The sequence below is a fragment of the Anopheles coluzzii genome, chromosome 2 (genome assembly GCF_943734685.1).
Source record: "Anopheles coluzzii chromosome 2, AcolN3, whole genome shotgun sequence".
In the NCBI taxonomy this organism is placed as follows: domain Eukaryota; kingdom Metazoa; phylum Arthropoda; class Insecta; order Diptera; family Culicidae; genus Anopheles; species Anopheles coluzzii.
In genome coordinates, this window is record NC_064670.1 from 5,851,378 (window position 1) to 5,973,273 (window position 121,896).

General features: G+C 48.4%; 8 protein-coding genes across 16 annotated transcripts; 4 read left to right on the forward strand and 4 right to left on the reverse strand.

Moving 5' to 3' along the window:
• Positions 1-21,219: 21,219 nt before the first annotated feature.
• Positions 21,220-84,952, forward strand: LOC120953830 (activating transcription factor 3). 5 transcript variants are annotated; one of them, XM_040374123.2, is made up of 7 exons: positions 21,220-21,547; positions 23,094-23,663; positions 44,322-44,453; positions 67,985-69,503; positions 73,778-73,903; positions 77,044-77,247; positions 77,344-84,952. In XM_040374123.2, the coding sequence occupies exons 4-7, from the start codon at positions 69,363-69,365 to the stop codon at positions 79,150-79,152; spliced, it is 2,280 nt and encodes a 759-aa protein (XP_040230057.2). In that variant the 5' UTR covers positions 21,220-21,547; positions 23,094-23,663; positions 44,322-44,453; positions 67,985-69,362; the 3' UTR covers positions 79,153-84,952. The 5 variants fall into 5 exon arrangements, with proteins under 5 accessions (XP_040230057.2, XP_040230056.2, XP_049462134.1 ...); XM_040374122.2 differs by lacking the exon at positions 44,322-44,453; XM_049606177.1 differs by lacking the exon at positions 44,322-44,453 and having other exon boundaries at positions 67,999-69,503.
• On the forward strand, positions 44,471-62,535 carry LOC120961699 (uncharacterized). Of its 2 annotated transcripts, none has more exons than XM_049606176.1 (2): positions 44,471-54,854; positions 54,995-62,535. In XM_049606176.1, the coding sequence occupies exons 1-2, from the start codon at positions 53,529-53,531 to the stop codon at positions 55,004-55,006; spliced, it is 1,338 nt and encodes a 445-aa protein (XP_049462133.1). In that variant the 5' UTR covers positions 44,471-53,528; the 3' UTR covers positions 55,007-62,535. The 2 variants fall into 2 exon arrangements, with proteins under 2 accessions (XP_049462133.1, XP_040241612.2); XM_040385678.2 differs by having other exon boundaries at positions 44,472-54,854.
• On the reverse strand, positions 84,640-88,149 carry LOC120953829 (ATP-dependent DNA helicase DDX11). Its single transcript, XM_040374121.2, has 3 exons — positions 86,038-88,149; positions 85,763-85,960; positions 84,640-85,696 (listed from the first exon to the last, which is right to left on the reverse strand). Exons 1-3 carry the CDS (start codon positions 87,901-87,903, stop codon positions 85,028-85,030), a joined length of 2,733 nt encoding a protein of 910 aa, XP_040230055.2. The 5' UTR covers positions 87,904-88,149; the 3' UTR covers positions 84,640-85,027.
• An 82-nt stretch (positions 88,150-88,231) lies between these two features.
• LOC120951000 (splicing factor 3B subunit 4) lies at positions 88,232-89,876 on the forward strand. The gene is made up of 2 exons (XM_040369453.2): positions 88,232-88,338; positions 88,539-89,876. The coding sequence occupies exons 1-2, from the start codon at positions 88,305-88,307 to the stop codon at positions 89,729-89,731; spliced, it is 1,227 nt and encodes a 408-aa protein (XP_040225387.1). The 5' UTR covers positions 88,232-88,304; the 3' UTR covers positions 89,732-89,876.
• LOC120950999 (histone acetyltransferase Tip60) lies at positions 89,873-92,265 on the reverse strand. Its single transcript, XM_040369452.2, has 5 exons — positions 92,148-92,265; positions 91,705-91,834; positions 90,794-91,615; positions 90,548-90,710; positions 89,873-90,472 (listed from the first exon to the last, which is right to left on the reverse strand). Exons 1-5 carry the CDS (start codon positions 92,187-92,189, stop codon positions 90,256-90,258), a joined length of 1,374 nt encoding a protein of 457 aa, XP_040225386.1. The 5' UTR covers positions 92,190-92,265; the 3' UTR covers positions 89,873-90,255.
• A 435-nt stretch (positions 92,266-92,700) lies between these two features.
• LOC120950526 (uncharacterized) lies at positions 92,701-108,078 on the reverse strand. Of its 4 annotated transcripts, none has more exons than XM_040368638.2 (10): positions 107,947-108,078; positions 102,577-104,367; positions 102,313-102,498; positions 101,981-102,235; positions 96,170-96,355; positions 95,830-96,093; positions 95,475-95,744; positions 95,146-95,409; positions 94,861-95,067; positions 92,701-94,724 (listed from the first exon to the last, which is right to left on the reverse strand). In XM_040368638.2, exons 2-10 carry the CDS (start codon positions 104,175-104,177, stop codon positions 94,463-94,465), a joined length of 3,495 nt encoding a protein of 1,164 aa, XP_040224572.2. In that variant the 5' UTR covers positions 104,178-104,367; positions 107,947-108,078; the 3' UTR covers positions 92,701-94,462. The 4 variants fall into 4 exon arrangements, with proteins under 4 accessions (XP_040224572.2, XP_040224574.2, XP_040224570.2 ...); XM_040368640.2 differs by having other exon boundaries at positions 92,701-94,721; positions 107,769-108,078; XM_040368636.2 differs by having other exon boundaries at positions 107,769-108,078.
• An 8,336-nt stretch (positions 108,079-116,414) lies between these two features.
• Positions 116,415-120,082, forward strand: LOC120950532 (probable nuclear hormone receptor HR38). Its single transcript, XM_040368646.2, has one exon. It carries the CDS (start codon positions 116,773-116,775, stop codon positions 118,237-118,239), a length of 1,467 nt encoding a protein of 488 aa, XP_040224580.2. The 5' UTR covers positions 116,415-116,772; the 3' UTR covers positions 118,240-120,082.
• Positions 120,083-120,184: 102 nt separating this feature from the next.
• LOC120950534 (titin-like) lies at positions 120,185-121,685 on the reverse strand. The gene is made up of 2 exons (XM_040368648.2): positions 121,411-121,685; positions 120,185-121,266 (listed from the first exon to the last, which is right to left on the reverse strand). The coding sequence occupies exons 1-2, from the start codon at positions 121,535-121,537 to the stop codon at positions 120,860-120,862; spliced, it is 534 nt and encodes a 177-aa protein (XP_040224582.1). The 5' UTR covers positions 121,538-121,685; the 3' UTR covers positions 120,185-120,859.
• Positions 121,686-121,896: the final 211 nt, after the last annotated feature.

Genomic DNA, 121,896 nt, shown 5'->3' on the forward strand with positions numbered 1-121,896 from the left:
TACCCACCAAGAGGGGACAGATCGATATGAAACGCAAACGATCGACCGTTGGAACGCATAGGATTACAGTTCGTTCGTTGGTTCGTTTTTTCCCCTTTCATTTTGCCGTGCAATATTCGCCCGGAGAAGTTGAATAATTGATTAAGCACCCGCAAACCCCGTACGCTGGTAATACAAATCGAATTGACTCGAGGATCAAGGTGTTGAACCAGTCCCCGGTGGGGCAACGGTGGAGCCTTGGACGTTGATTGGAAACGAAGAACTTTCCGAGAGGGAATAAGATATTACACACACACAAAAAGGCGGGATGCACCAAAGCCGCCTCCTTTGATCGGCAAAAGCTTCTCGCGTGCCTCGCTACGGTGGTGGTGATTCGAATCCAATCGAAGTAGCATCGGGGCCGAACGACCGACCCGAACACTATTAATATTCATGAACAATTTTCCAACATCGAAGCACGTCGCGGCCGCCGCCGCTGTCGTCGCCCGGAGGGTATGTTCCGTTGCGGCCGATGCGACTTTATCGCCAGCATCTGTGCCGAGATTGTGTGCGCGTGTTTTTGACCCATGCGCAAAGGTGGTGGTGATGGCTGATGAGACTGAAACATGAGCGCTACATCTCGCTGAAGTGCAAACCAAATTTCAAGCAATTCCAAGGGACGAGATTTTAACAGACAAATAAGGTGCATGTGTGTTTTTCTGGTGCTCCACTATCGGACTATCAGGTTGAGTTCAGCGCTCGATTTGGAGCAGTGAATCACAGGAGCGACATGTAAACCGCGAACGAACGAGACCGATGACAACCAACCGCGACCAACCAACCAACGCTGACCCATTATCAACCATTCGCAAGTGTACGCAATGTAATTCGTGGGACGATGATTTGGGATCGACAAAAAACAAAAAAAAAAAAACACAGAAATCAAACCTCCCCAAAAATGCATTGATGATAAGACGACGGCATGTTTTCCTTCATTTTCTACCTCATTTGTAACTCCCTTCTCCGCTCCATCAGTCATCCGGCGACTGATGAAAGACCTTGATAGGGGAAGGTCTTTCTAGCCCTTATCTGTTGCTGGAGACGTTACTGGACATTCGGCGGGGTTTAATGGGTGTATAAAGGCCAAAAAAAACAAGCACCTTCAGGCACGGGTAGGTTGTGATTAGAACGGGTGAACGGGAATGGACTTTAACTACCAAAATCGTCATCATATCGGTCGGTTGGTTCAAGCGCTTCCCACCGTTCTGGGAAGCACGCGCTTATCAACCCTTTAACACCTGATGTGGACTCGTGTGTGACGTTTGGATGATGAAGATCTTGACGGGGTGCACACGAACTCACGCAGAGGGGACACCCTTTTTAACGTCATCAACGGTCTCTGCTATCAGCTGTATCATTCTCGATTCCCGATTCCCTGTCCCGGAATGAATGTTGTGAAAGATAAGATTGATTTACAGGTGTGTGACATCCTCTCCTTTGAAGGTCTTTATAACAGAAGCACACATACACACGCTGTGGGAGTCCCGTTGGGTGAGAGGAATGGTTTATTCATATTCATATTCATATTCATATTTATTTGTCTACATTTTGGTTACACAAATGCTTAAATAATACTTATTACCTATGTTCCTAACCTAACAAAAATTAACACGAATTATCAAAATTTGAGAAAAAAAATTTTTTTTAGAAAATTAGAGTCTAAAATTTAAAAATTAAAAATTAAAAATTAAGGCAGCACGGGATTATGGAGGGTTCTGATGCGGGATCGGAAAGAGGATAAGGGAAGGTTGAAATCAAACATAGAATATACACAGTTAAATCGACGAATTGCACGAAGAAGGGGGTCATTACGGCCCACTGCAGTTCGGCGGGAAGGGATCACTAGGGGAGGGCGGTTTCGAAGAACACGGTTAGGGGCGTAGAAAGGGATAGAAGAAAGAAGGGAAGGAGAATCAATATTACCAAGGAGTAATGCGGCAATAAAGGAGGATTGGGCATGGGAACGGCGGTTTTCCAATAGTTCCAGGCCAAGCTGCCGACACCTGTCCTCGTAAGGAGGTATGGGGGAGGACAATCCACCCAGGATTTTACATATAGCAAACCTGGTGAACGATCGCTGCACCCGCTCGATACGTTCCACGTGGGTTCGAGCTGTAGGGGACCAGACTACTGAGCAGTACTCCAAAATCGATCTGACCAGAGAGCAGAACAGAGTCTTCAGGCACATTGGGTCGGAGAAATCGCACGCAATTTTCTTTAGGAGACCCAATGTTTTCCGCGCCTGATTGACAACTGAGTCAATGTGGTGGCTGAAGGTGAGGCCTCTGTAAAGCAAGACACCGAGGTCTTTTACGACACAAACACGATTGACTTGTACAGAATTTAGGACGTACGAGTAAGTGATTGGAGACTGCGAACGACTAAACGAAATGACGTTACACTTATCAGGACATAATGTGAGGGAATTACTAGAACACCAAGACGAAAAACGATCAAGAATATTTTGTAGGGAAATGCAATCTCTAGGAGACGAAACTGGGAGAAAGATTTTGAGGTCGTCTGCGTAGCAGAGGAAACACTCAGGAGGGAGGGTGGTACGGACATCATTAATAAAAATTATGAACAGCAAAGGACTTAGAACACTACCTTGCGGTACGCCTGCACTACATGAAAAGGGAGTCGAAAACATATCATTAAATTTAACACTATAGGAACGATCACATAGAAAAGAACGTAACCAAGATACAAAAAGATTATTGACGTCAAGTTGTGAAATTTTATTTAGAAGTAAGGAATGAGGAATACGATCAAATGCAGATTTGAAGTAGTTCTCTAATCTAGTTTAGATTGGAATATCCTACGACAAGTAAAGCGAGATATTCGTGGGAATCACGATCAGTTATTGCTGAGCTTTAAGGGTTTACGGTGTACTTCAATCTTAGATCCCTTCGAACTGTTCCTTCCCCACACTAAGAGCAAGAGTACACTTAATCGCGCTACACCAAGGTGTCAATAACGAATGTCAAAACATGCAACAAATTAAATAATAGAGAATAAGAGAGAGAGAGAGAGAGAGAGAGAGAGAGGGAGAGAACACCCAACACACCCGTTCATTAGGCAAGTGAAGCGGTGTTTACATTAGCTTATCTCACCCCTACTACAGGCAGCAATCTAGCCCTGCCTCGAGGTGCATGTACATCATCATCATCAGCAGCAGCCTTATACACGGACCACAACAGAATGCATCTCTCTGTTTACTTCCTTCCCTTTTCGCTGCGACTAATTGCAAGCCGTCATGCTAATGATAATGTTGAAAATATAAACAGCTCGATCGAGCATCAGCGGCATCAGGATTAATGACCAGTTCCCTCTGATTTTTGTGTGTATTTGTGTGTCTATGTGTTTTGCTGTTGTTTTTACCATTATCGATTGGCGGTCGTTTCAGTTTACTACCTTTAATTACACTTTTCAACGCTTAGAAACTTAGTTCTGAGCGCTACCAGAAGTGTGGCAAGTTTGTAACACTGGAGATGTAACGTTTTTTTTACATTTATTTTAGCTGTTACTCACAACCCGGGCGTTTTCAATCAACCGTAGAAGAAGGACAACAAACGGTTAAGATTTATGTTTACCGATACGAAGCCCGGGGGAGAGAGTAGAGGTTTTGATCGCTTAATTAATATTTACAACAGTTCAACAGGTTCAACGTTGCATGCGATTTTCCATCGGTTCCGGTTTATTGGCGGTTGTTTGCCGTTGGATGCGGCTTATCATTAAAGAAGGCAGAGTCACATCGGACATCGGAATGACTTACTCGGGGTGCATGATGCCGCATGCTGTCCTCGTTTGGAGTCATGCTGATAGTGAAATAGACCGAGCAGCTATTACGAAATCGCAACCGCGCTGGGTAGAAAATGGTGTCACTTCGTTCGGGAAAGGAATTTTGAAATTCCCGTAATTCCCGATTCAAGAACGTTGCGATTGCATTTTGATCTTTTGAGCATATGGTGTTCAAGTTTGTTCAAGAACCACTAGAGAGGCCTTACAAGTGTGTAAAGTTTAACACTTTATTGCCATTTTTCTTGTTACGCTGTTCCGTGATGTTTGTTGCAACTTGTCACAGTTTGTCAGAACATTATGTTAAGCTTGCTGGAATTTGCACACCATGCTTGACTTTCATCCACCACCAAAAAATCTCACCCAAATATCCCCCTTTCACCGTTATTATGCAAAAAAAAAAACAACGAGCGCGACAAACTCCCCACAACGCCTCCAATTGATCCTAACGCGGCGGGCAACGCCATTAACGCGGTAAAGAAACTGGCTCGCCATATGCGATCGCTGACACCTTCGTCTTCGTGCCGAACAGAACACCTACCGTGGACATCGACTCGACTGCCATCGGAGATAAGACCGGAAATAAAGAACATGAGTTTACGCGCTCGCCACAGCCAGCCAGCACGCAACCACGGCTGACAGTAGCCTCGGTATGGCGTGGCGGGATCACAATTTGGTCAGTTCCCGGGCCATAAAATACGCAGCCGAGTTGATGTGGTGGGACGATGAGATGCTGGCCCTCGCCGTTGGAGGGGTATCCATGTTCTTAAGAAAAGGAAATGATTCGATTAGCAATGATAGTATGCCGCCGGATGATCGTGGTTCTGATCTGGTTTTGGTGCAGGTGCGATAAATTATTTCGCCTGCACTTATTACTCCGTGGGCTCTGTGTGTGACGCCATTAGTCGATCAGTCGACAGATGCGATGCAATGAAGTTATGGAATTAATAGGGTCGCACCTGAACCGCTATCTGAAGTCGGCATCTTGCTTGAAGGTTGCAAGTACGAAGAGGGAACACGCGTTTACATCCTTGTATTGTCTACGAGTGGTGCGAAACGAATTGCTTCATTTTCTGTATCAAATCTACTTAAAAATGCGTTTTAAATTATGTCTGCCATTGCTTCTACTAAATTGACCGTGTTGGGTTTCCGTTGGGGAGTCGGGTTGCAAAATTAAAGACCTATAGAGCCGAGAAGCCACCAGGCGTCTGTACAATGGGTGGATAATTAATTAACAACCTCACTCCGACTGGCCGATAAACAAGTGGCTCCTTTGGTGATAGCCACTGTCGCACCACCATCATCATCATCATCATCATCATCATCGCCATCACTCCGTTCCTTCTTCCTTGTGAGTTAAATAACGATAAAAGGGTTCTCCCCAAGTTCGCAGCTTCTTCGCTGACAGGACACCACCACCAGGCCAGGCAGGAATAATGGCTGTCAACGGCAACGTACGAGACGACGGCGGAAGGATGCGACCAGTTTTGCGGTGAAGCAAATTATTTATGTCCGCTTTAAAACATACTAAACGAGCGCCACCCTGGCGACGGCGACGTACGCCTTCTCGGACCGTCCACAAATCCACCCATGCCCATTCTCCCCGGACGAGAGATGGCGCAAACCGAAGTGAATCGATTACAAACCCCGGGTCCCGGGAGCGGTGCGAAGAAGCCATGCCAACTCACCAATCCAGGCCACACAATGAAACGACATAATTTATAATTAAAGTACGAGCTGCTGCTGATGCTTCGTCGTTGGTCCCGCTCGCGGAATTATCCTTGAAATGTGAGTTATGTGAAAGACGTCCTGGTCCGGGCGAACCTTCCTTGCTGTCTACTATCACGCCCGTGCTCTTGGAAGGAGTGGGATAATCGTGTTGCCTTTTTGGAATCGCTTAATTACGATACTTGGAGCAGAAAGAAAGTAGCCCTTTTACCTACCGTTGTTTGGGTGTATGGTGGTGTGTGGAGCAGCAGTGTGAAGCTTTCAATTTCTCACCGACTCACCGTGATGATGATGATGATGATGTTGAGGCAGCCCCACACAGGCAATCATGCTGGAAAGAAGCCATATCCTGTGCCACACGAGCCCGAGACACAATGTCCTGTGACAACGGGGGCTCTCGGAATGCATGCGCCAACAATGGCGTTCAGCCGAGCGAATGTGCCTAGTAGCTGCAAATAAGTGGAACAAGTAATAAAGCACGAGCTGGCGCTCGAGTTCAATGTGCTTCCGTTTCGTTAGAATTTACAGATGGTGCCATAAAGGTGGAAGTAGAATTTGCTATTTATGGAATATTGAACCGAATTTGTAGAAAAATAAACAATATTTCTTATTTACTTGTTTTCGCACCAGATGGCGCTCACTAAGCTGAATGCAGATACTAGCCAGCTGTCAAATGTCAAATTGGTTTTGCAGGTTTTGCTCGCCAACCACCACTGTAAGTGACTCGCCTATTTTTCCGCATTGTTCTTGAGCTGGAGCCGTTCTAAATACCAATTGCCCATGGACCGGTGGGCCAGCCAAGGGGGAGGAGCTGTGAGATAACAATCTAGCGCCGGTTGAGATAGAGCCGTTCGTGAGTCGTGAGAAAATGTGCCGAAGGACGAAATGGGGGTGAGGCGGAAATCACGAAACGGTCTCCCACTTCCTGGGAAAGAAGCAAACCCCCATTACGGAAGCCTATGAAGTATATGTGTGTGTTTTTAGTGCTTAGAGTTGCGTTTCGGTTCCTGCCCCATGACGAATGTTACCTCGCTCGGTAGCAATTAGTCAACCGAAACCCATTTGTTTTTCTTCTATTTCCTTGGAGCATAACAAACAAAGGAAATCAATGAAGGAAGCCTTTTTGTTATGCATATAATTTTCATAATTATTATGCCTTATCGCAACATTCGGGTCATTAGCTAAAGGAGTCGTCCATTCCCTACCCACTCTTACTTTTATCGTACTCTGCTGCTTCTTCACACAACAACGAGCTGTTTCCGCTTTTTTTTTTAATACATTCTGCCCCTTTCTGCCATTAAACGTGCATGCACACACACACACACACACACTCACGCCTTCAGGTGATGATGATAAATAAACAGAAGAAAACAGACCCCCCCCCCCCCCCCCCCCCCCCACAAGCGATAGATCTTGCCTTGTGGTGTATAACACTTTCCCACTCGTGAGGCTCGTGAGGAACCTTGAAATATTTCTCGTTAGACAGACTGGCTACACACAGACCGCGCGAAGCTGTGCGCGTACGTACCTTTACCCCGAGCCCGAGCAAGCGTACCAACCCAGCACGAGACATCCTACACCGCTCTCCCCGCTCTGTGACCGTGGCATGTTCTATGCTTCAACCCGATTTTGCGATTATAATTCCAAGTCGAGTCGTTCGGCTGATGTTGTGGGGAGACCCCGTTCTCATACCGATGAACAATCGTCTTAAGACTTCTCCTCTCCTAACTCTGCCTGTGTTGTCATACCCATTCCTCCGCACCGCCCCCTCCGGAGCTTTGCTGCCACTTGGTCAGGGACAGGGAATTTAAATGTAAGCTCACCTATTCATATTCTCCTATCAGCGAATCAAGCACGTCTAACAACAACTTCAATAAACCGTCCCGCGTCCGAAGGTAACCACTAGCAACACTTCCCGATTTCGCTCACTATTCAAAAGCAGCGCCCTCTATAGAATGCAAAAATGCTTCGGGCAATCCCGTCAGGCGGTGGAGAATAGTTTTAGTTTTATGATTGTTTGAGTTTTTGTTGTTGTTTTCTGTTCTCATTGCGCGACTAGCTCGGCGGCGGGTCTTGGTTTAAAGCAACTCGGTATGCCGGTTTACTGGCAATTAATCTTTTGCTTGGTTAGCGCTAAAAGGTCGCCAAAGGGGTTACAACCTGCTCCGTTGGTCGAACCTTGCGGGGCCATAGGGGCGCGATGATGGGCCCGGAGGGGGGGTAGAATCTCCCGGCCAGTAATTGATAGCTTTGAACTTATTGATCCGCGCCGAGAGGGACGACCTTACCTGTGGTGGATGCAAGATGCGCTTAAATTGTTACACCGAGTGCGAGAGCCGCATGGCCCGGAGACGATATTAGTCGAACGATTGTGTGGAATTGAATGTTGTCGAATTCAATATACAAAACGAGAGGCGTGTTGCCTGCAGGACCGACACCTTTGACCGGCGATCAAAACTGAGCTAAAGATTTGATCAAAGTAGGCTACGATCGGCTAGTTTTGGCCGTTTCCCAGGAGAGGGCGCACTGCACTAATGGTGTCTTCGGTGGGGAACGATATATTTTTAGCACGTTCATGTGTTCAAGAGGTTAAAACACAATCGCAAATCGATTTATTTGATGGCAAAACAGAACGTTATGAGCATACAGGTTGTACACAGTGAGACGAGTGATAGGGTTAAGGTTTTTCTCTGACCCCGTCTTGTTAGCGGCAGTACCAACAGCTGTCAGGATGTCAAGCGGTGATTTACTAGAAAAACGATCAACTCTTTTTATTTACCTCTTCTTGAGGAGCTTGTGCTACAATTCGACCAAATAACAGGCATCGTTAATGAGCTGCAGCAAAATCATTCGGTGGTAAATAACTCTGCCACTGACTCTGAGTAACGAACCCCCCACGAACACACAGTTGATTTGTTAAGTACCATAAGAAATCTTATAAATATTCCTGCCCGCGTCAGCACGCGCAAGCACGCTCGCGTATCAGGTGCATCTTCGAATGTGGGACTTTGCAACGTTTGCACTGAAGGTCGCTTGGTGTTGTTCGTGAGTTTCGTTAGGAGTGCTGTGCTGGCATAAAAAAGCCACATCATAGAAAAGGCAGCACAGCACGCAAGCACATGGGTTTTGGAGAGTTTATCGGACTGCTGACTGTTCGATGGATCATTCGTCACGATAGCCACTAATGATGGCTGAAATGTAGTTACGGTTTTTTACACCTCATTACCGCTCATTAAACAAGCGAGCAATTAACTGCGCTGACATTGTTGCACATTTGCATATCGCTGCATGATTTCTCATTGTTTTGCTGCTGTGTTCTGATTGGATGCGTAGTAAAAAGTGTGGGTAGTGTACTGCTGGTTTAGCTACCATCTGAAGGGATATTTAGGACACATTCCAAGGAACTTCTAAGTTTCGTTTTTGTTTGCTGCATCCTTGAGATGTGAGTTAATTGAATCACGGTACAGGCTTCAACCTTCACACTGCATCGGTGGTGCCCTTTTAACAAAGCCCTTCCCGTCCTGACAACGATCCGCGTAATACCGCGTGTCTTACATCATCGTTTGCCCGCCAAACATTATTCGCTCGGTGTGCCACCAGAGCATGCTGTTATTGTCACAAGTCGTGAGGTAGCGAGAGCGAGCCCCGCTTCTTGCCTTTCGGCTGTCGATTTGTTTCGAGACATCTTGATCTGTGGTGCGATTCCCAGAACCCATCCGTAGCAAGCAACGACACCCATAATGTATGTATGGCGAATGGTAGGTCTATTTGTTTTGACAGGTTGTGAACAAACATAGGACAGTTTCGTTCGCCCGTGCCATATTGGTGGTCAAACACATCCGAACACACGATACGTGTGATGATGCATGTAATAGAGCTGTTGGAGGGCTGCATAGATATTCGCGTTTGGAAGCATCTTCTGACATCTGGAAGCATCTGCTTGCAAGTGATGAGCACAGGTAACCGCTGCTGAGTCAGTCGGGTTGAAAAGGTTAATTGACTTCATTTAGCATGCCTCAAACCGGTGTACGGCTCAGCCCCTAAGCCGTGATTGCATTACCACCTCCAAGAAGAAAGGATACCAAAGTTCCAAATTATGCCATCAGAAATCACACGCCTCTGCACGATGACTTCACGACACGGCTGCACAGCTGAAATGCGATTTGACACCTGAACATGGCCTCACTAAGGGCCACACAAATAAACGCACCATGTTTGGTAGAAGAACACGCGCCACACTACGCCACGGTGTCGCTTGTTCTATGCTACGCAAAGGCCACCAACCAACCAACAAACAACCTACAGACGCAGTAAGCAAGCGGGAATTGGAAACGCATGCGTCTGTCGCAGTGCAAAACACAACATTTATCATCGCGCACGCTTTGGCGCAAATGAATTCCACGTTTTTTTTTTTTTTTTTGCTGTTTTGTTTGCTTCTGTCGCTATTCGAACCCCCCGAAGCTGGTACGACGCAAACGGGTACCCCAATGATACGCCTCGAACATCGGATCTAGGCAGGCGTCGTCCTCCTTAGTCCACAAAACCCCGAACGGGCGTGACAAAGGCTCGTTTACCAACCAATGGGGCTGGCGCAAAAAGAAACGTGCACCACTGCCGCAAATGGGTTAGAGGTAGATTCGGAACATGCACTTTGTGAGTTTGCATTATGGTCGTAAGAAGTTGCTACCCGCGTTACGCACTATCCGGCGGCGACTTCTTGCGGCGCAAATTATGGAGTTTCGATGCGCCGGCGGTCGATTGGTTGGTGCGAGTGCGCAAAGCTGTGCGCGCAGTGTGACTAATTTTCATGCACAGAAGGAAACCCGTCCCGTCGATCACGAGTTCGTGCATGGTTGGACGATGTTTTCGGATGGACATTGAGGGATTCGTATTGTTTGTGGCGTCGTTGTGGCGAAACTGTTACTGCGTGAACCTTGTATGGTAGCAGCATGTTTGTCGTTGCGTGAGTCGTAAAGTGAAGTTATTCGTAAGCAGCACTCCAACGGATGGGCACAACAAGGCACTAATCAAAAGACCAAAAAATTCTGGGTGTAAAATAAGTTAAACAGTCGACACGGTCATAAATCACCACTAATTGATTCCGTTTTTCTTTCACCCACTGTGGCTTCAATGACACGGATCTGCCCTTTGACTGCAGCTCCACTGGGCTGAACCCCTTTATTAACTGTGTCATACCAGTAGTAGGCAAGTTAATACATTCCAGCTCAATCCACACCCCGATGCAAGTATCGTCCCTGGACGGAGGAAACAATCAAGCCAATTCGACGCGCTCCACAGATTAGACACAGCCTCGAAACCGGGCGCCCCGACGGGTTCTGTGCTAATCCATTCCTAAGGGCTGTGGATAATCGTCTATTTATAGCCGAGCTTTAAGTCATCCACCCTGGACAGCTCGACGATGGGAGGGGTGGAGAGGTTAGTGTCGTGTGTCTCATGAGGTGCAAACCCTCTCATGGTCAGAATATGTATATCTGCAGGACCTGCATTGCCTCTTTTTAGCCCCCGAGAGCCCCCGAGAACGATCGCGTTCAATTGAAACGCGCGAAATCGTGGCTCCCGGGGGGAAGGGTTTGGATGATGGTGTGATCTTGTGTGCCTACCGCACCCCTTGCCGATCACACTGTACGTGGGTTCCTTAAGAATTGCGTCAAAAAAAAAGTATGATCAAGCGTCGAACCACCAAACATTGGGTAAAAAGAGGGAACTACTTTCAACTGGTAAAGTTACCACAAAACTCTTCTATTAAACAGTGAACTAAAGCTATATTCTGAGCTCATTTTTTGACCGTTTACTGTTGTGTCACTGTGCCGCCACTGTGGAGTATGGCACACAGGCCTCACCGCAGTGACTCTCCAAATGATTGAACGTTCGAACGTGCCTCGTTGGCAGAGGGCTGCGTCGACGATTACACGCTTGTTTTCGTGTGTGTTCTTTTTTAAACAACCAAAATGACTAATGTTGATCGTTCACTTGTGTCTTGAGAGTCTTGCAAAGTGGCGGCACGGGAGCAGCAGGCAACAAGCAACACCAACATGGCCAAGCAATTGTGCGGTCATATTCCACGCGGATCGAATCGATAGCATCGCTACCGGAATTACAACGGGACGCGAACGTCGTCAAGCGCTACTCGAGATGAACACACACTGTAATTTGTGTGTCAACCGCCTCAATTGCCGATGATTTTTTTTAAATAAATCTTTCAATTTTTTACGTCTAAAACGGTTTCAATTGTAGGCGGTTAATTTTTGGGGTTTTTTGAAGGGAAAAGCTTCTTGCTGGAGCAGGTTAAAGACAGGTGTGACAGGTTGATTATTGAGCTACCAAAGCGGAAATATCAGTTTCATGAAATCAAATGAAGCAATCCTGTTGTTTGCCTTCAAATTCGCCTTTTGAGAGACATTCTTTCACGTAAATGATTCATCATTTCACTGTGGCATACGGGAACAAGTTTTGGAAACAAGCAGACAAACGCGGGAAGATCAATTCCAATCGATGGGAGTTACGAAAAAAGGGGAATATTTTATGGGCAATAAATTTAAACATTATCGAAAAGTAATCAATATTTTAAGCGGAGAGTGCTTCAAGTGCACAAAACGAAATAAAATTTTGCTGAAAACGGTAGTAAAATGTCATATAAAACATGAAAGTTGGATGAATCATACCCAATTTCTGACTTTCGTAAGATATCTTTTTAAGATGTAAAATGAAACATTCACCCCATGTGCAAACCACGGCACATTCTGGTGTAATGCTATTCGCTCGCATCCCGTATCCCAACATCCGTTCCGAAAAATTGTTAAACAAACTTATGATTAATCCTTTGCGCTGTTGCAATCTCTGTCCCAGGCGCAGGGAAATATGGTGAGTGTGTGTGTTGCTTGCTGCTCTTGCTCATATCTTCACGCCATATGCACGAAATTTGTCAAACATTGCCGTCCCGTGTGATGATTCTCTAGAGTGGCTATGAACTTGTGTGTGTGTATGCTGGAATGTACGCGAGTGGAGAGTGTTGTCTTCGAAAATTCAGTGCAACACGTGTTCTATCCCATGTTAAACCGCGCTAGGAATGTGGGGCGACCGCCGTTGTGTAAGCTGTTTTTGTGCTCCGTGTAATAGAATTTTGAGATTTAATAGGTATTTTTAGATAGTAGAAAGTACCACCCACATTCGCTCACCACACCAAACAAATTACACTCCCGCGTCCACAACAGGTTTGGGATATGTAAATGTATGCTCCCGCAGCAATTAGCCAAAAGCCGTGACACTTTGAAATATAATACGCGCACGAACCGCGAAAACTAACGCCATTATGTATGCGCAACGGATGCGCAGATGCAGCGCTGCAGATAAGAAGGCGCGCATGGGAGGACACACAACTAAATTGGTTGAGAAACAAAAACACACACATCCAAACGCTCGGTGAACGTGTTTCGTTATGCATTGGTACCAATTTTTATGCTTCTGTTTCACTGTTTGTTTGCTTGTTTCACTTCTCCCCGGCTATGTGTGTAACGATGCGTGAAAACAGAACTGTGTCCGTAGCGGTGCGTAGAGGGACACAAAAAATTGGCAGTAAAATTAAAACCATGTACCTCTGTGTCCGCGCACCAGTATCCGGGAAAAAAATGGGAACCAGCACCTTCTGTTTTCGGGCCTGTCGCAGCCTTAAAGTGCATCTCATTTATTGTCAGTCCACATGGGATGGCGATCAGATCAGCCCGAACATTTCGACACGCAGTGGCGCACACGCGGGTGCAAGAACACGCAGTCTGATTATGTTTAGCTTTTGCTGCCCACCATCGTTTTCCCACCACATGCATCCGCCCCAAACAACAGCGCATTTGTCATTCACCTTTTTTTTTGGGTTGTCAAGTGTGTCCCTCTGGTCCCTCTGCCAGGGAAACTCAATCAACGTCCCGAGCAGTGCGCCTAGACTTTAAGACGACAACGACGACGCAACATTTCGACGCGTTCTCAAGCAACTATTTATCATTTTTGGGAGATTTTGTGTGTCTCGTTGGTTTAAAAATATCATCACTAGAAGAAGAAGAAGGCCTCATTCTCCGCTCATGCAAACGATCAATTTTCCTACTTTGCATGTGTTACAGTTTTCTAACCACACGGATTGGGATTGAGAGAAGAGGGCGAAGCGAAGAAAGCGAAACACAACCAACACACAAACTAAATTAGTCACCTACAATTTGTCAGTGAGCAACGGATTTCGGGATGTGTGGGAAATTGTTTTTCGTGCGCTTTTTCATTCTCAAACTCAAACTTAAATCTGGCTTGGTGAGTTGTTGGCCCAAGTTCTCTAGAAATTGAATCATTGGGATTTTTGATGTCACTTCAATATTTTCTCAAAATTACTAACTCCGCAGTATTAAACATTAGCAGAGCAAATGTGTGAGAATAGCATCCCAGTCCAAACTGCATCGAAAGATCACAACATTCCATCAGCCAAGTGCGAAATGATCGCGTGCCCTCACTCCCGCCACTACGTAGTGTGAAACAGGTGACAAATGACCAATGTCAGCGACACTGTCACTGCCGAATCTCGCCGACCAGCGCGCCAAAGGTTCCAATAAATTGCTCAGGTGTTTTGAGTAATGTTCACCGCGTGCGGGTACAGGTTAATGCCGAAAATTAAATTGTTCCTACAAAACCTTCAACACATAGACATCGTCACAACCGCTATGATCCCCATAATCAACCTTCCTTCCACTTGTGCTAGACAAATCAATGCTAGACAACGAGAGGGATGGGACACGCGCGCGCGGTTCGAGATTGATTTAGTACAATGGTTGGTGGTGAATCTTGGAGTGGGTCAGGTTTTGTCATCATGGGGAGGGTGGTGTAGGTTTGCCTGATGTTCCCTTAATTGAGGTTAGGGGCGTTGTTTACCTTTGACAGACGATCCGTCAAAGCAAGCCGCGACCCGACGCGATGCGTACGCTGCTGCGCGCAAACGATTGCGTAGCTCTGCGTCTGTCGTGCGCAGCGCACTGGTCGTCGCTCGTGATCTTCACGCCGTTTTTCACGCGCTGAGCACGGCAGAGAGTGTTGCGTTTGAGCGTGACTGGGGAGGTGAATGGAGACGCAACCAAATCATCTAACATGACAACAAAACGCAAACGGGATTTAGAAGAAGCAAACAGAAGAAAAAACGCACGAGGAAGGAAAGCCGTCGCGCGTTTGTTGTTGTTTTTTCACTCTTCCTCTCTCTCCCTCTCTCTCGCTCGCTCATTTTCAAAACTGTTTGCCAGGCTAATTTGGAAAGATAAATGGACGATTATGCCTTTTAAAAATATTCCAAAAAGCCACTCATCAACCCGGCGGAACCGGCGTCGGCGGCGTCGTGCACGGTATTATGGTGCGATGGTGGTGCGCGGCAGAGGCAAATGGCATTGGGACAAATTTTCCCTCCGGGGGCCGACCGGGGCCCAATGCCGAACGGTGGATTTTTCAATTTTGTGCTCTTCTCGATCCATCGATCGGTATTTATATACATTTTATTCACCGCGTTATGGCATTTCGGAAGAGAGGATTAGCGTGTGTTTGTTGTATGCGTGTCGCGACTAATGGCCATCTCATAATTTTACGCATTTTGAGGCATGGTTTGGGTGGACGAGCAGAGAGAAAAGGATTAAAAATATAACAAAATATGAAGCATTTTAGAAAACCATTTCTGTGGTTTGTTAAATAAAGACTCATTTTTAATATTTTGTAGTTAAAAACCTGCTGAAGCTAAAACACAAACAATAATCGACCAATTTTAGCCAAACGATTGTAAACAAGAGATGAAAAATCAATCATAAAAAAGACGATCGTACCTGAAACTGCCATCATCGTCGACACCGTCACAACATCAACAGTGTCCCCACTCGTAAGCTTATCTTTATTTAAGGCCACTTTGCCATTGATTTTACAACGGATTAACGTCTCTTCTTCTGCCCTTGCCACGTCTCCATTTCCATCATAATCCCTCCCTCCTCGTGTCAAAACGGGCAATGGGATTCTCTCGTATGCCATCCAATCAACCGATAATGCGCCTACCCCGCCAAGAAATTAATCAATTTCGTTCACCCGAAACCTGTGCCCTTCTCCTCTTCCGATAACCTGTCATTATCGTCACCGAAAAAGGGGACGAGGTGCGTGTGTGCCAACACTAATGCACGAGTGATTGCTAATGGGGCGCCATTTGTCTTGTGCGGTCGGGAAGCTTCATCACACCACAAACCGTCAAAATTCGGCTCAGCTTTTCCTGCTGTTGGTTGCTCCACTTTTTCACCCGTTTTTTTTTCGGCCCCGATGGTTGACAAATCTCACAAAAGGCATGGGAAAAAGGGGAAAACCAAACTTCCTTTAATGAAGCGAAGCGTTTGCGCCGTTTTACACAGTAAGGGATGCAGTATTTTTTTCTTTCTTGGGAGAAGTTATGATTGATTGTTAGCGTTACCTTGCAACAGAAGGGTCTCACCTGTTCACACTGAATTATTACCATAAAAATAGGCTGAAGCCCTTCAGGGTGGCCTCCCCCTTTTCTGCAGCAACAAAACCACTTCTAATGCGGAAACAGAAGAAAACAAAACAACAAAGACCTTCTTCCCCCGACCGACCTACCTAATCGGGACCGATCGGGCGAACCATCCGTGGCTAATGAATGGCTCTCGCTCAGTGGATGTGTGACCGTCGTGGGGTTTGAAAATGAATGAAAATTAGTGGAACAAAACGCGCAGCACCGAAATTATCGCATCGCACACAAAACGGTCCAGTGGTGCGAGGGGAGGTTGGCTGCAGATGAAGATGGATGGTGCCAGCCTGCCACACGGCGGAAGGCTTACGATTCCCTCACTTCCGATCGTCTCAAGGTAGGTCTGGCCCAAGCCACGATGGTTATTAAATTAATCGCCCGTCCACACATCTGGTCACACAAGACAGCAGGACGGAATGCCAGGGCCGTGTAAATTTTTGGAGGTGCTACCATACGTAATTTTTGTGCTTTTTTGTGCGAAGGGCGGCGATTCGAAAAATCGAGACACAAAAAAAAGCATTAATATTCAAATTGTGACACCGTGAAGGGCCGTCGGAGATGTGTCCCCCAAGCAGAAAAGGGTTGATAAAATATTGGTTGGGGCGTGTGTGTTGTTTTTTCCCCCTTTTTTTCTTCTTCTCTCTTTACAGGAAACTTATTGATTTTCATAATCTGCTGGCAGTCGTCGCTCAAAACGGACCACCCCGAACAAAAGAGGATGGAGATCTCGCTCTCTGCGAGCGGAGTGCAAAGGGTCTGCGACCTGTGCGGCTGGGTTTGGTAGGTCCCATCATCATGCGATGGGCCATCTAAATGGACGTGACATAATATGTAAATGCATAAAAATCAACCAACGACATGAGCATTAATGGTTTTGTGATTGGAAATAGGGACATTTTATCAAATATTGGGCACGAGGGCTTGATGGACATTGTTTATCTAACGATAAATTATTATCTTTTCACAAATAACCTTCAATTGTCTGCCAACAACACAAACAAAATACAACCAAAGCGTCTTTCCAAAGCAACAAAACAAAATAAAAAGCAACAGCAGCGAAACCACACGAATGTCATAAATTCATTCAGTTTTCAGCCTAAAAGTGAGCCCCCCGCCACAAAAGCTCGCTGAAAGCAATTAGTCTTCGGACAAACAGGACACTGCACAAACACTGACTGATTCACGGCGAACGCACGAAAGAATCAATAGCACAACATACACACAAAATGTCAAATACAAAGACATACCCCGCCTCCCCCAGAAAAACCTGTACCGATTTGCGCGGGACAGGTTTGCAGGAAGAGCCAAAAGAACAGAAAAAAGAAGGCAAAGAAACCTTCATCCCCCAAAACGCGAACGATCACCGTCCATACACGATCGTTAGAGAAAGACGAGAGGGAAGCAAAAAAAAACAGGCGAAAGATGCGAAACGATCACCTCAGCAAGAAGAGTAAGAGTAAGTGGCCGAAAAAAGAGGAGAAAAAACGATCAACACAACGCACACGGGAATACATTTCGAGTTAACAAATGATAAAAAACGATCCATCCCTGTCAAAATAAGACAGTTACTGAGGGGATGCAGAGGGAAGGGGTGTGCTAGGGGGTGCAGCAAAAACCTACCCCCGTGCGGTCGCAAAAGCCGTGAGTGCTCCCCATCAACAATGGTGAGTGACAGCCGCAGATGAGTTCCGTTTTGGGGGGAGAGAGCGAAGCAACGCCAGCAAACCAACGCCAAAATAGCAATCAACGAAATATGAAAATTTCGAAGACGCGCGCTTAGTTCGCTCACGTGTCAATTCTTCGCGGTCTCAACGTTGTCAATGTATGTGTGTCTGTGTGTGTGTACACCCTTCGGTTCACCCATCTGCCCACTGCCGCTCGGCGTCTTGTAACCCCGACGGAACGGTCGACGGTCGTAGCAGACACGTTGGCGCGAGCTGGCACGCTGGCAAGAAATCGCGTATCGCCAAGCCGAGTAGCCGAAATACAGGCAGCAAACACACATACACACACACACACATTGACACACGGACACGGACATTAGGCCAGAGGAATGCAGGGGTTATCTTCCGCTCTCTATCAGTATGTGTGTTTTTTTGTATTCTTCTTTTTGTAGCCATTTGTGCGAGCTACACTAAACGGATGAGAAAAAAGAAGTGGAAACTGTGCCCACCCTTATCATATACACCGGAACAGGGAAGGGGTGGGGGGGGGGGTTAGAGGGCGGCACGATCGGCGGTAAAAGTAATGAAGCAAAAACACCACCCAACACGAGGAGACGCAACAAACGAATCGATTAATTGAGGTTGCAAGTCCTGGGACCACAGCCAAATAACCTCTCTCTCTTTGGAGGGGACTTCAAGGGAGGGGGTTGGGGGTTGTGGTGGATAGTGTGTCTACCCCTTTTTAAAGCCCGGGCAATGGAATGTGAGGATGTGGGAAAGGGTGTGTTTAACACTAACCTCTTTTCTGAAGCGAAAAAAAAAACACGAACAAACACTTGGCACAGAGATGAAAAGCAAAAAAAAAATCCTCTCCCTCCATCCCCCCCAAAAAAATGCGCCTTTAAAGCTTACATTCAATCAAGCCAAGGGGGTTGATCGGGCAGCGGGAGGGTGGTTGGTAGTGCGGGATGCTGCGAAAGGAACGGCCTGCGAAGATCAAAAACTTGGCAACAAAACGATAAAGTAAAACTCAAGCAAACGAAACGAAGCGCAACAACAAACAGATCGAGCTCGTTCGCTCTCTATCTCTCTCTCTCTCTCTCTCTCTCTCCCTTTGCCTCCGGTTCGAAATGTCCGAAAGCAATAATCTTGGATGGCGTTGGGGAGAGGTGGGATATGTAGATATGAAACAAATAGGCAGCATTGTAACAATGTTTCGAGAAGCCGCAAAAAAGTTCGTTTGCTCACGTATCGCCTCCTCTCCAAAAGAGAGAGAGAGAGAGAGAATTCTTAACATTTTATTTAAAAATTGATCGAACAATTCCACCAATTCTATGCTGGTGGAAGCACACGCACGACACAGCGCACTTGTTGCTAGGCCGGGAAGGAGAACAAGAACTCATTACATTACGTGACTGCAGCAGCAGCAGCTGTGAACAAGTGCGGGGTGCGAACAACATATCGATCGGCCGTTTGTTTTGATTTAAAATTTTATAAACAAGAAATCAATACCGCCGCTTTGCCATCTCGAATACCGAACACGCTCACCAAGCCAAGCCATCAACCCGTGGCAGCACGGAGCGGGTTGTGTTGGGATAGGAAAGGCGAGAGAAAAGAAGAAACGACACACAAAATCATTTGAATAATCTCAATAATCATCAAATCCGGTTCGATCCAGCTCAATTAGTTCTGAAAATTGATAAACACTACAATAAAAGGGAGCTCCCCCTCGTCTAATTATCCAACAAACAACGACACGACACACGAGAGCACCGGTGAGTTCGGCGAAACCGGCGTCCACCGAAGCCAAAGTGCCACACAACGGACTTAAAAATAACAACAATAAAACCACGCATGTGTGGGGTGTGTGGGCGAATTTGCGATACGTAAAGCGTGAGATGGTGGTGTGCTGCTGTCCCCCAGCGCCGTCGGTTCGGTATCGGAAACGCGCGTGAGTGTACGGCAAATCCGACCGGATCTTGGACACTCGGGTTATGGTTTGGTTAGTAAAGCGGCAAGTGTGTGTGTGTGTTTTGGTGTGCGTTGTCGGGTGTGCGTCACACCCTTTCTGTGCGCCCTCACGTGTACTAACAACCGGGCAGCTCCACTGCCGCACATCAGCTGCTTCGTACGCGCGCGTGCATGAGAGAGAGCCTCGAGAGAGCGACCGCGCTACAGTCGGTATCTATCTGTATCTCCAGCACAGCGTGCACTTATCACTACAACTGTGCGTTGTTACTGTGACCCATATAGAGCCATTTTTGCTTCACTCCATTCCCTCACTATCAGTTGCGATCGAAGAAACATGAAACCATTTAAAAAATGGGCAAAAATGTTTATTTACCCCTAATGAAAGTGGGAAAAGTTCTCAACCGAGCCCCGCGCGTTGAGCCGCTCTCGGGAGATCGACCAGCGTGCGATAAGCAACCAATCGGAATGATAAGCAGATCGCGATAAAAAGCGATCTCCACTGTATGCGTTCGGTTCCGCTGCGCTCTCACGTGCTCACGCGTCTTTTCATTCGCTTTTTGTTGTTGCTGTCGTTGCCTGCTACTACTGTTTTTGTTGCTGTCGCTGTTGTTGGCACGATCGCCCGCGCGCGAAATCTCCGGTCTCCGGTACCGATTTCACTATCAAACGGTGCGCTAGCTTCGAAGGTGGTGGACGACACCGCACACAACAACCCCGGACACACCGGCGTGGCTGGCACCGCGCCCCCTCAGCCACTCAGCCAAACGCACACGACGGAACGCGTATGAATATATATGCAAAAAAAAAAGGTAAGCGGCATGCTTCCAACACAGCACAACAAATGCCGGTAACAGGGGCCGCGATCGGCCAATCAGCGGCGAGTATGACGTTTTGGTCCACCAATGCCGCCGTGCCGATGATGACAACTGGTTGGGGTGCTATTTTTAGCCCCAATCGCACCGGCACTCACCATTTGTCGTGGGGGTTGCGCTGAGCGACCGGGGGGAGCTATCAACGTGGAGTAAAGCATTGCAGGGTTCGTGAGGGAATTTACCGATGAGTTACCCGAGGCACAAAGTTACACTGCAGACGTGTTGGAGGAGCCACAATGTGGGGCTTTTCACTGTTTTATATTGTAAAACTTCTCTCTTCCCATTACAAGTGCCTCTTTAAATACGAAATGAGAGTTAGAAAGACACATATCATAAAGCCAGACACCATGAACGGTCGCCTGCAGTCGAGGGTTAGATACATCACAAAAATATCTGTTCTATTTCAAATTCAAATCGAATACACAACAAATAACCCTGCACCACGCGCTGAGTGGCGGCCAACATTGCACGCATTCGAAGTCCCCCGCAAGCGCCCTAAACAGCAACGCCACATTCACGCGCTCACTCCGTCACTACGAGAGAGAGAGAGAGCAGCACGACACAAAACCCGAGCCGTCCGCTCTCTCGCGGCAGGCGCAAGAAGGCGCGCGCGTGGTCGTGTGTGTCGCTTTGGCCGCGCACCGACCGACCGAATGGATGCGAAACTCAGCGGCTGCCCGCCAGTTTACAATCGCACACGAAACGGACCGCACATGACGGCAGTGACCGGATCGCGAGCTTTGTCGCGCGAAACCCCTAAACCCGTACGCAAACCCGTGTCCCTGTTGTTGTCGTTTGCAGCTCGATGCACCAAGCGCGTGACGCGACGGAAAAGCGCCGGGAAACTGTTAGCAGCCACGTTCAGTGTCGCGACAGTCAGCATCGACCGAGCGGACCGTCGGCCGCAGTACCGGACGCTTCAGGTTGGGGCGGGGGAGAGAGGACACCGAAGCGAAAATCATGTTGATGATGATGTGGGAAAGGAAAACACACACCGAACACACATTAGCGAAGGAGTAAAACAATTTTACCACGGAAATAAACCGCAAACGAACAAACACGGTTTTGTGGTGCAAAATTGGGAAGGAGCTTGCCTGGCCACGTCGAGTCGAATTTCCTCACGCACGGATGCACGCGGGCGAGTGTGTGAACGAAAACAAATGAATTTATTTGAGCACAAACATACACACACGCACCAATGTGTAGGAAAATCGAATCCTACCGGGTGAAGCTGTGTGTGCATCACGAGGAAAACATTCGCAAGGAAGATTAACAGATTGTGTTTCTTGAGTTGTTGCTTTTTGGTGTACAAATTCTTTAATTTAAGTCTACGAAAGTGTCTTATCCATGTGTTGGTGACTAGTGAGCAGCTTGTTTAAAAGGATAATGATATCAAGTTGATATTTGTTTACGATAAAAACAGGATTATCGGCGTCAAGTGTCAACAAATGTGAAACCGAGTGCAACCAACACATTTTGAAAAGTTCTACTTTTATGTTTGCTTCAATTAATTTGAAATAATTAAAAAAAAATGATTAGATTTTAGTAAAATTTAGCTTTTTGTTTCCAAATTATCCCAAAAGCAGCCCAATACATGCTGCCGTCGGTCAATAATATTCCCAAAAACGATAATCTAGTACAATAATTAATCAATCAATTTTTAGTTAAACAATTTTGTTACAAAAAGGGATTCAGTGTACGTTTAAACGTGTGTGAGTGTGTGTGTTTAGTGTGAGAAAAATAAGGAAAAAATCGAACAGCGCACCAGCGCATACCAATAACAGCTCCATCGGTATTGAATTTTCCACTCGAAAAGCGAGAAAATGTTACCCCGATCGTGGTGGTGCAGCAGTAGTAGAAGTAGTAGTAGTAACAAGTAGTAACAAAGAAAGAAATCCCCCCAAAGAGGAACAATCCCTCCCCCAGTAATGGAAGGAGCGAGGATTGAGTTTTCGAGTGGCGGTGCCAAAAAAGAAAAGCTGGAAACCCTTCCCTCAGTCTCCCATCCCGGCGTGACACCGTGACATGCTAATTCTGGCACTCAGCGGGCAAAAACAACTGTACAAAAACGGCTGTTTCGTGCCGGTGAAGTGAAAACGGAAAAGCAAGGAAAAACACACACACTCACACAGACAGGGAGTGGAAAATCGACTGACCGCCGGCAGCGCCGGCTCTCATGCGTTCGGCTCTGGACTGACCGGCGCCAATCGAGAAATACACTGCCGGCAACACTTCCCTACATCTCCCTCCCTCCTCACCCTTAACTCCTTTCCTGCTTGCTGTGGAAAATCGGCTTCGGAAAATCGGTTTTCGTGGAACTTTGCCCCTCTCGGCGGTCGGTGCAGTGAGAGCGCAGTGTGGCCAAAGCGATGCGTGTGTTTGTGTGTGTGTGTTTTCCTTTTAGATGTGTTTGTGTGTGTGTTTTTGGCATTAGCGATTGATTGTTCTTATTCCTTATCTCTTCTCCAGCGAGTTGCAGCACTCAGTGAAAAACGGCACTGCCGCCGGCCAGCAGAATTACCACCCGGCTAGTGCGAACCACCACCACCCCCTGGGAGGGAAAAAGAGAAGTGCAAACCGTAAAGCGAAAGGTGAATACAAAATGTCACCCAGTGAATGGGGAGGGTTGTGTGTGTGTGTGTCAGGTGCTAAATGTTAAGTGTTTTAGTGTTAGTGTTTATTTGCTAGCAGCAACAACAGAAAAAATAACGTAAAGTGTATAAAATACATACAGAAAAAAGAGAGGCAAAAGTGCAAAACAACACACAGTGATACTCGAGTGAGTGAGTGAGCGAGAGAGAGAGTGTGCAGCAGCATCGAATGAACCGAATCGGGCAGACGAAGTAGAGGATTAACACTGTGCCCGAAGGAAGTTATGACAGCTCGGTTTTAGTGATTTTTCATCCAAGCAGGCCGCGTTCGTTCTGTTGTGTGCCGAGTGATCGCAGGATATCAACACACACCGGAAGTGCAAACGCTACACACACACACTGCTGCAAACGAGGACAACGGAGCAACGGTGACGACAGTGTCCAACAGGTGGTTTTTCCTTCTTTTTTGTTTGTTGGCTTCTTCCTTACCCATTCCTAGAGCATTATTATTATCATCATTATTGCCACACCACACCGAGGAGAAGGAGGAGGAGGAGGAGGTGCTCATAATTCACGATTAGAGCATTTGCAGTAAATGAAGCGAGCGAGCAAGCTTTGCCAATTTTGCACACCGAAAGAAAAGTAGCCAAACGTTTCCCCCCCCGTTTTTCCTCTCCCAAACATTTGTTGCATGTTTTTGGCAATGTGGCGTGACGTTTTGGCGACCAGTACACGGAGCAAAAAAAAAGCGGGGTGAAAAGGACACTGAAACCCCCCCTTCTACTTGGCCCACTGCCCGGGGATCAGTTTTCCGGTTTTCCGCCCGCAAGTCTGTGTGTGTGTGAAGAAAATAAATACAAAAATTACAGCGGACCATTGGAGATGGTCCAATTGCGTGTCGGTGCATGGTCCATAAGCACCGAGGGGTCTCACACTCCGCACCATGCACTGTAAAGAGAGTTTGAGTGTGCTACAAAAACATACAACATTTTGGCAACACTTGGCCACAGCCGGCAAAACGAAGCTTCTGCGCAACTCAAAAGGGAAACACCGCGCGTTTGGGGCGATGTGGCCGGCGGGGAGAGCGTTCCATGTTGTGGGCGTCGAACGGATCGTTACGAACGGTCTTGACAACTAGCTTGCGCTTGGCCACCACCACTTTTTTTTTCGTTCATTCATTTTTGGAGGTGCAAAAAACGCGCCCCCTTCGTAGGACCATCAAGCAAAAGCCAAACTAGCCAGTTTTGTTTTCTTTTTTGTGTTCCTTGAAACCATGAAAAAGCTCAGTTATCCGCACCTTCTTTCGTCCACGATGGTTCGAGAGTGTGTGCCCAGATTTATGATCAGCTCACGAGCAGCTCGAACGGACACGGCAAGGATAATTAATTTTACTTTGTAAAAACACAATCTGACGCGTTTGTTTTTTTTTTTTGTTTTTTCTTTGGAAAGAGGTTGAGAGTTTCAAGGTGGGTTGCCGCACCGAAAGGATTAAGCATCCCAACCCCGTGGTACGCGAAACATAAACTCTCCGATCGGTCGGTCGGCTAAAAACGGTTTTACACCAAATAGTGCCCCCCGACGCACCATGTGTAGGCTGAAGTTTATCCCTTTGCTTAAAAAAAAAGAGAGAGAAAGAGAGAGAAAGAGCGTTGGTTTTTTTGCGCAGGCTTTTGATTCTTTCCACGCACATGCTGGGAAGGTGGCGCGGAAGTGGGGTTGAAAAGAATTTATGGCTACCGCGCGCACGTTACTTCCAAATGGTTCGATCACAAAACACTTTGGCGAAGTGCAAATTGCATCTTTAATCCTTCGTTTCCGGCAGACGGCTCCGCGTTTGGGTTGGATGCTAAATGCTGCTTAATGTGAACCGGGTTTGGGGCAATTTGTTGTCGAAGAGTTTGCCGATTACACCCTTCTCCCTGCGTTTCGTTTGCCATCGGAATCTGGAACACACCCTTCTGATTTGCTACACTGTAATCCATTTGTAGCCGTTTGGCAAACTCCCCTACAACACACCCTAATTATTCCCGGCGTGAATGTGTCTCTTCACGCATGGTCGGACACACGCATCGAACTATTCGCACTGTGCGCGAGGAAGCACACGACGCACCGCGAGAGAGACGGAGAGTGGAGTCTAGCGCCTAGGTCATATTCATTAGCTTAATTCACCTACTCTCCGATGGCCGGGAATGGGCGGAATCACAAAAATAAAGCAGCCGAATGAATGCGAGGCCCGACTGGAAGTGCAGCGCGATGAAGGCTGCGCAAGATCACGAGAGGATGCCATACGATACACAGCGTGTAAATGAATTGCATAAATTTGCATCTTCGGGAGGAGTGACACGCGCTCCCAACCCCACCATCACCACACCACTGGGGTCATCTGCTGCTTGCACCGGACGCACAAAGGGTTTGGCGCACATGGCACACAAGTGCTGGAATTAAAATCATATTAATAAAACGCATCTCGATCCACACGCACACGCTGGTTTGTCAGTCCGCAAAAGGAAGTGTCTGTGTGTGTGTGCGCGCATCTACCCCTTCACGCACCTCTACTACTGCAGGCAGGAGGTCGTTCTATCTACCTCGAAGAAACCCGAAAGGCATCGGGTCGTTTAAAACACCCCACATTTCCCCACTCCCACCAGCTGCCCTTCCAGTACAGGCCGTCATCAACCGAAGCCACACATGATAATGGTGCGAGAAGATTGCGCCTCCGGCTACATAAAGTGGCACATAAAGTAGCACACTTTATGGGACATGTGGATGTGCGCGAGGAGTAGCTTCTTGTTGGGAGCGAGTGTTTGTGTTTAAGCGCCGTGCAGCGGTTCCTCTCCACACTGCCTCTGGTGGCTTAAAACATGCAAATTTTCTCGCAATTTAGGAAGAAGCTGGAGGATGCTAGCGTTGCTGGTTCTCTTTTGCAGAATTTTGATCCGTTGGATTATCTCTTTGAGGAATTGATTGAGACAGCTTCTTTACGGATCTTAGGATCTTGTGCCTGTTGAGATATTCCCGGAGACCGGGAAGACTCAACGATCAGAGTGTGGCTATCGGTAATGTATTAAACACATAAAGATCACAGATATTCAACACGATGATGCACTTACTAGTACACGCAATAAAAGTCCTCTGGTGCGAGGTTCTTCTGGAGTTCTTAAAGTCGCAACAACTTAATGTACTCTGCAATGTACACTCCATTGATGTAAACACATACATCGGGTACAGGTGTGTGTCGCAATGGGGGCTGGTCATTCATTTTCATTCACTCCATCGACAATCAATCGAACGTTACGATCTCGTTCTTGGAATTCCACGAGCAAAACAGGTCTGTCCCTGGTGTCCGCCCGGTTTAAGGTTAGGTTCAGATGTTAGCGGGAGGTTCCGAAGCAAACAAACACACTGGAGCGGAGTAGAGCGTCTCAAGTCGTTTACATTCCTCAATGGAACTGCACTGCGCGCGAACCGAAGTTCAACTTCAATCAATCTATTTCATATTTGTTTCAATCATCATCGTCACCAGCAGCGTCTCTTGCAAGAGCGAGAGACACGTGATCGTTGCATTCATCGGGGAGGGTTAAGAGGGGATACTGAAGCAAGCCGGACCTCTATTAGAATCAAATTACCCGCCGCGCAGTGTCATGAAGGGTGACATCGGGGAGACAGTAGGACCGTTGTTCGCGCAGCAGCTGTCGATTGAGTTCACCAATCGATGGGTCGTGATCGATGGGCAAAGATCAAGACACCTGATACATCGGAGCTGTCGCTCGGGAAAAGGTGTAAAATCGGCAATTAGTCGCTCGATTGTGTAAACAGTGCATCCCCCTAATCATTTTGAAACGGCCGTGTAGCTGTAAGAATGATCACTCCGGCAAGACTCCGGTAAGATCGGACGCGCTTCAATCACAAACACACGTATCGCACATGCAATACACGCGGCCACAAACCCATTTCGCCTTCGCACGAATGCCTCCTCCTACGCGTCACACACATACACACACGCAAGCCATTTAATGAACCCCTCGCCGGGGTCCGATTTTCTTCACCCCCGACGAGACACACTCATTTTCTATTAGCATTCTCAACACATAAACTTGCCTTGCCTACCATCACATCTTCCTCCATTTCTATCGCGCATGCTTTCCTTCTACCGCCCCCGTCTCTGACCCACCTCTAGCCCAGGCTCGATCAAATCAAATTAGGTTGATGGCTATTAGCGCACGGAGGAAGAGAAGACAACACAGATACACACATGATTGAAGTACACACAGGGGGCAAGTACGAGGTGAAACCCCCAAGAACATAAAATGTACGAGCGTGTGTGGCTGTATGTGTGTCTATCATTTACCACCCACAACCACCGTTACCACCGTCAGATTTCAACAACCCCAACAAATCCCCACCCCCAAAAGGCTCCTTGCTCCTGCCCTGTGCTGCACGATCGACAAGATCGTGTCTCGAAGATTAGCACTCGAGCTTCTGAAAGAGGTCGTCTTAACGTGGTGGCGTCGTCGTGTGTGCGTGCGCTATCGGTTTAGAGAGGGGGGGGGGGAGAGGATCAGCGATCGGGCGGTTTGTTGCCATTTGCTCAACCACACCTTTACCCACACAGCCTCGACAGCTCATGTGTGCTGCTGGGCGTGCAGTTTTGTAGACTCTTTTTTTGCATGCGAAAAGACCCTTGCAAAACCCAAACCCCTCTGTTTGGGCGATCGACATCTGGTTGCGCATTTCCCTCCCCTGTTTGCAATCTGCCAAGGGCTTATCGAAGACAATGAATAAGAAATTTATGAGCTGGCGATCGCAAGACGCTGATAAGTGTATTCCCCGCTGCTTGGGGTTTTTGTTTTGACATATGAACACTATTTTTGTCTTTATTTTGACATATGGGCGTCGCGGTCGGTGCTGTCAAAAATGGGGTTTGATTGCTTTTCGCGGGGTTACACCACTGGTTTGTTTTGTTCCCTATTTCCTGCTTTTCACAGCGGAGCACCTCGGTTTGGGCTCGGTTATAAATCAAACATGAAAGGGCAACAAACATTTTTGTGCTTTTGAAGCCAGACACGGTAGACACAGTGGTAGGTGACATACTAAGATAGAAGCGATTTATAGATGCCGATGCTGATCTTTGCCTACGACCGTATGACTAAGCCAACTGTGAAGCATATTGAGAGCCTAAAAATCGCATTTTCTTTTCAATACAAACTTTTTTGATACAAACCTAACCATTCTACCGGTGCTAACGACCGCAAATCGAATATCTAATTAAGAGCAATGCTGTTAGCGTGTTAGTTAATGGTGCCAGATAGCACAAAACTCCTTCCCCCTGCACTCAAATTTGCAACTAAGCGCAACCCGCCCCAGACAAACGGTCTGGTCGACATCTTCGCCCTCATATCTCGGCCAGCCGGGGGCAGACGGTGTGCGCGATAGGCATCGGCCAGCCGTCGTCGTCGTCGTCGGACCTCGAATCGGTTAAACACTTGTCGCGCAAGAGCAGACGTGATTCTGATCTCGGTTAAGATGAACCAAGTAATTACCCATTGCTTGCAGCACGGTTGCATTGCTTGCTACCTCCACACCCTCTGGTATGTGGGGAGTGAGCATCCGCGTCTCAGCACGCATCCTCTCCTCACCTTGCTTCTGTGCTTATCGTTCTAGCAGATGTCTTTGTGGTCACACCGCCAGTGACCTTTTATTGTTGGCGTTTCCCTTCCCTGCTTGGGGTGATAATCAGCATTACCGCCGCTATGTGCCATGATGATGCTGCCAATGCTGCCAACTTGAGAAAGTGATAAGATTGGCACACAAGGCACAAGCGAATGATAATTTGAATACGCTCATTAGGCGATCTTTACCCGCTACATTTTTGGGGTTCATCACGGGACGAACATGGGGCGACAGGAGACAAAGTCTGTAGACGCTGCCAGAGCCCGGGTGATTCGGTGATAGGCTCGATTGTTTTGACTTTTTTCAACCACTTTGTAGAATGTTTTGTTTTACTAGACCAAACAGAAAAAGAACCTCTCTTCTCCGTAGACGTGCAATTTGTCACGTACACACTACCGTGCACCGTTCTGCACCGTTCTGTGCCCATGCTTTTGATGTTGCCTGCTTTTCCAACACATTTCTAACACTTGCCGTACGTAGTGAAGGAATCGTCGCGTTCGTTTTGAAATGCAAAAATTAGCATGCCTCAATAACGCTGTACGTTTCCCCGCTGCTGTTGCTGCTGCTGTGCTTCTTATAGATGCACTTTGTTGCTGTGAGCTGCATTTGAAGTGTCTTTAGCTTTAGCCACCTCCTCCTTCCCCCCACTGAAACACTCGCACATGAGCTGCTTCCATCCAGCGGAACTTCAAACAGATGTAACAGCACCAGCTACGGGCCAGCGAGCGAACGAGCGAGCGAGCGGCTCGCTCGGAAACAATATTTATTTCCATCAGTAAAATGTGTGCCATCAGCCGCTGCCAACACGCTGGTCCGGCTCCGTGTCCGTGTCAGGTCCGAGCCCTTTGCCAAATGCGGCACCACCTCCAACGCCACCATTGCCTACCATTAGTCATATTGCATAATCAAACGCACTTGCGCCAACGCGTCTACGCGAGAGGACGACAAGCGGTGATGACCGATTTGTGTGATTTATGTACGTGTGTGTGTGTTTGGTTGAAGTGTCCGAAGGTGATGCACTTCCGTTACTTAAGCAAGCGGTAAAGTGTCACCACTGATAAAGAAGCGCACACATACAAGCACAGTTGAGCACATGCTCTCCACGTTCGATGGAGTAACCTGGTACTTCGTAGAAATTCATCGATAAGCGTCCACTTTTGAGCGGACATTGCGACTTCTTGCTCACTTAAACGCAACGTTTCACCGGAAAAAGGCCACTGAACAGATACATTTCGAAATCTGACTACTCAGAATTGTTATTCTTCCGCGGAAAACCACTCACAAAACCCGTTGTTCGCCTGCCCTGGGGATGTACGATCAAAACCATACTCTCTTGATTTCCCTTTCCCCCGTCGCTTTTCAAAACATTGACTGGAATCGATCAAAACATGTCGGTGTGATTCGGCCGTTAATTTTTTCGTTGCCACTTTCCTCTCATGAAGTTTAGTTTAGGCTTGATACCGATGTGAAATGCTATTTTTAATGATTTAAGCCAGAGCCAGAGCGCAGCGGGATACTGCAGCAACATTGATCGAAAGCAGGACACACGGCAGCAGCAGCAGCAGCAGCAGCAGAAGTATGACTTTGATTTTTCGGTTTTTCATTTCGGGCGAACATTATTTACCCAAAGGTCGTCCGCGATTTTACTTGTTTTCATCGTAAACATACGACGGCCGACTGTTGTTATTCTTTCCGGTGGTGTCCCAGGGCCTGCCGTAACATACCCCAGAGTGTGTGACTGTGTGACTGTGCTGCTGCGAGATACGCGAGTTCGAGCGTCCGTCCGCACGAAGATCGCACGCGTTTTTGCCGCAATTCAAAAATAGCGCAACCCCCCCCCCCCCCCCCGCCTCGGGAAAGGGAGTTTTTTCCCCTCACTTCGAGAACATGTGGAACAACGAGCGTGTGTGTGTGTGTATGGGAAAGTGGAATATTGCGCGAATAATAAAAAAAACCCGGGTGTGTTATTTAATATCGCCCAGTGGCCCCGGCGTTCGGTTGCGAGACGGTTTGTTATCCATTTTGCACACAGCCACACGGTGTGGCGCCGTACGGCCTTTGGGGTTATCAAACGACACAGCAGCACACCACACACACACACACACAATATAAGAGGGCGAAGAAGAAGAAGAAAAAACACGAACAAACTTTCATTCCTCCCTACTGCTGGCTTATCTTTTTCCCACTTTTTCGGTTTTGCATTCTTGCGCGGCGCAACGGCCTGTTTGTGTAACACTTGCTTAATTGATCGTTAGCGGGCGCACTGCGACCGAGCTGGTTAAGAAGTTGATTAAAGCGATTCCAATTTCTGTGTACGACGCTTACACTTACCACAAACGAACACACTAAACAGTAAAAGCAACTGTCACTTGGCCTGTTTATGCTCCTGTCAGGGAGAAAATTTCAAACAAGAAAGTTGATACCTATCAGTTACCGGTAAGGGGCCAGGCCAGGCGAACAAGTGACAGCGTCGGTGACGTTCTTGCACGGGGGGAGGGGGGGGGGGGGGACGGCAGTGTTCTATTTGACCCGCTTCCTCTTCCACGGGCGGAAAACCGATCCTTGGTAAAGTTGTTTGTTTTTAACAAAAGGGAAGCTGTGGGCGGCTTGGTGTACGCGCGCGTGTTTGGCGGGGAAAAACTGGCAAGCCGAAGAAAGCGCCGGATATGTTTGTGTGATCTGACTGAATGGAACACGTTCTTAGACGCTCCTAGAAAAGCAACACACACACACCAACGTCTGCCGATATGCTAATGCAGGAAAAGGCGTGCACGATGGCAAAAGGTCGTCCGAAGAAATTCGACGCAACAATGTCACCGAAATTTAGGCCAAGCAGCATGTTTTGCTACGGCTGGAGGGTGGGTAACAGTGGGCTGTAACAACCAAATTGATGGCTTTTCTTTGTTTTTTTTTTTTTGCTTCGTTGTTTGCTTCGAGTTTGACGATAATGGAATCCGTTCTCAGGGAGAGTGGTACTGAGCGCATTACGCAAACGGTTTGAATTAAGCTCAGACAGCGCGAATTGGCCCCTGATGTGGAGCGCATGATGGATTGGTGATTAGCCTAAACATTCAAAGATTCCATTAAATGGTTGCTTTAGTTTGACTTGTTTTTCAGTTAGGCCTTTCCATTGTTTCATTTTGTCTGCTCATACCAAAATCAAATTGATCAAAAATAATCCATTCCATTCTTTGCTTTTCTCCTTCGAACGCCAGAGCATTCTCTTCTTCGCAAAACTTTCTCTGCCGTTCTGACATTATTACCTGCTTCAAGACCACCCTGCCTGGAAATACGAATTAATTTATGCAAACTATGCTATTAAACCGTCACAATGATAATGCGTTTCTTATTTGCTTTCTTGGTCACAACAGGCGTATAATGTTTCCTCCTTCCTTCGATTTTATTGTTTTAGAAATCAATTTTTTTGTTCGCTAAAAGGCTAAATTGATGACTCAACCAGCCTCCCAGCGTACTTAATGGCCATTCTTTTCCAATTCATTTTTAACACAGTGTTTTTTTTTCTTCTCAAATCTATGCCTGTTTTTATTGGTCTGACGATCAAACGATCAGATACGATCGGATGGCTCCTTCCTTCAATATTGAGGCACACGATGGAATGACGATTCCATAAATCACTCCTTTCCTCCAAAACACACCATACCCAATGCGAAGCTTTTGCCTAAAAAATGTCCCATAAAAAAATACGGCCGCTGCAAGCAGCCCGGGCAAACGGTCCGTTTAAACGATTGATCTTCATCAACCTTGCAGAGCGCATTTGCATCAAATTTGGATCGAAAAGCATTCGAAAAAGATCGGTATCGCGCGCGGTGATGTGTCCGGGGGACAGTACCGGCACGCAGGCTTCTCCAAAAAGAAACCAAACCACACACACACGCACACGAACGCACGCCCATCAACAGCCGAGAGGAAGTCATTAATAATGTCGTGTGTCTGTTCGAGATCAGCCCAACTCGATAAAAAAAACCGTGCCCACAACCAACGACAGCATCTCGACCACATTGCACATATCACCAACCTTCGAAACGCATGTACATACAAATGATCACCCCGGGCAATCGGGGAGCACCCTGTCCAGTTCCGGATTTTGAGCGAGCGGAACAAACTAAACAACAACAAAAAATATGATAATTTCAAACGTCAAAACATTCACGGATGGAGTGTGGCGAATAAAGCCGCAACGCACACAGGTTTCGCCCACGAGTTTTATCATTCTCCTGCTCCACCACCACCACGACGAGCGAGCGAGCGCGTTACGCATAATTTGCACGGTTCTGTGTTCTGGTGGCGCTGAACGGGGGAATAGACGAAAGAGGGTGGTAAACTAGAGTAAAAGAGTCTCGCGATTTTTGTTGCCAGTTCACTGTCCGCGCGGTGCTTGCTGATGGCCGTAATTAATTTCGGCGAGGCGAACAGTAAATAAATTGATCCCATTTGTTAAGCACATCACAATTAACGAATGACCGGGGCCTTTGGAGTGGTCCACAGCGGGATGAGTTGGACTTTAAAACCTCCAAACTGCTGTCAATTTCTAGCCAGAGGACAGAGATTGTCGTTGGAGTACGTGGACAACAGCTTGTTAGCATTAGAATGCAACGAAAAGGCTTCATTGGAACTCGTTCTATGCATTACAATGTCTACAAAGACTATCAACCTCCCCCATGAAAATGGCTTCGAAAAAGAAACAATGTGCGATAATGATGCTCGTACAGTCGGGCACGTCCAGGCACACGGGGGCTACACTCCCCTGCTTTCCGATCGTGCTGCCCTAACAGATGGAGCTGCTTTATCGCCTTCCCAGACTGCAGTGGCGCCCAAAGCGACCGGCGCGGATTCTTAAACGAGGGGCAGAGACGCGGATTGAACATTATCCACACCATACGCCAGTGGGAAAACGGTGCACGCAGAGAGGGAGAAAGTGCCCGAGACCCTATTGAGATAATTGATTTGTCACAAACGAGCATTGCTCGGCGAGCACGGCCGTCCTGTGACAAGTAGCAGTAGGGGGCAGCAATGTGGCGGGTAGGTATGGTGAAATGTAAAACAATCGCACCCAAGCACACACAGCACACCACTTTCGCGTCGACACGCCGACGATCGTGCTCTCGTTTATTGTGGCGTCGAGGCGTCGTCATTACGGCGCGTCCGGCGACCATACACTGCTGAAGCCGAGACCAGCACAGATGGGAAGAGTTCCGAGAGCAAAAAGTGTCGAAGGAAAAGGGCCACGGGAAAGGTACGAAGGGCGCTGCAGTCTAATAAAAATGAATCGATGAAGAAAATATGGAGTGTTGTCCCCCCGGTTTTGAGCGTGGGGAAAAACGATTCTGAACCATTTCTTGTGTGACGAAAAAAATACACAGAAAAGGTCAATAGAATGCTGTTAATTAAAAATTCCACAAATGCTCGCTGGCACTGGAGGCCACCGCGCTAGCCTAACGCATAAATCACCACACGTCACACAGCCCAGCCCGACCTTCTGGGAACATTTCCGGATTCCCTGTCACCTATGGGACGCCATCTAGTCTGCCCTTTTTTTGGGGGCTTTTTAAGCACATCGCTTTATTCAGATTTTTTCTACCAATTCCCACCGAGCTTCTAGCCTTGCCCGGGCTTGGTAAATCTCGGTCAAAGCTATTTTGTTTGCAACGAAGCGAAAAAAAACAATAGTCACCTCGGTAGAAGCTCCAAAACGGACCCACTAAATCCTTCCAACAGGCATAACAGAAAAAAAGCATGCGGCCGTATGTCTTGATGCTCCCTCCGAAACCGAGATTAAGTGCCGCATAATTGGAATTGTGGTAGCGTAACGAACACACACACATAGTGAGGAAGGGGGCCAAACAAAAACACAAGCCAAGGAGGAGGACGCCGTAGAAGGCAACAAGCAGAAATCGCACCAAATTCCTCCAAAAAGCAGCAAAAAGCAACGCAAAGGACCGCGCGGATGCTGCAATACCGACGGGTATGGATGCAAGGTATGAAGTTGCGTCTGTTGCCGGTTCATCCGGGGGGTCACACGGTGTGGAAGATGCGTCGCAAACGGAGGGGTTCAAATTGGATAAAAACCCGCACCGCATTGGAACCATTTCTGCATACACACAGGCTGGCAGGCATCACTGCTTCTTTCCAACCCCAGCGAAGAAGACATCAAGGGAGGACAAAAAATATGCACACACAGACACGAACATACTTCCAATGGCGCAAAAGTTGGCCATGAATCAGAAAAAAAGCGAAGAGTACACTATACTCGCAGGCTGTTGCGCCGTTTGGTTGCGTTTGGCTTAGTGGCGCCATCTCGGGCGAATTTCTCGAAGGTGTCTCTGGTGAGCCGTTTTTTAGTCGACTGTCCAAATGTTGACCCTATCTCTCCCCCTCTCCTCTTCACCCAATCAATGCCAACTTGATGGGTTTATGGGTAGTGTAGTTTGCCTAGCCGACCGATTGTTTTGCACTAAGCAGCGCCTCCACCCAATTCTTGGGTGGATTATGATGGCCGGGCGGCAGCGAATGCGCAGCCGCGTAGTACCGGCACCGCGATCGCGCGTGGTCGTCGTCGTGAACCGTACACCTCACCGGTGCTGCCCGCCACACAGCGTGTTGCAACATTGACCTTAATATCGGTGGGAAGTATAAATCAAATTCATCCATAAATAGTGCCAAAGTGGCAACGGGTGTGTATTTTTCATTCTGCTCTGTTCCTCTCTCCCTCCCCTTCTACTTCCACCTCAGAAGGCATCGCTAAAGGCAACGGATACGCGTCCAATTGTGCTCGGTGAGCTTGCAGATCTAAGCCAGAAGTGCTTTACTTGCGATCGTTCCCACACAGTGCCAGTCAACCACTCTGCACTTCATTTGCAAGAAGACATTTCTGTTGACACATCTGGAAGCGACTCCCCCGAAGGTCACGTGTTGCCATTGCAGAGCAGAATGATAAATCACGCTCGCACAGTGGTGGTGGTGACTGGTTGGCTGAGAGGCTTCAGTCAGCGCCCCAGGTATGATGCCTTACCGACGTTGTTACGTTTTTCGCGCATCTACAAACATGGCATGGTAGCTGCTCGAATGCTACAACACTGTCAAGTTGTTAAATTACATTTTAAAGGGTGAAAATTGCGGTCATTAAATTATTGGCCACCACTCTCCAACGCCACGAGGGAACACTCTCCAACCCCCCTTTACAATTCTTCGCCACCATCTTTAACGATCTCTCGCGCGCAATTGCAATCGAATCGCATCGCAGCATCGCTTTGCGCACGCGTTTCAGCAGTGGTTTGTCCTCTGCCCAATCCCACACTATCTTCCGCCCCTCTTCCCGCCCCACCACCGCTACATCCGGTTTCACACGGGCGCACGTGAGGAGCCGTTTTGTCGTCTCTCTGGCCCATCGCTCACTGTCAGCGCGTCATCATTAGCATCAAATGGCACGATATAAAATTTACAAATAATTATCGGCAATCTGTGGCGGTTGGTGGTGGTAGCAACGCAACCACAACAACAAAACGAAACGATGCACCCACCCACACAGCACACCCACGCCAACCGGGTTGCCCTTTTTGTGTTCCTTTCCTCGGTTTCGCCCCGTGTCGCCCGGTGTTTGAGAGTTTGACAGCCCCCGCGAGAGGTAATTAACTTTGACATTGAAAATCTCAGCCGCATGTGTATGTATGTTTGCTCTGTGTGGGGAGAGGAAGTGACACGGGGTGGGACTGCTTGAAGCGACATAAAACTCACCATTTACCTGAGCTGTGTGTGTGTGTGTGTGTGAGCGAGCGACAAGCGAGCCCTCCTCCACCGGGCGATACTGGTTAGGAGCGGTTCGCGCGTTGGGACAGATTTCATCTCAACTTCAAAGCGCCACTTCCGCCCTTGCCGAGCGTGACATTATGGCAGTGGTTGTGGTGGTGGTGTTGGTGGTGGTTATGCACATGCTACCCCTTCCTCCCGTGGGTGTGCTTGATCGCATGTGCATAAATTATTTAACTTTATTGTCCTCCTAAGCCACCGCGCACTGCGCTGACCATCGCACGCGGCCCACGACAGTCGCGCGCAATGGGATTAATCGATCGATCAAAAGCCCATACTTAAGCACGCTACTCGGTGGTTATGAATGTGTCTGTAGCTAACTCTCTTTATTTATCGGGATTTTTATCGACGCAGCAAAAAACAAACCACAGAGCCTGCCTCTAATATTTATTTTTATGGTGGCGTTGCCATCTTCAAAAATGTCCATTATGAACCAATCGCAGCGCAACTTTAATGCTTCCCCAGTGTGCCATCTCCAAAGCACACACACCAGTAAAACCTTGAATGCCTCAGCCACACGATCGCTAAAAGTATCACCAAACCGTGGCAGCCATATTTCACGCCTGTTTACCCCTATCAAACGTGACTTCTACCACCGAAATGTCAAATCTATCAATAAACTACCATTTCGCGATGCTTAATTTCGGCGATGCTTTACGTGTCACCCGCCCTGGCCTGTAGCCCCCTCCTCCCAACAACACTATCACAAAAGAAACAATCGCCGACACGGTTGCATCATTCGTATTTTGGCTACATTATGCGCTACCGTTCGAAAGCGCAACTCCGTTAATGAACTGACCTCGCGCGGTTCGATCAAAATCGTTAAATTAAATTGACACGGGCGAGAGATAGTGAAAACGGACGAAAGTGATAGTGCTTGATGATCACCCCGTCCAGAAGAGCCATCTTAATTACGACTGAACGAAGAGATCTCCCCCCGATTGGGCGTAAAGATAATGCGGAGCCACACAAAATGTGCCATTGCCGTGAAGTTGTAAACTTTGATCGATGGAGAAGGCCGCTTGGTAGCATCAATCAAGCTCCTTTACCTCCGCCTGCACATAAAAGGCGTGGCGGCGGGAGCGAATTTGAAAAAAAAAAAATAGAGAAACAAAAACACAACAAACGATAACATCACCTTTTGCGCTTTAAGTTTAGCATAACAACTCTATTTCTAGCACCGAATAGGACGCGGCTTGTCTGTTTTCCTCCTCTCGAGAGCTTCTCGAGAGCCTTTTACCTGTGTTTTGTCATTCCATTTTTCAAACCCCCAGTTTATGAAGATGCTCCAACAGCCGATGGGCACAGTGTCACAGCAAACAGTAGCATCACAAACGATACCTCCGTGGCGTAATTGATCGAACGCTCTCCAACGTTCCCGCTGATTGATCGTTTACCCGCTCGGCACGCTCAAATAGATCAATCTGATTTTGATTTGATTACTCTCTGTGTACGTGCGTGTTTGTGTCCAACGAAGCATGACTGTAGATATTGATGGTGTCGTTATGCAACGCATTCGTTCAACGGAAACACACACGCGCCAAATGGCACTAAAAGAACAACATAATTGCATTATGCTTCCAAATTCGGCCCGATAAACGTCGCGATAAATGTAAATTTCTTTAAAAAGCACCCCTTTTTAGAAAACTAAAATACAAGCACACACATTTCACGACGTTTGGCTTGCAATTTTCGACCCGTTTTACGACCGTACAGCACCGAAGCGGACACAGGGAACATTTAGTTCAGAACGCTGGCGCCAGCCCGCACGATGGCGGCTTGGCGTGTGCTCAGTCAGTGTGACTTTTATGGCGTTATTGTTATTTCTAAATTAGGTCTTCAAGGCTCCCTGGCACCCCTCGGACCAGATTCGGGGATACACACACATACACACACACACACAAACACACACATGGTTGACCCCTTTCCCAGCCCTATATCTACTGGCTGGCGACACACTGAGGGGCAGCACGCCATTTAGCACGCCATGCCAACCAAACTGCACGCGCCGTTCCAGAGAAAAAAGAGACAGGGGGAGGTGAAGGAAACACCTGTACGCCCTCCTGGGCGGGCAAACACGAACCCTATGATGGTGGGAGGGGGAGGAGACCCACATTAAACTTACACAATGGCGAAGCACGGGGGAAAAAAGAAGCACCACAAAACGCTGGCCACGCTTCTCTCGCACACAGAGCAAACAACAACTAATCTCCAGCCCCCGAGCGTCTGTGAAAGATCGAACTAGGAAACGAACCCACCTCCCAACCTCCCAGCAGCGCCAAACACAGGAAGAGCAGGCAGGAGAGAGAGGATGAAGCTAATAAAAAAGCGGTGCTTAATTTAATTTAGTTAATTGAATCGCCTCGCGCTCGTTGCGCCTTTTCCTCTGGAACAAAAAATCCCTCTCTCGACCGACCAACCAACTGGCACAACTGGTTGTGTGCAAAACGCAGCCGATGGACGCGCTAACATGGAAATGGCATTTGCAGAGGCATTTCCTCGTTCAATTCCGCCGTTGGGTTGGTTTTGAAGGTTGATCGTGCGATGCGATACATCGCCGGGAGGTCAAGCGAAGCAGTTCTGGGTGGTTAAAAGTGGGTCAGTATTTTGGAAATTCCGCTACATGTGAATCGATCGAGGCAAAGGGCAACTAGAGCTAGGCATCATTGAATCATAGAAGCTCATAAATTGAGCAATAAAATTAAGGAGAATTCAGGAAATCTTTAAAACAAATCTCACTCCCATTATCAGCGCAATCTTCCTGTGGCCCCATGTGTGGTCTCTGTTTGCTCGCCTAATTCGTTTGCCAATTAAATCCACATTGGGGCACAATGTTACACGAGGAGGAAGCTTTCCTCCGGTTTCGAAACTGTTTACCTTGAGTGTGTGTATGAGAGAGAGAGAGAGAGAGAGAGAGAGAGAGAGAGAGAGAGAGAGAGAGAGAGAGCTGTGTGTTTGCACTGTCAACAGACCTGGGCCACCGAGAAAGCGTCTTTCCTCCATTGCAAACTGCGCCCAGTGTGTATGTGCACTTCCGTTCCGCCAAACAGTTGCATCGTTGCAGCTACGTGTGCTTGTATAATAACTTGTAATCCTCCATTCAGGACAGGCAGCACAGAGAGAAAGAGAGAAAGAGAGAAAGGGGAAAGAGAGTTGTAACGATCGTCTGTGTTGCTTATACAGCCGGTCAATATGTTTGAGTTGCGTTGTATGCGAGACAAGGGAGCGGCGTCTTGTGCACTCTGTTCGACTTGGTATTTGAAGCAACCAACGAATACCAACGAATGTTATGGCAACTTACCATAAATTTCATCAAACCCTCACTACATAAGCCTGCTGTAAACGATCACACCGGCATCCAGTGCTGTTTACGCAATCGGCCACGATCCGTTGCTTCACGTGGTTAAATTGTATCAATATTTTGCTCTCCAATTTGCAACTTCGCAACGATGCCAATGCTCTAGGAAATATATTCTTCCTGCCTGTGTATCAACCTCACCCCAATAGAGACGGTTACATTAGTGGCTTACCGTGCGAAGAGCGTCTAACGAGAATTTGCTCAGCGTAATTGCTCTTCTCTTGCTCCCTCCGAAACCCCTTTAAATCCTAGCCCTTAACTTGTTGAAAACAATGCTCCAATTATCGGGATGATAGAAACCAATCTGTAGACTTTGCTATCTCCCAATAAAAGGAGACATTACATCGCGGATGGGAGTGTGCCCAGCACACTTTGTAATGGCATCAAATTTCATCACGTCTCTACACTTACCACCTTTTGCTCGCCCAGCGCTGGCTGCCAGCGACAGTTTGTGATGATGGGGCGAGGCGCCTCCAAGAACATCACAGCCGCGACACGACGGCTCGGGAAACAAGTACGTCTGAACGACGGACTGGAACGTGGCGCCGCCGTTGCACGCCTTGGCATTTCATCGTCACGGGGGTCTCTCTCTCATCGTCTCTGTCGCTCGACACGGTGAAGGCTTATTTAGCACGTTAGGTTTCCCGGATCTCGATTTCTTGTGAATCGAGAGGCTCTTCCGAAGTGGCGGGGAAGTTTTGTAAATAATTCTTCGGACGATATGGAATATGTTGAAGTTCTCAAAAACATCTCAATCACACCAGAACAGCAAATTCCCAGTGTGGAGAACAAAATGAAACTGATTCATGCTACGTAAAGCATAGACACTCATTTACTCTAGCCATATCACACAACAATTAAAACGCTTTGTTTTCTCGTTTACCCTCTCTCCCTCACTTGCAGTTCAATATTTCATTCATTGTATACAGTTATTGAAGCAGAGTTTTTTTATCGTGATTATAACTCCTCCCGACTTACTTGAGTCTATATCAAACGGGTTGGGGCAGTTCTTAGAAAACGTGTTCACATTACCCATCCTCTCACAACCAATAATGCTTCTTCCCTTCATTGTTTGTTCCATCTTGTTGCATGTCAGTCGGCGCTTGGGGGTGCGGAGTATTGCATTTTTTAACACTGATAACACATCCTAACATGTTCCCCAACACACACACACACCCCCTTCACATACTACCACGCAATGTTCGCGAGATTGGAAAACGATAACGTACTTTGGCGAGCTAACGCGAACGCAAATGCGATACGCAATGTTTGCGCAAATGGAAAATGGTTCCGCCACTCCAGGAAGCACACCACGACCACCCCACTAGATGGGAAGGGGAAGTGTACGAGTGTGAGTCGCTCGCTAAGTGCATGTGCTGCTGCTAAATAAGGGTGTGAATTTCTTTTTCGCCATTGCGCCTCCTCGCCAATGGCCGGCGACAGCGGCTGCTACCGAAATCCCGGCCCCTATCGCGCATCGAAACGAGCATGATTCATCTGAGAACGTTCCGGAGGCTTGTGTGTGCTGGAGAGCTGGCGAATGTGTGTTAGAGTGCTGCACCCTCGACGCACGTGTGAATTGTGTACCCATTGTACAGTTGATTGATTTCCGACGCTTCGCGAGGTGCATTGCGTCTGTCCGGTCCGCACGGCATCCATGTGATGGATGTGACGTGAAAAAAGGCAACCCTCACCCACCCCGATAACAGGTTCTTAATGGTGGTTGGACTGCTTGCCGGGCGGACGATAAGAAAACACAGATTTCGAACACAATCGCGCTGGACACGAACAACCCCGTTGCGATAAGCAAACAACACACGTGACAAATTTTAACGATCGCACGCTCAATAACGACTCCATAATCTTTATAGACCATCTTTACCGGGCGCGCGATCGTTCTGGCTGCTCTGGGGTGGGTCGTAAATTTGCTGCTAATTTTTTATCACATTCCAGCGCTTGGAGTTGTAGTTGAAATAGGGAAAACATTGAGCCGATCTACTCTGTGCATTTGTGCAGCCCTTTCTAGAAACGCCGCACAACGCAATACGTCTTCCGTCAGAATCGATCAGGCGGCCGGGGCGGCTCCAAATCTAGGCCAAACGGAAAGGGTTTCAGTGATCAAAGCACCGCGTCTTCCCGTTCGCCCCTTTTTCTGCACCCCCCCGAAAGAGCACGCCACAAACCGCTCGACACGATCGCGCACCACCGCGTCCTTGTTTTCTTGTTCCCCCGAAAGCGAAAAGTGATCTTCAATAATAAAAACAAACCACAAGTGTTTCGCGCGTTCTTCGGATGCGAAATTGAGTGGGAAAAAATAAACAACTGGCAGCAGCAGCAGCAGCAACTATCACATTCCCTCGGCCGCACGGCTTTTTATGTTTGAATGTGACGGGCTTTGCAAAACATGAAACGGCTCTTCGTAACATCCCGAGAAAAGGGGGAATAGGCGGCCTGAGGATCATTCTCCCATGTTCCATGTATTATTGATTTTTGAGACGTTGTAGCACTTAATTCTACCAAGCACACCAGCTGCATTCCCGGCGTGTCGTTTTACACCACACACACATAGAGATACATCACAGAAGTGGATAAAGTGGAGAAGAGAAGTGGCGCGCAAGTGGATGATGAGCGAAATAAAACTCAAAACCATCGCCTGCCAGGGTCGATTAACACATTTTCGAACTCTTCATATGAGCAGAGCTGAGATGCATCGGGTGCTCTCGCGCACACACAGAGGCAAAACTAAAACGAACCTGGGAGAAAATATTTCAAATAAATTTAAGCCGATGAGATCTTTCGAAACCACCCAGCCGGCTCTGCTGTACCTCTGGGTCCGCCTGCCTACCACCAAGCTAGCGACCAACCAAGCGACGAACGTGTTAAAGCCCTCCCAAAAATGAGGTTAGAAATTAATAACTGTCAAAACGGTACAGCCGCTGCGTACTGCGGCGTCCGTGCGCGCGCAGGCGTTTGGGGGTGGCGTACGCGCGACTAGAGCCGCGCGCATCCTTACGCAGCGTGTTTTGTTTTGAACAACAATTTGTTTTCGTCGCTTGTTCGTGCGCCTGCACGCACCAAGACGCAGGCAGGCGGGTGCAATTTTTCATCTCAAAACACTCTGTATGAAAATTCCGTTTTTTTTTTTTGCAATGTAACTGTGTCACGTGCAGTTGGATGGGGCATGAATCTTGAACAAGATCAAAATGGCAGCTGCGTGGAGTTAGGAATTAGCTTAAAATCGTATGCATATTTAACGCAGCATATCTTTTCCGAATGCTCAATGCTGCTTTTGTGCGAAACGAAATCTCTCTTCTTTGTGCTCCTTACAAACCCATAGACCAACAGATGAAACGTACACCATGCTGCCGAAGACGGGAACAGAATCGATCGTGCAAACACATGTGTTTGCAGTAAATTTCGTACATTCTTGTCAGCCTGCCAGCCAGCGGTGCAGCACCCATCGCCACACCGTGTGAAACCAATCGAGCATGGGATATGGAAAACTCGCCTACAAAAAGGGAGGACCCCACATGAGGCCCACCATTGATGCAGAGGAGCGAAACTAACTGCAGCCGATTTTTTTGTTTTTTCACTGCTCAAAGGCACTCAAATGCACACATTTGCTGAGAGCTGCTTTGAAGCGAGCACCAAATTACTCTTCTCTGCCCATTAAACACGCAAACGGGGTGCCCTTTTGTTTATTTTACGATTTTATGCCCTGGCTGCCCGTTGGTGGTGCCTTCGCATCGAAATGATTGTTTTGACAGTTGAGCAACAAACGATGCAATTACGTGTATGTGTATGTGAGGATGGGGTAAATGTAAATCGCGCTCGCATCTTGCGTTGTAAGAAGTGCATTCTTTACAGGGGTGGTGGTGTTGAGTGGTGGAGGGGAAAAAAGGTCAAACGATCCGCACTTTCGGGCTACCGTGTTGCATTCTCAACACACACACATACAGAGAACGTGCGCTGATCTCTACAGTAATTCACTTTGACAAGCAATTGTCGACGGAGAATGTTGACAAATGCTTTCGGACGTTGCGATATCGTTCCTGTCAACACAGTTGGCTTTGACGTTTGGGTAGTGCTCGAATTAGTTGAACTAGCGGTCGAGCAGAACTGCCAGTCGAGTTCTATAAATAACAATTTCGAACTAATTATCCTACTTTGTGATGTAACTCATCGTTTTTATGTCGCTCGCTTATTGTTGCTCGATAAATAATATTCATTTTTTCCTATCCCCTTTACTTTCAGGTAATGCAGCGAATCCTTGACCCAACAACAGAAGGGCATTTTCTCATGTTCCCAATCCTCTTTCCGAACACGATTGTCAGCCGAAAGGGATTTATCATACGCCAGTGTAAGGGCGCACTTTGGGGGCGATAGGTAATTTTAATTTAAAACTACGCATAAACCTATTTGCAGTACAGGCACCCCACCCCTCCCGCTTAGCCGCAACCAATTTATTTGCCCACCCCAAAAGTGGAACACAGAACCCCATAATCACAATCACAATCCGCCCGGCGTAAACGGCTGCAGCGGCGCGATATGGAACGTTCTAACCTTTTTGCAAATAGTGTAAAGTTCAGGCGCGTTCGCGTACGTGCTTTACCACACTACGCTCTGCTTGCAGTGTGTACCGTCCGACACCTGTTTTCTAATCACGAGTACGAACACCCATAGCAAATGACTTATTTAATGGCTTCTACCTCTGCCTAGCCGTGCTGCATGCTCCCTCTCTATAGCACTGCTGGTGCGTTGTTTATTTTCTTTTCCACTCGCCACTCGCCCCACACAACCAAAAACCGCAAACCGCAACAGCACTGAGCGCTGCTGCCTGAATCGATATTCGCCCATTAACTGTTTACACAGTGACTTTTTAATGCACACAGGGTCCCTCCATCCCTATCTACCCACGGACAAACCATACACACATGCACTGCTAGGTGAGATTGTGGTTGTGGGATTTAAAACCAACAAAAAACCAGCAACACATACCGGGCGTAAGCTTTCATGTTTTGCACCGCCTGTCCAAACGGTAGCATAAGTCATAAGTGAACTTGAACCACACCGCACCATGAATTGTGCGCATTTTAATCCGCACCGACCCAGCGTGGCCGACGCGATACGCGCGAGCGCAAGCCGGTACGCAGCAGCAGCAGCAGCAGCCATGATCACACGCGATCCGGCGAGCCCCTACGCAAGCGGGAAAGCGTAATTGATTGATCTTGTGTCAATTTATTTCGCATTTATCTTCCAGCAGAAGACAAACAAAAAAAACACACACACGCACTTTGCCTTGAACATAGTCGACGGAGAGGAAAAAAGTAACATTTTACGTCTTTTCTTCATAAAAAAACACGCACAATGACTCGAGCGTTCTGTGGCGTCTTTTTTGTTTTTCTTTCGCTCCATTAAAACACACCGCCATGTGTCTTGGCACCACTTGCTTCTTTTCGCACTCTGCTGTGGCGCTAGCGTAGTGTTGGCTATCCGATGGCCTTCGCTAATCACTCCCTCGCGATCGTTATTAGGTTAATCTATCACCCCGTCCCCGAACACACTCCCGGCCATAGCTTTTACCGATTGAAGCTAAACACTACACCACCTTCGGGCGATGATCCATCAATCGAGCTCATTGACGTTAAGCAAATTATGACAGCTGCAGCTGGGTCGTCCCTCTGGCTCGCTGGTTGCTTCGTGCAATATATCTCCTCTTCCACACGTGCCTGTGTTGGTTGCGCCTTGTTTCTAGCGACGACGCCGTTGGAATGCTTTTGACGAGCTTGTTGATTATTTATATCCATTCCCTCGCCAACTCGGCCTCTTGCTTCCTTTCTTCTCGTGCACTTCATGCTCGATGCATGTGTCTGGGGAATTCCTTTATTTTTTGCTGCTGCCTTTGCTGCTAATACTAGGCGGCTCCATCGTAAGGTTGGAACGTTGTTGGTTGGTTTTTTTTTTGCTGTTGCCATCATGAATTGCATAACAGTTTCCCCTGATATCAATCGAAAGAATGCCACCGTGATATCTGTATTAGTTGTCTTTGGTCAGCTTGTATAGCGAACAAATCGTAATTCAACCCATCTTAGCGAGCAAACAACTTAAACAAGCTATAATACACAGCCATTCAGTCGCTCGCCTGCTGATTAAGAGCTCATGCGGTAAAAGTGCATCTTTCTCTCGCTCTAAAGTGCATCACGCCTTTGCTCGGAATGCACTCGCGCCACCACAATGCAACCCATTTAGTGTAACAGCTTCGCCGAATCGCACTTGCCGCTGCTGCTACCTCGCTGTCTCAAAACTTCACTTCAACAGCTCATTCCTCTCACGTGGTTGAGTGTGCAAACGAAATGGACAATCGGTTCGGTTCAGCGAGAGCAAACGAAGGAGGACGCTCCCCACACACACACACTGTGGGTCACCACTCTGGGCAGCACGTGACGTTTGAAAGATACCGCCGCCATCGATAAACAGTGTCCCCGCGGGGCCAGAGGGCACACACACAACCGCTTCAAGCGACGAACGCAAAATTGAGAAGCAACACGACGAACGGCAGAAGAAAGAAAAACAAGGCAACAAACACGCATGGCAAAAGAAAGGAACGCCATTCGGTGCGCCCGGTGCGGGAAAACGCCGGTGAACGGATGTACGGGTGGATATTGGCAAGCGAGACACGCGCAACATGTGACATTCGATTAAAATTCCCACATCCGAAGGGCGCGCTGAACCGACGACCGTACCAGCTTCCAACCCAGCTCCACCGCCAGAGCATGTGCGGTGGGGTGGTTCGCCAATCTTCTACACCGGCTGCTGCTGCTGATGTGGTGTGCGTGTGGCACGTTGCTGTTGACAAGTGCGACAATGTGGCGCGCCTCTGCCGGCCATTCGATCGACCGTTGACAGAGGCGTGCACAACGCAGTGGAGATATTTCGCCGGCCCCAGCCGACCATCGCTGGAAGGTGGATGATGGTGGTTTCTCCGTTTTCCGTCGTTTCGCAACATCATTTGCTCGCTTCGTCTGCTAATGAATTTTGGGATGCAGGCAGCCAGGCAGCACCATACTTTGTTGGTGGCCTGCTTTTTGGTGGGGGAAGCGAAATTTTGCGCGACAAGCTTGAAGAATGTGCCGAGCAATTCGAGACATTCGAGTCTGATAATGCGTCTAATTGATGGCATTCCAGGGGAATAGTTCCGGTTACGAGAGAATCGATACCTTTTTATCTTTGATTTTGATACGAAATTGCGAGTGCCATAAATACCGTTATCTGCCCCTAATCAATGCGTAATCGATTTGATTGAGCAAATTGAGGTTGTGTACTTTCGAAACAAAATAGCTTATGGATGTTTTTGTACCTTTAAATCCCCTATCAATCTTTTCAATCTTCCCGTAATCGAAAAACAAAAAATCGTTGACTAACGGGCTGAGTCGCCCACACACCCATCCCACGTCACACAGCAAAACAACAACGCCATCGCCTTTGTTGACTTTCCTTTTGAATAAACAAAAGCAATTTACTTCAAGCATGTGCGTGACCTTGCAAGTTGTAGCGTGGCGAGTGAGAGAGTCGTTGCTCGGAAGCTATTAAGCAATGACTGCAAATCGGCATCCATTGCTGACCCCGGGGCAGCCATTTTCAAATGCTTTTCCAACCCAAACCGAAGGCCACACACACACACACACACACACTCGGTCACATCTTTCCTGTGTTGCACAATGTTTGCTTTTGGCCGAAATTTCCTGCCAGAACCGTCCTTCTGCGCCAATCGATCGAAATGCCGTACCGCGTACGTCAACACGATATTGCTTTTCCGCCGGAGGAAGCTGCGGCCATCATGTAGAGAGAGGTAGAATGGAGGCAGAGACTGAAAGCACACTCCTGCAGTCACCGACCGACCAGTGGAAACACAAAACATGTTCGACAGTTTAAAAATAGTTGCCCACCAGAAATGGGTTTAAAACAGTTTCGCTCGCCACACCGCGACCACGTGGCCACCGTGCCGACGCACACAAGCGTCGGCAGCAAGTCTGCCAGCCTGCTCGGGACGGGATGGAAGGCGGATGGCGGGAAGCTTTCCAAGTAAAACATACTTTTCTGCTCACATTTTTTTGGGGGCAAGCAGCAATTTTACTAAAAACGTTAAATTGCTGCATCCATAAACTGATCTGTCAGACTTGACAAAAAATCTGTCATGTTGAGGTGTCGTTTCCGGTCTTTCGCTAAATGGTTTTAGTCTAATTATAGGGGCCTTTGAGCGTCACATAAACCACAGCCGTTTTAGTTTTAGGTTTTAGTGGTGATAGCACAGCACAAAAAAGAATACCTCCTGTTATACGGCTCCCTCTGATTATCGATTTGACTCGCAATCAAACCATCCACATAATACCTCCGAGCCCTATAACTTTACGAACCTCTCTGTCATCATCAAACAGCTATTCCCACACATACACACGCACGGATGATGGCTCTTAAATGTGTTTAATCCGCTCCGTGTGGTTTGATGGGTTAATTGCAGCGCTTTTATCGAAGGCTAGAAGCGGATTATATCGAACCTGTTTCCCGCACAAATCGACGCACACCACCGCATCAAACGATCATAAAATGCACCACACACACATACACACGCATCCCACACCTCTCTTCGTCCAACGCAATACAATTAGCTTAAACCCCTTTCTAACGCCCGCGACTGCCAAGGGCCCGGGCCACGTGGAGCAGCGTGGTACATAGCATGAAAGTGCCGCCAACAGGCATCACGGCTACTATTCATCTGTCATGCCACGGTAAGAGCGTTGACAGTTTACTAACAGACAGGAGCGAGAGAGAGACAGAAATAGAGAGCAACACTGAGTGCACAGCGAGGCAAGTCAAATGTCAAAGTCACCTGCGTCGTTCTCGGCGGGCATGCATAATCAGCCTTCGCGTCGCCGCGTACGTTTTGTATTAATATGTCAACAAATGCGTTTACACGACCAATTAGCGGATTGTCAGCAAATAGAGATGAAAAACAGAACCAGCTCGGGTTAGCGATAAGACACCGAAGATGGCTGTGTGGAGTGTGTTGACTAAAAGCTTCAAAAAGTGGCCCCTCTTTCTGTATCTTAACCTTCAGCGTGCTTCCTTTCGCTACGCTTTTGGGCTACGTCGTCTCTACAAGTCGTTCATGCGAATAAACACACACACACACACGCGCGTTGGGGTCCAATACAAACAGCCTCCGGGTAAAAATGGCGGCAAAATTCGGCGTGATTCAAAGAGGGTACATAAATCTCGAGTACAAGTACTTCATGCTGCTTCCTTTACGCCGTGTGTCTACGCCGCTTTGGAATAAACTGCGCAAACGAAACGATCACGCTAGCCGGTTGCAAGTCGTTATGTTGCAATACCCGCAGCCGAAACGGCATTGGCGGCAAATGCACTTGCATCCGCGCATCCGGAGAGTGGCTGCCGCGCTTCGGCCTCGCTCGATCGTGAGCTTCCAGTTACAACAGACCTTCCAAAAATCTTCTCATACTGCACCCGAAGGTCTTGCCAACCATTCCTGCAGGTTATGGCGCACTTCCTCCAACCCAATTGTGTATGCCGACAATCAGCCCCCATTCCCCTGCCTCAACAAACAAACAAACAAACAACAAACGCGATACGCGACTTCCTTTGCACGGGCGGAACTCACGAAAAAGGTTTCGTCGTCGGTTCGACCATCGAAGGCTCGCCGGTTTTACGACACTTTTTACCGCGTGTACTCGGTGCCCTCGGTTTGTGTGTGTGTGTGTGTGTGCTGATTATTTTCCCATCATAGGTCCCCGCTAATGCCACCCCTCAACAGCCGGTCGGCAAACGTTGGCGCGACCCTGACGCGGTTGGCACGGCACGGCGGCCATACTGCCGGCACGACGATCGCGACGACGATCGCTTTGATGTATGCCGTTTGGAGTTCAGGAGGGACGGAGGTAGGAGAGAGGTTTTGTTGTTATTCTTCTTCTTTTTATTGCAGTCGTTGTACAAGCGCGCGCAATCTTCGGTTGGTGGAACTCCGAATCGCTCGTCTGGTGGTGTGTTTTGCTTAGAACGGAGCTCTAAGTCGCTACTTACTCATGAGTGGCGATTACGTCTCTGAAGTTGGTGTGTTTTAATGATTTTCAACTGAAGCTCTGACGCACACTTGTCATTTCAAGCTAAAACACTGACCTATTGAGCGTAAAAAAGCTCTAAAAAGTTCGATAAGACAGGTGGAGTAACCACTACAGTACTATAGCAACTACTAAAACTGAATCCCAAGCATTATAGAATTGAATATCGAACAATACGTTTGGATTTTCTAAAACTGGTTCATACAGCAACAAAATATGTCGCTTCAAAGCTTTAAACCATCAATGTTAAAGAACTTTAACACCTTTCAAACATATCACATACATCTGTGGTTTCACTTCACCTATAAATAGACCCTGCAAATTCCACCAAACTTCAAACCACGCTCCAACTGACAAGAAGGAATGTACGCCGCGTGGCGCTCCAAGAATTTCTTTCCCCCCGAACATCATATCCGTTGTAACATATGCAAAAACCTTTGCAACCATATGTGCATACTCAGACGGGTTGGTTGGTTCGGTTCAGGTCGTCCCTTTTTCGCCAATACCTCAAAAAGAGCAACAACAAAAAGCACCAGCGACACAAACCTTTCATCGGTGCATCGATCTCGAGGACGTGTGGGTGCAGCACCAGCACCAACGCCAACAGCGGCGGAGTCAATTTTATGCGCGAGTATTTGGGTCAACTGTGCCGACGCCGCGCCACACTATCGCATCGCATGCATGTTGCCATAATTAGCGGCTTTCATTACTGTTTCATTAGCTCGCGCGTTCCGTACCGTTACCCTTTGCTGCTGCTGCTGCATTCCTGCAGCGGACGGGACTGCACAGCTAGCGAGCGCGACGTTCGGTTCCTGCATCGACATTAATATGCTTCCGTTCCGTCGAGCGCGTGCACACCGTCGAAGGGAGTACGCGGCGCCTCTCGACACTGCGTATGATGCACTTGGTATCGCGAACATGTGTGTGCGCGTGTGCTTCATGTGTGAACGTGTTAATCTTTACTCTAAGTCGATGCACTTTTGACCGATTAATTGTACTGTAGATAATGCAATTAAGGTAACATCCTTTATCAGAGGCTTAGCGCTCTTGCCAGAAGATGTATTTCCCTACACCACCAACCGGTGTTGTGCATCATGCCTTCGTGTGCTCATTTCGGTAAGGAACACGCTCCCTTCCTTCGGTTCGTGGTCTGTTTCTTAATGAATTTTGATACCTTCTGACGACCACTCAGTCTTATCTTGATTGCTTTGAGTTTCACACCGTTGTTGAACATCTGGAAAACAGCACACACTTTGCATAATAAGATACCTGGCGTGTCTTGGGGGACAAAGCTGCTTTTGACACCTTGCACATATCGGCAGTCAGAGGAAGAGGAGCAGCCGGGGAAGCAGCCGTAATCCCCATAATGAAATCAGAGAAGCAATACACTTATCGTGGATTTTAAGTATTCTCGATTGGCCGCTACAAACCAAAAGCTGGTGACTTCTCAAGTCTTGCGTTCCATCCTTTCTTCACACCAAAAAAGCTACAACCCTTCCAAAGAAGTAATTCTTGCCATGTTTTATTTTAAACCGTTTTCTTGTCATTTTCGCTTAAATTCTGTTCGCTTCACGGCACGGCAGATTACGATGTCAACTCGATTTATTTACCAAACACTCCAACTCCGTTTCTGGCGATCTTATGCCAGGATCTTATGCCCAATGTACTGTCCGTAATCAATGTTTCCAAATGGTTCGTGTCTTACACGTTCCGCCGCTTATTATGCGCGTACGGGGTCTTTGTAAGTATCTTAGCACACTTACTTTGGTAATGGTGCGGTTTTTGTGTGTGTAAACGGTGTCGCCCATGGTGTCGCTTTTACAGAGTCACTTCATTTTGGGGGCGCGAGGCATTTCGCGCTGTCTGGGGGCTCACATACTTCAAACTTTGCACACACCGTTTAACGTCCAACCGAGCCGAGAGCCATTTTTAAGTGTCAAATATTTTCTGACCAGAATTCGGCATCCCGTGTGTATGTTTCACCCGGCGACAACCCATTCAAATGCAGATCAAGCGCAGATACACAGCCGCTCACCCAAGTGTTGAACTCTCAGACCGTACGACAACACAATTGACCGGGCGGCCACCGACCACCGTCGTCACGAGTTATTAAGAGTGACATAAATGGTACCTCCGAAAAACAGGAGGAAGCAGGGTGTTTAGGGGGTTGTACGACTGGTGGAGTGAAAAAAAAAATCATCAGAAGTAGCAGCAGACACACACACAAGCATCCATTAATGTCCGATACTAGTCGTATCCTCGAGAAAACGCAAGCACCTAAGCATGGAAGTAATCGCCACGTTGATGATATGTCAATGAACCAAAAACAGAATTTGGTTTGTTTATACATAAGAGTTAGGATCGGCGGAGGAGATTGCATGAAAGAGAGTTCAGCAATAATACAAGCAATGCCATAATTAGAGTGCCATAATTTGGCGGCCATCAACGCGTTGGTTGGTGTGCGTGAGAGGGCAACGGATGAAAGGTGATCGCCCGAACAGCGGGAACCTTCTTCTTCCACGAACGGCAACGGCAGCGATCGGACGCGCGCAATCCGTCTAGGTTTAAGTTAGTCGTTAAAATAAATTTATGTGAAGAAAAATACCGCAACGTCCAGCCCTAGATTGATCATATGGTGCCGTGACCAGGATTGAAAACCTTTTTCGAAAAGCGCTAAGTGAAAAGATTTATTCGTTGAGCATTTTTTTTGTTTCGTTTTGTGATTTAGTGCGTACCGTGCAAAGGAACTATCGTTAATACGTGTTTGAGTGTACGAACTTTGGCGGCCAGTAAATGTGAAATTTCAACCTGCAAAGGGACAATCGTGCCGTTTATTACTCGTCATTGATTGCGTGTCCGCGTCTCCGTCGTATTCAGTCCGTTGCCAACAAGACAGACTAACTACCGCCTTCTTCGGCGTCTTGCCACGGCCATCGTAAAAGCTATAAGAAGCGTTCTACCGCAGCCATCGCGTTTTTGGATACAATTCAGCGATTCACCGCAGTCGCGTAAAAAAAGCTGTGAGGCGTCTTGCCTTTATTATAATATAAGATTTCGTTCGTCTTTGAATCGTGTAACGTCTTGTTACAAAGAACACTAAAGTTAAGTTACTGTCCAATCCGTTGAACATTAGTGTGAGAAAACGTCAGCTTATCTTCCGTGTCGCAACCGGTTGTTTTCGCGCGTGTGATATCCGTCTTCGTAATCGTGTGTTTCCCGCCAGTCGCAGTTTGGAACAGCCATCCGTCATCATCTGTGTGTGTTTCCCTGCCATCGTCATTGCAACTGTTTTCCCGAATCCTGCCATCTCAACAGGTCAAGTATAAAGATGACCGAAATTGCGAGCCTAAGACAACGGTTGAATTCTTTATTCACGAAGCTGAAACGAAATGAGGTTTTCATAGCGAACTTCCAGCCTGAACAACACAAGCATCTCGTGCCTGTCAGGCTCCAAACGATTGAAGGTATGGAAAAGGAGTTTGAAACGGCTCATACGCAATTGTGTTTGTTAGCGCCCAGTGAAGCTGAGAAGCTAGAAGAAGAGGAGTTGATGGATAATTTTGAGGAAAGGTTCATAGCTATGAAAAGCGCCATGCTATCGCACATGCCTACTCAAACAGCTCAAGCCGTTAGCTCTGAGCTTGGCTCAAGCCACGCTCAAAACCCAAGCCACTCTCCCATTCAAAACCACGTTAAATTACCAGCCATCTCTTTGCCCGAATTTAACGGTGATATAATGCACTGGATGGCATTTCATGATACCTTTGAAGCATTAGTTCATAACAATGCAAGCGTTTTGGATATTCAAAAATTCCATTATTTGAGAGCTTCATTAACTGGTGAGGCCGCTAGATTGATAGAGTCGATCCCATTGTGCGCATCGAATTACTCCATCGCATGGCAGGAGCTCAAGGAGCGATTCTCAAATGAATACCTTCTGCAAAAGATGCACTTTAAGCAAATGTTCGGCATCCCACAATTACGAAAAGAATCGTCAGCTGACTTGCATAGATTGGTAGATGAATTTAATCGGCATGTAAAAATGATTCAAAAGCTAGGAGAGCCAACCGACCAATGGAGCTCAATGTTAGAATATGTTTTGTGCTCCAAACTACCAGCGGAAACTCTTACACATTGGGAAGACAAGGCAGCTAGCATGAAAAAGCCAACATATGAGGCGTTAATAGAATTTCTGCAGAGAAGAATGAAAACATTAGACTCTGTTTATATGAGTAAATCTGCGGATGTAAGCTCTACATCGGTGCCTGCCGTAAGGCCTTCTTCGCATCTTTCGTACTATTCGTACACCGCAAATAATACCAAACGATGTCCTTGCTGTCGACTAGATCACTTATTATGGTACTGTAACCAATTTATGCGACTTCCGCAATCTGAGCGCCTTCAGATAGTGCGAGCGAAGAGTCTCTGCATTAATTGTTTAAGAGTCGACCACAGCATGAAAGATTGTCCTTCGACCAATCGGTGCAAACATTGCAACCAGCAACATCATTCTTTATTGCACTCCTTTGATTTTGTACGCCGGCAGCACACCCACGACCGAACACTACATACTAGCCCTCAGGTAGCTCCTAGCGCTTCATTTAACAGCACAGCAGCATTGGAAAACGAAAACCGAGCAGCGGACCAACGAGAGGTATTCTTACTCACTACTATTGTCATTGTTGTGGATGCGTTTGGCAATCACCATCCAGCAAGAGCATTATTAGATAGTGCATCACAACCTAACCTAATAAGCAAAAGATTGGCAAAATTAATAGGTCTACCTACTTCCAGATTGGACATTGACGTTAAAGGTGCTGGTTGTGCTACGACGAGGGTGCGGGAGTCCGTGTATGCTGAAATTCGATCTCGCACCAGCCAATTTTCTTGTGGAGTAAATTTCCTGCTAATGGATGAAGTAGCTGCAAAACTTCCTTCCCACCACATTAATATAAGCCGCTGGAACATTCCGCCTGGACTATCCCTGGCGGACCCTCATTTTAATCAGGCCGAATCAATAGATATGATAATCGGAGCAGAGCATTTTTACACCTTTTTTCCAACTGCAGAGCGTATTTATCTGGCAGATAAATTACCAATACTGATCAACAGCGTGTTTGGGTGGCTTGTAGTCGGTCCAGCCAGCGAGGAGGTCGTTAATCCTCACTCAAACCCAACACGAGTATCAATGGTTTCTTTAGAAGAAAAAATAGAGCAGTTTTGGAAGGCAGAGGAGCTACATGCATGCGAACCATATTCAGTAGAAGAAAAGCATTGCGAAGAGCTGTATAGATCGAAGACTGGAAGAAATAGTGACGGACGATACGTGGTGCAGATGCCTAAACATCCAGAGTTCTCGGTACGCTTGGGCGAGTCAAAAGGCCAGGCGTTGCGCCGATTCTACTCATTAGAAAAGCGCCTATCCCGAAATTCGCAATTGAAGAAGGAGTATCATGCCTTCATGCAAGAATATATAGATCTCGGACACATGCAGCCTGTTAATGAAAATGCGTCAAGCCCAACGAAAACCTTTTATCTGCCTCATCACCCAGTCATAAAGGAGAGCAGTTCCACTACTAAGGTGAGAGTAGTCTTTGACGGCTCCGCGAAAACATCTACAGGCTACTCCCTCAACGAAGCACTATGTGTGGGACCTATAGTGCAAGATGAGCTGTTGGACATTATTTTGCGTTTTCGCACCTATTTTGTGGCCTTAGTCGGAGATATCGAAAAAATGTACCGTCAAATCCTCTTGCATGAAGATGACCGCGCATTAGTGAGAATATTGTTTCGATTCTCATCAACATCACCAGTAAAAGAGTATGAACTGAATACTGTCACATACGGTTTGGCTCCTTCCTCTTTCCTAGCTACGCGCACCTTGCTTCAATTAGTGCAGGACGAAGGAAGCAATTACCCTCTTGCTAGTCGTGCGATTCGCAATTTCTACGTAGATGACTTCATTGGCGGGGCATCATCTGTTGAGGAAGCTATACAGCTCCGATCGGAGCTAACTGGAATGATGCTAAAGGGCGGCTTTCCATTACGAAAGTGGACCTCAAATCGTTTGGAGGTTTTGCAAGAGCTCGATGCTTCTCAAATCGGAACCAAATCATCACTGCAGTTTGATACCGACGAAACTATAAAAGCCCTAGGTGTCTGCTGGGAACCTGAGCGCGATAATTTATGCTTTGCATCAAGCATCAAGCCACTGCAGTTACCCTCTACTAAACGGAGCATTTGTTCGGAGATAGCTCGATTATTTGACCCGTTGGGTCTTATCGCTCCTGTCGTAGTGCGAGCAAAAATAATGATGCAGCAGCTTTGGGCGCTATCGATTGGCTGGGATGAGACTGTACCAGAGTCATTTGGGCTGAAATGGAAAGATTTTTATGAGAAGTTGGAGATTCTGACTTGCTATAGAATCGAACGATACTGTTTCGCCTTACGATCGAATGTGCAACTGCACATATTTACTGATGCTTCAGAGTCGGCATATGGCTCATGCGTTTATGCAAGGTGCGAGGATGCCGAGGGGAATATTAAAATATCTTTGCTTGCATCGAAATCTAGAGTAGCTCCATTGAAGCGTATAAGCCTGCCTCGTTTAGAACTCTGCGGTGCCGTATTAGGGGCTCATCTGTACGAGCACATTGCCAAAGCCATTCAGCTTCCTGTGCAGTCGGTACATTTCTGGTCCGATTCCAGTATTACACTACATTGGATCAAAGCAGCTCCAAATACCTGGAAAACATATGTGGCAAATAGAGTAGCAGACATTCAACAATGTACGAAGGGCCACACATGGAGGCATGTACCTGGACAGCAGAACCCGGCTGATCTCGTTTCGCGGGGCATGACGGCACCCGATTTTATAAAAAGCAGCATTTGGATCTCTGGGCCAGCTTGGCTGGCGCTACCTTCTAATGAATGGCCTACATCTGAACCTCTACTACCGACCGGTATCGAAAAGGAAACGCGTTTGCTAGTTGCTGTTGCCAGCGCATCGCCTGCAGTTAACCCTTGGTTCAAAAGGTGGTCATCATACTCCCAATTACTGCACATTATTGCATACTGCAAGCGATTTATAAAGAATCTAAGGCTTAAGGCTAGAACGAAGCCTGCTGGTGACCCGGTATCCATCGTATTGACACCAGAGCAGAATGAGGAGGCAAAGGCATTTCTGGTCAAGACTGCTCAAGACGATGCCTTCCGAAACGAAATTTCAGCCCTTCGGAACGGCCAACCTATAAAGAAAAACTCGCCGATTAGGAATCTCAACCCGTTTTTGGACAACCAAGGTGTGCTTAGAGTCGGAGGAAGGTTAAACTTAGCTGATTTGCCGTTCCAGTCAAAGCATCCTGCTCTCCTTCCAAAGGGGCATCCGTTTACACGCAACATAGTGGTTCACTATCACTGGAAACTACTTCATGCTGGAGGGCGAAATCTCATCAGCAACATAAGAGAGGAGTTTTGGCCTTTGGATGCTCGACGATTAGTTAGAAGCATAACGCGGGAATGTTTCCGGTGTTTTCGGTCGGATCCCTTTATCGCATGCCAGCGAATTGGACAACTACCCGCATCCAGAGTGACACCTAGCCGACCTTTCAGCAACGTAGGAATCGACTACGCCGGCCCATTTTATTTAAAACCGGTACACAGAAGGGCAGCCGCCTGCAAGGCTTATCTCTGCCTTTTTGTGTGTTTCGCTACAAAGGCGGTACATCTCGAGCTGGTATGTGACTTGTCTACATCAGCCTTTTTAGCAGCGCTACGAAGATTCATTGCTCGCCGTGGTAAGCCGTGTCACATTCACTCGGATAACGGAAAAAACTTCGAAGGAGCTAGTAACGAAATAACAGAATTGGCATCGCTCATCGCTAGAAAGGAAGAAGAACAGCAAGTAAATGAGTTCTGCACGTCCCAAGGCATATCATGGCACTTTAATCCCCCAAGGGCTCCTCATTTCGGCGGACTGTGGGAATCTGCGGTGAAGGTAGCAAAAAGACATCTGTATCGTATCCTCGGTGCATCTCGTTTGTCATTTGAAGATCTTTATACGATACTAACACAAATCGAAGCGGTCATGAATTCGCGACCGTTGCTTCCTCTTTCAGAAAATCCTGATGAACTGGCGGCGCTAACTCCGGGCCACTTTCTGATCGGCACCTCCATGCAAGCACTTCCCGAACCCAACTTGTGTGACGTTCCCTTAAACCGGTTGGAGCACTATTGGAAGCTACAAGCCTACGTGCAGCGTTTCTGGGTCCACTGGAAAGGCGAATATTTGCAGGAGCTGCAAAAGGACACGGTGGGACATGAACAGAATCCTCAGTTCACGATAGGCAGGATGGTCATTCTCATCGATGAACTGTTACCCGCAACCCGATGGCCTTTGGCACGTATTGTTGAGACGCATGCTGGAAGGGACGGAATAACGAGAGTAGTATCTGTGCGCACCAGTAAGGGTATATACAAACGTCCCATAACAAAAATATGCCTGTTACCGATACCATCGTCAATAGACAACGCAGCTTCAGAGGAGGTTGATTTGAGCAAAGAGAAATTGATAGGAGAATAGTTTGATAGCGCTGAATGCACGTGCAGCAGTCTGTATTTTTGGTTGCACCGTTCTGACGGGAGTTTGTTGTGTTGTGCTTGTTCCGGTAGCAATCGATTTGTTGATATGCCATATCAAGGGGGGGGAGGATGTTTATACATAAGAGTTAGGATCGGCGGAGGAGATTGCATGAAAGAGAGTTCAGCAATAATACAAGCAATGCCATAATTAGAGTGCCATAATTTGGCGGCCATCAACGCGTTGGTTGGTGTGCGTGAGAGGGCAACGGATGAAAGGTGATCGCCCGAACAGCGGGAACCTTCTTCTTCCACGAACGGCAACGGCAGCGATCGGACGCGCGCAATCCGTCTAGGTTTAAGTTAGTCGTTAAAATAAATTTATGTGAAGAAAAATACCGCAACGTCCAGCCCTAGATTGATCATGGTTTGCAAATTGTGCGGAAACACAATCGATACTCCAACGCGTACAACACTCCCCTTTTGCCTGGTGAAGATCTTCTCGAGATTCCGCACACAGTGACTCACGGATTCTACGCTTCCAATCGAAATGGGGACAACACGTCTCTCGGATTAGCGCGTCTTTATGACTTTTCGAAACTATCATCAGGAAACTATTTTCCATGGCAATTTCTATTTCGAAAGAAGTTTACGACTTTAAGACAAATTCAAAGTTACAAAACTCATCCTTCCGGATTTGAACAGTCCCTCGCGCACAGGATTCTGCTGCCGTACGCAAACCCGAAGCACGGAAAGGAGCGTTGTATTTGTTTGTTTGTTCTAACCGTGGCCCGGCACGGCACCAACATTCGATGTATGTGCCGCATGTACACACACACACACACAGACACGCCGCCATTACGACACACAGCTTCCCGGCACTGTCAATGACGGTCAGTGTTCGAATTTTCCCATCTCAACAGCAGCATTTTTCTGCCAGATGTCCGCTCGCTCCAAGGTCAAACCGAAATGTCTTAGCCCCCATATCTCCCCCTCCCGTCGGAAGTGAACGAAACCGGAGGGAACCGGGGTCTCTTCCATCTTGAATCTTGAATCGACCATGCGTACCGAGATAACCCATGTCTCGGGCAAGGTTTGGGTTTGCACGGCGGAGATGGAAGACTTCACTTTTTTTTTCTTTGGTTTATGGATCTGCCATCCCCTTGCCGTACGAGTTTTTGGGGATGTTTAACTTTCCTTGTTTGCGCAGCTTCTTGGCTGTATTTTTGCTTCGCTGTCGTCTTTGTGTCTTTGCGCGTCTTCTTCGGTGCTCCTTGAAGCGATCCGAGAATGCTGTATCCGCGTGCTGTGTTCCCCCATTTTTGGAGACCCACACGGCATGGCGAGGTGGCGTCGTTCCGTCACAACTCCGAATCGGTGCGTTTTGGATTTCGTCTGGTCCGTGGTTGTGTGTATGTAGCATTGTCGTACTACGCCACCAGACGAGACCACAAGGGTTGGGGCAGAGGGCAGGCCTTTCAGTTCATTTATCATCGATTTTCGATTCTTTTTTCACCACGCGCGAAGATGAGTGTTGCATGCAAGAAGAGATTTTTCGTTACGGCCATTTGCTTATTTTTGGACGAATCTGATCACGGCCGTGCGGCTGTTTCCACACAAAGACATTCGGGGTTCGGTAATAGCGACTCGCAACACCGCCGGGTGGATGCTTTCGTCTCCATCAGGAGTTTAGCTTTAAATGTTTTATTATTTTAAAGTGATCTCTGTGCTTATAAAAACTTGTTCCGGGAAATGCATATGTTCCGTCGCGAAATAGCCAAGGTTCTCGTCCGAAATGGCTCACCCATTAATGGCGTGATTTACGATTATCTTCCATCGATTGATCGACAAAAAAATCGCCACTAAATATGTATCATAATGGGTGCACCCCGCACGACTTGTTTGACTTAATCGATCGCCATAACGCCACCTCCACCGCCGGCTGTGCAAAAACTCATCGCAAGCTCCAATTTGTCTCATTTGGGGTGCCCCGCCGCAGTTCATTTGCATCTAACGAATCTCCGTTCCCACCTTTCGTCCCCCTCTAATAACTGCATTTTGGCGTGATCGAGCATACATCTCGGCCGAAACCAGTGCAAAAGTCCGTGTGACGGACCATTGGTGGCCATCGCGGCATTAATCACGGGCAGCATTTTTATGTGTCTGCACGCGATCGTTAACAATCAAGCATTCGTGTCTCAAATATCGCGATCGATGCGGGTGAAATTTGGAATGCAATGTTTATGGCACCACCGTGCAACCGTGATCGTTTGGCCAGCAATGATGACTTCGGAGAAAAAGCGAAACCACCACCAAAAACCATCAACATAAAGCACACACAAAGCGCCAGGGTTGCACAGAGGTTTTTGCAACATTCCTGCGGGAATGGGACCAGCAAATTATTAGAGCAACCTTCCAACGGCCAACCAGGTCGGCCCAATGTTGACGGGTATAAAAATCCGTGCATCCGTGGAAAGCAACCATTAGCCATAAACGATCCAATCGATCTCCGGGCAACAGTTTGTCCCAATCAATACAAACCACACCTCGCGCACCAAACGGGGAGGGGAAAGGTGTATCGATCTAAGACGCTGACGAGGGTCGTTCAGAAATTATGATCCTCTCTTTCGTTTCCTTGGACGAGAGGATCATAAAAATCGAACCCGGGCCCGAACGCTGCACACTCCAAACTGAAACCGTACGAGAGGAGGAGAGCGACCTGGAGAAGGCGAATGCCTGCATTAGCGGTTGGAAAAGATTAATCGGCCCCATTAGCATGCGGCGATGAAGTTTGTTGCAATGGATCAGCGCGCGATTCGACAGTGGATGCAGATTTTCGGACACTCGAATCTTCCACCTCTCCGGAGCAGTTGTGAGAGAAGGCAGCAAACCCGAGAAAACATAAACAGGCACCATTCGCACCGTCCCGAACGAGTTGATGTGTTGTTATACATTAACTGAACTGCACAACGGGCACGTACAGCAACAACAAAAGCAGCCAAAAAAGACACCTCCGAACACGCTGAAGATGGTCATCAGGAAGGTGATATTGATTAAAATTAATAGCAATAATTAAGAGTCAATGTTGTTTTGAATGGAAACCATGTGGCAAGAGGAAAGCAAAGAAAAAACAATACCGAAGGAAAAGGTGTTGATGTTCCTGTCCAGAAACTATGCTGTTTCCTTTTGCATTTCGTGTGACATTTCCGAAAACAGCGACACTCTCATAAGCCAAAAAAAACTCTTACAATCTGCCTCAACTAAACAGGCAATTTTAACGTGGTGATAATTTTAAATATCAACATATACCACATACCGTTCAGAAAAGGTATAGGCGCAACGCGAGACTCACTCTTGCTGCTGCATAGTTTGGAAAGGCCGAAAGATTGGAGGGACAGGTCAAAAGTCCTCGAGTCACCTTGACAAGCTGGAAGATTTTATGGCCACCATACGAGCGCGTCTTGCCGCGTCCAACAACAGCCAGCAGCGGCAGCAGTCAGTGTGCGCGAGACCACCACCACCACCACCAAACATCTGCCAACCACACCACACTCCGAAGCGACACATAAAAGATGCCGTGGGGATCAAGCTCCGAAAAGCCACTCCGTCCGCATCCACCAACAAATACACAAACGCACTCCCCCGAAGGAGGCTCAAAACGCAAAAACGAATAATACTCCAACCACTCGATGCTCAGCTTGATAGTTCGTTTTACGACCGCATAAAAAGATGAGATATTGGCCTTTTTAAATTGCCCCTTTTCTGCAGACTTCCAGAGGGCGGGGGGGGGGGGAGCGCCGCCGCATTGGATCGAGGGGTTGAATAAGGGGGGACTGCATGGTCCAAAAGCGGCCAAACTATTATTGCTACCGCGCGCGCACTGCTTCTACTACGCCTGCTTTGGCACACGGCGATGGCGAGCACGGTAGCCAAGTGGATGGGAGAGAAGCGTTCGATGGTTCTTCACTCGCGAAGACAGTGCCGACGCCGTAAGGATCTGCTGCTGATGCTCCCCCCCTCAGCGACTCCGACCAACATATCGCACCATGGACGAGTGTGTCTTCTCCTCAACTCATTTCATCTTCAAGCTGGTGAAGAAGACGGTGAAGATTACCCACAAAAGGTGCCGCACTGCAAACGACCCGAACGCTCGTTGCCAAAAAGTTTCCGTCTGTAAAACACGTTCTTGCTGTTGACATCAGCGACATTGTCTACGGCGACCCTTTTGCCCCGTCCCCATCTTCCCCGAAGTGCACATTCCGGTAGCTAACAAGTGGTAGCCGCCGCTGCCGCGATGGTCAACATGTCACACGTCGTAAGGATCCAATCAAGACCGTACACTACCAGTATATTCCCGGCACAGCTACTAGACACATCGTTCGATCGATCGGCTCATAAATTCGAACTTGGCACGAGTCGCCGATTGCAATCTGAAAAAGGCAATCACGGAAGATGTCCAACTTTAGCGACGGGAAGAGAGCAAAACACAATTGCATTTGCGTATTCGTGACCGGGCCCCCGGGTCGTTCAAACTTCTGCACAATGGATAAAGAACGTCTCGAAGGGCGATGCTATCGGTGGCTGGGGTAGTGTTTGTCGTAAAACCCCGTTATCGAGATGTTTGCCACCTACCTCAGTGACACCTCAATTCGATCGGATTGGCCATTCGGAGACAAATGGTTGATTTATCTTGTTGAATTTAAGTGTTTGGCACAAGCGGACGGAAGCCATTGCGAGCTTGAGTGCATCAGGACCTGCTGATAATATGAACCGTCTGTCCTTGGTTTTACCACCTAGAATAGAGCAACGAGCAGTACGCGATATCTGAACACTTCTGCAAATGCAAACAATAACAAAAAAAATCCCCCAAAGACATCTTCCAACGTCTTCAGACTTTAACAACGTTCCCAGCGACAGAATGAATTATGTCACCTCGTTGTGATCCACGTTGGCCCCACTTTAGCTGGCGGATCTTTTTGTCTTGCTAATTTGAGAAGCAAACGTCGCCTATGAAGAGGGAGCGTTTTTGTTTTCCTGCTTTTCTGTTAAATAAAAGCTCAATGTCACGGTGGTTGAAGATGAGTTAAAAGGGAAGTGGCTCACAATTATGGTGACGATTGAATTTGGATGCCATTCAAGATACCATCTCTGAGATGGTAGTGTCAAAGCCATCAATGTGGCGTAACCACTATTCGACCACGACACGGTTTGACGACAGTAGTAGTAGACATCCTTTGGGTGGCGGTACGCACCAACAACAAAAGATTATGATTCTGCTATAAACATTCTAGTATGTCTCCATTTCAATTCTTTTCCGCCGAGAAAAGCTGAAAGATATTTCCTTTTCCTAGGCAAAGCGGAATCGCTACTCGCTCGAACTTCCCCGTTTCAAACCGACACCGAGCGTAGGAAACTATAAAACCGTCCGAAGAAATAATCGTAAAAACCTATCTCCATACTAAAGAATTATGAGTAAAAAACTGCCTCGCAGTCGACGCATCTCTCCTTCACGGAGGGTATTTGGGAGGAAAACGCGCTCTCCACAACAAAGGAAAAACAAATGTGTGACGCGACATCGTACATATCAAACGTGTGTGCGCCACGTTTACAACTCTAAATTATGATACCCCATCAACATCCAGCTCACGCGACAATGCGTCGTCGTCAATGAGGTCTCTCTCTCTCTCTCTCTTTGTCTCGTCTCTATTGGAGTTACCATGGACACATTGGACATAGTTCCTAGGGCGCCTTGCTCCTCATGTCAGTCTTTTTGACGCACGGGACCCCGGAGACGCCACCGCGGATGGCCATAGCCAGCAAAAAGATGAAGGGTGAAATTCCACACAAGAAGTATGTGCGGGATGTTCATAGCCCCATCTCTCGCTCTCCTGCATCCTCACACAGATGTGAGTGTGTGTGCGTATAAATTCTCTGTCGCAATAAAAACTGCATTATATTGGAATTTGCATAACGCCTTCGTCTTGTGCGCAAACAACGGTGGACCACCACCGGCGAATTGGCGCTTTACGTACGAGTAGAAGCTCTTCCAAAAATGCACACACACACACCCAGCAGGGTTGTGGTTGATGCGCTTTCCGGCATGCAGCACCGCATACGTGCTGGATTTTACGCGTCCTCTTCCTACATGCGGGTGTGTCAAAACAAGCGCAGAACTCTGCAAACCTCATTTGAACCATTCTCATTCTACAGGTGGCATGTCGCAATGGACAGCAAACACACGCACACCCGTACATGCTCATCGGGACAAAGAAAAACAATTACACAAAACGGAAGTGTGAATGAATATTTGCCACAAACTACTACCGAACTCTGGGGCCCTGGTGGTGCCCTGTTGTTCGACATCAATTTGCGTATGCCATTTGAACGCGACCCGCTTCCTCCCGGATGCGACCGGGCAGGGTGGTGGTGTACGGGGATACCACGTTAACCACGAAAAGCACTTTACCAACCAGCTCCTACACCGTCACTCTGTACCTACACCGTTCGGTTGTTGTTTGACGCGCGATTCTCTGTAACTCGGATTTTATTTATAAATTTCATATGGCTGACCACCTTCGGACCTGCGAGCGAGAGAAGTGCAGTTTTGCGACCCGCGCCTGACGTACATTAAGGGCAATGTTTGGTTACGTATTTCGGCAAAAGAAGCTGACAGAAGCTTCCGCACACAATGTATACAATGTCATTTCAAATGTTTGATTGCATTGAAAATGAATTATCTAATTCACCATATCCTGTGAGATTATTTTCGTCATGCACTGTACTGTGCAAAAGCAGTGAAATAATTTATTTGTGCGTTTCTTTTCCATCCATTCCGTCCAAAAATACTAACTCACCGTTACAATCCGTTTCCCCATTTCTCTCCTTTACCCTCAACTGCGTCAGCAAGCGTAACAAGCAAGCTCCCTCGTTCGCGTAAAGAATGCATCGTTGCGTAAATTGCAATCCGCGCGGCGTACGGTCCGGGCGCGCTAAATTCACCACACGCGCGCCTACACACGTCCGTCCCTGGAACGGACGCGTATGGAGTCAACGGGACAATAAATTAAGTCCACGAAGTCCTGCCACACACTGTACCCGGGGATCCACCACCACAAGTGCACACACAATGGCCATTCATATACGCACCAGTGACACTTTCTGGCCGCTTATCCGAGATTTTGTTTTCACTTCTCCTTCTTTCCGCTTTTTTTTGTGCCCGGACACGATGCTTCCGATGCTCAAGCACTTACCAAGTAGCACAGAAGTCAAGCGAAAAAATTGCATCGTGCGCCACGCACCGCGACGCACTGCTGCACTGATTGAAATGAGGATACGGCAAAGACAATGCGTGTTTTGGAAGACAAATTATGTGAAGCGATTTCGACCGTAACAAACCACCGCTTCCACTTCCACTTTGTACAAACGATAGCAATCATATCAATTCAATTAGTCACTCTGGCATGTCATTGGCAAATAGTGCCGCCGGTATCGAGGCCATTTGCGTCTGATAAGTGTTTTTATCTTATTAGCAAACGTCACGTTTAGTTAAATCGAGCCAGATGCTGCTCCGATCCTGTTTGCGTCCAAAACAAACCCTCTAATTATAACACGTTTACAAGCAAGCTTGGGACGTGTACACAGGTCGAGCACGTTTGAAACCTCAAACCATGGGGGGGCAGCTTGAAACGATCAATTCGAGATCGTTTACCATTCCGCCACAGTAACCTGTTCAAAATCTGGGTACACGTCAGTAGAAGAAGTGGACGCCGGCAATTAATCATTCCGACACGGCGGCGTTCACCACAAAACTGACGATAATCTGAGCTCTCTTACTTGCAAACACCAACCCTGCATCACCTGCAACGAACCGATGCAATGCTCAACAGCGCAAACGAGTTTGATACGTTATCGTGTGCAAGTTTACGGAGCAAAAGGTAACAGTCGACGTCAAACATTCACACACCAAAGGGCGCAAGTTGTTCCAAAAACGGTTGGATTAATCATCTTCAAGCAGACGCCTGCCTATCTGCTCGGTTTTGACCTCTCGGTATAGCACCAATTACACACACACACACTCTAGACCGGGCATGACCATCTGTCACTGCGACTCACGAGCAGCAATCCTACGCTTCGGCACTTCGGCACCACTCAGCCACAGCACCTGGATCCGCCTAGGGGGCGCCACCAGTTTCGTGCCAAGCCAAGTACTCGCTTACATTCGCCCGTCCGTCGATTGTTTCGTTGTTTTGTCTGCCAAACAAGGCAGACACCCCACCAGAACGTGGAGGCGTTTGGGATTGGGGTGCTCCCAGGACGGGTGTTAACCTCAATATTATAGAGCCGAACTGCCTCTCGGCAACAGCAACACCACCGACCTGGCAGGCGGTGGGAATACGAGGCAGTACGACACGACACCAACCGGTCAGAAATGATCCCCTGAGCTGGTTGGGTTGGCTTTGGTTCTCGGTGGTGGGTGCGAAATCTGTTTTGTGTGGCCTTTATCTTTTTTCTTCCTCTGTTCTCGGAGGTTCCTGTCCTTTTCGTCAGTTCCTACAGGAACCAACGCAAAAACGGGGCCACGGGAAGGAAATGAATGGTTAAATCTGCATGAATTGGGCTATTAAAAAGGCGGATAGCCCGTATCTGTGAGGCGAACATAGAGAATAATGGCTTGCCATTACATTTATGGAAGAACGAGGTCCAATTCCGGTCCACCACGGTGCGACATACATTACCGGTGGATGATCTGTGCTGTTTGGAGCTCGGAAGCTCCTGGAGGCGGTGTGTGTTTGTGTGGAGCAGAGCAGAGAGGAAGTCCACTCCAAATAGCCCATAGCTCATTTCAATTCCTCCCAGTTAGGTGAGTGGGTGAGGTTCGTCCCAAGCTTTGCGAGAATCTATTTTATGACCTTCACAACGAGAGCTCCCACCAACAACCTGAAGCTCAACCGGTACACAATCGCTCCCCCTCAACGCCTCCAAGACTTAAAGCCGTTGGAGATGCGACTTTTTGAACCTCTTTTTTCTCATGCGCTGACTTGCTCCTCCGTAGTAACCCCACGGGGCTGCCGACTGTAGTTAAATTAATTATCGCTCCTTCGATAGCTCATCCCCACACGCAACAACAACAATAACAAAAACCCCACTTCAACTCGATGTGCCGGTGGCAATAATCATTAACCGAGTTTCTTTCCCAATTGCTTTCAGCGCTCTCGTTGCAGATAAGCTTCCGGATTCGTGGGCCGTGCGCGGATTCACGGACACACAGCAAGTGCATAAATCAATCAATCAAACCCCGCGGCGTTCGAGCCGCACCGACGAAAGCGGCAAACAGTGCAGAGGACGCAGAGCCTTGAGCGAGCCCGTTTTCGAACGATCCTATACGCAGTGCCTTTCCATATTCGCTCGGGGAAGCATTATTCGGGCAAAAGCTAATGTGCGCGCCCCAAATGCAGTGCCCGGCCAAAGCATCCGCGCGCCCTGGATGTTTGAAGTGATCGTAGTGCCAACGCGTTAATGTCTGTGAACAAGAGTGCCGTTAAAGCGTACAATTCTTTATACGACGGAAAGTGCCGTGTATGCTGTGTAGATCAGGAACCGCTTTCCAGGCTCCAAGAGCTGCTGTGAAGTGGTTACAAAACAAAAACAAGGAACGAAATCAGTCTTTCAGTCAACGACTGGCGCTGAGAGCAGCAAGCATATTGTGATTTAAGTTAATATTGTACAGCAACAATACCTTCATATACAACCACACACACATACACATATACGCACAGAAACGTACAATCAGTACTATTTAAACATACAACCCTATTTAAACCTATCGACGTCGACAGTTTGTGCATTTGTGCTCGTCCCTGTCAGCATCATTCAGCACTAACAGTTTCATCAATAAGCGCATTGTACATCCCTGGTGCACTGAAAACTACCCAAAACCAAACTCGAAACACAAACACACACACATTCGCGTGACACTAAGTGTACCAAAACACGTGCCCTTTATTTCCGCAAGTGAACCACTTTGCGGCTAAAGCAGGAAGACACAAGGCGCAAGGAATATTCTTCCCAGTTCAAAAGTGTGCAAAGCGCAGAGTGCATTCGAAAGAAAGAAAAATCTGTGATTAAAATAATTCTGTTTATTTTGTGTGTTTGTTTGCTTTATTTTAGTGACGGTCCCGAAAGTGTGTGTCTTTCGATTTATGTTTTCTTGTTTTCTATACGATCCGTTGCGACACTGGTTTCAACGAAGTTTTTTGTTAAAAGTGCCACGCCGTTACAAAGCGAACGAAACGAACAAACGACTCGACTTTTTTTTTACTAAGTTAAGTGCACATTAGTATACGCGTCGGAACAAGCAAGTGTTTACAGTACAAGTACAAGACAGCGGGCCCGATCTTTCGAAGATCCGGCGATACGCGCGATACAACTTAAGCCGGGAGAATCAAATTCGCCCGCCATTTTTAGTCATCCTGTCACCGCGTTCAGTTGCTAAGCAACGAAGCAGTGCATCCCCAGCGCATCATCACCAAAACGACACGATCGAGCGCGATCGAAAAGGGAACAAACGCAACCCACACATCAAAACATGTTCAACACAAACCTCAGCCTCACGGTGCCATCGCTCCTTATCATGGACGGTGGCACACCCAGGACGCCGGAGATCCTCAACTCCCTGATGGCCATGACAAACCCGCTCGAGTACTCGTTTCCAGTGAACAACTCACAGGTGAGTGACAGATGTTTCAGTAGTATGTGTTAGTATCATCCAATTCTCGCCACGATCGTCAGAACTGATCATACTTCTAGCAGCACCTCATTCCGATCACGCTCTCGACGTGTTGTCCACCATCGTGTTGTAGTCCATTACCGCCCACATGTTTGCTATATTTTTCTTCCAAATGGCGTTTACTAAATAATGGGCGACAATAATGCATGGGTCGCTTTTTTTCAAAACATTCTCTCGGTCGATCTCGGATAGAACACCGACCTAGTAGCCGAGATACTTTGTTGCCAACCCTTTCCAAATGCTTTCTACCATGCTTCACACATCATAAATATCGTGTACGTGAGGTTTGCTCTGTATTCGTGCTAGAACTGAACGGGCAGACACCAGAACGCGATGCCGTTTTTCCAATTTTATAGTAGTATGCCTAGTTTTAATACACATAACCTCCCTGTGTCTGTACTAAAACCTCAATTTAGATCATGACAATCAAAGAAACTCATTTGCATACCCTACCAACGTCCAGGGCATTGTTGGAAATGGTGTTGATAACATCTTAAATACACCGCCCACAGTGTACCCCAACGTGCGCGATTAACAAACTTCATTTTCTCCTATGCTAACGCCACTAACTACTGCCGCCAACAATGTAATGCAATCGTGACCCCAAGGAGAATTGTCCCATTGTGTGTACATGCGCATGTGTATGTGTGTGTATGCCTAGACCTACCGTCCGCATAGTGCAATTCTGGGCGCTCTCTTTCCCGTTGTTCGTTTCGGTGCGGTAATTCAATCAAATACCGATAAAAATCACTCAACGAATAAAATCTAATTTACTACTTCGTCGTGCAACCGTGTGTGTTTGGAGCAGCGTAACTTAGTACCACAAGCGAGCAAGCCACCTTCAGCTGCCATTGTATGGTATGTCACCTCGAACACGTACACATCTGATTAAATCCAGAGCATTTAAGCTCGTCGGAGCGCTGGAATTTCGGTCAAAGTCTACCGACACGCTGGAAGATGCCAACATGAAGACACAATTCGCCTCTCAACGACAACAAAGACACACCGTACAGACAGACATTGTCGATTGTCGACATGGTTTTTTTTTTTTTAATATTCAAATAGTCGTTGATAGAAATGGAGAGACAGACAGATCACGGTAATGCGACCATTATGGCATGACCTTACAAAACTAACCCAAATAAATCACAATCAATCCTCCTCTGGCCTAGAGCGTGATCTTTCCGTTTTTTTTTCTTCTTAGAAATAGAGACATATTCCATGCAACTAACCGCACACTTCTACACATTATGGAAGGGCTTAGCCGTCTTACTTCGTTACTTCGGCTACTAGCAATCTATTGAGAGTGAGTCCCACCACCATCAACCCTCCACTATCAGAGGTCACTTTACCATCTTGATGAAGCTCAAAGGAAATTGCCGCGACCATGATGGTTTTATTCCGTCGGGTGGCGTCGTCCAGCCGACACGCTGGGACCTCCACTTCCGACGACTTGGAACCTTTTCGTAGCCGTACTCCCACTCATTTAGGTAGCGGCGGCGAGCGCTCTCGAACGCCGCACATGATCGTGACAGCGCCCAGCCTGTGCAAGAGTTCGGGTGGCTGTGCTGTGTATGGTGGAGTGTGTGATGTGGAGTCCATAAATCTTCCTACACGCGCCTAATCGCGTGGTACATGCAACAGTTCCTGCTCTTCTAGCCTCCCTCCCGCAAGCTATCTCCACAACAGGCGTGTCACCTCCCATAGCTGCCACCTGCCATTTCACGTAGGTAGCGGCAGGCGCCATATAGTACCCCGTTGGCACGAAGACACGAACCCTCTGCTCCGATACACAAGTGCGTGCTAGCGGTGTTTTTTTAGCAAAACGTACCAACTCCAGATAAAGAGCGTGGCAGGGAAAGAAGCCACTAACTGCAATAGCAAAACGAACGAAATAATCATTCAAACAACCCTGACCCTTTCGCGGTACGACCTCCAAACCGATTGGAGAGTGTACACATCCACCACCGACCGTGCAGCAGCGCACCTGTGTGCGCCTGTGTTGGTTCCGGCTGGTCCCTAGCAATCCCAATTACATGGCAGCCCAACCCTACCCACTGGTCGTCCTCTATCGTTATCGGCGTTCCCTTTGCAGCGCTAGAAATACACCTGCGCGGGAAAGCGCCACCACACTCCCCCTCCCGTGTGGTCCCTTCAATAACTTCCGCCGCGCGATGAAACGAACGAACGAACGGGGTTTAGGTCCGGTACTGGCCCGGAATGGAAGCACAAAAAAGAAAAACCCGCGCTTAGTTCCAGTCATGGCGCCGCCATCAGACGGACTGCACCACACCCTGCTCCGGCCCCTGTCCACCCTCGTTCGCACACCGCACAGCATTCCCTGGGGGCATTCTTCCGTGCTGGGGAGTTGTTTCAAACAATGTTGTATTAGATTTTATTACCTTCCTAACCTTCCTGTTTTTTTTCTTTGCGTCGATTAGGGCGAACACGAAAGGGTGCGGTAAGCGTGTGTGTGTGTTGGGCGTGGGGTGGATTGGGTTAGGTTGGATTTTTTCACACCTTGGCGTCAAACCGCATGTCTGAGGGTAATTCTACGCTAGCGCACAATCGTGCTGCTATCGCGGTGTATTCCGCTTCTGCGGTCCAGCACGTGAAGCGCCTAATGAGCATGAGTACTCCGAGCATCCCAACTGCCACCCAGTTGCCATCATGCAACACAATCTACCAATGTGACAGACTACCATTTTGTCGTAGATGGAAAGCTTAAAACAATGAGAACTTTACTTGTGCCGGATATAGTTTAAAAGATTGGAGAGAGAAAAAACTGCAAAGCGTACTCTCTTCCCTACCGGAATTGCTACACAGCACACACGTTTCCCAACCCCTTCTCCTACTCATTGTTTTCTTAATTTAATTTAATTTTCCAAGATAGCAACCAAAACCACCGTTCGCTGTTCGCAGCACAAGTTGCATTCTGCTGTAAAATGAACCCTTCCCACCATTGGGCATTGACAGTGTTGGAACGGTGGAACACAACACAAACAAGACACCCATACCCGTTAGGGCGGGGAGGTGTGTTTGACAGGCGCGACAAGGTTGAATGTAACATTAATTTATGTCGCACATTTGCCTCCCGGCTTGGGCCCTGCTTCCTGCCCTGCCATCCATCGACTCGCCGCCGCCGATCGATTCACCGCCTCGCGGATGATAGATTTCCCAAAAAGGCGGCCCATTTCCGTTGCCGGCGCGCATTTCCGGCCCCCCGCCCGGAAGCCCCGATTGGTTTGGGGGGGGGGGGGGGGGAGGGTCGCCGTTAAGCAAAGCGCAGGGCCAGATTCGAACGAACTGATAACGAGCGCACACGCGGGCACACCCCTGGCAGCGTCGTTTCGGTATGCCCGGTGGTGTCAACGAACCGAGCAGAGGGAATTCCTTCGCACGGGTCACAGCACTACTCTTTTGCCCCGCCAGAGGCTTCCCCACGATATCCATCTTTTTATTTCATTTCCTTTTATCAGTGGCAGTATCGGCAGTGGCCAATTCCTATGACCCACAAACGGGGCACCCCTCTTCCTCTCGCCATGCCCGTTTTACCCGGAACGGATTGTGTGATTTGTGGGTTTATTTTCTGCAACAGCAGTTAAAGATGCGTTGCTTTAGATAAGCGCTACACACCTCACCGTAAAGTGCGGGTCGCACAAACGACAAACCACGTTACCGCTTGTCCTCTGTTTGTCGTGGAAACAACAGCCACGTGGTGTGCGCTTTTTTTTTGTTTCTAACAAAAGCACATTGAAAATGACCGTTGATTAATTATTTCTCGCACGAACACCACCGCCAAACGGCCTCATTTCCATAGAATGTGTCGTGAAATGTATTGGCGTATTGTGTTTGGGAGTAGGCACCACTTTATGGGTGGGGGGTTAGAAAAGTGGAGGGACGGTGCGGCGATTGATGAATGGGAAGCAAATGCAAAATGGAAATAGAATAATGACATAAAACAACGGGTTCAATTAATTGGAGAAATAACACTGAATAATAGAATCGGTAGTCTTGACACAAAAACAATGTCAATTGAAACGTGTTTTTTTAAGCTGACTACTAAACAACACAGAATAGTAACGCTTGGAAACATTTCAAACGCGTCGTGAAATATTTCATGCAATTTGACAAATGTTTATTTTAACCAATCGATAATCTTCCAAATTTGATTAACATCCTCTTTCTTCTCTTTTTCCTCTTTCTCGCGACAGACCTCACTGAACGACAGCCATTCCAACAGCTCCGACTCTCCGCTGGACTCGCCCGCCAGCCAGCAACATCAATCACACCAGCAGCAGCTACACCTTCACACCGGCAAGACGCCGAGCGTACAACAGGTAAATGACCTCCGAAACAAAACAAACCCCCACCCCACAGTCCCTTCTTCTCTCTTGGGGTTTTTCGGGTCGTCAGCTAACAGCAAGGATTCTCAAAGCCAGTGCAAATAACTCTTAAATCGTAAGCAACAGAGACCGTCCCGGCCAGTTTTGGGCAACATTTGCATGGCCTCATCGAAATAGCTGGGCAAGCTGCTTTCTACTTTTGGAGAATCTGGCCATAAAGCACAAACAATAACACAGTAACGACCCACAAACAAATGTGTTGGAGGAGATGTGAAAAGAGATGCGGAGGAGTTCTTCAAGCGAGATGGCGAATTGTTTGACAATAACACTTTTAAGGGAAATGTAGAAAATTGGGAATTTGAAGATGTTGCGCCATAAAGCAATTGTTCTGACCGATCAATACACTCTACACAATGATCTTGTGCCTCTCGCTTTATCCTCATCTATTTGAGAACTCTAACACCATCCTGCGTTGTACTAGCCTGTGCGCTTACCCACGACTCTATCGGTCCACTCGTCTAGAACCACTCTGTTATGGCGTTTTTATAATTCAATGGCACAAAAACTCCTCCTTAAATTTATGTTTTTTTCAAACAGATTTCTTCTGTTTTTTATCCACTAACTCCATCCTGAATAGCCGCAATCAAGAACCCCTGCAACCGGTAGGAAGTGATCAATTTGTTCACCATTCAATCACTAATGACGATAATTACGAATATTGACAGCGATCCCAACCGGGGGAGGAAGGTTTTCGATTAATCAGCAGCCCGTTAAGCATTTTTACATATTTTGGTATTCAAATGGCGTTAGCTTAGGCGCGATGGAACATCTTGTGCTTGCCGTTTTGAAGTTCATTCGTTATCCTGGACGGCAAAGGCAGTGCAAGATGTTCCTTGTTTATGTGGCAATACGATTTTTTTACACATATCCGTAGGATAGTGGTTTGCCTTGTAGTATGTACCAAATAAAACATAAATTTCCAAATGATTCACTACACTACAAGAAGTACATTTAGGTCATGCAAGCACACCATTCCACTCGACCCGAATAGCTTCTCTCCCCCCGGGTGGGTTCTCTGAATCTCAATCCGCAAAAGTCGTTCTGCAACTTCTGTTTCCGGCCACGCACCACGTACGGGAGAGATCGCATTTTCGGAACAATCCAATCCTCCTCCCTGCGCCGAGAGAGGTCAATCATCCGCGAGCTGTTTGCTTTTCAACTTCTCGATCAACTTCTACCTTTACCGCTACCTCCTTCACTTCCCCTTCCCCCATTGCCCAGTTCGTTCACACTTGGCAAGCTTCGAGAAATGCTGATTGATGAGACGACCGCAAACATCCCGCGAACCAAACCAAATTCGACGCCCACAGTGCGACAATACGTACACGCAACCGAGCCACCAACCATTTCGGACCCTTCACACACACACACACACACACACACCTCGAAACGCCGATCTTCTTTCGCGGGCGCAATCTTTACATTCGCGTACAGCCGCACCAACAAAAAAAAACCAATCTTCAACCCGGGACACGTTCGCGTCCCTGCCATCCACCGAAACACACATTTGCATACAAAAATATCAAGTGAAGAAGAAAGGAACAATTCGATACCCCGCTCGCGCACGGTCGGACACACCAGCAACGCCGTTCCGCTTTCTTTCCGCCCCCTGCGCAACGACGGCACCGTTTTGCGTCTTCTGACGGAACCGAACGCGCGCGCAGCAAACGATCTCTCACGCGGTGTGCGCGCGAGACGACAAATGCCACATGCGAGCGTGATTTTGAAAGCATTTCGTGCTCCTCCCGGGCACTTGTTGTTGGTTTGTTCCCCTCCCAGCTCACTCTCGCCGTGTGGGGAGGGTGCTGGAAAATGTGATCCTTCACCCCCGGCGACCACAGTGATATCCGATCTTGATCTTCACATCACAGACGAGATTTCTCATTACTCTTGCTTGCACCCCAAGCCGGGATTTACGCCCTTACACAAAAGTTAATCGCCAAAAAAAAAAACTTTCCAAATGCAACCCCCACGCGCGTGCAAAACCTGCTACATGCAAACGCAAAACGCAAGAGAGCACACCGCAGCACAACACAGATAACGACACGCAGATAACCAACGCCTGCCGTCCTGAAATGATGCGAAATGATTTTTCATGCCGCACTGCCGCCGGAAAGGTGGAAAGCAAGACGAAATGGAAAAGAGAGATGTTCCCTTCGAAATAAATAAAACCCGCAAATAAGTCACCCGACCCAGAAGCATTTTACCGGCACCCTCGAGCCGACCGGCCCGGCCGGCCGGGTTGTGCTGGTTCAATTATGTTTCACGACTTTTGGCCACGTTTCGGGCGTTGAATTATGATTATGGCCGCCGTACCACATTACTCTTGGAGCCAGGGGTTTGACTTCTTCGGTTTTGATCTTCCTTTCCTTACACTTCTTTGCCCAGGCAGGAGAAATATAATTCACTGCTTGCTTCTGTTTGTCATATTAATTTTTACCAGGCTGCTGCTGCTGCTGCTGCAGAGCCTCTCTCGCGGGCAAACATATGGTTTACTTGTTCAAATATTCGAATCATGGCGATCATTTGAATGAATAATTCAAAATCCTCATAAACTGCTGCCTAATCGTCACATAGTTAAGCAGAAGCTTGTCTCTTTCCCTAAGAAATAACGTTCTCGATCGCAGTTAGAGACAAACAAATGGCATTTGGGCCATCTGACGATCACATTTCCTCAACGCCATCAACAAAACAACACCGACTGTTAGACCCGTGCCCCGTAACTGTTCCGAATTCTTCGCATTTTAGATACCCAGAGTTTATTTCCCGAACCATACGATCAAAACAACTAACATTTCTAACATTTTAAACTCAAATATCCCTCACTCTAGCACCGGCGACAGGGAACGATTTGCACGGCATCTTTCGCCTGTCGTAGCTGTCCCGCACTTCGTTTTAGATCAGCTAACAAATTACACTGCCAACGCGAAGAATTGTAATCACAAACCGCTTTGCGATAAATAGAATCAGCACGCAGTGCGCGTGATCGCCATTACGTGACGGCTTCTCTTTTCACGACTCAATTTGTTTGTTTTTTTTCCCTTTCTTTTACGTTTCCTCACCCACACACACAGACATGCTCGCAACTGATCAAGGAAGGCGTGAAGCTGCTAATTCAGAGCAAGCGCAAGCACAGCGGCGGAGACTCGAGCGATGGGAATGAATCCAGCACACCGAAGGCGAAGGTAGCGCGACGGCGTGATGCCTCCATGACCGACCACCGGGAGACGAGTGAAGATGACATCGACTTCAAGTCGAGTCCTCGCTCGACTGTTGCGGTAAGCATTGCCATAACCTACGGCTGCCCAACGCTATGTCACTAGACAATCTATCTACAATCGTTATGTGATTCTTCTGTTCTCCCTTTCCTACAGCTAACACCGGAAGACGAGGACCGGCGACGGCGACGCCGCGAAAGGAACAAAATCGCCGCCACCAAGTGTCGCATGAAGAAGCGCGAACGTACGGTGAACCTGATCAACGAATCGGAGACGCTCGACGCCCAGAACAGGGAGCTTAAGTCGCAGGTCAGCAAGCTGGAGACGGAGTATCGGAAGTTGGTGGAGATCCTGCAGGCGCACGGTCCAACCTGCGTTCATCAGAATGGCTATCAACCGCTTCCCTCCCTGTCGACCATTATTGGAGCCGGTGTGGCTAGTACCAGCACCAGCACCAGTAGCAGCAGCAGCACCAGCAGCAGCAACAACAGCAACAAGTATCTGAACGATTTGACCTATCTCGATCAGGACCAAGCGAGCGGCCAGGGAGAGATCAAGTACTCGGAGTGCTTGAAGTCTGGAGTTGCCTCCAGTACCGGATCACCAATGGATGGCTTCCACAACCAAGACTCTCTGCTTCCGCCCGGATACTGTAAGCTTTCTCCAACGGAACCCAACAGCTTCCTGCTTGAATCACCATCCGAGTTACCCGGCACGGGAGATCAAACGGCCAAATCGGAATACATTCCCGGTCCAGCAGTGTCTGTCGCATCCTCCACCACTGCTCCCCAGCCTGCTCCCAAGAATGGACGTTCGAAACCTGGACCCAAGCCGCGACAGTCTAGAGCCCAGAACAAAACCACTCCCTCAGCGACAGCCACATCTACTACCGCAACGAATCTTCCGTCTCTGAAGAGCAACGCCAGCATCATCAACACTACTACGACCACCACTACGACCACCCCGTTCGGCACGAAAGGAAACCCACTCATTGCAGCCACCCTCATGACCACGACGCCCTCCTCTTCGCCCTCATCCGTACCTTCACCCCTAACTGGATCCCACTCTTTGTCGACGGTGAATCCAATCATCAATTCTATCGGAGGCCTCGGCACGACGGACGACGATGACTTCATACTGAAAAACGAACTCATCGACACGCACAGCCCCTACACGACGGTGCAGAGTGCGGATCGGTTCCTGTTCGATGCCACGCTCGATCTGTACAACAACAACGCGCACAGCCCGCTGACAGCAGGGCTCAACTGTGCCACCTCACACCAGCAACACCAGCATGCACAACAGTCGCAACACAACCATCACATGCAGCAACAGCAGCAGCAGCAGCAGCAACATAGTGCCACACTCAACAACAACAACCCCAGCATGGTAAACGAAAATGACAAACTCAATCACCTGAACGCGATTAAAGACAACACCTCCAACACGCTGCTCGAGTTCGGTGCCAGCTTCGAGACGCTTAAACCCGCCACAGTTGACTACACGCAGCATCAGCAGCAAGCCCAACACTCCAACGGAATGCATCATCAGCAACAGCAGCAACAGTCACAGCAACAGCTAGATAGCCTGCTAGTCGTTGGGGACCCTACCCTTGGGCATCTTCTTCATCATCAACACCAACAAAACCATCACCAGCACCATCACCACCAACAGCAGCAGCAGCAGCAGCAACACCAACAACAGCAACATCATCAACACCAGATGCAACACCAGCAACAACATCACCAACTGCAGCATCATCTCCAACAACATCACCTTCAGCAACAGCAACAACATCAACATCACCTCCATCAGCAGCAGCAACAACTCGTCACCAACACGTTGGATCTGCTCGGATCGGCTGCGAACGATATGTTCCTACTGGCCGACGATGATCCGACAGGTTTCACCGATCTCGACAGCGGTATAACGGCGTACAACAGCATCAACGGGTGTCTGGCGTGACCCACATCTTTCGATCTGTAAAATCCTCCCCAAGCACAAGCGAACCCTCAAACCCTTGGGGAGATGATCCTTTAGGGATCTTGGGGAAACTGTCTGAGCTCTAATCGTGTCTAATCGTTAAACGTGATCAATTTACCGCAAGTATCTCTCGAAATGTCTATTCTACTACACTGCGGAGGTGCGTCTTTCCCGAAGCCTAATGTACTTGTTTCGCCTGTTTTGAAAGCTGCTGCTGCTCCCGCTGTGTCCCTTTCCTTTACGAGTTCCTTACTTGACCGTCTTCCATCACGCCCGATAGGTTAGCACGTAAACGATTTTTTTCCTACTGAATCGTCCCTTTGGGCTCTACAACTTTACTACTAACCAGTCAGCTATTTGTACAACAGGTTGTTCTATGTACGAAATTGAGGTAAGGTGTCATCTTCGCTAAACCAACCGAGACCACACTCTGAAGACCCAGAGATGTCCCCAACATTACCCACCATTGAGTCGTAATGTCTCCAAAATACTCTCGCACAAACATACAACATTCATCAAACATTTGATCACTGTGAGTCTTGTGGCTTGTGTAACTTCCCCAATGCGTCCCAGGAAATTACTTTCTTTTTTTTCTGTTCTGCAATGGAATTTGTTGCGTTTTGGTTTGGTGTCTACCAGCTATAACCCACATCAAGTAAATGACAGCGTGGAAGAACACAACAAAGCACACACAATAACGCTGAATGGAAACAGAGGAAATGAGATGGCGAAAATGTAAAGATCGGAAATGCATTCCTTTTTCGTGTGTAAGGTTCAATAATCGTATCTCATTTTATGACTACTATTGTATGGTACACTATTACTGAATGTTATTAATATTATTATTATTATTATTACTATTATTATTCTCTTATTCCTACTACTGACTATTATTCTTATTGTGGCTATCTTGTTTACCGTTTTCTTTACCTTTTCGGTTCTGCTCTTTCCATTTGACACATGTTTCAGAATCGTTGTGTGCGCTTGTTGTTGTTTTTTTTTGTGTTTCTTTCCACTGCCATTTTACTTGCTGGTTTTGGCTGCACTGTGTTCCATTCTTTCCGTCGTATTTTGCATACACCCGAAAGAGCGGGAAAGAGAATTGGAATTTTGCATATATATCTCCCACTTTTGGCGTTGTTGTGTTCATGTTCTTGTGCTTCTTCACACCCGCAAGCTAATTTTTGTCAACCAGCAGAATATTCCTCTTCCCAAAAGCTACATCTCCCTACCCCCTTTGTTTATATATGGTGGTCTTTCCTTCTTTTTTGGCAAATTTGAATACTGTCCAAACCTTTTTTTTAGTTTTCAAAGGTATAAAACTCAGCTTGCATGTGGCAGTGTTGTCAAAAGTGTACCGTGGGCTCGCGCCATAAGACGAGTGCTGGAAATGGAAGTTAAAAACGTTGCATGGTAACTGGACGGAGCATTCAACCTCGCGTGAGAGGTGCGTTCGCACGCGCTCTGTACCTTATCATGCAACTGCATGGAAAAGACACGAAAAAAGTATTTTCAACCTTATGTTGACATTTTCTGCTGGTTTCAGTACAGCGGTGTATGTCTGTCAATGTAAATTCATTAATTAAATTACCATTTGCACGGTACGCTGTCTCCCCTCTGCTGAGTAGGAGCCGGGGACGGCACTGGCACAAAAAAAAAACTGGCACAAGATTAAACCATATTTGACTGTCCATTATTGGGATTATCGGCAGAGTAATGCTGATTGATGTACGATGGAAAGCAATGGTAGAAGAATCTCACAAACAACAGCAACCAAAAAACAAACGCTCAGCTTCCGTTTATGACGATCTACTGCAAACGAGAAGTATCCCCGATTGGTCCTCAAACCTCAACATTCCAAGCGCGAAACCGAAAACGACACCTTCTACTACTAGCACTGCACTGCAGCGACGAGTACACGAGGCGCAGATGGCGGAAGCGTGGTTCAAAGCAAATATAATTAACTTAATGCATAATCATAACGATACCAATAATTACCATTCGTTCGCGAGTTCTGACTACTATCGTATTTGTGAAAAAAATGAAGAAGAGCTGTAGCTCTTTCTTCTACTTCGGACTGATCCTTAAATGTCACTTACAAGCACCAACGGAAAGTTACCAACTACCTGTACATCTCTCTATCTCTCTGGTGGTCTATAGAAGCCAAACGGAAAGTTACCAACCGATTGAAGCAAACAAACAAACAAAAATGTAGAAACTATAATGTTTCATTGCGTTAAGTTTTTTTTCTAGATATAATCCTGTACTAAATGGATTAAAACAAACCTTTTTGATGGACCCATATGGATAAGGGCTGAGGAGTTTGTTGCTGATGTGTTGCTGCCCCATAAGGGCAAATCACAAAATCTACGGGTGCCATACTATTATCGTGTAAGTGTACGGATACACACTACCAGTACACGAGAGCATACAATACCAGTCAATTAGTATTAGCCGTTTTCTCGTTCATGACTTGATGAGGTTTTGTTTTTTGTTTTTATTTACATTTCATCTATTTACCCTTAATCTCACCTAGTGATTAGTTATGGTACATCAATCTCGTTTAATGTAAAACGGTAAATACTTAGTCTTCCTCTTAGCGTTCTACCTGTTTTGTGTTGCGCCGGGAGTTTTGTTTAAATAATTAATATATTCTTGCTTTGAACGTACGCGCGCCATCTGTTCCGCGTACTCGTACTTGCACGCTAGGGCCCTTTCTTCCCAGTTAGATCTCCCATCCCTTCGTTCTTCTAAAGGCCATTTAACAGCAACAGCCTCCACAAACAGCAACAACAACAACCAAGACCAATTTAATATTAGCTAGATTTGGATTACTGTAAACGTACTATTTAAGCGTAACAATCGACCGAAAGCTTACTGTGAAATCTAGGATATAGGATATGATAGAGGTACGATAATTGCTGTAGTGCTGCATTTCAAACCCAACTGCAGCGAAACTGCACACCCACAGCAGCCGACTGCAATGTGCAATGTGTGTTCGTCGTGCAGTGTGTGTGCACTACGACACTACGAGTATATATTATATATATTTATCAAACTAACACTGGTCAGGAGCCTTAAGCAGAAGAGGAAAGGAGAGGCCTTCTGTTACGCTGGGCAAGTGAGCAGCTTCCCAAGGTGGTTTATAGCATAGAAGGTAAAGTGTCGGCTAAGGCAAACATTCAAACTGTATACCATTTTAAAAGCAAACTCATCTCGTTCACCTCCCCTCCCATTGGAACAATTAGAGCCTTTCAAATAGCCTTTGAGAGCAGTGTGTGTGTTTGCTACTGCTTGGTTGGTCTTCTCAGTTGGTTATATACTCAGGTGGCTGGGCGTGCTGCTTTTGGCACGAATATTTGGAAGCTTCACTTGTTTTGTCCCAAACCATCCACATTCCCTCTCTCTCATCTTCTTACCGCAGAGGGGAGGAAGGGCAGGAAAGGAGGACGTCTTAATCGAACCGCCTATTCCTTCCGATCCATCCAGAAGACGAGAACTGGGGATGGAGGATGCAAACAAAAATGCAAAATGTGTGAAGCTAACATCAAATCCATTCGAAAAGCTGCCACTAACGCCACCAAATCCATCGCATGCCTTACTGTAAGAAAGTGAGCGGAAAAAAGAAGTTTAGCAGTACAGTTTAAAATTCATTATCAAAACTGGATAAAATGCCTTCCTATTTGGATGAATAGGTTATAATGCATGTTACTAGTTATTTCGTCAAAAGAGAAACAAACAAACCCGAACGAAACAGAATTTCAAAAGAAAAACGCAAAGAAGCAGGAAAACATTACTAAACAAAACATAAATATACAAAACAAAAAACGAGAGAAAAATAGACAAAAAATATTAACATTCAAATGCTATTCGCATACACGTTTTGCGCTATAGGCCTTAGCTGTTTACACGCCAAACGGGCGTACGTGTCATTGGGTAGATGTTTCATTCTTATGGTTTAATGCAATGCATTATACACTCGGGGCAGGACCAATTTCAAAGCGCTTTACCTTTTCTTTTACCGTGTACCAATCGATAAGATGATACGCTGAAGGCGAAGGATAAAAACAAACAAACAAACAAACTATTGGAAAAACCCATTAAAACGTTTTGTTTTCTAAAATATTAAGTGTGATATAGAAAAAAAAAAAAGAACGCAGGCATACGAAAATTAGAGGACAACAGAACGAAGGATATTAACAGAGGAGCTAGGGGGGCGATCGGTGAAGGCGATCGGTCTTATTCTAAAAGGGTGATATATTACTTCTTAAATCAACAACTTTCAAAAACGAGTTACGATATTTGATACTCTTAATTTCATTCAGTGGATCGTAAAATCAATAGAGCTTTTCCTTAAAAGTACACCCAATTTTCCCTAGAGCGTTCTTTGACCCAAAAATATAACAGGAAAAAGCTTCCAACGATCCCAAGCGCCGCGGCTAGTCGACCTTTGTCTACGTTATTTCGTATGCGCACGGGGAAGCGAAAACTATTCAATGAAATTTTTTATTCTACTTTGTACCTGGCTACCGTTGGCCTCGTGTGTTCACCGTTGACGAACGAAACGCACCGCCGTTGCACACGGGCAGAAAAGAGAAACAGAACAAAAAGTGGTTAAAATCAGAAAAAAAGACTCACATCGAATACGAAAATCTCCTCCCTTGACACAACTTAATCGCTTTGTGCGCGCACAACACACACCAACACACAGTAAAGACAGTAGAATGGATCATAATCCGTTTGGAAACTAAAAGACAGCCATCACTTTCACACACTCTAGGATCGATCCTTGCAACCATTGCAAGGGTTTGCCTGGAGCCTGGAGCCATCAAATGAAGTACAATATTTATAGCCAAACGTCTGCGCTTGGAATAAAGAAGCTAACATTGTCTTTCTATCCCGTATCTTGTGTGCTTCTGTTGTTAATGCAAAAACAAATATGCGTAAGGCAATAAAGGGAAAAAAACAATATGCTACAATACAAGCGAAAGAAAGGGCTGCCTTAGGAAGCATTCTAGTAACAGCATAGCTATCGTGTAATGTAAAAAGGAGTAAAAATGTTAACGATAAACAGAATGCACACTAAACAGTATTGTGTTGTCTCTAAAGTGACCGTTAGTGTGTCCACTGTCCTAAACTAACGTTCACAATGTCGTTGTGTGGCCCATTTGTCTCAAAGCCTCAGCATATTCGTCGCAGCTTCCATGTACGCACAAAACATACGCACACACACAGTAAACCAGGGAGGTGTTCGCGCATAACTGTTGCTAATGTGTCTTACATCAACCCGCAAACTTAGTACGCAAAAGGGTATATGACAGCATAGCTGACAACAGCACAGAAACGATTAGAATGGGAAAGGAAAGCCTTGAGAGGACTTAAAAAGGAAACGAGAATGAGTCACGATATTCTTCCGCCTTGTTAGAAAGATTGCAAAAAACAATCAATAATAATTCAAATCGGTCGATATACATGGTGTGCTGGCGTGCAAGTCTATTTACAAATCAGCAAATGTGCAGCAATACCAAGCTTCACAATGTTCGATAATGCTCGTGTGATGAATCAGTATCAAACGCGGTGTAGTGTGTGTTAAGAGAACAGAAACAACAAAAACGAAACAAGCAGACGCGTTATTATCTCGTATCGTAAAATGGTAAAAGTGTTTCAAAGCGCAACCACATTTAAAAAAAAACCAAGCTGTGTCACAAAATCGAAACCATGAAGGAGAAAAAATATATACACATAAACAATATCGGACTAAAATAGCCCAATATAACAGCAACTATCCCTCCCACAGCAGGAGGGGGGCTTTGATTGTACTTACTGCGCACGTTTCATCCGAAAATACGCATCGCTTTCAATGAGTTTCTTCCACGTGTTTAGCTTTATGGTCGCGAAAAAATTTCACCAACTTCCCGTGCGCCTGCCCGTACCGTTCGGCGCACTCCATACGCTCCGAAATCCACACGGGCAGCTTTCGACGAATGCGCTCGCCGGTACAGTACCGGGTATCGAGCAGTATCACCGCAGCATAGTCCCGTATATGGCGCACAGCACGGCCAATGCACTGATTGACGGCTTTCATGCAAAGATTCTCATAGTACTCGTTTCCGGCGGAGGACGCACCGGACGTGGCACCGGCCAAACTACGATCCAGGTAGCGCATCCGTTCGCACAGCTCCGGGCTGGTACGATTCGGATAGGGCAATCCCACCACCACCACACAGCGCCCGAGCTGGTCGGAAAAGTTCAACCCTTCGCTAAGCTTACCCCCGACCACACTAAACAGTATGGCCCCGGTTGCCGATCGTGCTGCCCGGCCGTACTCGGACAGAATTTTCTCCACCTGACCGGACGTTTTCGGCTCACGGAACACTTTCTTGCGCTCTTCCAGCCGTGCCCGATTGCCCGACTCCTCCAGCTTTCGGGTGAACAGGTCGAGAAAGTCGTACGAGCTGAAGAACACCACCACACCGTGCGGCACAACCTGGCTGATGTTTAGCAACGTTGACTGAAGTTCGTCGAGCTGGAAACAATATTTGGGGCGAATGTTAGCTTTGTCTTCTCGATCTGGATCGCAAAATGGACCTACCATTTCCACATTGTGCTTGTTGTTGTAGTTGAACAGAAAGTCTTTCCCGGTCGGCCCTCGACCAAGTGCGATCGGAAGGACGGCATCCTTCGGCACCACGTGTGGATAGCTTTTAATCGTTACTCGCTCCCGGCAGTTGCGAAATACCTGTTCCGTCAGCTCTTCGGTCGGTTGCATCGTACCACCGGCCAGCACAACCTGCAACAAACAAGAGCAAAATTGACAAATTAGCTAACCTTGCTCCTGGGATAGTTGCCCACTGTCTGCCTTCGTACCGAACGACAGCTTTGAACGATGTCCTCAAACTTTCCACCCGGATTCAACAGCAGATACTTCATGCTCGCCTGCGACAGATCCTTCTCATCGAACGAAATCATCACCCGACTATCACCACTTCCACCACCGGCATCCTCCACCAGACACTCGAGAAAGTTTATCAACGGCCGAATCGCATTTGTGACAGAAGGTTTGCTTTGCAACTGTTGATCGTTTTCCTGGTTGCTAACAGGAGCAGACTCCACAGCCTGCTTGGACACTGGTCGGCCTGCTTTCTTCTTCTGTGATTTGTTTTTGTAGTCTTCTTCAAGATTTTTCAGAAGTGATTTCAGCTCACTCGTTGATCCTTTCGATGTCGTGCCGACCTTCGACCGAATGGATGGCCCATTCTGTTCCAGCAGTTCCGGCGCTGCGCTCTGGGCGAACCCGTGCACCTTCTGCGCAATGCGCGATCGCTCGCAGAACGAAAGTATGTCCGATAAGTTCAAATTAAATATATCCGCCTCGAGTAACAGCTCCTGTGTTTCGAGCATACGAGATCGATTGGTGCTGCTCCCCTCTGGGGACAACACTTTACCCAGCCGCGTGGCAATGAAGATGAGCTGATTGATGCGAAGCAGGTTTTTCGTGGAGAAGCGCGAGAAGTACCGAGCTTTGTAGGCAGAAAGGTGCACCTTTGCCAGACGCAGCTGCTCCAGCCGCACTTCCTGACTGTGTATGGCTGAAATCGTGTCCAGCAGGTTGTGTGCCTCGTCGATGATCAAGATCGCATCCTGCAGACGAATACCGGACTGTTGGCGTGTGCGCCGGTGCAAGATCAGCTGGTAGGGAACCATCAGCACCTGTGCATCGGGAATAGCGGCGCGGGAGGCGTAATAAGGACACGCTTGTTCGCGCTTTCCCGCCTTTACCAGGTCCTCGATGTCGGGCACTTCGAATAGGATGCCATTTTTCAATCCTTCTATTGCACGCTGATTGTAGTAGGGGCACGATTGTGTGAGCTTTCTTCGTTTCTTGACACTTCGCCCATCGTCGCCTTCGTCGCCGGCACTTGCTTTACTCTTTCCCCCTTTGTTCAGCAACTCCAGACACCGCTCGTTGATCAGCGTACTCGACTTTAGCTTGCGTACATCCGCATTGATGCAAAGACTTTGGCGTGAGGCGAGCGACATCAGTCGAAGATCCTTGGAATGTTCCGTTTCCTTCACTTCGCTAACAACCTGCGAAAGCTGCGAATGTGTACGACTGCAAAATATCACCTGCACTGGACGGTATCGCTCCTCATCATTCTCACGATCGGCTTCGGGTTCTTCATCACTGCCGTCACTGTCTTCCGGGAGCAAAAACTCGTCCTCATCGATTGTGACATCCTGCTGGAGCGGTTCTTCCCTCAACGTGTCATCCTTGGGGCGAATCTTCTCCAACCGAATCTTGTGCAACACCGCACGATCCTTCATCCGCAGTAGATGCTTCTGATACTCTTCAATCGATTGCTTGAAATGATTCAGCTCATCCAACTCCTTTCGTTGGCCCATTGCACTGTACTGTCCCGAGATCCAATCGCTGGAGCTCTCGTTCTCCTTCTCTAGACGGGCTATTTCAGCTCGCAACCGCACAATCTTTTCCTGCAGCTCCACTTCCATCAGTCGAACATAATCTTTCAGCCAGGTAAGGGTGCCACAGGTTAAACTTAACGATTTTCCGGTTCCAGTAGGACTTTCGAAGATTCCGATACCTCCGCTGTGTATCACCGTGTAGAGTGTCTTCATAAAATCTAACTGAATATCGTACGGCAGAAAGGGAAATGCAAAGTCTGACCCTTTCTCCGGTGGATGTAGCTGCTTTTCTGGCTTGAACAATGCCATTTTTAGCAGGATGTTGTACAAAAAATCACAGAATATCACAGAACATGTAGCAACGCACGATCGCCCGAACACGACTTTGTTTACGTTTACGTTTGAATGCTAGCAAAAACGATTGGCGCCATTTTCGTTGTCATAATTTCAAACCCCGTGCGAATATTCAACATCGTTTCTGGCGTGAGAATTAATAACACAAGAGGTTTAATGAAAACGCGAATTATTGCCACTTGAAACGGAATTATATTTGCACAAAACTCCCGAAACAGAATAATTTTTCAGTTATTTCAATAACACCGACCTGTCGGCATAAAACAGATGTCAAAGTGTCGGTATAAAATGCTCGTTGACACTTCTGCTTGACGTTTGCTGTGCGTCGTTTTTGTTCAGAAAAAAAGAAAGAAACCATGGCGGCCGGTCCGATAGCAGAAAGAAATCAAGGTAATTTTGGGTGAAATTCGGTATAAAGTGCATAAATTATCACGTTGAACGCGTCTTCAAAGTACGGCACACGTGTTTTGTGTGTAGACACTCCATTTTACTTCGAGTTTCCGTCTTATTTAACCGAACAGGACGCTGTGTATCTCGGTTGTTTACCTTCACTCGCTGATGTTTTCTCATTGCACATTCCCTCTTTCCAGATGCAACGATTTACGTTGGTGGACTGGACGATAAGGTTACGGAGACGCTGCTTTGGGAACTGTTCGTCCAGAGCGGACCCGTGGTGAACGTGCACATGCCGAAGGATCGTGTCACACAGATGCACCAGGGTTACGGGTTCGTCGAGTTTCTGGGCGAGGAAGACGCCGACTATGCGATCAAAATCATGAACATGATCAAGCTGTACGGCAAACCGATCCGTGTGAACAAGGCTTCCGCCCACCAGAAGAGCCTGGATGTGGGGGCGAACATTTTCATCGGCAACCTGGATCTGGAGGTGGACGAGAAGCTGCTGTACGACACGTTCTCCGCCTTCGGAGTGATCCTGCAGACGCCAAAGATTATGCGCGATCCGGAAACGGGCAACTCGAAGGGATTTGCTTTCATAAACTTCGCCAGCTTCGAAGCGTCGGATGCGGCCATGGATGCCATGAACGGACAGTACCTTTGCAATCGCCCCATATCGGTTTCGTACGCGTTCAAGAAGGATTCGAAAGGTGAACGGCACGGATCGGCCGCAGAGCGCTTGCTGGCGGCACAGAACCCGCTGTCGCACGCGGACCGACCGCATCAGCTGTTTGCCGATGCTCCCGCGCCGCCCTCGATGCATCCGGGTATGATGGGTCATCCGATGATGCCACCGCCACTGCTGGCACCACCGCCGCCACCCACGAATCCGGTAATACCGCAACCGCCCATCATGCCGCCACCGCAAGCTCCCAGCGGATACGGTGGCCCAGGAGCAATCCCTCCGCCCCCGTTGCCACCGCCACTCGGCGTTCAACCGCAACCTCCACTGCCAGCTGCCCCGATGGGCATTCCGCCGCCACCACGCATGATTCCGCCACCGCCGTGGCAACAACCGGGCGCCCCGGCACCTCCCGCTCCCGTCGGCGCTCCTCCTCCAGCTCCATCGGCACCATTTCCTCCGCCGCCGCCATCGTTTCCTCCCGCGGGCAGCGCCGCTGGTGGACAGTTTCCACCACCGCCGCCCGCACCCAGCACGCCTCGGCCACCTCCTCCGGGTGGGGTAAGGCCACCGCAACCGCCACCACCACAAATGGCCGGTTTTCCGCCAAGACCCCCGCCAGGGGGTGGATTCCCGCCCCAGCCGAGACTACCACCGCCACCACCCTCGACCAACTACACAACGGACGGTTACGGAGCGTACTGAAGAGTTGTCGAGAGAGCGAACATTTCACTAACGCCACCAAACGGACAACATCCCTTCCTTCCCTTTTGCTGACACCGCGCTGCGTTTTCGTTTCGCTCGTTTGGTACAAACATAAAATCAAATAAAACAACAACCGAAAACTGGATTTATCAACACCGCTTTGTTTCTTCCCGGCTCTCTTTGCCTATCTCCACCATCCTACCGACTCTATGGCGCTTCATCGTCCTCTTTTTTTTCGCAGCCTCAAGAGGCCAGCCGCAAGTGTAGGTAGCTCTTCCACTGCGTAGGTGCTTGCCCTGCACATTTTCTACTCTCGCAAAAAGCTTACTCATCTAAGGTACACGCACGCCCGCACGCACGAATGCAGACATAAACACACAATACATACACAGTTATGCAAGAAAGGAGATCATCAGGAGATACAACCCCTTCCCAGCGTACAGAGAACGTCTGGTCGCCGCTAAACAGTCTGTGGCTCCTTTGATTGATTGGTACACTATGCGGTCCGTGCCGCCGGGGTGGCTCTACCATTTCGATCGCTTCGACCAGTCCTTGGGCGTCCAGTGGAGACACTTCGAGTCGATGCGAATCTTTCGCTTCTCCATCGCCTTTTTGTGCTGATCGATCGTTTCCTTGTTGATGCAGATTATGTACTGGCCCTTGTAGTAGTTGATTAGATTCAGTATCTGCAGCGTCGAGATGACGTCCTCTTTTTTTATACTGGTGAGTTCGCATATTTCACTAAAAGCAATTAAAACAAACAAAAATCCAGTTAGCAACCTTAAGCGCAGAGAAAAAACACTCGCTAACACTTACTTTATCGTTATTTGTGGCTTTTCGTTGTCGCCGGTTGGCTTTTGGAGGATTAATATTTCTAGTATCGTCTGCGCCCAATAGCTGCGGTACGACAGTAAACCTAAATCGGACAATGGCTTCTCCGGTGAACCCGTTTTTCCTTCGAACTTGGATAATTCGTAACCTGTTAAAGAGGCAATTGATGATTAGTAGTGAGATCCTCCCGTGAGAGGAAGCGTCTTGTCCTGTCCGCCCATCGTTACTTACTAAATTCTATCAGTAGCTTTCCGTAGCCTTTTCGCTGGTACGGTGGAATAGTCAATATGCACGCCACGTTGTAGTCTTCCGTGCTTTCCTTCTCCTTCGAGAAGTACCCGACGATGTGGAACCCGCTCGTGTCGTACTCGGTCATCACGTAGAACAGGAACGGATCCGTGTCGTAGTACAGCGTCTTGTGGTCGAGAAACAGCTTCGCCAGCAGGCAGAGGTTTTGAGCGTAGCTTTTGTTTTTCCGCCCGTCAATCTCGAAAAAGCTGATCGTGCTCTTGCGATAGATCTCGTTCCCGGGCGGATGGCGCAGGTTGCACTTTTTCGTGTGCCGCTCCAAACACTTGCGACTCTTCCGGTACTTGAGACAGAACTCGCAGATGTAGATACACGACATCGTGCACATCTCCTGCGGGTAGGGCGCAAAGTACCACGGTTTGATCCGGTGCCGGCCGAGCTCGATCAGCTGCACGTTCTTCATGCGCGTCACCACATCGTCGTGGTGCGCCACCATACTGCCCGACTGGCGCGGCGTCGGCGTCGAGGGCACGTCCTCCGAGTCCTCGTTTTCGGTGGAGGTCGCTTTCCGCTTGCGGCTGATTTTCTTCTGCAGTGCCGCCTCGAGCACGGCACCACCGTTTACCGTGATTTCGGGCGTCTGGACGGGACTGGCAGGCCGGGAGCAGGTCAGTGCGGGAGGTAATCGTTTCGGTGTCGTTACGCCGGTATTCTGCCCCGTCGTTATGCCGTCCTTGCGGGGGAACTGTACCTTCCGCATGTCCAAAAACTCCTCCGTCACCCATTCGTCTAGTCGTTTGTTAACTAAAAAAGAGAGGGAACACGGTTACGATTTGTATGCCGGGGATGGCGCGAACTCTGCTGCCAGCTCTGCTGCCAGCTCTGCTACTCACAATCTACATAATGTACGTAGTAATAGCATTTTCTATCCGATCCCTCCCTAATGCTGATAATTTCTGCTAGTGGCCAATCGTTCGTCCCGCTCATTTTCACCGGTAACCGGCAGCCTTCCACCAGCGAGGACTGTAAACAAAACGTAAACAAACAATTGTAATCACTCGCTGTACCGCACAGAAAGTCACGTTTTTCGCGCCGCTGCTCATATTCGCTTCATATCTGCGAGCTCTTCGCTCAGCCATATGCGCAACCATGGTGGAAAGCAGGAAAAGCCAACAATTCGGTAAAACTTTGCATGCTCCCAGAGTCATCCTCGGAAGAGACACGGGAACACCACCGTCAATGTTTACATCGCGCACAGCGCAAACGGAATCGCTCGAGACGAGGCTACGGAAAGAAAAGACACCATTTCAGTGGCTGCAGTACGTGGCCAACTTACCGCCGAATCGAAAATTGTTTGTGCTGCGTCTTCGGAATCCATTTTTCTGTGAATATTTTACGGAAAAATAAACCCAAAGCCAGCCCGCAGTTTACTTTCTGTATTGTTGTTTCCTAATTTTGACAGCTACCGAGCGAGAGAGCGCGAGGCGTTGGAACGAGAGAGAACGAAAGCCGAACCGCGCACGACTTCAAGGGTTAACGTTCGAACTCGCTCTGGGCTGTAAATTAGAACATATCGGAAATGGAAAAATAGTTTATGTTTACGCTCATATTTACTCCAAACTCGTATTTCAAGTTATTTTTACGCCTCGAGCTACAGTTAAAACGTACAGATTTTGTATTTTTACCTTAATTGCAGCATGCACAACATTGGATTTTGAAGCATTGTAACGGTTTTTCGAACTTAAATTTAAACTTTCCTCTTTGTACTAAATTTTGAATTTTAGAACCAACCACGTGCTTTTACAATGGATTTCATACAATTTAACGCTACATTTTACGAATTTACTATTCTAACGTTCGGAAAAAGGACACCACATACACTAACCATGTTTGCAAAATATTTTTTTATTGTATTTTTGCTCTCGTTCACTGAGACATGAAAACCAATCTCATCAAGGTGCACAATTGTAATAGAAAAGAAAAAAAACTAACCCTTCCCCAGTATTTCCCCTCCCTAAGCCGCGCCAAATCGCCCGAAACCGCACGGCAAGAACACATAAACGTGGATGAAACGCAAAAGAGAATATTCATAAATTTATAACCCACTCTTTTTCTCCCACTTACCGCGAGAACAGTCGGCGGTAAACAACAAAAGGAAAAACAAAAAACAAAGACATGTTTTCGACTACTTAAACGCTCCTCCTCCCGCACCCTTCAAAGAGTGGAACAGGAAAGGAACAGGCTACACGTTACGCCCGTTACGAATCTACCAGTCAAAGATACGGGCGGCCAAAAAAACAGTCTAAACCATAATATACAAAAAAAGCATGCCGTGTCCACCGTGATACCGTTCGGTGCGATATTTATCCTAAACTTCATACAAGGCCCCACTCACTCTCCCCCGTACTTCCCGCGCACACGCCCCAGGGACGTGAACGCAAGCAGTGACACGAAAACTAAAACCGAGCAAAATAAATATAATATACAATCTACACATACGCTCCCTGCGTCCCCGTGGTCAGCGTGCAGCGAGTCGATCATAAAACGGGAGGAACATAAAGCACCTTCCCAGCCACTTAACAACGGTTTGGCTGCCGGTTACGGTACGACATTTCACTCCCCAAACCCTCGTTTTATGACTTTTGTTTTTGTTCGTCTCCTCTCTCGCTCGCTTCGTTCGTTCCGTTTCCAAGCGCGCGTACACTTGCGCTTCCGGTTTGTATCTTTGGTCAGTTCGTCCATGGCACACTAGAACGCCTCCACATCCATGAGTGAGTGTATATGTGTGTGGCTGACCCGTCGTCGCTTCTGATTTGAAATCATTTCGCCCCATCTCGCCGGTGATCTTGCGCTAACCGCAGCAGCATCATCACCATCATCAGCATGATCATCATCATGATCGCCGGTGTCGCGTATCGAATTCCTTACACTTTTATGCTAAAAATATAGAAACGGCTACCAGCCCCCACCCCACATTTCAAAACCCTCTCCCCCCTCCCCCCTCCCATTGCTTTCTTTTGCGAGAGCTATCAACCACCGCTACCATGTTCTTCGCTCATGCTCATGCTTTTGGGTTTGTTCGAACATTAGCTTTGATTTATATATCAACGCTCGGGGCCGTGCATGGCGCGCGGTGTCGGAAAGAAAATTTATACTAACAAAAAATCCGCACAGTACACCGAAACTCCTCCCCCACCCACCCTACCCCATAACGAAGGTGTCCAAAAACGATGCAACGACACACTAGGAACGTGTTCATTTCATTTTCATTCCCGCGCGCACTCAAACACACTCTCTTCTGTGCGCATCCCATCCATCCGCACGCACACACACACACTCGGTTGCGTAAACTCGTTGTACGCGATAAGCTCGGCGCGCGTGTTTTCAGCTTCATCGCGCGTGCACGCTGCTCCTAACCACCAAACATGGTGGAGGACTTCCGAGGACGCCACGGGTTTTGTCCGGCTTGTTCGATTCGTTCGAGTGTTCATGTTCCCCAGTGGCCCAGTGTACATCTAAACACGACACATTCTCTTCGAAACTCCCCACCATTTACACACTGCCCTTACCCGACAAGCCACCCCGGCACTGGCAGTTTTAAGGCTGACCGTTGTAGTTTTTTTTTTTGGTTTGTTTCTCGACGCTAATCCACTATTTCTGATTTTCCTTAAGCTTGCGTATAAACTCCTGCTGATATTCACACTTCAGCTTAATGTCCGGCGGGCACATGGACAGGCGGAACTCGAGCGTGTCCGCCGACTGGTCGAGGTAGCCCTCCTCCTGCAGCCGCTCGTGATCCATAAACTGTGGCCAGCCCCAGATCTTCTTCAGCTTGAACACGTTCACGCCCTCCATCTTGATGTTGGCGGTCGGATTTTGGGGATGTAGCAGCTCCACCCGGTACTCGAACCTGCTGCACGAAAAGTTGAGAGGGGGGGGGGGGGACACAAGTTGGCAAGACAAGAACAACGTTTGAGAATGGACTCTATCAGCTGTTGGTTTAGATGTAGCCAAGTGGACATCAACGTTCGAACGGACGAGTGCCTTACCTGGCAGATACTCCTTCGAATAGTATCAGATAGATGCTGAGATGATTGCCACGCGCCTCATTGTGTCCATTGGCGTAGATTAGCAGTCTCCAGGTGAATCCTAAATCGTCCACCAGTGGGTCCGAATAGATGAAGCTGTCCTTGCGCTGCATCTCCGAAAAGTTGCGTAACGTGTAAGTCTTCGTGCTGTACGACGGTATCAGTTCACTGTGGCAAAGAAAAGAGCGCAGCGTGTTGTTCCAGTAAGCAATGTCGGGACGATGCCAGGCCTTTCCGAAAAATTACCGCTTCAGTAGTTCACATTCCCGCTTCGCTTCCAGCCGCAGCAGATGGTGATATTCGCACTTTGCCTTGTAGTTAGGTGGCCGGAGGGAAAATCGAAAGTACAGCGCGTCCTGCTCCTCGCTGACGAACCCATTCGCACAGATCCAGTCCAGCCGGGCGAAGCGCGTCCAGCCAAAGCGCTCCTGTATGTCGAACGACTGTGTCCCCTCCATTTTGACCGTCTTGGCAGCGTCGTTGTGCAACAGCTCCACGCAGTACTCGTAGCTGGCAAGCAGATGATTACATTACCAACCAACGATAAAACGACCAACTCCGAGCAACTAACTTACCTTCCCGGAATGCCTTCTAGCAGTCTCAGGTACACGCTTAGCCACTCATCGCGTCCCTCCTTATCACCGTTCGCGTACACGATCAGCCGCCAGCAGCACCCCAGATCGTCGTACGCATTGTCCGAGCAGATGTCCTCCTGGGCCTCCCGCAGGGCACTGAAGTTGCGCACCACGAAGATGTTGGACGCGTACTCCGGATAGACTAGCGCCTGCAGGGACGCATTGTCGTCGCGCAGGCTCTTTATCCTGGTTAGGTTTTGGTTCAGCTGGCTGGAAAGATCGAAAGCACAGTGCAGAATCATCCGTTGTCGGAACCGGAGTATGAAAGACCCACCAGCCCCAACGTTACACTTACGCATTGAACTGTGTGCGCAGTTTGTCCTCCTTAAGCGTTTGGTACTCCTCCTGATACTGGCAGCGCAGCGCAAGGTTGGCCGGTCGAATCGAGAGGCGAATCAGAATCGAGCCCTCCGCGTTCAGATAGCCCTCCTCGAGCAGCCGTCGCACGCGGATAAACTTCTGGTAGCCCTGTATATCGCCCACCTTGAAGTGGTCCTCCGACTGGAACTTTACCTGGCGCGTCACATCATCGTGCAGCAGCTCCACCGTGTACTGATATCTGCCGAGTGAGTCCGATCGATCGTCCGTGTCAAACATGTGATCTTCCTCCGAAATCGTCCACAATCGTTGCTTACCTGCCCGCGATACCATCGCACAGCTCCACATACGTGCTCAGGTAGCGCTGGTTGGTGTTGTTCCCCTTCGGATACACGTTCAGCCGCCACCGGGAGCCGACCGTGTCGGTGTACTGCTTCGACAGTACGATCGACGTCGTGGGATCGCGAATGTTGCAGATCGTGATTACGTTGCTGTCGTATTCGCTGCAAAACGAGATAAGCTTGATGAAAGGTGGCAGTAGTAGGCACTAGCGTTTGTGCTTAACTTAAATTTTAACGAGAAATCAACAACCGCCATTAGCAAACGGTCAAGGTAAAATAAAAGCTCGATGCTTATCGGCAACGCGATCTCCGTGTGTTTTAAAAACGTTTAGACACTCTCTTTTCTTTCCTCGTTTTTTTTACAGTCCCGCTATAACGATTATTATTAGTGCCCATTAGGCTTCTTCCCACTGTGGAGTACACGCTGATCGTGCGTGGATAGCCTTGGCCAGGCACACAAATTATCACCATCATAATTAGGAACCGCTGCGATCGGTGGTCACAGCTCGTTCTTGCTGCCACAGCTGTCACATGGTATGCATAATTACTTAAATCCCCCTTTCACCTCTACGTCTCTTTCGCTCTCTCTTTCTCTCATTCTGTGTACTAAATCCAACACTCCCCCCTTCGCAAGGTCATCAGAAGATCTAATAAGCCGCCCCAAAACCCGACCCCGCTTTTGATCTTCGGAATCGGCCAGTCATCGACACAATCTGTCAGTCCCGGATCACTGTCCAAGCGGCCAGACGGAACGCACACGCACTGAAACAGTACACCACCGCTACCACCTTGGCGTCATGGTTGGTAGTTGGGAACCAACTCTAATGGAGCATGAAACAGACCCTTTTTTGGGGACACCACCACTGTGTGGTGCGCGCAGCAAAGAAAGTACCAAAATGCCAATTTGCCGCGTAGCCGCGGGTGGGTAGCCGATACTTAAACCACCAACTTTGGCCGTAATTATGATGCAAACGGTTTGCTGCAAATGGTTATTGGAGGAGACGGCCTCCCCAGCTTGCTTCTTGTGTGGTTTTGCTCGCTTCCCTCCAACTGTGTTCGTCCCCATCGGCTTCGATTGTTTCGATTCGGGCAGGCAAATTGATGGTTTCGGACGATGGACGATGATTGGCAGCAGTTAATCTTCCTCGCGACTACACAATAGATTCATGTTTGGAGCCCTAATCGTTTTGTGTGTGTGTGTGTGTGTGTGGCACGGCAGTCTTCGTTGCTTTGGGATATTTGATCGGTGGTTTCGACAATGCACCGCAACCGATGGATCATCCACGTTGCACGCTGGCCGGGTGTAAGCATAACCGATGCTACCCAATTTGGAGCATTCAATTAACGCAAGGCTACAACAGTTCCCAACCTGGCTGTACACGGAATGGCTAAAACCACAGACCAAGAAGGGTGTTCGAGGTACGATTCGCTTCACTCTCGGAAGCGTGCACAGCCCGATCCTTTTGCAAAGAGTGCCTACAATCTGCATTGGTTGGGTTTTTTGTGGAGCTTTTCTCACCTATTAAGCGTACTGCGTTCGTTCCTTTGGATCCACACGGGACAAGTGGGTCAAGTACTTGCCCGGCACCCACCAATGTCTGGCGGTTTAACCACGAACAATAACACAGCCGACATAACACAACGCACAGCGGATCAATTCATTGGCCCCAATTTTCTAGCTTCAGGGCTTGAGAGATTTATGATTTCAATTATTGCCCGTAATGGGTCATTTTGTTATCATACCTTGTATTGTAGACCCATAAAAAGGGTTCGCTGGGGAAATTGATTAGCTACGGCACGAGCCCACATCAACCTATTAGTATCTAGTGGAATAACATCGAGCAAGAATTTTGGATACCGCTCCATTCAAGTGCTTTTGTACAAGCGTTTATGATTATTGTGCAAGCAAAACAGTGCCGAAAAAAGCTTCACTCATTAACATCAACGAACCAATAAATCACAACGGCTTGGCCGAATTGATTCGTGCTGATGGCAAACGGAACCGATCGTTCTGTCCAATGGCACCAAACACGTTGCCATTAAAAACTTAATTGTCTGTTCAACAACCCAATATCCCCTCCACCAACAAACTAATTAGCGAACACAACAACAACCCCACGCTCACCCAGTCAAGGACCCACTGTGGGTCGGCGATTCTGGCGACCGCGAATTGCCCGAACCCGTCCTGACCATCAACTGGCCTAAAAATGGCGTTAAACGGCACTAAAAATGGTGCAAATTATAGCACCCCACTTATCGTGCCGCGATCGATCAATTGACGCGGGGGGGGGGGGGAGAAGGCACACAGTATGCTGCTTACATATGCTGCCCGTCCCCGCATATGTACAGAAAACAGAAGGGAGCACAAGATTATTCACATTGGTGCCGGTGTCTTTTAGTCGTCTTCTCTGAAGTGTGTGTGTGTGTGTGTGTGTAGGTCTAAAGGCAACTCCCGTAAATCAACGCTCACTTTCATCCAACCATCCATCTCTTGTCGGATGCTCTTTTGAGTGTACGATCCTGTGTGGTGCGGTCCGACGAGTGATCTGCAGATTCAAGGCCTGAATTATAATCTCCCAGGGTTTCCGTGACGCGTTGTCCCCTAATGATTGTGCGGCTATTATTTGGGTGTGTAACAAATATATTTATCTAAAAGTGCCCTGTTAGGCTGCTAACACACAACACGATGCTTGCAAACAGCACAAAACAGCCGCTTTAAACTAGATTGAATGCGAAAAAAACCGCCTGGCGTCGTCGCTGAGGAAAGAAACCATGCCAATCGATCGCTAATAAATAGCACCAAGCAAAGATGCAAAGATGTTGTCGCTAACAAGCTAATTGTAAGCCGCGTTTGGGACAGTGGGCTGAGGGTGTGGCAAACCGAAACGTCCTTGTGGTGATTGCAGGCGAAAAAACGCAAGACAAATGAGAATCTGGTCGAATCGAACGGAGCAGTTCAAAATGAAAACGTCACGCAAGGGCATGAAAATAGCGATCGATTGGGTTGGCAGAGCACGATATCACTTCTTTCTGCTTCGTTTGAACTACGAACGAACCGTAGTTCCTCTAAAAACCCCCCCAAAACTCAATTCAAACAATCTATCTCCATAAATCATTACCACACTTAGCCGGTGGGGTGCCGATGTCCGCCCTTAAACATCACAAAGTCGCTCGCCTCACAACACAATCTGTACGTACAAGGTACGCAAGCGATAGCATAATGCGCGGGGAGATGAATGCATTAAAAATAAATAAAATAAACATTCATCACCAAAAGAAAAACCCCCGAGGCGGCTAAAACCACAACGGCGGGACCCGTTGTGAAAATATCGTGGCCTCCCGTGGCCCACAGAAAACCTCGTACGTGCGGGCACGAATATACACAGTGTAAATAAAACATAATTAACACACCATTTAAATATGCACCCAACTCACCCCCGTCCCCCCGGCAGCAGCTGCAGGCAGGAGGACCAATTTACTGAACCGAGCGCAGGACCAAAGAAGCCGAGAAGACGTTCAAACCCACACTCTGCAAACGAGTTGGTCCGCCGCTTCGGTTTCGGCATTGTTACCCCGTTGCGATTGGATCGGAAGCTCACGGGAGACGGGCAGGGAGTTTGCTTGTCACCGTGGCTGGGGCTGGGCTGGGAAATTTAATATAAAAATCTACCCACCAATCTGGACCATGCTAAACAGCGGGAGGGAGAGAACGGGAGAATTGGGCCATAAATTGCACTTTGCTTTGGGTGATGTAAAGAAATGATTTACAGCTGCACATCATAATGGCGCAAGATGGTGGAGAGGGTGAAGAATTGTTTGGAGCAAGGAGCGCCGAGGGAACGGCCAAAACTGAAACACACTTGGACAGGGATGCAAACATAGGCATCAGGCGAAGCGCGCACACTAGCGAATTTTAATTAACTCTTCCACCCAACACCTCCCCCGGGCCGGCCGAGAGTTGTTCTTTGAGTTGTTCAAACATTTCCCAACGCTTTTGCTTTCCTTAATTATGATTATTTTTATTCCCGCTGCCTGCTGCAGGAGTGATCTTCAGGCACTCTTTTCGTCCATTTTTTTTTTGTTTTGTTGAAATTAATTAAATGCGCTTCAGGCACCCCAGAATATCAAAGAAAAGTAACAGATCGATGAACAAGACGTCACCACCTGAGCACCCAGGCACTCCACTTTCACCCGTCTTCTGACGTCGCCGCACCGAAGAAGCCTCACATTGTTTGCCTGTTTCGCACCAGAATGGCATGGGAGGAGGGGGGGGAGGGTGTGTCTCGGAGGACAGGTCTATTTTCTTGCCAAACGACCCCCCCCCCCCCCCCCCTCCTGCTGTACCACTGAGCAGGGAATGGAGACGGCGTTGGAAGGACGGGCGGCTTGTATGCGCCGGCATTAAGGTTCTGTGGCCCCGGCCGAAAACCTTTGCGCGCCGCACGGTGTTCGCGGGTGGCCCAGTATGCGCTAATTGACTTCACGCCAACAACGCACGTCAAAGCAGCGTTGCAGAAGGAAAACGAAGAGGAAGAAAAAAAACACACCCAACGCTCGCGTCGCGCTCGCCCAAACACCACCGAACGTCACCGAGCCGGGTTGAGTGTGAGCGAACACGGCAAGGCACCGCGTACATCAAGTCGATCCGCACGTGAAGATGGGGCGCACTATCGCAAAGCGGGGCAGGCCAACAGAAGAAGAAGAAGAAGAAGAAGAAGAAGAAGGGGATCTCTCTGCCGTCTAGCGATCGGAACAGTACTTTCCCTCGCATTGTTCTTGCAGAACCCTGTGCAAGGAGGGGGGAGCAATTTTGTTTGCGGACGCATGATAATTAGCGTTACATTAAATTAATATGTTCCATTGGTGACTTCAATTACTCCGCAGCTCGGCCCACCGGTTCCTGCGTGCCAGCTGTGGCTTGCAAGGTGTATCACGTGAGCCACGCCACGCTTCCCAAGGTTCACCAGCGGGGTTTGGCTCTGTGAATCATGAAGCTCTGACAGAGCCAAACACCAAACACTTCACGAACGAGCGTAAGGTGTGCTTGGCTCACGTGGTTAGCATACCTCACCGCGATGATGCCACAGTGCTCTCCCACGGTGCGATCTTCCGACGGGGACAGGCGAGTGGGGCAGGGTTTAGAGCTATTTTTAGTGGCAACACGATTGGACTCCCGCAGACGTGTCGTTTTCCACCCTTCGAACGCAGATATAGATGGCACGCAAGCTGCTGCAACCAACACGTCCGGGAGGTGTTTGACGATGCTCCACTTGTGTCCCATCCTCCCAGTCCACTCCCTCCCCCAGTGGGTGACCAATTAAAATTAAAATTTCTCGTGATTGATCCCGGGCTGCACTTTCGCGCATTTGCTAACACAGAGGTTCCCTTTTCCCAATGGCGAATATACACGCGAACTCTTCAATGCGATGATCGCCGTTCGCGGCTCGTACATCGCAAACGACCCGCGTCGCCGCACCACTTTGGAATGAGGATCATTTAATTCTAGCCCCAAATCTGGCCGTCCCGGTGCAGGGCGTTTGAGCGTGTGTAACCTGCCAGGAAGTACATTACGTACTAACAAGCGTGTGCTTGAGATGTTTGCCCTGGGCATTGGGCGGGAGTTTGGCAAATTAGGGCCCACCTTGTACTAGGAATAGTTTTCCGCCGGCATCTGCTTGCTGGTTGGAATTTGGAGCTCTCCTCGCGGTAGGATCAAGCTAATTGGATGATTAGTTTCCGGCATCCGGCCGGAAGACTTGATGCACATTTGCCAGCAGCCATACTTACTTGATGTTATCCTTCATGAAGCGATCGATAAACTCCTGCTGGTACCGGCTCACCATGACGATCGTGGGCGGCCGGACGGAGAACTTGATCTGCAGCGAGTCGTCCTCCGGATTGAGGAAGCCTTCCACCTCGAGCTGCTCGTTCTCGATCAGATCGTGTACCGGGCCGGTTTGGTGCAGCTCGAAGTGATCGATCTGTGTTAGCCTGATCGCTTTCGCCGGATCCTCGTGCATTAGCTCAATGCAGTATTCGTATCTGTAGAAAGAACCACACAAAACAAGGTTACGATCCAGAGATGCTCCCTTCCGGTAGTATTCTTTAATCTTCCGAACCTTCCAATAACGCCGTCCGTCATGATGAGCGTCACCGAGAGATGATCACTCTTCCAGATGTGCAGACGCCACCCGAACCCGACCACATCGCGCAACACATCCGAGGTTCGGCATTCTTCCATCGGTTCGATCGCGTGGTAGTTCTTGATAACAAACACCTCCGACCGGAACTCGGGCACAAACTCACTGGAAAGTCCAATTACAAAAAACTGAAATGTTACACAGAATCATGGCTTTAACTTCAACTTCACATGCCCATCTTACCAATCCAAATCCACCGGGACGTGCTCGTGACGGAACGACTTCGAGGCGGGTGTTTCAATCAACCGAGCACAGCGCTGCAGAAAGTCACCGTCCTTGAAGAGTAGCTCCGGTTTCGGGCATGCCTTCAGTTCACTCTCCAACCGCCGGTAGGCGCCGGTAACGCGCGCAATCTCGCCCGCCACCGAGTCCTTCTGGCGCTGGAGCAGCGTCAGCTTCGCCTGTATCTGGCGCTCTATATTTTCCGCCTCGGTGTGCAGCAGCTGGCTCAGCTCCTGCAGCTTCCGTGCCTTGGACGCCCGAACCCAGTCAATGTTCTGCTCGATGGCACGCAGCACCGTACCGACGTCGGCCAGATACTCCCTGATGCCACCGAACTCGTGCCGGATCTTCTCCACCTTACTGTCGTACATGGTGGTGATCTTCTTGAACGTGTGCTCGGCATGCGTGTCGTCGTGCAGGGCGCAGGTCTCGCAGATGCATCCATTACAAGACAGGCAGAAGAACAGCATCGGCAGCGCGTGCGTCGGACAGAGGTTATCGGAGACCCCGGCAGTAGGGGAGTCATCTTCCCGCACAACCCTTTCCGGCGAAGATGCATTCACGGGTGAGGATCTCGCCAGGCTTGCCTGGTCGTCAATCGGAGGCGATGGTTGCTTTTCAACGACCGTAGCCTTTGCACTCTCAGCCGCCTGTTTGCTACGGTAGCCGTTTCGGCGTGTTGGCTTTGCTTCCTCGAACGTCACCGTGGGTCTTCCATTGCTTTGGTTTGCGCTTTTGCGCTCCTTGGACGTCGTCTCCGGATGCACCCCGTTACAGATGATGGGCTGTGGTGGTTTTGGTTTGTTTCGTCCGTTTTCCAACGGGCCGGAACCTGCCTGCTTCCCGACAGCGTCCAATTCCGTACCGTTCTGCTGCGGTGATGTGTTATCTTTTCGCTTGTCATGCTGCTTCACCGGCTGCTGCTGCTGCTGCTGCTGCTGCTTGCCGTTCGTCATCGGTGGATGCATCTTTTCCGAGCTGGAACCGTTCGGCAGGGCACAGTCGGCCGCCGTAACCGTTCCGTTCGTGAGCACGGTCTGTGAGCCGTTCGGTATCGCATCGGCATCGCTTTCCAGCACCTTCACCACCACGCGAATCGTACCCTTCTCGGCCGTCGGTGGCGGTGTGGCCGACCCATTGCCGTTCAGCTTAAGTGACCCATTGCAGGCGTCCCCGTTGCTAAGGTGGACCGGTTCACAGGCGCCACTGGCCAGCTTATCATGCACCGCGGCCGCACACTGCACCAGATTCTCGAGCGGTAGCTTCGCGTGACAGTTGGGACAGTCGATGCCACCGTCGGGCGTTTGGGCCCGCTTCGCACCGAACCACTTGGTGATGCACTGCAGACAGTACTGGCGGGCACAGTTCGGACAGCGGCTCGGATCTTGCGGCTGGTTCCAGCACAGCAGACACTCGTTCAGGGCGGCCGTATCCGACTTGGGCCGGCGGTTCAGAATCACACCGTTCGGCAGAACGATCTGGGGCGATGCGCTGTGTAGGATGCTGGTGGTGGTGCCGTTGCTCTTGTGGTTCGCCGCACGTCCGACGCAATCTCCCATCATCGAGTGTTAGATAACGGCATGCACTACAGGTCGGAGAGAGCACTAAGGGTTTTCAATGTTTATCGATACGCGCACATCAAGCAGTGGCACTGCGGCACCGCACACATTCCGAGCACTGTGGCACTACACACAACTCTGCACCGCACACCACCACCACCGCCTGTTGATGCACTCCGCTGCCGGGAAAGGACTAAAGAAGAAAGGAAATTACCACTCACACCAAACGATCGACAAACACACACACACACACAGAGACTGACACAGAGTGCACGACTCATTTGCAAAAACCTCATTAACCATTTGCATCATGCTCAATAATCCTCAGCGTCGGGTGCACTTTACCCGCGACCAAGGAAGGCTGGCTTTACACAATTTACATCACAATTTAGCGCTTCTGCTTCATGCAAAACGCTCTCCAAACGCGTTTTCTCGCCCCGTACAAACACACATCCGGTGGGTGAGTGGAAAACGAAGCAGAGAAATCTTAAGTAGAGGCAGCGAAGATGCACTTGCATCGTAAAGGTTTTAGCTCGAGATGAGGTGGAGGATCAAAACGGTGCTGCACTGGCGAATTTCCGAGCGAATGTCCAAACAAGCTGTCCCGAAGTGGAGGGTGATTTACATCTTGTTGATCCTGAAACAACAGGCCCTCACAGGCGGTCGCGGGATTCCGTATTCTTCAAGAAACAATAACAAAACTAGTGGCGGAACAACGTTCGCCGTTACACAACGCTGCCTCTGCAACGTGATCCAAGCTGCAGTTTATTTGATCTTGGTGTGAGATCACACACACACACACACACAGTCATCGGTGCGAGCTCATTTCCTGTAGGAGGAGTACAGATTAGCCGAAATCCTGGCAATGATTCGCAAAACATGTCATTCTCACTCAAGTGTACATTTGGACAAATTGGAAACGGTTTAGTTTAATAAATGTGCTGCTCGTGCTTCCCACTCTGTAGCGTCCTTCTTGCACCTTGCGATTGAACCTCTCTCCCGAAGTACCGAAAACGGAGGATCAAGTTTTGTATCTATCTGTTTTTCTTCATCTGCTTCTTGTTTTGCACATACATTCGCTATTTTAGCTCGATTAGTACACCCAGCCCACCTCTCCAATTTTTTGTTGTAGTTGTTGTTGAGGGAAATCATACCCCAAGTAGTGAACCCATGCCAAGTGCGTTTTGCCGCGGTATGATTTCAACACCAAAACCCCAAGCAAACTCCTCCTCTCCTCGTGTCTCCAACCTCCTCGTCATCCCGTTTTGGTCCAATCTCTTTGGCACACCAGCAAAACAGGCAGCTTGTGCCTCACCCGTTGGGAAGGTTGTTGGTGACACTGCAGGGTGGCTGGTTAGGGGTGCTAGAAGATGCGTGTTACCATGCCGCTTACCCGTGCCCGTTCGCGGTAGTGGCAGAAATTTGAGACGAGACTAATGACTGCTCGACACAAATAGTTGTACCATGTTATAGTGCAATCACTGTGCCGTGTGTTTGGTAGCGGGAAAGCTTTGGAAAGAGGGAACGGAGGGACACTTTGCAAACGGGGTCATGCGCAATCAGTAGCCAGAGGATTGCAGGGCTCGGGCGTGAGGTTGCATTTTTCCGCCTGATTAATTAAGATGTTTCAGGTTTGCTGCTAGACCTAGCGACTGGCACAGTCAGCATTGTCGACGCCATACTTAAGAGTCGACAGGTTTGGGACTGATAGCGAGAACAGGAGCTAGGGAAGCAACCGCCACAGGTATGTGAATGGTTATTATGCACATACAGGGTTTTCCAGGAGTTCTCATAGCTGTGGGACACTTTATTGACTCCTGCTTAACATGAACTTAAAAGTAATGGGAATTGGACTCTATGGCACGCTTGTTTGACAAATCCAATATTTCCCTTGGAATTTCCCATGAGCCCGTCTAAATAGGATGCCATAGAGTCCAATTCCCACAATATGAAGTTCACTTCCAATAAGAAACAGTCAAGGAAGTGTCCGACAACTCTGAGAACCCCTGGAAAACCCTGTAAACGAGACTTTCCGGTCTCTAATATTGTCCTGTGGTGTAGTCGTCAATCGTACGACATCATGGGTTCAAGCCCCATATGGACCTGCGCCGGTAATACTAGCAGGAATAAATAAGCCATAGAACATTACTGGTTTATGACACTGATCAAGACCAACAGCCTGTTGTTGGAACAAGAACCTCAAATGCAATGTATCCAGATATTCATCTGCAGTGTTCGATAAAATGGAATCGAAGCTGCTGTCAACAATACTATCAACAAAAGTCAGTGATATCATCAAGTATATCCATTTCCTTCTGTTAGATGCTCTAACGGCATGATCATTCTCATGCTGTTTGTATGCCAATGCTCGTCTCAAACCGCATTTCGCTTCTTTTCTCTCCTTGAACTCGTGAAAATGGGAGGAAAACTAGCTCTCATTTCCGTCACATTCTCTAATTTCTCACACTTGCTATGCTCTCCCTTTCTCTCTCTCTCTCTCTCTCACGCGCACATTTTTCCACACGATCACTAACACACACACATACACACACTCGTAGGAAAAGCCCGCTCTCGCGGGAAAATCAACATCGACACGGTCGTTACTCCACTAAGATGGCGCTGTAGCGAACCGAACCGAACACACACACCAGGCACGGCAGCACGCCTCAGTGCGTGAAAATCTCGCGAGCCCGCCAGCCGACCCAGGTGTCGCGATGTGTGCGTGATCGTGATCGTCACTCGGGGGATCACTGCCGCGCGACCACCACCACCACCACCACCGCCCGGTGGTGCGCCGATGGAGGTGAAAGAAAAAAAATATTTTTAACCCACTGCTGTCGCCGATTTTCGTGCGCGAGATGTGTTTTTCTACCGCGCACCGTACCGCATCGCATCCGCCTGCCACCACCACCACCACCATTGAGGCTCAACTGTGTCACGTTTTTCTTCTCTGCTTCTTGCCTCTAAATCTTGTATTCTTATGGAAATAATTAAGAAAAACCACTCATCGGGCCTTCCTTTGCAGCTCGGCAATATTAGAAGTGGTAACTCTGGCTGACCGTTTTCACACATTTTGAGCACGCCAATGTCACCAATTTTCACTTCAATTCGGTGACATCCTTCGACACCTTCACACCCATTCCATTTCCCATTCTTTGGCACTGCACAGATACTACATACACACACACACACACAGAGCACGCATGCACGCACGGTATTCAATGAGGTTTTCCGCATTTCACGCACCCGCCGCGTTGGCTTAGCCGTGAGGAAAACCGCACACACAGATCAACCCCTAATAAATTGGGCCACGCATACACTTGCACACATCATGCTAAGCACAAACACACACAAACACACGTTCATCCACTGCACGGGCCGTTCGCACACCAGCAAACACACTAGACTGTGTAATCCGACATGTTCTGAGCTTGAGAAAAATTCACTTTTCCATGCAATTTAGCCCACAAGGCTCAGCTCCAACTCGCTTGGATGAAGGTAAAGATGACACTATGCACCCCCCCCCCCCTCCCCTTCTTTCGACCACTTTCCCCCGTAACAACCGGGTGTCAAATGATATTAGAATGAACTAACACTTTGCATGATCGCTGCGGTCGATCGATCCTCTTAGCGCATGGTTCCGCACGAATCACTCGAAAAACTCTGGGTCGTATTCAAGACGGGGAAAATAGAAATATAACACTCAAAACTAACAAATAACACCCGCAAAAACGGGAAAAGAACAAAAGAAAAACGAGGGGAAAAACGCAACCGAAGCTCCCGACGATTTAGTGCGGTTTTTTTTTGGAGATGGAACCGAATTCAGAAAAACGACCCAGACCCAGAGCGACCACCCCGAACCGAAACCGTAGAACGACCACCGAGAACTGAGATGATTTCGGAAAGTTGGAAAGTTGGTGAGAAAATTATTTTGCACTAATCGCTCACACTCACTCCTCGAAAGCGCTCATACATACACACGCAGTCGCCCCAAATTCTAACCAATTCTTTGGCTAACACGCGGGGCGGAGAAAATAGATCCTCGCTTCGATGGTACAGTGTGAGAGAGAGGATGTGTGTGTGTATGTGATCAGTTTTTCTCACCAGCATTACAGATGTGAGAGAACTCTCTCTCTCTCTCTTATTTTCTAATGGTGCGTAAAGCAATCGGATGCACGATGGGGAAGATGCACGTAACAATCGATCACGATCTTGGGTGGGTTGTAACACACCTCCGCGCCCGGCAAGCCGGCTGATAGTAATCAATATACTCTCGCACCTCCCTTCTGTAACGTCATGATCAGGCCGATGCGTGTCACTGGGTATGTGTGCAGTAGGAGTTGTTTGCGTGTGTGTGTGTGTGTTTTGTGAACGCCCACAGGGAGCTCCCAGCTCGTCCCTTTCGCAGGCTCGCACCTTGGCGCGCCGCTTCCCACGCAACCGATAATATACACTTAATAAAGTTTTATTTTTAGCACGCACGAAACGTCAGATCGTCTTTCCTTCGCATCGGCTCTGTTGTGCACAGTGCGTGACAGTTCGGTGCGTTTCCGATGTGTCGCGATCGCCCGCACGCTGCACGCACTACGGCTCATCCAGCACAGGCGAAGCGTGAAGTGGGTGAGCGCCAGCAGGCCATGATCGATACACGCTATCGATGGGTGTCTATGCGGGATTAGAGAATCTGGAAAGATGACGCTTGGTGGTGACGGTAGATGACAGTTTTAGCATATCATTTTGTAGCTCTGTTCCGAGTTCTGAGAGAAACATTAAAAATTCAACATAATTATTATGCAAAGACTTTGATTAACTGGTACGGATTTTATGTAAGCGCGATCTCTTTCTCCGAAGGACATTCCGAGCATGCCAATTTCGACCATCAATTATTCTCCCCACAGGGATCATTACTCATACGCACAGTAGGCTATGTCTCCTTCGTTAGGCTCCTTTGATTAAGATCGCCCATTCTTCCATCACTTCTGGTGGAATGATCTCTCCCTGTGCCTCGCGGTCGCCAACCACCTTGATTGATCCGACGGGCGTGTTTTTGATCGAACTAGATAACCACAGCTACCGCTCCGGGACCGCTCCGGATCCGATTACACAAGCGGCAACAAAATACGCGACCGGCATTGGACGCGGTTCTTTTGACCCGCTCTCCGGCTGGCTAATGAATTATCGAATCAAACTGTTCGCCAAAATGCTGGCACTAGGTATCTGGTATCGGCTAACGCTAACAACACGATATCAACGCTAATAACACCCTGTCGGTGAGCTATTTAAGGTTCAATCTGCACCATTGTTTTAGTCACCCCTTTTGGGCGGCGGGGAAACCCGGGGGTTGTGGTGGTAATATAAACCGGGCCTCCACAGCAGCTGTAACCCAGTTGGCTTCGTCACGATCAAACACAAGACCCCTTGCAGAGTTCCATCACCTTACTTCTCTTTCTCCTTTCTCTTGGCGGAAGATACCAAGGCAGAGTCAAACGATACACACAGCCATACACACACACACACACCCCGCCCAGACCGACCCAGGCCTTATGGACGCGCTAAAAATAACCCCCCCGGCGGGTATACATTTCCGATTGCATAAGTTTTGGAGATTCTATAAATATGTCGATTACTGCGGTTCAGGCAGCGCAGCGTGCTCATTTGTTCGACTCGGTCACGATCTCACTCGATCGCCTTTGCACACTCTCTATGTATCCCTCTCTCTCTGTCTCTCTCTCTTGCTCGTTCGCTCGCTCAGGTACTTCACCATTTAGGCAGAAGGTGGCCCAGGATCCCAACTCCCAGAAACATCCCGCCAAGTGTGTTTGTCCCCCGGCTTTTCAGCCATTATGATGTGTTGTGTTGTGAATGTGGATCGGAGTCTAACGAGAGCTGGGCCCGGGGATTACGACTCCACAACACACACACACCCTGCACGTGCATCAGTGCACGGGATCGGCAGCTATTCGATCATTAGTCATTCGTCGCCGTCAGCTACTTGAGCGCGTGCTTGCACTTCTAGCGGCGGGATTAGACGAGGCGCGTGATTTGTATTTGTTTTATGGATGCCGTTTTGTATATTTCAAGTCGCCGAAGGGAGACAACATTTCAATTAGATCCAAAGCGGTCGGAGCTGGAAGTTGCTGGAAGTGATGGTGATTAAAATAGCTTCTGAATAACGCCTATTGGCTGACACTTAAATTTCCAAGTTCCTGAGAATTCTGATGTTCCTGTAGTCACACGCGTGTGGTTTGTAACACTGTAGCAAATCCATAGCGCATTTGGGTCTATAAATGATCTTCATACTTCTACTACTCTTACTTACTGCCACCGTCTTTATCTAGCAAGATAACATACCAAACCGACCATCAAATCACATCAAATCTCTCCCACAATCAGCGAAAAAAGGTGAAGAATTTCCTCTTTCCCAACATCCAAATCAAATTAGTATCCCAAGCACTCTCACCTTCCGGTATACTTTGTCTGGTCTCACCCCTCTCTCTTCCGGCATGGTTTTGAAACGAATTGATTTGCTTTCAGATTACCTACGCCGACTTCTGGTGCTTTCCGTTTGGGTAACGTTTCGGTCGTTTGTTTTATTGCCGGTTACCTTTCACGATATGATCGGTTCGCTGTTTAGCAAACAATGTTTCTGTAACCATGTCAAAAAGCCATTCCCCCGCTCTGCAGAGGGAAGGGACAGCGTGAACAGTGGCCCGGTAGCTCGTGACCGAGAGCTTTTGTCCAAATTTCATCAGCCAGTGGAATTCACAGATCCAGTGGATCTGCGCGCTCCAATGAGTGAAATGGGTTCGTTCACTGTAGCGCTCTTGTGCTAAAATAAAGCACACCGTGTTGCTGCGCAAATCGTCTCACGCGCTCGATCGTTCGGGTTCCAATTCCTTCCCATCATGATCCCATCGCGGTGGATAGTAGTAGCACCGCCGCCGCCTTTGACCGGTGCCGCGGCAATTTAAGTGCAAACAAATGAAACGAAAATTAAAACATTGCCGATCTTTCCGCTCTTTTTTTTCTTCTTCTGCCCACTGCGCCCTAAAGCAATTGCACGCTGTTATTTATGCAACTCTGTCGAGCGAGCGCAAAAAAAAACCAACACCGAAGTAAAAGTGGTCAACGAAATAATGAACTTCTCGCTGCCGTTGCTCTCTTTCTCACTGGGAAAGCCAGCCTGGTGCTAAATTAGTTTCTCATCTTTTTATGGAAAACCGGCACCGTTGCACCATTACAGAGGGACGGATGCATTCCGATTTCGCTACAATGTCACCCGCCCGGCTTTGCTTTAATTATTTCTCCGGTCTATTAATCTTGCAAGATGGATGCACCTTCGTGGAAAAGGTGAACGGGACACGGCGGTTGACAGTAGCCAGCACGACTTATGACAGAATGCACTTTAAAAGTGCGGAGGCGAAACGTGCCTGCACTTATTAACATTGAATCAAAAACATCCCATCTGGAGAGCAGCTCACAGCGTGCCGAACCGTGACCGAATGCGTGACCTGGTGTAGTTGTAGCCCCCCCTCCCGCACGAAGAACAATTCGCCGATGAGCTTGCTGGACACATAAGGCATGAGAAATGTGTGCACTTTCAAGGATGCCAAAGAACGAGAGCCACTCACCTTAAAGCGAGTCAATGTTCTAATGCAATACTCTTGTTGTTCTACAAGGTCTCCATAAGAGATGGTGTTAGTGAGGGAGTCATTTGTTACTAAGTATCTTTCTTCTTCATCATCTTCTTATTTGGCCCTGACGTGACTTACTAGTTTACTCGTGAAAAGGTAAATAGAGCTCTGTCAATTCAAGATTTGAACACTTGACGACCTTGTTGTAAAGTCCTACACCTTGATGTCTGGACCACAGATCCAACGCACAAGTAGCGTTGCTATTTGCTATAAAGATAAAAGTCAAATAAACATGATAAACACTGATCTTTGATAATGCATGCCCATAATTCAGCACTCACTCGAATAAAAATCGATTGACCTGCGCCGACCTGTTGATGCTACTGAGTCCCCCAGCTGGTTCTCTCCACCTTCGAGCATTGCGTCCAGCGGGAAATTAAAGTCTTACAGGGTAATTTACATCGCATTCAAAATCTCTCACCACCGACAGATTCAAAACAGATGCACTCCACTTTGGGGGGTTTTATCGCGCACACAATCGCACAAGTGCACACCACTTTATGTTCCCATAAACCAACCTTCCGCAGCAGACATCCCCAGAAGGAGCGGGGAGCGGGGTGGGGAGGCGACAACGAGTTAACGAGTTAAATTTGGCTTTCAAATTAAACTGTCTCATAAATAACAATAACATTATATTTCGCTGACAACTTGTTGAATCGAATCCAAAAGGCGCGGCACGATCTACAACAGCGAAGTAAGATGAATGTGTAGACCCTTGGGGGGTGAGTAGCTTTTGCGATCGTCGGGCTGCGGTAATAATTTCGTCTGATATAATTCCAACGATCACGATCGGCAGATCAACTCCGTAACGCTGTGTAATGAAGCCGACAGTGCGTGTGTGTGATAAGCCGTAAAGAATCGTTCACAATCATCGAAACGGTACTACCAGCTCACGTCATCGGACTCTCGGGACTGTTGTGGACAGCTGAAGCCAAGGCGCCACGCACTTCTGGTAATTCCTGGCTTCCTCCATCCATCCAATTTGTCCCTTCGCCCCGAATTACGCAATTCATGGTGCTCTTCTGCCCGAGCTCCACCTTCCATCGCCAACCGAAAAGGGCTTCTCGGCACTGCCACTGTTGACAGGGTTTTGGCTACATCGGCCACACCAACCTGAACCTGTCAGCCGACCATCGCGACGCGAAACCAACTGTTCTGCATCTTCGTGCCTTTCACTGATGCATTCAGCTGTCGCGGTGACGTTTTGAAGTGCGCTGCGCACCCCCCCAAGTGCGCCAATCAGGCTAGCGTGCGAGCTGGCTTTTGGCACTTTCGAAACTCGCGTACTCAGGATTTCCTGGGTGTTTATTTTCGCGCCCAATTCCAACTGCCTGCCTGGGTTGGGACTTTCATCGGACAAGGACGGCCCATTGCACGTAGAGTGCTAGAGCTAGGCCGGTGCCTGGTGGTGTACGGTTGATGACAATCTTTTATTTCCGCTCAATTTGAGCTGAACCCGATCTGGCCGCCAGCTCCCCCCCCCTCCCCGCCTGGTTTGTTCGGATGGCGTGACACGATCCGGCCGGTCCGCAAATGTCAAGTCTACCACCGTTGCGATGTACCGACGTAAATTGGGTGCGGAAAATGCATCGCGGTTCGGTCAAAATTTTATGACGACGACGATGTGCTGTGTGTGTGTGTCTGTGTCCTGTGTCCGACCTGCAGCAAATTGCACCGCAGGGCAGGGTCGAGGGTGTGCTAGCATCTCGAGCTCGCACACGGGAAGCCATAACCTAGATATTGGATGATATTTTCATTTCACGCCGGGCTGCACTTTTTCCTCCCCACAGCCCTAGCTAGCAAAGGGATAGGAAAGAAGCACAGCGCCAAGAAGCACGGGCGGACGTTTTGTCTCGCTTGTGATGCGAAACATCGATCAAGCGATGATCAGAGCATGATGGACGTAAATGCGTCGAGGTAGATTTGCAACAAATGACGACGCTTAAGGCCATTTGCTTAGAGACAGTTAACAGAGCTCGATCGCTTCTAAGTTTCTAGCAGTTGTAGATGAAGCATCCATTTTATTGGCTTTCACACGATTGGAACAAGAGATCGTGTTTTTTTTTTTGGTAAGGAGCTCCATTCTATTCCAATCATCACCCCTCGTGTCCCTTGACAAGATCCACTACGCACGGTCCGCCGATGGCGCCATTCAACCGGTTTCGGGAGCAAAACACTCACCCACCCGATCGGCCAAGAATGCGCCGAACACGCCGGAGAAGAAACTGGGACAGGCGTACTGTTTGCGTGCGTGCGTGCGTGCGTGTATTACCTGTTGCTGCTGCTCAAAACTGCGAGACAATCGCTTCGAACATCGAACGTAAGGAACGCACGGCGGCTCCCTGTTCGATCGCGCCCACCAGATGACACCGGAACGCGAACGCGCTCTACGCAACGGACGCGACCGCAGAAACGAGGTTAGCTATTCTTGGAGCAGAACACCGTACGATTTCCACCGTACTGTCTCCGGCGATGCATCCAATACCAATACCGAACCCGGTCGCACCCGGTGTCACCCAGGGAGGAGTCGGAAAATGACCAGAACGACCTTGCGCCATCGAATCGAATTACCAATCAGCATACTCCGCGGGTAGTGCGGGTGGTCAAGAATCGAGCATACTATCTCCCCCAGAAAAGGGTACAATTTGCCTCTTTTGCACCTCATCAGCGTGTGTTCGTACGGGTGTGGTGTGTAATTTCAGGGCCAGCTTGTCGAGACGCCCGTAATTAATCGATCGGTCGGTTTTCTTTCCCACTTTCCGTTCGTTCGTTCCAAGCAATTTGAAGTAAAGGAAGCGGACAGCCTGGTCGGACGGTTTTCGTCGTCCGTCAAGGTGCAATCATTGTGTGTCCTCTAAATTTCTTCCTTTTCTGACACGACCCGCCCCGAATGCCCAGCGGGTAGGTCACTCTGGTTGGTATGAGCTTTCGCGGTTCCAACTTCACGAGTGATCTGTGATCATAAGAGTGAGAGTGATCATAAACATGTCGCAAGAATTCCATCGCTTACATTCACCTCAAGTCGAAACTGTGTTTCTCACAGTGTAAAGTTCTTGCATCGATCACGATACAGAGCAACATCTGGAGCTACCAACGATTGGCTATTATCACCGAAAACCTCATTCCATAAGTCAACTCCCCCAGCTTTCCGTGCAGACATTCCAAGGACGGACCACTTTTACCGCTTCAGTACAACATCCCGTTTGTCCATAGCCCCGAAGAGAACACGACGACTCGCCAAGGCCAAACACTATCTCGGATCACGCGGTGTAATGTGAAAGAGACAGGTGAGTGGCCATAAAAAAAACTCCAAGCTTTCCGATCTTCCTGGAATCTTCGAAACGAAAGGACCACGGACTGTTACGCAAGTGATCTGTTCTTAAGATTACCTCTTCGGGATTCGCGCACATAAAAAGGGAACGGAAATAATAAGGAGCTTGCTGGCTCTTACGTCACCGATTGCCAAATTCATCGAAACCGAAGAAAGTATACTCCCTTTCGAATTTTACCTACATCGGGAGCCGCGTTACAGCGCCGGTACCACTCACCGGGCGCCGGATCCGGTGGGAAAGAGAGTGCGGGAATCGCCACCCGGGTGTCAGGTGAGTGGTGACCTCGTAAGACTTGTCCGGTGGGGCAGCACGGTCGTCCGCTTGTACGCCATAAATCAAACACACAATCAAACGTATGCACCGAGGTCCGTTCCGCGGACTAATGCGTGTGTGACACAATTGGGCGCGTTATGCATAATCGGTTGATTGATTCGGTGCAGGGAATAGCAGCCCGCCGTCAATTAGGTCTGATAAAGCTGACACGTTACCCGAGAGCGCTGATACGCCCTTCAGCACCCACTGAAGAACCGTGAGCGCAAGGGTAACCCTCTCTTCTGCTCTGCGGCCTGATGTCATCTCGCACCAGACGACGACCCAGAGGCCGAGAGATTTCCGAGCTGACCTCGAACAGATAATCCACCCCAGACCCGGCAGGGGACCCCCAACCGACCGACCGACCGGCTCCTTGGGCGACGGAAAACGCATGCAAGAAGATCAAAACAAAAGGTAAATGAGTGCCAACTCGTTGCAGACTCCAATGCGCCTTGCGGCGGGACATTTGTCTTTCGTATGCAGTCACTTTCCTTCTCGCTTTCTGCTTTCGAACTTCGAACGCAAGAAACCAATCAGTCCTGCTGCTGATGGGGGGGACCACAAACACTTCCCCCCTTAGCAGGAATGCCGTGCAGTGTCCGTGGGCGCGAAGCTGACTTCGGTTAATTTGATCTCCTTTCCTCCTCCCGTTTGCAGGGCTCGGAGCGAGAGGCGCAGAGCAGGAAGGCCTTAACGGGGCCGACAACAAACCGACCCTCTGATACCGTTTCACTTGCTCGCACATTTTTGCTTCAGTTTTCGTTTTGTTTGCGTTTTTTGGGGTTGTTGGCACAACCTGGTGGCCTGGGCCTGGTTGTTATTATGTAATGCGCGCCCGAACCACCGATGCCGATGCTGACCATGATGTCCTTCCGAATATCGAATGAAACCGACGCGGGGGGGGAAGCGTTCGAGTACAAATCGAAAACCAGACTACCAAACACCAAGGAGGGTGATAATCTGAGCTTCGGACAAGGGGAACCCAGAGGCGCACAGGAGAGAAGGACGTGGAGGACGAATTCGGTGCGCCATATAAAACTGGAGCAGTTGTGCCTTTTTTTGGACAGTACCCAGGGAGTGTCCGTTGGCGTACGTTGACGGTTGTTGAGTTTTGGAGTTTTTGAGATACTAACCTCACACAGTGACTCAGTTGAACTTTTAAGCGAGTGCGTCTGCGGACCCACATCAAATAGTGCGCAATTGGTGGCAGTGAGTTGAGCTAGTTCTCGCTAGAAGTAGGTGCCATACTGAAATTCTAAGATGAAGTGTTTTGTGGTGTTAAGTGCCTTGGCGCTGGCACTGGCTAGTGCCAGACCCGAAGGCTACAGTTACTTCACGCCCCATGGATCCAGTTCGGGCCACGGTGGTCATTCGGCTACCTCGAGTGCTAGTGTACTGTTTACTGCCGCCGGCACGGGTGCATCCGCTGCCGCCAGTGCGGTGGACGACTGTGAAGAGCCCGCGCACGAGCAGCTGTCACCGTTCCAGCACAGCCAGGTGCACTTCTACGCACCACAAACCGCTACTCATGGCGAGTCCTCGTCGTACCTCAGTGCTTCTTCTGGACATCAGCAGCAGCAGCAGCAGCATCATTTGTCGCTGCCAGTAGCTCACGCTCAGGTGGCCGTGTCGGGTGGATCTTCCAGTGCCGGACACTACCACTACCAGCATCAGGAGCAGCAACAGCAGCACCACCAACAAGAACATCATCACCAACAACATCAGACCGTTGAACATCAGGTGCATCATCACGTTGAGCCACAGGTCGAATACTTCACCAACGTGCATCAGCACCAATCCCAGCAGGCGCATCATCACCAGCAGCAGCACCATCATCAACACCACGAAGCATCCGTGCACTACGTGCAGCAGCCCGTCGTCAAGGAGGAGGTCCACAAGCACGTGTACGTGCATGTCGCACCGGAAGAGAAGGAAGAAATCCACCAGAAAGTGATACTGCCGACCTACACCAAGCAGAAGCACTACAAGATCATCTTCATCAAGGCGCCGTCCCCGCCGACCGTCAGCAAGGTCGTGCTGCCCCAGCCACCGGTCAACGAGGAGAAGACGCTCGTCTACGTCCTGCACAAGAAGCCCGAGCTGGAGCAGGAGATCGTTGTGCCAGCACCAGCGACTGCCAAGCCCAGCAAGCCGGAGGTGTACTTCATCAAGTACAAGACCAAGAAGCAGGAGCAACACTCCTACCACCATCACGAGGAGCAGCACTCTTCTGCCGGTACGTTCGGTGGCAGCAGTAGCAGCAGCAGCAGCCTCAGCAGTGGTGCTAGCGCCGGTGCCTACGAAGCGGCCGATCTGTCCGGGTACGGTGGAGTGTACAGCAGCAGCTTTGCACCGATCGTCGTTCCGGAGGGATCGTACTACAGCACGACGCCGGCACCGGTCAAGGTGACCACCGTCCACTCCGTTGCGTCGTCTTCCACGTTGGCACCGTCCTCGTCGTACGTGAGCAGCACGGCCAGCAGCAACAGCGCCCACAAGGCGCAGAGCATTAAAGTGACCAACATTGGCCTGTCTGGCTATTCTTCTGGTGGAACGGGATACGGCTCAAGCACGGGCTTGAGCTCGAGCTTGAGTTCTAGCAGCAGCAGCAGCAGCAGTGGTCGTCAGCGTGGTTCGAAGAAGTCGTGCGGCAAGTGCAGTAAGACCAACAGTGCGCCACTGGCCGTCGGTGGCACACTCGACGCATTCGTGTCGAACGTGTACTAGGGATGGAAAGTCCATTCTTCGTTAGCTTTAGTCAAACTCACAGATCTTCTAGCTCAGTTAGGGACCCGTCCGCACAGAAGGAAAGGCACTCCTTTCACTTACACGAATCTTGAACATTCTTCTGGTGTTGTGTGTTAATAAAACAAAGAAAAAACCCATAGCTAATACAACAACGAACTCCTCTACCGTGTTGCCATCTCCTCGTCCCCACGGCGCCTTATGCAATCGAAGTTGAGCCGGCCGAAGCACATTGTCCAGGTGGGCTGGTGCAGGTGGTTGCGTACCTACCAAGGAACGGGACCGTTGTGAAAGGGCCCTCGACGGCGCTGATCGATAACGATGATCGGATCCGCTCGCGAAAGAGAATGTATGGCGATGGCACTCCTGTCCCACCTGCCCCCTTCTCCGTTGATAATGTTGATGTTCTGCTCGTCCTTTCCCCCGCCCTTCCCTCTGCATGGTATGTAATTAGTGGTGCGAATTGGCCACGATTTGTCGCCTCGGGACGGCGCTGAAGCGATCAAGTGGGGTTGGCCGGACAATCACCGAGCCCGATGTTTGGGTTTCGGTTGTTTTCTTTGCAATCTTTTTTGTTGTGTGTGTGTGTGTGTGTGTTGGGGGGTGTTTTTGCAATGCTCATTCCCTTCACCATCCGTCCGTGGTCCCCCTGAGACTCCCAGCGAGTACCGAGATGCGTGTTAATCATCCTAATGTTCACCATCAGCGGCGATGTCTGCCTGCCTAGCATAAATTGCTCGTTCAAAGTCACGTATCGCGAAGGTGCAGCTCGATGTTCCCCAACAGGTGCCCGATAATCGAGTACACACACACACACATACGATCGCGATCGCGATCAGCATCTTTTGAATTTCCCCTTCCTTTTTCTATGTCTGTGGCCTTTCTCTTCATCTCTTTTCCTCATCCGGGGGTTGTAATCAAATGTATGTAACCAGGCTGGCCACTCACATGATGATGAGACTGGGTTTTTTTTATTCCTCGCCAAACCCGGACAAATCGCCGCTCGATTATCAATTTGCCAGCACCATGTCAGGCTGAAGGTAAACCGGTCGAAAATTAAACCATTACTTTGCCCATTTCATCTGACCCCCCGGGAAGGCCGTCGCCGGGGAGCAATTATGCCCAAAACATCCTAAACGAGGCATTACTGGACTACTGGTCCAAACCATTGCTTTGTAAGAGGATCGTTTAAGCTCCTGCACATGCTGCTAGGCTCGGCTCATCTTCCAACATCGATTTGTACCATTCTGAGGGGTTTTTGTTTTTCCTACGTCCATTTCCATCCAGCCTTGAGCATCCATCAACGAAACCACGCATACGCATCGGAAAGTGACCGAAAAGTGGTGCACCAATCCTCTGCACAGCACAGAACCATCGCGATCGCTTCCACCCAGGTCCCATTCCAACTCTCAATCGTCCTCCTCAATCCCCGCTTCTCCAGCCGCGATGTTTTCGTGAGTGTGTAATAGAAATTACACTTTTCCTTGACGCGCGTATGGCGCCCCGATGTCGTCATGTCGGCGCTCATCCGCTCTTCACGGCGCTCTTCCTAATGTAGAGTTAAGATTGCAGCGACCGCAAACGGATCAAAACAGAACCACATTCCGCGCGCGCGCGCGTTACGCGTTGTGCAAGTTACGAAGCATCTCGAAGCACTCTATCGTACGAAGGTCTCATGCAGATTTTTCGCTCCTCCTTCTTTTTCTCCTCTTCTTTTTCTACCGCAGCAGAGCTTTGAAATGGTGTGTGCCTTTTGACCTCTTTCGCTTCCGCAGTTTGGTAAAATTAACTCAAATTAACTCCGGACCCAGTGGCGGGGGGTTACAGTGGGTCGCTGTTATACCATCTCCCATCACAGCACCAGTTAACCATCGTTTGTAAATGAATTGGAGCAGCAAACCAGAATAAATGAACACTTTGCAGCATGTTTTGTTTAAATAAAAAATTTGTCACCGTTACTTTTTTTATTCTACTTGAGGGGCGCCTCGAAGCCTCGATCGACCTGGAAGGGCCAGCACGGGCAACAGAAACGCTCGCTCAGTGTGTATGCGATATCCTTACAGTAATAAATAACAAATGGTAACGACTATGGCTTTCTCTTTATCTCTCTTTGCCTGGTCCTGGTTGTCTCATACTCTCCCTCCCTCTCTCTCTCTTCCTTTTTTCAAAATTGCCAGCTCGAAACCGTACCAACTGTTTCCTATTTTAGCTACCGTCGTTTTACTAATCCTTTCGTCGTCTATCGTTTTTTGTTATCTTTCTCTCTATGTCTCTCTCTCTTGATATAAAATTCTCCTCTTCTCTTCGCTAAGGAATAGTAGATGGAAAGAAAGGATGAATAAGGGAAAACAATACGTATCGAAATAAGAAAACAAAGCAATACATGATCTATATACAGGCACCAGAACGCTAATCCGTTCCTGACCTGCGAAACAGCAGGAATGGTAGCGTTCGGTTCGCGATCGAGCGATCGACTCGATCCCGTCTCTAATCTCGTTGGTCCTTCTTCGGAGTACGGCATGAAAAATGCATGATTTCCTGGCTGATGTGGCGTGGTCTTGTATGGATGAGCGTGCAAGATGAGAACAGCAGTGGAGCGGATTTAGTACGGTCCCGACTGGCCGGGCGGTCCGTATTCGGGCTTGGGCTGCGACTGCTCCTTCTGGGTCTTGTACTTGATGAAGTACACCTCCGGCTTGCTGGGCTTGGTCGGTGGCGGCGTCGGGATGACGATGTCCTGCGGCTCCTCCGGCTTCTTGTGCAGCACGTAGACCAGCGTCTTCTCCTCGTTCTGCGGCTGCACCGGGATGATCGGGGCCTTCGGGGCCGGCGGGGACGGCGCCTTGATGAAGATGATCTTGTAGTGCTTCTGGGCCGGCGCTACCGGGCTCACACGCGGATAGTGGACCTCCTCCTTCTCTGGCGGCGGCACGTGCACGTAGATGTGCTTCTGCACGATCTGCGGCGCCGGGTTGTAGTTGTAGCCGGAGCTTCCGCCTGAGCTGCTACCTGTTTGGGTGACACAAGAAGGTGCTTTCTTTAGTTTACAGGCACAGTTGAATTGGTCTAAAACATTCTCAACTGGAGACCGAGCTCTCCTTGCAGGACATTCGAAGATCACTATTTACACGATTTACAGACACGGTTACGGACCTGAGTACGGGCCACCAAAGTCGCCGACCGAGGTGAACGACGGGGCCGACGAGTAGGACGAGAATCCGGCTTCCGGACGGGCGGCAGCGCACGCCAGCACTACACTTAGCACCACAAACACCTTCATCGCTTTGATTGCTTCCTTCGAGCGAAACACACAAAACAAGAAACACAGAACACACAACGGGGTGTTTTCCACCGATTTTTCTAGACGGCTTGGTTGGTGCTGCTGCTGCTGCTACTGCTGCTGGAACAATGCACAATTTGAAACTGTTGCTGAGTCTTGAAGTGCAATGATTATTTATACCAGGCGCATCCGACCCCTCATCAGCATCCGAAGACGCCACGAGTGGCGGCATCAGTCCCCCCTCCCCAGCACACACACACGCACACCACGATCGGTTCAAACGGCTAGGGGCTTCAAAACCCCGCCGCGAAAAGCCGCTGTCGGAGACCGTCGGCCGTCAAGTCGGTGGAAGATGAGTT

Bases quoted from the DNA above. Each gene is read 5' to 3' on its own strand.
- LOC120961699 (XM_040385678.2), top strand. From the start codon at position 55,110: ATGGATGAAGTAGCTGCAAAACTTCCTTCCCACCACATTAATATAAGC.
- LOC120953830 (XM_040374123.2), top strand. From the start codon at position 69,363: ATGTTCAACACAAACCTCAGCCTCACGGTGCCATCGCTCCTTATCATG. The intron at 69,504-73,777 runs GTGAGTGACAGA...TTCTCGCGACAG, and splicing joins TTCCAGTGAACAACTCACAG to ACCTCACTGAACGACAGCCA. The intron at 77,248-77,343 runs GTAAGCATTGCC...CCTTTCCTACAG, and splicing joins GTCCTCGCTCGACTGTTGCG to CTAACACCGGAAGACGAGGA.
- LOC120953829 (XM_040374121.2), bottom strand. From the start codon at position 87,903: ATGGCATTGTTCAAGCCAGAAAAGCAGCTACATCCACCGGAGAAAGGG. The intron at 85,961-86,037 runs GTACGAAGGCAG...TGTTTGTTGCAG, and splicing joins TCGTTCAAAGCTGTCGTTCG to GTTGTGCTGGCCGGTGGTAC. The intron at 85,697-85,762 runs GTAGGTCCATTT...TATTGTTTCCAG, and splicing joins ACAAGCACAATGTGGAAATG to CTCGACGAACTTCAGTCAAC.
- LOC120951000 (XM_040369453.2), top strand. From the start codon at position 88,305: ATGGCGGCCGGTCCGATAGCAGAAAGAAATCAAG. The intron at 88,339-88,538 runs GTAATTTTGGGT...CCCTCTTTCCAG, and splicing joins GATAGCAGAAAGAAATCAAG to ATGCAACGATTTACGTTGGT.
- LOC120950999 (XM_040369452.2), bottom strand. From the start codon at position 92,189: ATGGATTCCGAAGACGCAGCACAAACAATTTTCGATTCGGCG. The intron at 91,616-91,704 runs GTGAGTAGCAGA...TCTCTTTTTTAG, and splicing joins CTACGTACATTATGTAGATT to TTAACAAACGACTAGACGAA. The intron at 90,711-90,793 runs GTAAGTAACGAT...CCTCTTTAACAG, and splicing joins AAAGCTACTGATAGAATTTA to GTTACGAATTATCCAAGTTC.
- LOC120950526 (XM_040368638.2), bottom strand. From the start codon at position 104,177: ATGATGGGAGATTGCGTCGGACGTGCGGCGAACCACAAGAGCAACGGC. The intron at 102,236-102,312 runs GTTCGGAAGATT...TTCTTTCTACAG, and splicing joins ACGGACGGCGTTATTGGAAG to ATACGAATACTGCATTGAGC. The intron at 96,094-96,169 runs GTAAGCAACGAT...CTCACTCGGCAG, and splicing joins TGCGATGGTATCGCGGGCAG to ATATCAGTACACGGTGGAGC.
- LOC120950532 (XM_040368646.2), top strand. From the start codon at position 116,773: ATGAAGTGTTTTGTGGTGTTAAGTGCCTTGGCGCTGGCACTGGCTAGT.
- LOC120950534 (XM_040368648.2), bottom strand. From the start codon at position 121,537: ATGAAGGTGTTTGTGGTGCTAAGTGTAGTGCTGGCGTGCGCTGCCGCC. The intron at 121,267-121,410 runs GTCCGTAACCGT...TCACCCAAACAG, and splicing joins CTTTGGTGGCCCGTACTCAG to GTAGCAGCTCAGGCGGAAGC.